The sequence below is a fragment of the Streptopelia decaocto genome (genome assembly GCF_964273445.1).
Source record: "Streptopelia decaocto genome assembly, chromosome: 1".
In the NCBI taxonomy this organism is placed as follows: Eukaryota; Metazoa; Chordata; class Aves; order Columbiformes; family Columbidae; genus Streptopelia; species Streptopelia decaocto.
The window spans coordinates 127,451,403-127,595,581 of NC_138663.1; positions in this window are offsets into that span (position 1 = coordinate 127,451,403).

Here is a 144,179-nt window from a genome sequence, read left to right on the forward strand (position 1 = left end):
AGTATGTAAGAAAGAGAGAAAATAGATTAAGTGATACTTTTGAATGATACTTCCCCCTGCAAGATCTGCCTGCCTCCAACTGTGTTCAGCTTTGGAGGTTTCCTGAGCCTGCGGTGCTTTTTGTACTTAAAAACTCTCGATGACTTGTATTTGAATGCTTGTCCAGTTCTCTATCAAATCCATGTGAACTGTCGACATATACATTACCCTCAGCAGTGATTTTACACAGGTCTCTTGCTGTGTGAAAAGCTGTCTTATCTTACTGTGTATTTTCAGCCTTTTTTCTTCTACTTTCGTCCTTTCACTAGTAGGCTCCTAGTGCTTGCACTGGAAGATGTGACAAAAGATCAGGAGTTCTCTGTGCTCCTGAATTTTGTAGATTTCTCATATACCACACCAAACCATCTGTTTTGTTATTAGTTATTCTTAAACAGTTAGTCCTTCTTTTTTTCAAAGTTTTTAATCTGTTACAAGACAGGGCAGTCAGTGCTTCAAAGAAAAGTGAACCCTGGACTTATGTGGTGGTGTAATGTTTTCAGGAGTATTCTTCTTGTTTCTTAGTAGCTTCTAACACTAGATTTGTTTTTGTCAGCTAAAGAGTATTTGAGATCATGTTTTCATGAAACTATCAGAGCCTCTAGATGTCACTCATGTTTGGTAATGGTCCACAAAGAGCATGATATTCCATATGGAAATTTAGGTTTCATCCTTTATAAATTACATAGATGAATAAGTATTACATATCCACCTTTCACTTACGTGTCTGTCTATAATAAAATTTGTTAGTGTTTTTGCTGTCACTTAAGATCAAAACTTCCTTTTGGAGTTGATTAGTTTCTGTTGTTTTCATTGCTGTCAATAACCTGATATGGTTAGAAAACTTTCCATCTTACTAACTCTTCTACATTTTTTTTCTATTCTCATTTGGTACCTGAGTATATACTTCTGTCACCTTTGTGAATCTCTTTTTTTTTAACAATAATTTATCCTTTTTCTCTTCCCACGATCACTTGTTTTCTTTAAAGCTTTTAATAAAACCTTCTGATGAAAGCCTTCTTGAAATGCAAGAATACTAGGGGGGTTTTAAACTTGCAAAGAACTTCAAGAAGTTTGCAAGCAGGGATTTTTCAACAACCCAACATCTATTGACTTTTTTTCACATTGTCAGGCATTGGGGTCCATTATTTTGTAAGTTTTTCTTTTTTTGTAGATGCTTGGTTTACAGGCCTTCAGTTACCTGGATAATATCTGGAGCCTTCCTTCTTATTTCCTTTTTTGTTTTGTGCAACTTTTGCCATTAACACAAAAGCAGTGTTAAATAAGACATTAAAGACCACAATTGAAAATTCTGTGTAAGTATCCTCTTGCTCTAGAAGATCTTGTTAGTAGTTTTTCTTAACTTATTTCTCTAACCTAACATACAGCCACTTCAACATCAGGCAAACATGCTGACCCTCTCACAAGGAGTTCCAGTATAAACCTCTGATTGGATCTCGCTCTATAGTAAACACTAAATTAAAGAAACAAAACAAAACAAAGCCCCTACCATTATTCAATAATCTTGCTTCTTCGAAGGCTCGCTTCATACACCTGGCTGGCTATGCTGCTGGCTATGCGTGCAGTTTTCTCCAAGTAGATTTGAAGACAGTGTTAATCCAGAACTTTTTTCTTTTAACCTCCCAGAGTGTTATTCTATTTTCTTCATCTGGATGCAACTTTCTCTTTCTGGAATACGCTGCTGCATTCTAACACATTCCCTTGCTATTCTGCTTAATCATACCAACAACTTCTTGTTCTGTCTTATTAAGTAATGTGCACTGATACTTTGCTAACAGTGTGCTGCTCTTCAATGCTCTCCTCACTGCTGAAAAGGACTAAATTTTAGTTATTCCCCTTATCTTCTTTTTAACAAGCTTCCAAACTTTTTTCATAATTCCATCTTTCAGGTTAAGTGCAGTCACGTGGGGTTTATATTGATTCTATAGGGATAACAAATTTTACTACATCATATTTTTTTTTACAGCATAACTTGCCAAGTGGTTTACACTGGACATTAGGAAGCATTTCTTTACTGAGAGGGTGGTGTGGTGGATGCACTCAACCCCCCTCAGCCAAACCAGCAGCAGTTTGGTACAGGCTCCACAGGAGGTAAAGGCCTGAGCTGCAACCAGGCCAAGAACTCCTTTTAGGAAACCTACAAGAAAGAGGAACAGCACACTGAACACCAATATGTTGTGGGTGCAAGGAGTCTCATGCATACCTTTCCCACTGTACACAATTTCACGAGTCAGCCACTTTATTCTATAAATATGACAGCCTGGGTTCTAGAGAGGTGCTCAATGGCCCAAATGTGTCTCAGAGACATTTGGGCAATGCCCTTTAATAATATGCTTAAAATTTCATGCAGCCCTGCAGTGGTCAGGCAGTTGGACTAGGTGATCATTTTAAGTTCATTCCAGCTGAACTATTCTATTCCTATTCTACTATGCATCAGCTTTGCTAGCCTTTTTTAAATTTTTGTTGTTCTTTTGAAAAAAACAAGAAACAAACAAAAAAACCACAAACTAATCATGAAGAGGGTACTGAAGTTCAAATTAACCTCTATATCTTAACAGAAAAATAAAATATCTACTAAATAAAAATATCTTTTTACTGTCTTATTGTGCATTTTTTTTCATGTCTACTGATGCTGTTAGTGATTCCAGACTGTATGATTTGTCATTGTAAATCAACATGGTTCAACACTTTTTATGTATTAATATGAAACTTGATTTATGTTGGTGGTGGTGAGACATGACTTTCACCAACCAAAGAGCTTTCCAGGAATTACAATGCTCAAAATGTTCCATACCTATTAAACAACTACTTCTAGTGTAAAATTTAAGAAGGGTTCTCTCTCTTAAGAAAAGGAAAAGGCAATCAGTTATTAAAAACGTGGAGAAAGTCAAAGGTTCAGAAATCTATAACAGGTCTGCTATTTTAGAACCGTAGGAAAGCAAAAGGCAAAGAAAAAACTCTGATTCAGCAATGCCTGATATCATTGGTTATATAAACGAAATAGAGACACGAAATTATACGGAGAGTGTATGGGGGGGGGTGTTCTCAGTTCAGACATTAGCTTGTTTGGAAGTCAAGTTGCCTTCTTCAGAAGTGGTAGGGGTGAATTTCTGTATGTTATTTTGGTCTCAATAATAAACTCAAACAAATTCAATTAAATCTAATTTGGAGATGAGTAACTTTAATATCTAATATTTCTCTAAAAAAACGCAAATGCATCAAACATCATTCTATGAGACGTGTATTTGAGATATATAATCTGTATATTAAATCACCAAAGACATGTACTTGATTCACAGAGGAAACCGTGGAAACTTTTACAAGTAATCTTCCTGGAAATGTAGGACCATAAGCATTTTAAAACAAAATATAATAACAAAGATTTCTCTATATTGTTTGTCTGGATATTTCATCGTATTTATTATTCAGCAGTTCTTTTATCTGTTCATTTTTAACATCATTTCCCTGTTATAGACTATGTGAGCTAAGAGATGACTGATACTATTCCTAAAGACTGTTTAAAAATACTTTCATATCAGTGGATCAATATTCCCATTTGTGTCTGATTGTAAAGGGTGGAAGATAACTCATAAATACATTGAGAGTAAAAACATGTTTGAAAGGGGATCAGAGTATTAAAACTCTAATGAAGAGAAACAGATTTCCATGCAACTTTTTCCATTACCTGCAGGAAATTCTGTCTCTCTTAATAAAGATGACTGCCTGAATTAATGAAATGTCATTCAGTTTTCACATCTCCTTGTATACCTTTAAAATCTAAAAGACTATTAAATAAAAAAAAAAAAATTGGTAGCAAATTTGTAGGGATTTGTAGTCTTATTAACAAATTAGTACTCGATCCTGAGTATACTCAAGGAACATAGTGAATTTTTCTCTTATGGAGAACTTATCCTTTTGTTTTCTTTTACTATAACACCACAAAGAATGTAAAGTAAGAGGAAACTTCATTTGATGGAACAAATTGCTTGGTTCTTTGCGAGGGCGAAAAATCATGGACTCCACACAATCCAATATGAATTCCAGGGAAGCCATTTATTACAGAAACAAGCCTCCATATATATGCAGTTATTTCCTTGATCACGCGTCCACGCTCCAAGCATGCATTAGCTGATTGGATATTGTCCATGTTCACGAGCTGTCCACATGCCCGAGTCTCGCTGCTAATAGGTCTGTTGATTTACATCTTGTTGAGGCCCTGAGGCCTCACTCCCACCGCAGGTAATGTTTTCAGCTTTCGAGCTGGCCTTTAAATTCCTTTGGCTTGTTCAGAAATAAATCTCCATCTATAAGAAACCCATCCACACAACAACCTCAAGAAAATCCCTCAAATCTCCCACAGTTTTTGGCAGGTAATAAATGTTTGTACAAATACTGATACATATGGATTCAATTTGCTGCATGGTGACCTTGGTTTCATGCATTTCAAGATCTGGAAGTATGCTAACCCTCCAAATGTTGTTTGAAAGTATACTTATGTATTAGGTGTGGCCAGGATGGAGTTAACTTTCCCCACAGCAGCCTTCATAGTGCTGTGGTTTGTATTTGTAGCTAGAACAGCGTTGATAGCGCAGCAATAATTTGGCTACTGCTGAGCAGTGCTCACACAACGTCTCCCTCCAACCAGCCACCTGCCTCCTTCCTCCCTCACAGGCCAGGGAGGGACACAGACAGGACAGATGACCCCAGCTGACCAAAGGGCTATCTCATTATGATATTCCATACCATATGACTTGTCCTGTAATAAAAGCTAATAGAAGGGGGCATTCTTTAATAATGCAGTTGTGTCCTGAAGCAATCGCTGTGTGTATTGAGGCCCTACTTCCCAGGCAGTGGGCAGTGGCTGGACATCACCTGCTGATGGGACACAGAGAATAGAATCATAGAATAATTTTGGTTGGAAGAGACCCCCAACAAACCTTCTTTGTTTTCCTTTGTTCCTGTAGACAACCCCTTTTTTTTTTTTCTTTATTTTTTCTTTTTTTTTCTTTTTTTTACTAACTTTATCTAGACCCATGAGGTTTTTGTGTTATTTTCTCCCCCATCCTGCTGAGTAGGGCAAATGAGAGCAGCTGGGTGGGCACCAGGCAGACAGCCAAGGTAAACAAGCTAAAAGAAGTCTGAAACTATTGTCTTGGAAAAAAAGAGCATAGTTCTTCTTGTTTGTGTGAAAGTGATATTACTTTCAGTTTTTACAGATGATAGCACTAAGTTTAACTGACATTTAGCTTTTTCTTTAAAAAAAAATGTTTATTCAGACTACAAATAATGTTAACATTGTATGGAAGTGCATAAAAGATCATAATAGTACTTCTCGGTTGAAAGTGAAAACACTCTAGCTGTTTTCTTTTAGTACAGAGTAGCTTAAAAAATCTGTACACATATATTATTCCTAAATCTACTTAATTCTTTTATTATTAAATAAGACTATTACTAGACAAATTAAGACGATTTGAAATAGTGTATTTTTACATACTATGAATACATTAGCAATAAAAAGAATCTCTGCTCTGCATAATTTATCAAGTGATATCATACAAAGTTTAACTTTTATGACTTGAAAACAACTAAGCACCTACCCTGTCTTGCAGAAGATGCTAATGCTTGTTGATTGTCAATGAAAAGTAAAACCTGGTGTGTCTCTTGAGACACCTGAAATATACATTACAGAATATAAAGAGCTGTTTTTCATCAACTGAGGAACACTTCTGACAAAGAAAAGGGAATTTTTTGTATTTAAGGATTTTTAAAAGTAAAATCTAAATTCAAAACTTTGCAAGAAGTCTTGTATTGGGTCTGCTGAGAAGGTCCATAGCAACTGATGACAGTAAAGAGTTCCTCAAGCCTCTTCTGCTGTTTTGCTCTATGGATTTTGATGTGGTGAGTAAGGAAAAAAGCAAGTTTGGTTCTGTTCTCCAGCCTGCTCTTGTTGCACCAAATGAACTACACTACATTGCCTCAGGAGAGTCAAATAGGTGAAATAATTTATAAGATGGCTGCTCTACTTAGAACTGTGTTCAGCTTACCAACATAGTTATCATGTCTTTGAACTGCCATTAGCCAGTGATTACTTTTCACCCACACCTATGTGAGCTTGACAGAAGCTAGTGACCTAGGCTTGTAAAGCTTAATCTCTCATTATTGTTGTCTCTTGACACTTTTAGTCTCTCTGATCAGATGCAAGTGTGTATACATTATATTTGTCACCTGTTTGAAATCCTCATAAGTTTCTTGGAGGTGTTATTAAGAGATAGGGAAAGAAAGGTATTTTAAACTGCTTTCCATTAGTTCTGTTTTGAATAAAAACTGATTAAACGTCCGTTACACAACTCTGTCAATGTAGTTTATGCCAGCTTTGTATAGCGAATAAAACTTTATTTGTGATTTTCTTTTCAATGGACCAGGATTTATGAGATCACATGCAACTGTTTTGCCTTTTGGTCCTGAGTTATGTAAAGACTTACATGAAAAATAAAGGTGATCGGTAAAAAGAACCACAGATCTAGCATAGAGACACAACTAAGCAAGCTCATGATAATGTATGGCTGTGGTTTGAGCCAGTTAGATATCATGGTGGGTTGATGGCTGACTCTTAGATGACTGCCCAGCAGCCCTCACTCCTGCATCTCAAAAACATGGGGAGAATAAAACAGATGAGGCAGCTTATCAGTTGAGATAAAGATAAGGAGATCACTTACCAATTACCATCACTGGCAAAAACAACTCAACTTTGGGAAAACTAATTTAATTAAAAATATGTTTGGCTAGTGAGAGACAAAGAAAAATCAAAACAATTACTTCCCCCAATGCATCTTTCTCAGGATCAACTTCACTCCTCTACCTATCCCTCCCACCTCTAGCCATGCCCCCACACACTCTTTTCCCCACATCGCATAGGTGGGGATGGAGAACGGAGTGTTACGTTCAGTCCATAACAGTTGGTTCCTGACCGTTCTTCTGGATGGAGGCCACTCTGCAGCCCCCACTGACAACACTTTGATACCTGCACTGGTAGATATACCCATCCAAAACTTGAGGGTATCTTGGCAGTCAGTGCACTGCCCAGTTTCCCACACTCTGTGAGCCATCACTGTTGATTTTCTGACCTCACAGTCCCATGTCTGAGATAAGACAACTATGGATTTGAGGTTTCTCTGATGGGATTTCTTGTCAAATTACTTCTTGTAAGATCATTGTTGAATAGATTCCCCCACAAAGTTGTCTACATGCAATCAACTTAAGTGAAATATATATTTGACTAGTTACAGGTGAGTAGCAGCTAAACCGATACGAGCTCAATTTGGAAGTGGTAATCAATTTGTAGATTCATAGACTAACCAATATTTTTATATTGGTGTATCTATTTGGATATAGCAATGACATTTGAAAAAGAGATAGATTTTTCAGAAAACTTGAAAGACTCAAATCATGCATTTTTAGCTGTAACAATCAAACTGGTCACTCAGCCCTCTGGAGATGGGTGTATAAACAGAGCTGGACCATCAGCCTCAAAAAACCTCTCTCGTGGATGACTTTATTCTAGCAACTTGAAAGTATTCTACCTATTGTATGTATTAAAATGGTATTACCTAAACAGGCAATCAGTGGAAAATTGTGACTGACATTTTCTCTGATAAATTGCTTACACAGACAGATACTCATTTGCTGTTTTCATTTACAAATATTACTTTCCTGTTGTTCCCCGTAAGTTTTTGCCCAGCTCAAAACAAATAATATATAAAACACTGTATAAATAGGGGCTTTTATTCCACTTCCGCTTTCATGGCAGCTTTTTTTTTACCTCTGAAGGCATTAATACTTTTTTCATTAAATTTTTGTTAGACTATTTTGAAACATAGTCATTAACTTGTTATATTTATGACTGGTTGTTCTAGGTCACACATAGCTTGAAGCAGACCTCAATTAACATGTAAATTGCAGTTTAACACTGTTGGCCTCTTTAAAGTCAGAGGGGAAATAAAGTTTTTAGATTACAGTTAGACAGTTAGCATACCAAGAGGTCGTGTGTTCAGATCACTATATGTTTGCATGAAAATTCTAAGTGGTTTTCTTTCTTTAATCCCCAATAAGATACTATATTAGTTAAAGATTTGTTCTTCCAGGTGGTAATGCTTTCTGTAATACTTGTTTTTTATTTTTCCTTGCTATTGTTTTTCTTTTTCCATAAAATATATAGATTTTGAAGGAATGAACCACCAGTTTGAAGTCTTTGCTGTTAAAGCAGCTGTGTCATGTATCAATGATTAACGTTAAAACATATCTTGGCTGTATGGGGATATAGTGGAAGATTTGGTGAGGAGATTAGTTAAATGTAAATACGCTCAAGTGACTTGCAGCTGTCTGTAGAAAAAGCGCATACATCACACTAATTGTTTTACTGACCTTGTGTGCTTGATGAGTAGAACCTCTGTGTTAGATAACATGGGCCTGTGAGAAACTCCAGGCACCTTATCACTGTGTCTGAGATTCCTGCTTTGTTGTGAGAAAGAGCAAGAGGCTGCGCCTGCCTGAAGCCTTGAAATGCAGGCGAGCTCAGCAGGCCCGGCGATCTTCCAGCAGGGCTGAACTTACGAGCGCCTGCGTCCCCGCTGGTGTCACCTCTGCCTGGGAGCTCAGATGTGGCTTCGGAGATCCCCCAGTAGAGGGGTAACTAAAATAAAGCTTGCTCTTTGCAATGCATTCGTGGCCTCTGGCTCTTCTTGCGACATGCCTGCATATGTGTACACATTGGCAAATTTGAGTTTGAGTCTTGTTCACACAGTGGACATTTTCAATCTAATTCTGGTCTATTCTACTAAGAGCAGTCTTGCTGCCATTTGTCCTTATGCCAACAATCCCTTAATCTTACCTGTTTCTTTCTTTTCACCTGTGTCTTTGTGTTTTTGTTTTGTATTTAACGAATGTAATCACCTGCTCCTTCAACCTTTGCTTTATTAGCTGAAACATGCAAGATTTGCTAATAACATCATGTATGATAGGATGATCACCATCTTGATTTTCCTGAGAGGGCTTTTTTGAACTCCGCAAAGAGTTGGACCTGTTGTAGTTTAAATATCTAGCTGCATATAACATTCTTGATGATCTTACAGATGATTTGTTTTGCGGCATTTACTGTTCTCATGGTGTTAATCGATATTCAACATGGTTTATTTGATCAAGGAAAAAATCCACGGAGGGAACAAACCCTGGGGGCTAACTACATTAGTTGCCGGACACTATGGATGGGCAATTTCAGCTGAGGAAAATTGTGTAGCTACTTCAGAGAAAAGCCCTTTTGATGCACAGCAGCTGAGCATCTCACCATCTGCCTCAGAATGTGCTTAAAGGGTACTAGACCATCCCAGGATTGACATCTCTCTGGGGACAGATATATCATGACTGTCTCAGTTTTCAAATGGCTTTGTCTATACTTATGCTGTTATAATGCTTTCCAGAGTTTGTATTTTGTCTTTTTATTTTTTTCCTTCCCAGAACACACAGAATTTTGTGGGTTTTATGTATGTAATTTTCTTTAAACCAAGAAGAAGAGCAAACCAAGCTGAAAGAAAACTAGACTCAGTTTTGTGGTCTTGCTATAAAAGGCCTGCTGTGTCAGAGCTCTACAAACCCTGAGGGAGGGTGATAAAGAACTTTAAAAAAAAAAAAAATCAACCCCCCCAAAACAAACCAAAGGAAAGAAAAAATAACCAATATTATAGTAAGACTCTCTCAAAATTTAAATGGGAGTAGGGGAGTGTTAGGGCAAGGAAAAAACTAAAAAAAAAATTTAAAAAACCACAACCAAACAAAACCCAAAACCCTCCACCCCACAGAAATTCAATTTCCTTACTGCACTTTCAGTAATGAGTCTGTGACTTTTGCTATTCCTGACAATAGCAACCTCTACGCTGATGAAACTTTGCAAGCAGGATCTTTTTTTAAAAAACATCCCTGTTCACCATAAGACTATCAATGAAAGCAGTTTCTTTAAGTTTTCATAATGAGAGAAAACATTTTTTTTTTTAAAGAAGATAAAAAGCTTAGAACTTGTATCTTTTTATGGGACTATTACAAATTATGTTTTCTATATCCATAACACAGGAGAAGAAAAGTCTTAGTTTTAAGGTATCTATCCACTAAATCATCATATGCTACTTTCATTAACTGTACATTTCATAGGAAAATATCCATTCAACATGATGTTTTAGACTGTACTAAACTGCATCAGAAGGGATGCTATGTGTTGGAAATTATTTTATCAGCTAATGAAGTTACATAAAGATGTAAAACAGATCAAAATATCTTTTATTTTAAGTTTGTACTTGCCAGATTATTTCCAGTTGCATCTGTGGATTTTTGGGTTTAGGTTGTTGGTTTGTTTCAGGGTTTTTTGTCTGCTCACAGTTCCAGAAACCTGTGAAGCAATTAAATGTAGGCACAATCTGTGTTACACTTCCCTGATCAAGAGCTTGTATACACACATGGAGCCTCCAGCCTCCTGGATTTAATGTACAGGTCATCTTGTAACTGTGTCAGTGGATTTTATGTACAAACCCTCTGCAAACACTTTATAGATAAAAACAAAACTATAAAAAAACCCCAGGCATGCAGCTGTCATGAATGAAACTATGTATTGAACCTTTTCTGGCTCTAAGGTAGCTCAGCACTTGAGAACCTTTTAAAAGCAATGAAAATCTCAGATGGGAGGAATTGGGCACTTATAATGTGACCACAGAAGCTGGCCTTGAGAGCTCGCCTTGAGCTATGTAGAATATAAACGGGTGTAGTTGCAAAGCATTAATTGGAAGAGCAAGAGGTTTTACAATAGAATATGGATATGTGAGGAGATATAAAACTGTAATTAAAAAACTGAAAACAAAGAATTGTGTTTGTAATAAGTACAGGGTCCATTCAGGCAGGCCTGAAGAACCTGCCAGGACTGTGGATGGGGGTGAAAGTAATGTCCCAAGGCCAACCTGTCATGCTGATGCAATGAAGTATCATGCATCTGGCAGGATCACTTTCCCTTTTGTATCCTAGGACTATATATAGAGCAGTTCCCAAAATGCTTTCTATGCGTATTAGACACACTACAGTCACTGAGATAACATAAGAATGTGACAGAAATTTAATTGTAACGTAGCTTCATTTTCTAATGAAGAAGCAAAAGATCTTAGGAAACTCATTTAGCTGCTGAATGAATTTCATAGCTGGCCTCAAAGATAGTCCAGTTTGAGTTTCTTTGCTTAACAGCAAAATATAAACTCAAAAAGGAAAACTGCAATAAGGACTTAAGAAAAAGGAAATAATGATAATAATGATAATGATAATGATAATGATGATGATAATAATAATAATAATAATAATAATAATAACAACATCAACATCAACAACAACATCTGTTCCATATCAAAATAATCTCAGTAGAAACTCCAGTTGCATAATTCTGCAGAAAACCTGGGTCAAATTTTATGGTATTCTCCAATTATCTTAACATACAAGGTTTTTATTACTTTCTTTGTGTCCACAGGAAAAAAAAATTTAAAAGTTAGGCAAAAGACAGACAGTTCAGCCATTCCAAATTTACTAGGTAATGTTTTGATTAAATGTGCCTGGTTCTGTAGAAATTGGCTTTTGAGATAAACAAATAACAGGTGGTTTAATTAACCTTTCCTACATTGTCTGTTAAGGATACCTTAATGAGTCTATAGTTACAATAGATTTGTGTTCATAAATAATTTCACTATTTGTTGTTTGTGAATTCAGTTCTCTAAAATAAAGATAGAGAATAAAATTATTAATTTTCTTGGTTTAAGTGCCAGTTGCATCCAAATGAAGCACTATTTCTTCTGGAAAAAAATGACTGAACTAGCAATGCTTCTGATGCAAATGAATTTTTTCAAAGCCAAGCTAACTGGTTAATGAATGTGTCTTCTATTTTTTTTCAGTCAGTCGCTGCATAGCGAATATACTATTAACTTTGTTAATTTATAGTCATGCTCCGAACAAGCTTATGTCTGGATTCTCAAACTGTTACTGTAATCCTAATGACTAACTTTCTGAAACACAAAGGTTAGGAAGATATAAATAACCAGTATAACTAAAGAAGTCACTCTGATCACAGGTATTATGTTACCTGTAAAAATGATTTAGAAGAAGTTTTATTTTTAAAAATATTTATTTTGTAAACTAATACTAATGACATTTCAATTTAAATGTTTAAAATATATGATAAGATTATTATTTCTGAGTGTGTCAACAGTAACTCTTACTCTCCCCTGAAACAATGTGGAGAGAAGTTATTTTGGAGTAAGCTCTTACAATAATTCTTAAATTTATATTTATAATGGCTTGGCAATGAGATATGTAGCAGTACTACTGGACCTCATTAAAAACCATCATTTATTTTATTTTATTTCAATTTCCATTGCATAACAATAGATCATAGGGTTTGAACATTACTAGAAGAAGTGGAAATTACAAAACTGCAAATATGCAATTGGACTTGCCAAATACAAGCATATACTTACTTAGCGGAACACATTATGTCCATTTTAATATTAGTTGGTTTTAGTATGAAGTGAAAAGCCAGAATTCATTAAGACCACTACTCTTTCTCCAGATGTAACAAGCAGATTCAGTCAAATTCACTGAGAGAATATTTTTGTGCCTGTGTATTTTTGCCAATAAATGAATTCCACAAGTTCTTGGATAGTGTCCATGGCTGTGTCTAGCTGAGATCTTCTCAGAGGCAACAGTGCATCTCTGGTTCAGAAGGTAAAGCCTACAAATGCAAGAGAACTCTCATGAGCCCCCATCAGATGCATGGAGCAGACTGGTTTGGGCAACTTTAATTTTCTGTTTTACAGTCTTTGGTATGGTAGTGAAGCAGGATACACTTTTTTAAAAGAAATCACTTTGCTATAAATGCTTGCTGATGGTGGTTTTAAAATATATTTACAGCTTGAATCTACAGTTTTAAAGGAGGTAGATAAATTTCCATATTTAAAGACCAGTACAGAAGCAGCTGTCCTCTGTTGTTGTTGTTGTTTTGGGGGGCATGTTTGTGTGTTTGTTGTGGGCTTCTTTGGTCATTTTGTTTGTTTGTTTGTTTTCTTTTCTTGCAAATAATGCAGAATTACAGGCTGAGAGAGCTGGGGTTCTTCTGCCTAGAAAAGAGAAGGCTCCAGGGAGACTTTATTTCAGCCTTAGAGTACTTAAAAGGGACCTATAAGGAAGGTGGCACAGACTTTTTAGCAGAGCCTGTTGTGATAGGACAAGGGGTAACATTTTGAAACTAATAGAGGGGACACTCAGGATATACATGAACCAGAGGTTTTTTTACAATGAGGGTGGTAAAACACTGGCACAGTTTACCCAGAGAAGTGGTAGATGCCCCACCCCTGGAGACATTCCAGGCCAGGCTGGACGGGGCTCTGAGCAACCTGATCTAGTTGTAGATGTCCCATCTCATTGCAGGGAGTGGGATTCGATGACCTTTGAAGGTCTCTTCCAACCCAAACTATTCTATGTTCACTACAAACAATATTACTGAGCCATTGGCTAAAAGTGAATTATTTCTATGTGTAAAAAAAATCAGCTCATTCTTGGGTATGCTGCATTGAACTCCAGAGAGGATCATCACAAGGATCAATACTGAACTTCTATTAAGAAAATATTGTCTTACCTCAAATTACTTATTTCCAAAATAAACTCACCCCTATGAATAAAGAGCTCAGCTCTAACAACAAGATGGATTGTTTGAAAAAGCAAATAGAAGTTTTCATTTCATGTATGGATTTTTTCATCTCTCAGAAGAAAAGAATTTGTTTTATAAACACTAGTAAAAACTGCAGAGTACAACTACATTAATTTCACTTTCTTCTTTCAATATCTAAAAGCAGCAGTTGTGTCAGAATCAGAAGATTCCCAGCTGTACATATAAATTAAATCTATTTGCCTGTTAAACCACTTTAAATAACAAGGGCTATAAAGATACGACTATGCATTTTCAACTGTAGCTAATAAAATACTCTTAAAGCCTTTAAAGTTTTTCAGCAATTGAAGTAGGAAAAATGTTTATTATTTTGATGGCAGCAAATGTAGTTAAAAGTAATAATGTTCTTGCTCTTTTTTTTCACCCTGAGTAAATCTGCTGTCTTTGGATTTTAGATCCATAAAAATAGATATTGGGTTTATTTTTTGTTCTCTCAAGCATTAATTTAAAATGCCTTTTTAATAGAGGTTAGCTGTTCTTCCTTAGTGAAATGTAAATTCTTTTGATAGCTCAATCTGAGCAAATTGGACCTATAGCAATTTAATTATTTGATATTAATTTTTTTTACAGTTTTTATCCCCTAAGAAATGTGTGGTATTCAGAAAACAGTGGAATTGTTGCTATCAGAAAAACTGACACTTTTTCATGAAATAACACTCAAGACTTTGGTGCCTACACAGGAATATGTGTGGCCCTATTCTGAATCTGAAACATGCCATAAATTCAGTTCAGATCCAAATCTAAACACTATTTCCTTGGTTACATTTTTCATTATGTTGTCTTAAGACTCTCTTTAATATATGTAATTGAGATGCCATCTCTGATTTTCTTATGACCTGAAAGGAAATCTAAATTGAAGTCAGTGAATGGAAACCAGAAGTATATGTGCTTGCCCTGTCTGAAGCTAGATGTATTCACTCAGCCTTTTTCCTAATGCAGAAAACTCTCAAGCATCTTGGTCAAGCAGAAATCCCTTGCATCAGCTATTGTGAGGAGTTATCTTCCTTAGCCAGACTGTCTGCTCATCCAGACTGCACTGACAGCATTTTTTACTCTTGATATAGTACAATGTACGACGATGTTTTTCTAACTTTAACGTCACTTCTACAACTTTAAGTACTATGTTATCATGTAGACAGATTATAATGAGTCCTTCATGGAAATTTGACTCCTTTTAAATGTATGCCATGTTGTCATATTTTGAGGGTAATTATAAAGCCTGGGAGTTAATCTTAGAACTGACAAGATTTAAACCTTCTTCTTTCTGAAGTTTTAGAAGAGTTTTGCTGGTAGTTCTGCAGAAATGAAGATAGTGCCAAATAGATAATTTGTCTCAGTACTTAAGTATCTGGCAAAATGTCAAAATGAAATCCTAGTTCTAGAGTTGCAGATTAAGTTTTTAAGTGAGTATGTGGAAGGCAAATATTAATATTGGCACACTTATCTGTATAAAATTCAAAAATTTGCTAATGAGTGCTACAACTTCAGGTTGCCTAATATTACTTTTTCTGTTGGTTTGAATTAGAGATGAAACTGGAGCTTGACTTAGAGTTGTTTCTGAATGTATACAGTTGGAAAATGCAACTGCTTTATAAGCTGGTTGCAAATTCATATCTGAAGGAAATATATGCCAGTTCTACTGCAAACAAATATCATAGTGTCAGACCTTTTGGTAAATATAAAAATATATTTTTAATATTAGGCTCCTATTTTTCTCTTCTCTTCTCTTCTCTTCTCTTCTCTTCTCTTCTCTTCTCTTCTCTTCTCTTCTCTTCTCTTCTCTTCTCTTCTTCTCTTCTCTTCTCTTCTCTTCTCTTCTTTCTCTTCTCTCTCTTCTCTTCTCTTCTCTTCTCTTCTCTTCTCTTCTCTTCTCTTCTCTTCTCTTCTCTTCTCTTCTCTTCTCTTCTCTTCTCTTCTCTTCTCTTCTCTTCTCTTCTCTTCTCTTCTCTTCTCTTCTCTTCTCTTCTCTTTCTCTTCTCTCTTCTCTCTCTTCTCTTCTTTTCTCTCTTTTCCCTTTCCTTTCCTTTCCTTTCCTTTCCTTTCCTTTCCTTTCCTTTCCTTTCCTTTCCTTTCCTTTCCTTTCCTTTCCTTTCCTTTCCTTTCCTTTCCTTTCCTTTCCTTTCCTTTCCTTTCCTTTCCTTTCCTTTCCTTTCCTTTCCTTTCCTTTCCCCTGTCCCTCTCTTACCCCCTGTTCTTTCCAAAGCCTTTGTCTGGAAAGTTATGTTTGAATATTTTCTAGAAATGGAAGACTATTTTATTTTAAACTGATACTTTTCTGTTAGATGCTTTAGCTAATCAGTACCACCCATTACTGCTCTTGTCTTACTACTCAAGAGCTCAGATATCACAGTTTGACAGCTCAGGTGTGTAATGATTAGACTATATGATCCATTTCTAAAAATGACTGTGAATCTTCAGTCTATGGAATGAATCAGCCTCAGTAATTTAAGACATACTTGCATTTTTTTCCCCTCACTGACATGATATATCTAGACTTATAAGTATTCACTTCCCTTTTATGGGGCCAAACTCTTGTTAGCCCAAGCAAGACTAGCTGATATGTTGGTATTACAAATTACAGATAAATGAAATTTCAGTAGAGTTTTTTTTTTTTTGTAAGAATTCAGTGTTTATTTAATAATTCAAGCTGCAACTGCCTTTCTTTAAGATATTAAGAGAGTTATGAAGAGTACTAGCATTTGGTGGAAAAAAACAAAGAATGTATTAGAAAAATCACCTTTCTTTGGAATGATTAATCTTTCCAAAGCTGCAAATTCTGGACAACATACAATGCTATCGCCAGTAGTACTGGAGTTCCACAAAGAGTACTATGTAAAAGAAAAAACTTTCCATAGAAATTTTATATAGGTAGATTTCTGTTTGTTCTGTGTAAAAAATGAAATATTATTTCACTTTTATGAAGAAAGATCAGCTGTTTCTTTCTGTTTGCTAAACATCCTTCCCTCCATGTTCATTCAAATTCTTATTAAATTGTACCACAGAATCACTTTCTTACACAAATAGAAATATATAGCTTTGTCCTAAATCTTGTTGGATGAAAATATCAAAATTGTAATTAACCAGTATATTTTATTTAATATAGTTGATACCATATCCTGCTGCTTAAAATTTGGTAGATTTACTGTAAAGATTATCCTCATATGAAGGCAGTGAAGTTGTCTCAGCTGATTTAATGATGGATGACTGTGGCTTAAACTCAAGAAGACATATTTCTTGTCTTTACTCCCTCTTTCATTATAAATCAATATATACGGGCCTTTTAGAAAATCACTCTTTTTCTTCAGAGGTAGCATATCAAATTCAGCACATCTTAAGAAGTTATAATGATTCACATCTACAACTCTATTCCAGGTGGTCTTCTCTATTCAACATAGTGTTTGGAAACTGAATACAATAAAATATATGTTCTAAAGTGTAGATAAGGTCAACTAACCAAGTGTATTTGCAGTGATATATCTCATTCTTTCAAAGTATGGAAAGACTAATATTGGATATTTTATCATTCTACAAATTCATGAGAAATCAGATCTATTCTGAAGCAGCTTGTTCCAGTCATTCTTCACTGTATGATTTATGTTTTTTGGTTGTTAAGATATCTGTATTAAATTTTTTTCTATGTAGGCTACATCTTGTCCTTGAGACACTGTGATCATACAGGATGACATTTACTGTACATTCAGTATTGGTTTTCTGTGACGATAATGTAAATTATGTTTGAAATTTACCTCAACATTTAATTTTCACATTACGAAGAACAGATGCTTTTATATATAATTTATAGTATAATTTTTATATTATTAAATTAAAAATACCTTTTGTAGTTTGCACTTTTACTTGATATTTTTGCATGAACTCGGGATTGATCTTTAATTCAGAAAGTAACAGTTAAACTTGAGTTCAGGATGCATTTAATATCTCTACATTTAAAAAAATCTTACATAATAAAACTAAAGTTAGGTTTAGTGCCAATATGTATTGGTTTTCAGCCAAGACAGATAGTACTTTTTTGGAAGTGAAAACTTCTTACTGAAATTAGATATAAAAGATTGGTTTTAGAAAAATATCTAGTCATGTGACAAAATAAAAGGAAAAAGTCTTAATGCAGAATTTGCAAAAGCATTCCATGACAATTGTGGATTAAGTATCTGATATACCTGTTCTCATTCATGGAAGAAGCTCTGTGCATGAACTCTTTCTTATCAGGATTCACTTTCTCTTCTATTAGAAAACAAACAAACAAACAAAAATACTAAGAGATACCTTTAATTTACTGGCATAATCCAGAGATTTGACATTTTCCCATAAGGCACTACTACAGATACACAACAATGTTCTTCTAATTTATTGCATCTTTACTTTCAGGAGAAACTTCTTATTCTTAATACATTTATTGGTGCGTAAACAATTTCTTGTAGAAAACAATTTTTTTTTCATACAGAAAATCTTTTAATTGAACATGTATTTTCTCCCCCTGCAAGCAAGAATTTCAAACACTACTTTTGTATTGTAGTGGGGTTTATGTGTGGTCTTTATAGAATATTTCATGACACTTCAAATTTTTGCTAGCATTGAATTTATGATCTTGTAAACAAGAAACACAATGATCTCTACTTCATTTCTTCTAGTAGTAGGAGTGGAACTTGTAAGAGCTCTTTGTTTTGTAGACCTCTGTCAAGAATTATATTTTTAAGAGCGCAAAACTACTGTGACTCGAATGGATGACTTCTGAAGGTAAAAGGACAAATGTGACTCTATATAGTTTTTAACACTTTTTAAACATTTTTTAAGACATATAGCAAGATCATTATAGTTTAGTGTCATCTGACACTACAAAGACTAATGCATCCTTATCACCAGTCACTTAGCCTACACATGTCCTTCACAGCTCTAAAATATTTTCCTTATTTTTATAAATATCTTGATATTGTACATAATTTGTCTTTGATTACAAATTCCTGGTATTTCTTCAAGCAATATTTTTGTTTCAAAGCTGCCTTCTCTTTAGTTGTTAGCAAGTAAATTCTAGGCTACGGTTTCATGACTCCTTATAATTCTCTGCATGGCTTGCATTTTTTGATAGTTTTCTGATTTTTTTTTTTTTTAACCATGTTATTGTTTAGACTTTGTCTAACTTCTGGCAAATCTGTCAAATGTTGGTTCCATGTCATTCATGTGTTATGAAGTTACGACTATTGGTAGGGAAAAATGGCAGAAACAAAATGGTAGGGAAAAATCTGTAAAGCTTCTAACTATGAGATAGAAAGTGTGACCGGTCCTGCCATGACCTCAGCAGATCATTATTCATCAGAAAATCTAGTATGCAGAGAGCCAATATTTAATCTTCTCATTATCATATAATACAATATATACCATATTCAACTTAATTACACTAGTTGTTTTATTGGGTTGTCTCCTAGGGATATCTGCTTAGTCCAGTAAGTGCTAGAGAACAGCAGTAGCCAAGGCTTAATTGGAACACTATTATCATAAATCTCTCACTCCCTTTTTATTTTTAGCAAGGACCACTGTGACTAATACCACCTGATTAAACAGTGTTTAATTAGGTGTTAAAAATTATGATGATTTTATATCCGATGCAGTAGGTGCCAAGTAGAAATGATAAGAAGAACCCTTATCAAGCAAAGATCTTGCAACTGGTAAGAACAACCTGTGTTCACAATATTTTAATTACAGCAATCTTCTCTTTGAAATTAAAAGTTCTGGGTAGGTGTCGGGTGTGACAGTATTAAAGATTAGTAAGCGAGTCTTCAGGTTCATGTTTTGAGCCAACAGAATCAGTGTACAGAATGTAACAGTTATTTTTTCTTCCTCTGTGTGTGGTACAGAAGGCAAGATAACTAAGAAGTTTCAGTGTATTTCAGAGCGACCAGAATATTTTGATTAGGTACAATGTTGTAAACTCATTTTTGTGACAACTGAAGGTTGTGTACCAGAGCTGAGAGTAATGTTTACTATCGATTATTGTTATGAAAATTAAGAATGGTGAAAAATTTTGCTATTTAAAAAAAAAAAAAATCTTCATATGTCCTCTGAAGTATCTGTATGAAAGGCTGGCTGTATTTTTAAAAAACAGTTTTGTATTGAGAATGTGGGAACAAGAACAAGTGGCTGGAAAGATGACAACGTGTCAGAAGTCCTGGCTGCCAACATGGCAGCCACCCCTCAGCTGTGAAAATCAGCCCTTAGGATTCGTGGTCATAGCTGTTACACTGAATTAATGGTTTTGTTAGAAGTGTAGGGTTCGTGATGTTTCCAGGTTTGGAAAAAGGGCTTAAAAGAAGGCTCCAGTTGCTTTTAATGTTGCTGTTTTTTTTCAGAGAATGAAGGAAGAAAGCAAATTTTTAAAAGAAGTAGAACAGCTCTCCCATACATTTCCATGAGAACTCTAATGAAGAGTATAATGTATTTTTGCTAACTATTATTACATGGCTTTACATTTTTTTTATTGTTAAATTAATGGTATTTCAATTAAAATTGAGTAATTCCTGTGACTTCTTTTAAGGCTGAAAAACTGTTATGTTTGACTTCCTACAGTTGCCTCACTAAAAAAGCAATTGGCCAGATACACAGAGGGGAAGTTAACAGTAACATTCTGCTCATGAGGCTCTGTTTCAATGACTTTAATCTATTAAGAGATAGTATTAACTTTAACAGTCACTGATGTGCAAATATAGCAACCTGGTGAGCCACCTAACTTCTAGTTTGTCTTGGGCTTTTTATCTTGCATTTACAGGTACAGACATTCCTAAACACTTCAGTTAAGCCTGAAGATTGTTATTTCTTATTTAATAGGTAGAGGGTCTTATTGCATGAGATGAAACTGAGCTCACACTGTGTCTAGGGTGACATTTTGAATACCATGCAGTGATGACTAATTTCCATGACTGGGGACGTTCAGGTATTTGGCTGCTGCCCCAGCACAATGAGCTCTCTGTTATTTCTGCCAACATGGGGAGCAGCATATGCCAGGTAATGGGAAAACTGGTGAGAGGTAGTGTGGGATGTACTGAGAAATGCAGTACATCTATTATAGCTGCACTGAGTTTTGTTCCATGGAGACTTTTAGCTTTGTCTCTGTGGTAGTCATCTGTATGCTAGAATGCCAACTTGATACCTTTTCAGGAGAACTTACTACTTCAGGCAGGTGGGAAGGTAAATCACAACTCATGTGTTTCTCAGTAAAAGTGGGTCTTGTAATAGGCCATTGGAGATGCAGAAAAATATGGAGGGATGCCAGATACTGTTCTAGGAATGTTGTGGTGAAGTTCAAGACAGAACTTTGCATAATTTATTGGATCGTTTGAAGCACAGCAAGAACTCAAATTTAGGATTTCAAGAGTAACCCAGGTTCAGAAGTTGTTTATCTCTTTAGACATTGTGCAGAGCTTCTGCATTTATCCAAGAACCAAGAAGTATGGGAATCGTAGTTTCAGACATTTGAAACTAACATGGCTTCCTGGGTTGAACATAGTTGCAACCACATCAGACTCAGGCTAACTGCTGTAAATAACTGAGTGGACCTGCATCACACATTTCCATCCTTGAGTTCCTGAAATGGTTTTTAGTGTAAGCTATACTGCTGGGCTATAGCTGTGTCTACACATAGAGACCTAAAGGTAATGTCTTTTCTCATGAAGAAACAACCTTCATGGCAATTTAAATTTGATTCTATACTGGTCATGTATCCCCATTTGGTTTGATAAATGTTCAGTCTCAATTTGTAGCTGTTTGATGAATAGACATTTCAGTAGAAATCATGAAATATAGCACCATGTCAAGGTTCTAAGAAGCTGCAGGGACATCTCATTTCCAGTACTGGAAATCAGCCACCCTAATTCATGAGCAATCCACTCTGCACTTCGTACAAAAATGGTGAACAGGTGATAACCAAAACTCAAAATTTTGGTCTCTGACCTGGATTTTTTTACTTTAAAACTGTTTTACTGAAAAAATCCTTACCATATCTGCTTGAAGCTAGTTCAACAACATCTTTAGTATGCCTGGTAGCTAAACTTCTGCATGCTCATCCAAATACTCCTAAAATACCTCTGCATCAAGAATAGAGACGCAAATAATGATAAATCTCACCCTCACAGTTATTACTTTATCAATATGATTTCTTTCTCTGATATGATCTTAATATAATTGCTGAGTACACAAGAACTTGAAAACTACTTCAAAATATGCTAACATAAAACTAATAGATTGTACTGTGCAAAAGTGTTTGCACTTATTTAAATGTACACTTTTTCATAAGCATTATTTCCTTTTCTACTAAGCTTACAGCCTTTTTTTTAAGATTAAAAAAATAGACAAATATGAGACCAAATTTAATCACAGAAAGAAATAATGCAAATTTCAAAAAGTGTGTTTCAGTTTAGTGCATAATGGAAAATTAAACCTTATATCATTGTAATGCATAGCAAATGCTGTAACAAATGTGGGGTTTGAAAAATAATATTGTATTATTTATGCAACCTTTGTTGTTCATTGCCTATTGTTTTGATTCTTCTAGCTTCTCTAGTTGTTGTTGTCACAAAAATTCTCCCTGCCAACAAAGAACAAATCTTTTTTTTCTTTTTCTGTTTTAATATTAGTGTTTCTGAACTAATGGATTATTTTGGAAAGAAAGTTATTTTACCAAGAGATTTGAATTAAAATGAGGAAAAAATATTTTGGACAGGAAAAAATACACAATGTTGAGCTTCAGAAAAGGTTCCAAAACTAACAGTTGGTGAACTAAGGAAAAGAAGAAAGAGAAAGAAAAAGAGAGAAAGCATGCACCTGGAAAATTACCATACATCTCAGCATCAAGCTGAGTGATACAGTTGATATGCTAGAGGGAAGACATCCCATCCAGAGCAACCGTGACAGGCTTGAGGAGTGGGCCTGTGCAAACCTCATGAAGTTCAAGAAGACCAAGTGCAAGGTCCTGCATACAGTACACATTGGGGATGAATGGAATGAGAACAGTCCCGAAGAGAAGCACTCGGTGGACAAAAACTGGACATGAGCCAGCAACATGCTCTTGCAACCCAGAAGGCCAATTGTATCCTGCGCTGCATAAGAAGAAGTTGCCAGCAGGTCAAGGGAGAGGTGGTTCTGCCCCTCTGCTCTGGTGAGACCATACATGGGTACTGCTTCCAGCTCTGGAATCATCAGCACAGGAAAGACATAGACCTGTTGGAGTGGATCCAGATGAGACCACAAAAATGATCAGAATGATAGAACACCTATGAGGGCACCTATGGGATTGTTCAACCTGGAGAAAAGGCTCTGGGGAGACGTTACTCTGGCCTTTCAGCACTTAAAAGGGGCCTATAGGAAAGATGGTGACAGGACAAGGGGTAATGGTTTTAAATTATAGGAGGGGAGATTCAGGCTAGACAGGGGGAAGAAATCAGGTCCCCAGGAACCAAACTGTGTAATCATGCTTGTCTATTCAGGAGTTTCTATTTTCACCCATAAATGGTTTTCTCAACTCACTATACTGATGTTTGGGAACCTGATTTTGCAGCATTAAATTGCATCTACATAGTGTGCCACAAGTTACTAGTAGGGATTTTGCTCAAGGACCAATGTGTTTACAAGTTTTGACATACTCAAATACTCTTCTGGATCCTGCCTTCAATCCCTTTTTTAAAATAGGGCTTTTAGCTCCAGGAGTGTAAACATTTTTGTGTTGCGAGTGTTCCAGAAAAGCCCAATGTTGCAAAAGTTGTGTATTCAGTGAAGATGAACAGTATCATGGAAGGTCAAATATAGTAGGATGGGATGTTTTCCAGATTGAAGTAGGATCTTTAATTTTCCACTACTTACTGAACTGTTAAACTTCAAGACTGAATATGGGTGTAGACCAGAATATTTACTGAAGAAACCTTTTAATTTTCAGTGCCTTTCTGTCTTCTCTTTCACTTCTGGGAGATTCATTATTCCAAATTTCTTATGCAGATGCTTGGCAAAATTGATCCTTCAGTCAAAAACAGTGTGAGCTTCTTTTGTCTGAAATTAATTCAAATTATATCTATGTAACTGTAATAAAAATAATTGAAAACTTAATGGCCAATAAAAAAGACATGTTAAAAGTTAAAAACTAGTTTTGATGTAATGTGAAGATTTACAGTATAGGAATATGTACTATTGCAATATGAATTTCTAAAATATATATTTGAAATAATTGTATTTTGCATTTGGCAGGATCTAATGAATACATACAGTTGAATAAATAGCATTTTATAGAACTATTCTGCTTCTTAATTTCATGAAAATTCCATTTTAAAGTGCAATAATCCAAAGGTCAGCCACAGAGAAATAACTATGCTAGTAGCAATTGTACCAAATTATTAACTCAAATTTGCTGTGGCTTTTAAAGCTTGTCTTAATGTCAAGTGTAGTGCTGGAGAACTAATAATACTAATTGAATTATGGTTCTAAGGTAATTAGAATTTCAGGATAAACAACATTATTTTGTATATATATGACTGTGTTGCTGAAGATGGTAAGCTCTACTTCATTAATTAATAAAGAACCCATATGTTTTGGTTTTAGTGGTGCTGAAGGCTGAAGTATTTTGTTTATCAAGGGATAAATCTTTTATAATGGTTTACCTCTGAAAGCAAATGAAGGATATGCATCACTTTTGTGACTTCCTTCAGCCACAAGACATTTTTTAATTATAATTTCGTATCAGCATTTGTATATAATGTCTAATACAAAACGTGAATGGAAAGTAGATTAAACTCTTCTAGCAAACTGTGTTGTGCAATAATATTTGGTGCTCTTCTTGAGTTAAATTAAAATGTTGAAGTCAAATCATCAGTCAAGAATTTAAATTTAAATTAATTTTCATCACTATACAATTCTATGCTGTGTGATTCAGATAAACTGTACTTAGATAGGAACTAGACAAAACTAATGACTAACAAACACACCCTCTTATAGTTTTTGCCACTTAAATCTGTATGTGTCTGAATTTGGCTGAAAGGTTTGATGAAGATCATTTCAGATACCTATCAGCTCCTGATAAATAACATCATAAGCATGTATTATCTCCTGATTAGTTTTCCTTACACACTAATACCCACACACAGAGGTCTGCTTGTCCTTACTACTACAGAGGTCGAGAATGGTAATAAACAGGTTTCCTAACCCTGACAGTACACTGCTGTGATTTTCTTTCCTAGGTGTGTCAGAACATGCAATTCTAACCCTCACAGTGCAGTTAAGAGTTGTAAAAAGAAGTATCAATGATTTAGAAAAAGATAACTTCAAAACAAAAACCACAATTGTGCAGCTACCCTCAGTTTACAGACAGATGACATCATCCTTCTGATTGTTCCTTCCTTTGGTTGAGCGTCTCTGTACATCTCCTCAGACATCATTCTTACCAGCTCTCCTTGGGAAGCTATTAGCAACTCACCTTCTCAGTACCGTCTTTTTTTTACCTTGTACTGTAGTCCCAGGTAATTTGTAAACACCCGATGCTAGCTAAAGATTTGAAGCATGGTGAATCCATGTAGGTGTCTGTACCTAACAACTTGAGCTGTTGACTTTTATATAGGAACACGCAGTCTTTATTTAGAAAGTGATTGTGGAATTTTCATGTTCTACTTTTTATCTGCTATCAAATTAATTAATAATATTATATATTATGGGATACGTCAAAACTCTCTGATCTTCTTATTATTTGTATCGTCTAAATACACAGAGAAAAAGATTGTATATCTCTAAATTGTCATGCTTACCTAATCACTTCTGATCTAATTCTAATCTAATAACAGTTATTAATGTATATCACCTTAACTTCTGTCATACTCTTGTTTCCTGAAATCACATCATTTTTGTTAGTGGATGGATTGTCCAGTAATAAAAGTGCTTTAAATCACAATGGTATAAAAACTTTCATATGTTTTCAGGGTATTGTTTGGGGTTTTTTTTCCTGGATTTACCAAACGTTAGAAGCCCTGGGCCTAAACAGTGGGCTTTCTTTGCAATGACAATCAAACTTGTATCTCTTGACACTAAACTGACTAGGATACGTTAAAAATACTATGAATGTGCCTTTCCTTTGTATGTGGAAACTCTCAGCCATACACATCACTAACCTGTTATTGTAATTTTTGGAAAAATGTTATGTGTAAATCATTGATCACAGATTACCATAAAATATTCTGAGATCTTTGCCTGCTTCAATTAAAATTCTGGTCTGGTATCATCAGAGTCTTGTGTACAAGTTCCCAAATATTACACTCATTCCATTGATGAAGAACTGTGCACTAATATATGTGGTTTGGTTTCATCAATTACACTTTAAAATGGAGGCCCCAAGAACGGTCTTTGACACAGATTTCAATATACTTGCACAGGATGAACACGACTATAAATATTAGTGTGCACTGAGAGTTCTTTAGTAAAAAGTATAACAGCAAAGCACTTGGAAAACTACTTCAATAACCCATATTAAAATTTAGAATTTAAGTAGACTCTCAGTAATAAGATAATTATTCCAGCTGCAATGTGCTTATAGACTTTAACCATAGCAAAATTAAATAAACAGAAGGTGGGTATTGCCATTTTGGTAATTGTTAGATTATTTTTACACAATGTGCAGTTCACTGAATGTGAAAATTATGTTGAATACTAAGATAACTCTCAGCTGAATCATTGCAAGCTCCAGCTATACTAAAAATTGCTTTGATCTGTCTATAATTACATTGTATGTTTGGGCAGATTATGTTGCTCATATTCTATTATCTGTACACTCTTTGTTCATATGGAATGATTATATTGGTAACAGTGACAGTTATGCATTATTGGTTTCTTCACATGAAGAAAAATTCATAAAATGTTTCACCTGTACTTTTTCATCTGGAATTAATGAATACCCAACCTGCAAAGTAGGTGACACTCACTTTTAAACCCAGTTCAGTCTTAACATGGTTTGACAGCCTTAAGAAACATCTTTATACAGCTGTGTTTCTAAATTTAGATAATAGGTTACCCTTCAGAAATGCTGTTTGTTGTAGGACATATGCAGGAGGCTATTGCCACAACAGTTCAAACACTCGGAGTCTTGATAAATCAGATGTTATCAGTTTTTCCTTCTTTTCTGTTTAGTTCCGAAGTTTGTCTTTTCCTGCTAATATAGCAAAATATCTTTTGTGCATTTGTTTGGTTTTGCACTTAATTCCTCAAGTCTTCCTAGGAAAAAAAGAAAAAAGTCATACAACTTTAAATCTCTGTGGTGTTTTCTTCCTAATGTTATAATTTTCTTTTTGGTTTTGATCCTATTTAAGATCGTATTATTCAAGGTGATTGCATGCCAGCTATTTCCTGTAACACCTGGTCAATTTTTTTATTGCCAGATGGTTGTGATGATGCAGAACAGAACACTGGAATGTTACAGTAAAGATATTTGGAGGATATTATTAGTGAAGCATTTTGTTCACTTTTTCTTGACTTGAAGCTACAAAGAGACACCTCTGAGACACATTGGCCAGTTGTGGTCACACTACATCTTCCTGAAAGATTATAATCTTGGTTTATCATTAATACTTTGTCACCTTTTTTTTAAGGTCTTTATAGCAGTCACTGGACATCTCAAATTTCTCTGAAGTCAAATTTCACAGTTTATGCATTAAAAAATAATAACAATCAAAGTCTCTCCCTCTACCCTTTGCCCATTGCTGCATGCAGACTATTAAGGTAGAAGAAACTTATCTCATTCTAAGAGACTTTGGTGAGTAATTACCTTTCAGACCAAGCTTGCCCTTTATAATCTTGTTTATTTTACTGTGTTTAGGAAATTATTCTGAAATTACTTTTGAAGCTGATCTTGTTACTTCTGGGCACTTCTGTAAATAGAAGTTGCATGGATCAAAGAGGCTTGACATCAAACTAGTTGAGCTCAGTACCAAATAACTAATCTTGATGTGGCAAATAACATATTCCCTGATGTGATAGAAAAGGATTGTGCACACTGCTGTGGTAAAGTATATTTTTATTGCAAGTAGATATTTAAAGTATAGCAATCTGCTGCATTTTATAGTTTTAAAATTGTCATAATAATGCAAGGCATCAGGGATTCTCTGTCATTTATGTTCTGCTCTTTGAGTATTTTTTTAAATATAAACATGACATGGGAACCTCAGAGTGAGCTAGTCACAAGAACAGGGTTGTACCACTCAGATACAATGATTTTAATGTAGTTATGAAGACAGATGGGTACACCAGGTGGACAGCAATTTCTATTTTGCATCATGCTTGTTTGTCTCCTATTGAGTATATACTCACTAGTGTGGTCCACTGTGATCCAGCTGTGACTTATGCCATGGACCCAAGGAAAGGGGAAACTCACTGCTGCTTCTTAGAGTACCAGGCCCTGCCTGGTGACCCAGCCCTTAAGTATTGACAACCCTCCAAAAGCTCAGATTCCTGTACTATGTGAGGCCCCTGGGTGTAGATGTTTCACCCACGGTGCTACTATCTTCACTATTATTTTCTAACTTAGATGGTTGATGTCACTGGACACATTACCCTAGAACTTGCTTCATATCTGGATCCAAGTAGCAGTTATTACCTGGGGTGCTATTATCTCCTGGCCCCCCTTTATCCTCCAAATGTGTCACAAGGATGAGAGCTGTGCTTCTCTGTTTCTTTCCTGTGTGAACCTAACTTCTTAGAGAGGAGCAGATGTAGGCCAGAGCTTTTGTGTAAACTACCCCCAGTACAATCATCCGTGCTTGCTCTGTTTTCTCAGTGCATACCAGCATTCTCTAGCAGATCAGAGCTGAGCAGACATAGTCAAAGCCTTCCCATGGGCAGGCAGGTGTTCAGCTATCTCCAGGAAAGCAGGGCTCCATCACTTTTAACAGTTACTTGTCAAGACAAAATGTCAAAACTCCAAATGTCCCCCCTTTCCTTCTTCTTCTTCTTCCAGATTCATATACTGAGCATGACATCATATGGTGTGGAATATTCCCTTGGTCAGTTGGGGTCAGCTGTCCCAGCTGTGTCTCCTCCCAACCTTTTCTGCACTCACCGCCTTCTCATATGCAGGCCAGTATGAGAAGCTGAAAAGTCCTTGACTGCTCAGCAACAACTAAAACATCAGTGTGTTATTCATATTATTCTCATGCTAAATCAAAACCACAGAACTATACCAGCCACTAGGAAGAAAATGAACTCTATGCATGCCAAAACCAGGAGAATATCTTGTCTGACAGTCATTTGATAAGGTGTTGGGGTAGAGAAGTACATACAAAAGAAAAAATTTGCCATTATACACCATCTGTTCTGAGCTACCTGTCTGCTAGAGAAGTTGTAAACCTGACTGCTTAACACAGGTTTACAGCTTTATATTCCTGCATGATTTGTAAAGTGGCTGGGACAGTGTGGTCGATAAAGTCCATGTATTTGTTTTATAGAAATAAGCCTCTTAGAATTGACCTATGTAGAAGGCTATTATTTTCTGGAAAAGACATGTCAAAGGGAATACAAATAATCCATAAACTTTGCATCAAGGCCCCTTCTACTTTCTTTCATTGTAGCTTTCAAGGCTGCTGGTAGGCTGCGTGCCTCCATTCAGGCAGCAAGGGCTGCTGTCTAAATCTGGAAGACAGACCTTTCTCTCATCCTTTTTTATCACCAATAATCTCTGAAATAATGCTAGTCAGTTCTATTCATATTAGCATACATTCTGTTCAGCAGGTTTGGGCATAAAAATGAATACATGTAGTCTCTATCTTGCCCATTTTTCACTTGTCTTTCTTAGAATATTCTTCTGCCTTTGCAAATCTGTGATCCCCTCTTCATTTTTTGGTTCCTCCATCTCCTTACAGCACTCATTCTCTCTTTCTTGATAGTTTTGATTCTACATAGTTCTCTCTGCTTCATGTCTGCTGTTTAAACAAAATACCTCTTTCTTCTCATTCAAAGAGATTCTACCTACTGCCCACCTTGTTAATTCTCACTTCAGTTATGGCTCCCTTCTCCTTCCCACTTTCTTCTCTTTCATATATAGTGTTTTGTTGTTCCACTCACATCATGACTCTGTCTCCATAGTCAACTTCTCCCCTGCTTCATCCCTCTCCCCTGAATCTCTGTTTCCCCCATTCTTTCAGAATGCTCAATGTCATCTTTTAAAAGATCACTAAATCTTAATTGCATCCTTTTCCTTTCAGTCCCTGTCTTTTAAAGTACAGGGAAAAAAAAAAAAAAAAGCAGAAGCAGAAGGTGAAGTTTAAATCTGGAGAACAGAAACATTTGCAAGAGAGGAGGTTTCCAATGATGTAAACTGAAATGTCACACACACTGAAAATGTCACTTAGATGTCCTTATTTCAGAAGGTGTTCTAACATGTATTTTCTACTCTGTTGCTTATCTGGATTCATGAATCATTTCATAACTGGAATTAACCCATAGTATACCTCTTCCCTTAGTCTTCAGTGCAAGTTTTCTACCACATCTCTATACAAATATAATCTTTGTTGCATGTCCTGTGCTTTGTGCTGCAACAAAACAACAAAAACAAAACAAAACAAAAAGAAGGAAAATTGTGCTCTTTCCTGAGTATAGTATTCTTGAGAGGGTATAAGTTGACTCCTGTGTTTTTGCTCATTTTGACTCAGAAATACGGTTTTATTTTTACCATTTAAACAGTAAGAGACAAAGATATGCAGTAAGTTTGGGTTTTCAATGTCTTCTTGAAATTGTCCATTTCAAAAATCTGAGAGAGAATGTACTTATCCACTTTAATGGATACTTTGCTGGTCATAATGTCCGTATATTGAGATCAAAGAGCAAAGTTTATTCTGACCTGAGGATGTCTTACTAAAAGTTACCAATATTCTTCCAGTTTCTTTCTGTTGAAATAAAGTGCATCTTGGATTATATATTCCAGTAGATCTTTGCAACTACAGAAGAGACGAACTATTTGACTAAGCAATAGTGCGCAGAAAAGGAGGTATTTGGACTACAAAATTAGTATCTTGAACTGTACCTAGAAAGATGGTAGAAACTAGTGAAGACCCTGGAGACCAGGGATGATACAGTCACTGTGAAAGGATGGGTGAAAACAGGGCAGAGGTTGCTGAAGTTCTTAAGCAGCAGATATTATACAACTCCTTAATGGCAGGTTCTTTATAATAAAAGGCCTTTTAAAACATAGGTGGTAAGCTGAAGCCTGTTTTATAGCTTTTATTCACTGTGCACTGTCAAAATTTTGAAAGATAGACGTTGTCACTGGGGCAGTCAAAGGAGATGAAACCATTGTAAGAACTTTTTTTTTTCAATGAAACCTTGAAAAGCTTTGAAGCCTTCATTTTCCTTTTTAGTTATATCAGATAATGAAGATAGAAAGGGCAGGCTTGATTTTTGAGTTTGAAGTAAGCTAGAGTCTCCTTTTGAAAGCAAATTATAAGCTAAAGCTTAACAACTAAGTGATGTTTCCTATGAATTTAAAGACAATGTGCACAACGTTTCAAACTACTTAAAAACACTGACAATGTTTTGTTATCGTGATCTCAAATAACATTTTTCTCACTCTGATTGTGAAATGTAATACATTCAAAATGGGCATTAAGATTACATTTCTTGTAACTATGCATGGAAAACTCCAACAGGAAAAGAAAGCACTACTGAAATGCAAGTTGTACTTTTGCGCTGATGGGTGGAGTTCATTAGTGTCAGTACTTGAGAGCAATAAACATGCCCTCTGCACCCACTATCCCTCCTGTCTTTTCTGGCTATTTTCAGCAATGCTTTGCTGGTAAATGATTGAGCTGGCATCAAAAGTTTGCAATACTATTTTCCTTCTGTAGTGGCAAGTCTAGGAGTCTTTTTGTGTACTTGTGGCAGTCGTCACTATCTTTCTGTGATCCTAAGCCATCCCTTTCAGAACCCAGATGAAGGTGTTTCAGTTGCCACCTACCTCCCATCTTCCTGACAGTTTGTTCTCTGCATCAGACAAAACAAAATCTGCTATAAGACATTTTAAATACTTCAGAACTCAAAATCACCCAAAATTTCTCACCAAAATGCTTCAATATTTTTTGCCTCATTGGAAGAAGGTGGGATGGTGGCAGAGGTAACATATCTATATAAATTTCAGTGTAATGTTCTATTATATCTTTATTACACTTTTGTCTTCTGCATGGACGTTGTAATTAGTTCATTGGAAAGTTGTTTATCTGATATTTTCTTCCTACACAATGATTACCAATGCTTCTACACTATTAGTAATGGTTTGGGCTTAATATTCTGGTAGGAGTTTATTGAGAATAATGGCTTTTTTTATAAAATGAGACTTAAGATTATTTACCCCAGTTAAAACAAACACAATTTCCTGTGAAAACTCTCATGCTTTTGCAATGCAAACTCTTTTCATATTTATGGGTTGTTTTGGTTTTTTTTTTCTCCTGCAAAATACTTTTTAGCTATTTAAGAAAAAATATCAGAACAATTCACTTTTAAAATGCCAAAGTTAAGTCTTTCATCTTTCATTTCCCTTTCCGAAATCCTTTTTTTGACATGTTTTCCCAAATTTTTCAACAATGAAGTTTGTATTTTTCTGAAAATAAATTACTATTTAAAAATATCCCACAGTTATTTCAATATATACACAGGTTTGGGGCAGGTTTTAGAAAGCTGAGGTGGGGTGCAGATTGAGCATGGAAAACAGCTATTTACAGGTTTGTGGTAGTCTGCTTTTTTGTTTGAAGATTTTTTAAACTTTTTGTTTGTATGTGAAATGTACAACTTCTTGTAATGAATGCATCCTTTGCTTGCTCTGTCAGTTGCATGCAACCTCTTTCGATCTTAGCTGTTTGTTTACCAGAAATTTTAGAAAATTTTAGATTTTTTTTCTTTATATAGGCTTTCTTGGGAAAAGCAGTCTGCTCTGGCAGACTTCCAAAGAAAAATATCTTCCCTATTCCCATCCTATTTAACCCCTGCAATGCCATTTCCCCTCCACACATTTCACACTGTGCAAACTTCACGCTTTGTAGAGAGCATATAAAATGGAAGATTAGTTATTGTAAGAAACAGATAAATGGTATTGATGACTGGTTCAAGTACAGTAAACCAACTTACGTTCTTTATAATACCTGTAAGAACTGACTATTCTTTCTCAGGTCACAAAATTATAATTTGTTGCTGTCTTCAAAATTTATTAACATAGCATTATTATTTACACAGTAAGTATTAAAAATTAATTTATACATAATTTAAGAATTAAAAAACAGAATAAAATCTCAAATGTCAGTGACACAATATATTTGAGTTAAATTCCCTCCGTGTTTTCTTATTGAATTCCAATGAAGGGCTCACTGTTTTTTCTTGCTACCAGTTTAACAAACTTCCTACTTAATAAAATATGACTAGAGATAGCAGCTTGCCATATAAGTGTGCTAATGTTCTGAGAGTATCTGAAATGTTTCAGTGAGGGTACAACATTCTTACAAACCATGGTTATGAAACAACAAGGTCACAGTAAAAAAAAAAAAATTTCAGAATCCAAGGTTTCCCAACTGGTTTCTAACCAAACAATACGAGTTAATGCATCAAGTATTTTTTCTTTGTTGTAACCTTGAACATTTCTACAATCCTTTTATTAGTTAGTTATACATTTTTAACTTCTCTGTTTAATGTGCCATTTTGGCTTTTAAAATTTTATTGATATCAATTTCTAATATATTTCTGTTAAATGCTGGTTTTAGCATATTCTGCTCACAAGTATGGACAATTTTTAATAAAAGCACTTATAGCCCATTTATTCAAAAGAAATGTAGCCCACACTTAAATAACTTGGAAGCCTTAGTATTTTGTAACCTCTGCACCTGCTTAATTCAGAAAATAGACTTCATTTCTGGACTAATTTAATAATTATTATTACCAAAATTACCCAGAAGAAATGCTTCTGTTCAGATAGTGAAGTGAGGTGACAGTCTGCTTTGGTTGTAGTGTTTGAACATTCACTTCTGTTTGAAAAGACAACAGAGCAAAGCTAAGTAAGAAAATGGAACAAACTGATGATGTAGCTTCCCAAAGTGAAGGTCACAAAAAGTTTTAACACATTTCATAGTCCATGCATAATTTATTTAATTATTTTTAGTTGTAGGAACGCAGTTGTTTAGTACTTTTAGCAGTAAGGAATTCCTGCTACTTTCAAAATTTGGTTTTCCCTGTTGTGGGGACTTCTGTATCTTCATGTCTGACTAGATGAGATTGTGACTTGAAAACATGTTACTAGTGATGGCCTGAGAGACAGGAGGTAAGCTGAGGCTGACTGAGGCAAAAGGGAATTTTTAAGTGAAGCAAATAAAGACATTTTGTACTGTTATGTATTTACTAGAAACATTAAAAAGATTACTTGTGATAACGGATAACTATCATTTTATTTAATGCATTCAATAGTTTGCCAGTAAATTAGGAAAATAATCACACCTTTCTATTCTATTTGTCAGCCATCAGAAGATTTGATCATTCTGTTTCAGACATCCTATAACCTGCTGTAATACACAGACAACCACTGTTGGAAGGATCTAAAGGTTTCTCTGTCTACCTACAAACAGGGTCCTCTCCTTATGAGTTAACAGCTATTTCAGGATTTTCATTATTAGACTTTCATTATCCTTAGACTACCTTTTGCCAATCTCATTTTATATCCATTTAACTATACAGTGGAACATAGGCAAAAACCCTTCAGATAGCTTGATAGCTTGCTGTCAATGTAATCTTAGACTTGGGAGTGGTTACGTGAAGTCAAGAACTGGAAAGTGAGCAGCTACATAGGATGTAAGAGACACTAGTTAAGGGTGGGTGTATGGGTGCATACCTCTGTATGTCTCTGTATGTATAATATCTATAAATCACAAAAAGTTTCCATTCTCCATACTCTCTCTTTTGACACTAATTTGTGGCATGTGGTGAGTTTAGGTGTGACAGAGATCTTCCTTGAAAATGCCTACTACCTGTCTGTGAAGTGCTTCCCTTCACAATTTACTTTCAGGATAGAATGAGCCACATGTTTGTCATATCAAAGCTTTCATTGTTTCAATTCATATTATTTCAGAGTGAATTTCCTGGAAAAGGTCTAGATAGTAAAGGATATCTCTTCTGTTGTAGAGTAAAATGTTGAGTGCTCAAGATCAGTTCCTCTATACAGAAACCTCTAGAACACCTCATTAATTGACCAAAAGAAGGAGCAGTTCACCGGGCATGTGACTTGAATAAATATTCCCTACGTAACAGGAGATCTTTTGTATTCCAAGTATTTAGTATTTATCAGCTCCCTTTCTAAATTTTTTTGCTGTGCTGCTCAGGAAAAGAAAAATGAGGTGTTTAAGAGATAATTCATATAAACTACATCTGTATTAATGTATCTCGAAGATTTATTCAGCAAGAAATCAAGCATTGCAGACTGTCATGCCTCTTTTATCACTTCCACTTGTTTGAAGGTTGCCATTAAATTTTCCTTTTCAAGCTGTGTATTTGTAGGCCAATGGTCCTCTGTGTGTTATGCTGGTTGCATACACCTCTAACTTATCTCTGTATTTGAAATTCACCCAGCAAGAATGCTTTCCAGTGCTTTCTATTTTTAGCCCAATTTTCCATCTGCCCTGTCAAGCTGAGTGGTTGTATAAACAATGATATGTTTTCCCAGCTTGGCTTTGATTCTCAATTAAAACACAAATACAAGGCAAAAAGCATACTTACTCATTTTTATGTATCCTGAATGTTCATGCACTCAAAGTATAAATTTTCTATACAGTTTTCTACAAGTAGGCAAATATAAAATATCAGTTCCTGTAGTTTATGAAGCAGCATAACTTCATAAATCTGAAATTTGTTTGTAGAGTGAAGATGTTGATAAAGGTTGGCAGGGCTAGCCAACCAATATATGCTGCTTTCACCCCCACTCCATACCAAATCTTTCTACAGGAAGGAAGAACCAGGGGAGTGGTAGATTTGCTAAAACCTGCAATGCATTAACTTGATTTTCCATTTTAACTTTTGGGTTTACCCCATGTGTTCTATTTAAAGGGAGAGATTTTTAAGATAAATACAAATACAAATACAAATACAAATACAAATACAAATACAAATACAAATAGAATGTAAATATAAATTATCTTTTTGCCACTTTTCCTACTGTCCTGGGCTGTCTGAAGTTAAGTATGAAGTTAAGGCCAAACATCATGATCTCTTTGGTTGCTTTTGAATATTGCACTTTTTCCTGATAGCTAATGAGTTATAAACTTTCCAGCTTTTGATCTGTTATTCACATCAGGAGTCTTAGCTAGAGACCACTTGAGAACATGCAAGTTCAAAGTCAGTCAGTAGGAAATGTGGTGCTGTCAGGACCATGCAAAGCAATTGAATGGGCTGGTTGAGAGAGGTGCTCTTTGGGCAACAAGCAGTCTACGTGTTGCTCTGCATGTCCAGGACTTCCAGGAGAACTCATTACAAATGAACTTGGTGGCAATCAGAGGTGTATCAGAGCTCTTCAAAGCAGGCCAGTTTCATGCAGAGCCTGTTACAGGTAGCGTAACAGCCAGGTGGGGGCAGATGGTAAATATAATTGCCGAAAAAATGTCAGGGTACTGAGGCCAGTACGGAGATCAGTGGTGATTAGATACTGCTGGATTCCACAACAGAATAGGAGGTCAATACTTCAAACCTCTGTGACTGTATTAGCCCATGCTGGTTGGAGTCAAACAGTAATATATTTGGTCTTGACATTGTCACTTTAACAGAGATATCCCATTTTCCTGAAAATAGAGGAAGAAAAAAAAAGCTCTTGCCTACCATGTGTTGATTTCAATAAGTCATTCCCCTATGAAGAAATGCAACAGCAGTTTTCATGTGAAGAAAATATTGAAAAAATACATCTCTCAACTAATTCAGTGCAGAAGGAGAATTAGAGTTGTTTGTTTTCTACCGATTTTTGTCTGTAGTTCAATCTCACAAGGAGATTACACCACATTATTTAGAAAGAACTGAGATCAAACTGTCTGCAACAGAGACATTAGTAACAATCTTTTCTTGTTCACACAAAGCTACTAGAATTCATTTGATTTGTTATGGATGAGGCTTGCACTACGAGCATGGCACAAACAGCTAGTTGCTAAGTGAGCAATTTGTGCTGTAAGTAGCCAAAGAAGCTTCTTGTAAAAATCAGTTGAGTGAATAACCATTGTTTCTGTTAAATAAAGCACTGAATGATATTTGAGTTTCAGTCATTACAAATTTAGATTTTTTTGCATTTTACAGGATCAGCCTTTTTTATACATTTGGTAGCTTTTGTGTTGCAATGGTAGAAAGCTGTTCTTCAGAATTTATTTGGCTCAAATTTCCTGCAAGGTCTTTGTGGCAACATCAGAAAGAGAGGCAATACAGACACTTTAGAGGTGCCAAAATTCTCTCAAAGGATAAAGTTATTGGGGTTTTTGTTGAAATTAGAAAACAATTCTTTACCTGTCAAAACTGCTATTATACAGTACCATGTCTGTAACTTCTTACATGGTTTTCAGATACTGACTTCTAATTTTCTTCACATTTTCTATCACTGGTATAGCATCAATAATAAGTACAGTGGTGAGAACATGTAGAGGTGAGGAATCAACTTCAGACAGAAGCAAATTACCAAGAAGGAAGACCTTTTGTTTTGTTTAGTTTAAGATCTTTTGAGGAGGGGGGTTATGTCATTGTCATTGTCTTTTCCATGTATTTTGCCAGTAAGTTAAGCAACATCAGGGTTTATTTTATTATGTTTTAAACACCATTATTCTTAAGAGATTTGTAAACATTCTGATGAATATTTAGACATATTGAGGGAAGCAAATATTTTATGGAGAAGTCCAGCAAAAAGCACAAGTTCTAAATAGGAACTCATTTGCTTTTAGGAAAAAATACTGCTGATTTTACATCTAAGTAAGAATTCTAAGAAACAATTCTTCTAAGAAATAACAAGTTTTTTCATTTTATCTGTTTTCTTTTCTCTACATCTTTTTTTTTAATTAAAATTTTCCTTTCGAACTCCATCAAATCTACTATCATACATGCGTGTTCACAGATGATGTAATGTTTTGCATCTGTCAATACTATTTGCATCTGAAGTCACTAGAATGCCATCTGTCTAATCCTTCATAATTTTATTGTTTTAAAAAACCCAAAATTTCAAAATACAAAATTCCCACACAAAACAGAATTTTCCTTTTTCACTCCAGCTTCAGGCATTATTCCAGACTGCTACTACTGCTAGGAGTGGTAGCCGCACTAAAAAAATCAGATAAAATGAAACCTGGTAAATATTTCTTGCATAACGACTTAGATGCTGGAGGGAAGAAGGGGCAGGTGGCATCAGCTGAACAGATGAATGTTCATTCTGTAAAGATCAGTTTTGCCCATGAGAAAAAAAAAAAACGTTAGTTGAAGGTGAAAAGTTAGCACCTCTCCTTCCACTTCCTCACTGCCAGCCTTGGATCTTGGAGGAAAACAGGGAATCTGGTCAGGAGCACATAGAAGTCCAAAGTAATTTGGTGAAAATTGTACATATATTATAGTCAGATTTCAGTTCCTTTGGGAGATGTAAAAAGAGAGTTAATTTATTGTTTTCCTATATTTTAATTATGATTATTAACTGAAATATTATACTATTCTTAATCAATTTATAATCTCTGAAGATCTGAAAGTTCAAATATAACCAAGTATTAAAAAGCTGTACCTAATATTTGAATGCTGAAAACAGAAAAATAAACGTAGATAACTCTTTTGAGTACGTATCTGTAGTAGTAAGGGTAGCTGGATTTGGCACATGTCGGATATATTTATTCCCTGTTGCAAAATCCAGGTGGCCCAACTGCTTTTCATAGAGCTGAAGGTACACGAGCATTCCCTAACTAACTCATTAGACAAGAGCTACCTACAGATAACTACACAACTGAGGTCACACCTTTGACTGTCTTGCAGTGACACTTTGATTTTCAGATTACTAGAAATATTATTTTGAGCAAATTATGAATAGTTTTATTCAGATCACCTTTACAAAGATCCTTTTGGTAAACTGAAGAAATCACTAGAACCTGCTCAGGCTAGCTTTTCTTCTCTCTGAGAATTTGTATTACTAATTTTATAGGAGCAGAGAAAGAGACAAAATAAAAATGTTTGAATGAGACAGAAATAATAAGCATTTTAATTTGATCTGTTTTTATTTATTGTATTTTTTCTTTCATTATATTTCTAATGTAAACTCCATCCAATCTACTATTATACATATCTGTTCAGAGGGAATGTAACATGCATGTAAATGTTATTTGAATCTGCATACATTTGAATGGCATCTGAGAAATTAATAATATTTTTATTGTTTAAAAAAAAGTGTCTTAGAAACATAATATGCACCACATCAGAATCAGTAGATATGGAGGATTTAAAAGATAGCATATTTATTAAAAAGAAAAAGTAAAATATAATAGAAAATGAAAGTAATCATTATTTAGGTTACAGATATGAATGAGAACAAAACCAATAACAATTAACAACTCTACAACCTTGAAAGTGAAAAGGAAGTCTCTTCTATCATTTTTGTTTGGTGTAGGTAAATAGTACATCACAAATAATTGAATATATGTAGGATTCACTATAATGGGCTAAAAAGCAGTGTTTGAAATCAATTTAAAATTTTGTTAATGAAACTTTGCTTGAGAATTAGTTAAAAAAGATATACAGAACTCAAAAGCTTAATTTCAAACAAACCTGGTCAGCTCAACCTTCATTTTAGGTTTCAGAGGTCCTGTCTTGTCTTGTGTAGGAAAAAAGAAAAAAAAAAGGTATTAAGGAAACTATAAACATAACACAGAATTGTTTAATTTATCTAAACTTCAGCATGTTGTTGACTGAAAGAAAAAGGTACACTGCAAGGCAGGATTGTCATTAAAACATAATAACTATTGGTGAAAATATGTGTAAGTAGTAGTAGCCACCTGAATACTGTTCTCCTTAACCATGTAGAAGAGGCAAAACCCATTAATTTTTTACTGTTTTTATTGTTCTGCTATGAAAACTCACTATTTATGAATATAGTTTTGATTTTTAGACTTTAAAGATGAAGCTTCATGAAGTTTATAGGCTCAATGTTTAAGTAAATAAAGGGGGAAAAGCACTTTGTGTAGTGCTAGCAAACTGGAGGAATAGAATATAACGTAAAATTATACAAAAAAATCCATTCATGGTATTACCATAAGATTTTACAAATCTCTTAGAATAGGCACTTAAAATAATAATTGTTTTACATTACACAGAGGTACTTAGTTCACCTTGGTATTTCATCTTCTTGTGTGGAAGTCACATAAGTGACTTATATTTTATTAAAAAATATTAAAATAACATTCAGTGGAAGCCTCTCTTCTACCAACTCCTACACTTGATGGACATTATAGGAGCTTGCTCCTGATCACCTTTCTGGTTTCAAGCTCTAATAGTTGAGCATGATTAGACTATGAACCTTCGCTTTCTTTGAAACAGATCTTTTAGATTTGATAAAATAGATCAATAAATCAGTTGAAACTTTATTGGGTTGTTGTCTTTACATGTTTGTTTCTTTTGCTTTATTAGGAGGTAGTATGGTATTTCTGTGTTAGTAGGTTTGGTAACAATTCTACTATCCTACTATAGGATGTTACCATAGTCAGACTATCCAGAGCTTAAATACATTAGTCTCTTAATTATTGAAAAATCGTCATAAAAGGAACAAGCAGATCTGTAGTGGTGAACATATGGCAGGCGGGTTTAATTTGATCTTATGATTCTGGTCAATTTTGGAAATGAAAGAATAGGTTATTTATATTAAAATATATCAGGACTGGTAGTTAGGCCTTCTTATGGACTTGGGTTTACATTCCTAAAACAGGCATGGTAATTTGAGACACTCTGTATTTTGTTTTTTAATAGCCTGTAACAAAGCATAAGACAAGATTTTGTGTAGGATAAAAAGAATACAGAACGGTTTATGGAAGTCTGTGTGTGTGTCCCATTGTTAGAATCTTTCATGCGGAACTTCAGTAACAATGAGATTTATTTTCTTAATGACATGAGGTAAATAGTGGGAGATAAACAGAAAGGATAGCTTTGACATTTCTCTTTTCTGATTCTTTCTTCTTACCTTCTCTGTGATGTAGGAAATATACAATTTGCTTCATTTTTACTAAATTTCAGTATTTATGATACTACTCATATTTTAGTAATTCTTTATCCATCAAAATATTTAAACTTAAAGCTCTCCTGAACACAATGGGACTAGTAAATGTTCTTATTTTCTTTACAATGGCCAAATTAATAAAAAACAATTTTGTGTCAAGAAATCATTGCTCTAGATTACATTGTTTGTACATAAAATATTTTATAATTCATAATAATTTTATTATATTACTTCAATAATATGATCGTTTCAATACTTATAATCAAAGTATTAAAAATTCTGATTTTTCAAAACTGTTTATTTTGCTTTTATTAAGCCAAACTTAAAAAAAAAAATAAAAAGATTAATGCAAGATAAATTGCTCTAGAAGCTGATTTAGTTACAAATTCTGAAGTAAAACAATGAAGTTTATCTAATTTCTTCATCTGAATTAGCCTTACAGGAATGGTATGTTATTAAATGATTCCTAGCATGTTAAATGTAGAAGAAATTTGTGGTTTTCCCAAACCATGTAATGTAAAACAATGGCCTTAAAAATGAAGGAAATAAACCTTACAGGTTCATATGTATACAACACTAGTTGATTTATGCTGTAGGGAAAGAGATTAGAAGACAATAATGTAAATATATGCACATTTACTTATTTGCTTATTATACTACCACCAGAAATATCTCTGTATTTCTTTAATTTCCTTTTTTAAAAGCAGCTTTTGAAGTACTGTGTGTACACCCCGTGTTGTAATTCACCATTTCTTCGTCTCCACTTGTAGGTGAAGAACTCTGCTAGAGCATTGTATTATACCATTTGTGAAAATTTTTCAGCTTATTCTGAAAGAATGTAACTTTAACAGTGTACTTGCTCATCACTTCACTGAAGATATTTTTGGTAGTGAGAAAATAACAAAGCAACAATTTTTTAAGAGTTGTGGAATAGAAATAGACATAGTTCTTGGCCACGTGACTTCCTCTTTGATCTTCGTGATCTCTGTCACAAGAAAGTGTAGTTTTTTTCTTTGATTTCAATATTTTACTTCATTTTTTTTAGAAATCTATATGGTGTCCAAGAATGCTAAGGTGGAACGGAGTGAGTTTTTAAAGACAAAGTAGGTAGGTATCATTCTGCTGTTGAAAGGCCAGATTGTCTTTCATGTAGGCCTGACAAATCTTGAATATTTACCAACATTATTAGTAATGTCGTAGTTCTAATCATTATTAACCTACTTGCTCTGTTGAGGACCCCATTTTATTGAGTTCTAGTCTGACTTCTGTTCTATTAAACTTAAATACATGCAGTAATTCTTGAAATAAATTAAAATATACAGGAATTTTTTAATATGAGTTATATTTTTTGAAAGTTGATCATTCAGTCAAGTTTCACATTTAAATCTGAACTAAATCAGGTAAACTACTCTCCAGTTTCTTGTAACTGCTGAAAATATTTCTGTGTTGGTAAAATGCAGACTAAAATTGTTGTATAATTAATACGTGAATTTTTTTAATGGAGAAGATCTAATTGTTAACGCATCGGAAAACAATTTTTTATATGTTCCCTTCCTTGAGTGCATCAGCTTTGTTCTATTACAACAATAAATGAATTTTACTTTGTAGAATAACCATGATCTAGCAGACAAATAGGTGTATCCAGACTGATTAGATGTGCAGAATGAAAATTAATCCATCTGAGGCATTTGAATAAATTATTTTAGGCTCTGCATAGGCTGGTGTTATTGTAGTGTTTCTCAGACTGTTCAGGCAAAGCTTTCCACAGTGAACTCTGTCACACTGGAAGAAATCTGGGAAGCAAGTGAACACAAACAATAAAAAGACAGTTCTGATTGTCAGTAGCTGGGGTCCTCCTGTGTTCTTTCAGAAAGGAATGTTACCTAGGTAGAGGGGGAAAGGGGAAGTTTCAATGGCAAAAAAATGGAGTTTTCAGATAATTCTGGAGTTTAATACTGCTCAGGTTTTCTGTTTCCTCACATGCTATCTTCCTCACAGCTGCATTTTACTTCTCATATGTAGATAATGATATACTGAAAAAAACATTTAGACTTGCAACTGCACTACATGTCTTTGTGCCTTGCTATTCATTTCATATTCTTGTTTCGTTATTATAAAAGTCCATTGCATAATAGATTTAAGTAAATGAGTGCAATTTTCCTGTGCCAAAATTTGAAGAAAAGAAAATGGTATCATAAGTTACAACTGTAATGGAAATTCTCTCTCACCTGCAAATACGGGCAGAAGAGTAATGTCACAAGTAATTAAACTATCCTTGAAATAATAAGATAAAAAGAAAAAAACTGGATGATAAAACTGACTTAATATCAGATCACCTGGTATTTGGATGAACATCAGATCACCACCAGAGGAGGTTTAAACTGGCTTTTAGGAACAATTTCTTCACTGAAATGGTTGTAAAGCATTGGAACAGGCTGCCCAGGGAATTGATTGAGTCACTGTCCCTGGAGGCATTTAAGAGATGTGCAGATGTGGTACTTAGGGACATGGTTTAGTGGTGGACTTGGCAGTACCAGGTTAACAGTTGGACTTGATGATATTAAAGGTCTTTTCCAACCTAAATTATTCCATGATTCTTCTGTCATTGCTGTACCTATAGAAAGGAGGATTTATTGATTATGTATACACAGGCACAATGATCTTGATTTTGGATAAGATATATTTGATGAAAAAGCTAACGAAATTCTCTCCTAGAAAGTGACATTACTTTGAAAGTACCTTTTTCTCTCATTTAGTAGAGATTATTTTTTTAATTTATAAAATTGGTGGTCCATAACAAATAACACAAGAAAGAAATATTCTCATCCTGACTGATAGAACCAACCATGCACTGAAAACTATTTCAAGGCTCTGAGGATTGCTGTAACTACTAACTGAGATTTATCACCTTGCTAAAATGAAACAGCAGAATAGGATCAACAGGTACAATCAATAGTATGGCTGTTATTCGGAAGACACTATAATAATATTTTTAATGTGCTCTACAACTTCAGTATTACACCTTCCAGTAGAGCCCATAGACCTGTCAACTTGTGGGCCATCAGCAGAGTTTTTAACATCTCCAGTAGCCTGGGATCCAAACCAGGACAGTTCTGTGGGCTGGGAAATTCACCACTGAAGAACATTATTGGTAACAGGAGAATTACTTGCTATGATTTGTTTACTATATAGGCAGTTCTTAAATTCTTGCAGAAGTGAAAGACAGGTAACAGTGAGCACATATGCAAACAAGTTGCAGCGTCCAATGTAAAATGCAAGCCTCAATAAGACTTTTTGAACACAAAAATGTCACTTTTAATGAAATAGTTTATAATTCTGTTGTGGAACAGAACTGAATAAATATTTTCAAATTTAAATTTTATGTTACTCTGTCATAGTCCGTAAAGATGACTCTTTGAAGTCTACTGTGGTTACAGTATTAGCCATTTGGTGGAAAATTCCACTGGCAGGATATAGTTCTTCAGGGGCACAGAAGTAAAGAAATAAAAAGCATCTATGCTTCCTCTCTGCTTTCAGTATGAAGAGTATACTGATAGTTGCAAAATGGAAAAATAATAAAATGAATCCTTCAGTGGTGGCTGTGAGGCTTTTGTGGCACCAACATGATGCAGAGAATCTGTGAGAGTGGGGCTGGTGCAGGCTAACTCACAAAAAGTCTGTCACTTGCAGCTTAACAACAGTTGGATGACATATTTTGTTTATCTGATTTTAATCAAAAATGTATTTTTACAGCAACAAGAAAGAAGCTATACACCATGCACTCTACCATAGAACATTTATTTTAGATAAGTGTTTGTTGTGGGAGTCGTGTTTCATGCTGCTGTAGTTTTTTATTATGTTGGTCTAAAATAGCCCTTGCTTTATCAGACAAATTAATCAGATAATGAGTTACGGAGCTTTTCTAGTACTTTTGAGAATGTGTACGAAAAAAGTAGACTGATAAATGTATGTTTCTAACTTTCTATTGTGTAGTTATACTATCAATAAAATATGTATTCCAAGATCTAACACAGGTTTGAAGAATCTGTGCTAACATAAAGTAGCTAAGGACCTGAAGGCTTTTGGGGCCAGGTATATGCACATAATCATCAGTAAGTACTTGTAGATTCAGTTTTTAAATAGATTCAGTTTATTTTTTAAGATTACTTTATTTGCTAAGAAATTTTTCCCTGCTGAGTCATCTGACTTTGGAGAAAAACAGCTGTTGATTTTCCCAAACAAAAATTCTTTTACTCCAACAGCTAATTGCTGAACCAGTTTGGAGAGTGGACAATTCTAAATAAGAGCATGTCTGTAAATGGAATATCAAATAAGGTATCTTCTTGTTTTTCTCTTAGGAATTTATTTCTTAAAGCTAAATAACCTTTCTCCCACAACTATACACAGAAATATGCATCTGATTTATCTCAGTATCTAATCGTAAGTAAAAGAGATTACAGGTTCCCATGGCAACTGAAGTTCAGTATATTCATTGACCTTCTTCTTGCCAGTATTTGCCTTATTATTCAGCACAACAAACTTCCTGTCATATCAATAAGAATTCTAAGATTTATAGATCTTAATGCTTTTTCTCTGTCCAATCTGCAACATACTACTTTTCAGAAGTCCAGTGTATCACTAGAAAACTTAATTTAAATGTAAGAAGTATTGGGGCTGTTCTTCAGTGTTATTTGCATTTGCTGCATCTATTATTTGAACACATAGCAAGTTGGGTTTTTTTCCATCTATTTTGACAGGCTCAGCTCTCCAGAGAATTTATTTTATCTCTAATGTGAGGAGCTGATTCCACTGGCACTTCAGGCACAAACTTAAAAACTGAAAACACAAAAGAGCCAGTGTGTCTGTTCTTGTCTCAGAGAGATAAAATATATTGTAAAGAGAGGAAAGAGCTACAACTATTCTGCTTGATTTTTTTATAACTTTTCTACTGGAAAAGGAACCAATAATGCAAGCTAAAATCTTCCCCTGTATCACTGTGCAGGATCTGAGCTTGAACTTCAAAAGATATTTGTCTTTCATGTGTCTTTATTCTGCTATTTGTAGAGCAAAGGTGGGTCTTTTTGTTTTCCTGGTTTAATCCAGTTCAAGTTTTAAAGCCTTAGGTGTCTATGATTTCATTACCATAGCATGACACTATTAAATGCTTCGAATGTCATTTCTTTTTGTTTGTTTGCTTGTTTTCTTAATATTTTATATGTATGCATATATTCTGTGTGTATATATCAAAAGGCAGCAATTTTATATAGCTTTTCTGTGCCTATCCATAAACTACTCATAACTTAAGCAAATTAATTCAAAGGCGATCAGGAGTAAAACAACAAAATACATCTGCATTTGTATTTTAAGAAAGTCGTAAATGGAAGAACATGTTTTATGAAACAATTCTAGCATTCTAGACAAGTAGTTCTGTTTAAAATGCAGTCCAGACATAGGAAACCAGCAGGAATACACAATACAAAGTGACATTATTGTTTGAAATACAGGCAATGAAGGATTTTTCTGGCTTTTCCTGTAACTTTGCACTCTTAGTCCTCACTTTCATAATTCTCACAGACAATCGATCCAAGTTGTGTGTCTCTGTCTACACTATTTACACAAATTATGAATTTAGTGAAGAAATTCACTAAATCAAGCTCTTAAAAAAAGTAAGGTTAACTCAGAAGCTTATAGATTTTTACTTTTTATTTTCTTTTTTTTGGGGGGGGATTAAAATAATATTAAACTTTCATCCTGTAGGAGAATAGTGAAAATCTTCCTGTTTGCAATTTTAATTACTGTAATTATAATTTTAAAAGAACTCATATTCACTTCATTCAGAAATTTCATGGATATGAATCATACAATGGGCATGCAGACAGCCATAAACACATTGTAAATGAAAATGATTGTGTTTTCTGTTTGTTGAAGTTTGAAGATTCCTAAGAAAACAGGTATCTAACTGCTTCATGCAATCTTCTCAAAAGGCCTTCCAACTGCTCTATGGAATCACTACTACAGGGCTGGAAATGTCTATTCTACAGCTCCTTATAAAAGGAATATATTTATTGTGACAATTAATACATTTTCTTCTCAAACTTTTCCCTTTCTTAGTACACAGTATTCTGCTACTGAATGATTTAACCTAACTTCTTTATGTATACATGGTAATCTGTGCTATCTTTATATATAAAGCTAAGTGTCTTCATAAATATGTATTTATTGTTATCCTAGTTGAAAATGCATCTTATACTTGGTAAATTCCTGGGCAACATTCCAGTCTTTCATAACTTCTGGTAGTTTCTATTGTCTTATATTTTTCTCCCCTGTTATGATAAGGGAATTATTAATAGCTTACTGAGGAAACCTTTCTTTCCAAATATTACTGAAGTTTCATAAAATTAAATCCAATGCTGCCTCAGGTACCCTCAGGTCTAAAAAGTTAAAATCATAATAAACCTGAACACTTTTATGAGTTTATGTAATCAACAGCCTCACAGGAGGAGGAGAAGGAAAATGAATAAGAGCCTAACTTTTACATTCAGAAAATGCAATATATATTTACAAAACACATCGTTTAGTGATCATGCACTAGAGAAAACAGTAATCACCTGGTAAAGTTACTTGCACTGTTTGAATAGTTCAGAGATTTACTGGTATTCCAGGGAGGATGAGATATCTTTTACTCTGATCGTATCCTGAGCATGATAACCTTTCAGGTTCTCTGACCCAATAAATCTATTCTCCTCTCTACTCAGTAGCTGCCTGCCTTCAGTTGTCAGACCTGTCTCCTCCATCTTGCACCACATTACTGACTGCAGTCTTATCAGTTTAAACCTCCACATCTGCTGTTCTGATAGGTTTGATTACCAACTATCTTCTATCCCAGCCTGCCTGGTAGAAGTTATTATGTGAGTGCGTGCCTGCTACATTTCCAGATTTTTATCTAATATTGTATGTGCATCAGTTGTCAGGAGAGCAGAAGGTATGTTAAGTGAATTTTAAATCAGATTAGTCACTCTTTTGCAGACTAGTAGATTTTTATATATGTATATATATAAATATATATATACACAGTTGCTATGAGAAGGTAAGGTGTGTAAAAATTTCTATTTATATGAAAAGCATTCTTCATCCTAAGCCCCCTCCCCTCGATAATTTTTCTTGAAGGAAACACTTTTCAACTAACGTTTTTACCTTGTGGCAGAAAATTGTAGAATCATAGAATAGTTTGAGTTGGAAAGGACTTCCAAAGGCCACCTAGTCCAGCCCCCCTGCAATGAGCAGGGACGTCTTCAACTAGATCAGGTTGCTCAGAGCCCCGTCCAGCCTGGCCTGGAATGTCTCCAGGGATGGGGCATCTACCACCTCTTTGGGCAACCAGTGTCAGTGTTTCACCACCCTCATTGTAAAAAGTTTCTTCTTCATGTCTAGCCTGAATCTCCCCTCTCTTAGTTTAAAGCCACTACCCTTTGTCCCATCACAAAATGTTTATTCCCTATATCTAATAATAATTTCCCATATTCCAGCTCATGTTTGTTGCCTCTGATTGTATTACTGTGCACCTCTAAAGAGGATCTGGCTCCATCTTCTCTGTATCCTTTGGTTAGGCAGCTGTAGACAGTGATAAGGTTTCCCCGAGATGTCTTCTCTCAAGGCTGAAGAGGCCCAGCTCCCTCATCCTAGGATGATCCAGGTCAAATGAATTACCAAAAAATGCTGTAGACTTGGACGTTTTCAGCTTGGAGATCCTTCATCTATACACTGTTGTATCACATACCTGTTAGATCATATCATTTATGTTATTCTAAATAATTTAATGGAGAAAAAATGAACATGATGTAAAAGAGGGCCAAATGAGAAACAAAACACTGACAATTCTTCATTTTAGTTTATTGAATACTAGGGATCCCAGAGAAAGCACTAAGGAAAGAATATACTTCATCTATCTCTAGCTTAGCAAAGTTTTATTCTTCTAGATGTCAGTAAAGGATCAATACTTGTTACTAAAAATTTACAGCTCTGGACCTATTTCAAGTAAGCTTGAAATTGTTTATTCAGTTTATAAATGTAGATTGCCATTCAAAAATACAGTCAAATAACCGTCGATCTCCAGATGTCTGCATCTTGAAATACATTCCAGAAAACAAGCTTGTCACGTGAATAGTTATGCATTAAGAAGGGAAAGAAATTGTTAAATTGCAGCTTTGGATCATTTTACCTTTTTTGTTCAATAACTACTTCTTCATGATATTTTAAAATTTCCTTTTAAACAGTTCAAAATCTTTGGCATCAGCCTTACTCCCAGAGGTACATTAAAATAAGGACAACTGTTTGTCTTCTAGGAGGAGCAGAAAGCATGACAGGCAAAGATCATTTCAGATCAACAGAAATAGCTTAAAATACATGTTCACAGAGAGTTGCTGAAGATTATATACTCTGTATCACAAATGGAACACACAGAAAGAAAACTCCTTTCTTTCTCTCTTTCTTCCTTCTTTATTCCTCTCCTCTCCTCTCCTCTCCTCTCCTCTCCTCTCCTCTCCTCTCCTCTCCTCTCCTCTCCTCTCCTCTCCTCTCCTCTCCTCTCCTCCCTTTTCTTCTTACATATGTCATAATTCAGTAATTGGTGTAGCTTTTCATTTGCCCTTGCCTTAAAGATTTGTATATTCAGGAAGAGAAGTGTTACGGAAACAAACTCCTATCTCTAGTCAGTAAGAATTTTGCTGTTCAATGCCTTATATTTTGTGACTGTATTTCCTTAGATTACTTTGTGACATTTTTTTTACAAAGTTTAAAGTCATATGTTCAACTACATCAATGTTTGTTTCATGTGGGAAGTTTGCTTTATAGGTTTTTTTCACTTTTTTCACACTTCTAGTTTTTCTTTATATATGTTCATTGTTGTATGTAAGATATATGATGAAAGAAGTTTTTTTCTTATGATTTCAAATTAAAATATAATTTAAAAAAAAAAGAAAAAATAAGATGACTTATGAGAGTTTTAGTTATTTTCTTCAACCCTTCTACATAGTTTATGACATAAAGTCATTATACTTTGACCAAACTCCTGATGAAATCATTGGAAAGTTCACTGTTGATGTCTGAATCTTGAAAGGGATATGAAAGGCAAGGGGAAAGGATTCTTCAATTACTTAGACAGCAGAAGATGATCAGGGAAAATGTAAGCCTGCTTCTGAATGGGGCAGGGCACAGCTGACAAATTAGAGGCCAATGTACTCATTGCCTACTTTGCCTCAATGTTTACTAGAAAGACCAATCTGCAGGAATGTTGGGTGTCTGAGACCAAAGGGCAAGTCTGAAGAAAGGAAGAGTTACTCTTGATGGAAAAGAATAAGGTCAGGGAGCATTTAAACAAGCTGGATGTGTTACTACATAAGTCCATGGACACTGACAGGGTGCCCCCACAAGTGCTAAGGGAGCTGGTTAATGACACTGCAAGGCCATTCTCCATTATCTTCAGAAGACCATGGTACCTGGGAGAGGTTCCTGAAGTCTGGAAGAGCAAAAATGTCACTCCTAACTTCAAGATGGGCAAGAAGGAAGATTCAGGGAACTGCAGGTTGGTCAGCCTCACCTCAATCCCTAGGAATGTGATGGAGAAAATCCTCTAGAAAAGCATTATCAAACATATGAAAGAGAAGAATGGGATTGGGAGTAGTCAGCAGGGTTCTATAAAAGGGAAATCATGCCTGACCAATATGATAGCCTACAATGAAATCGCTGGCTTGATGGATAAGAGGTGAGCAGTAGATGTTGTTCACTTTAGTAATACTTTTGCCACCTTTTCCCATAACAACCTCATGGACAAACTATGGGTTAGATAAGTGGATAATAACATAGACTGAAAACTGGCTGAGTGGTCAGGTCCAAACAGCTGTGATCAGTTGCACAAAGTCCAATCAGAGGGAAGTCCCTAGTGGTGTACCCTGGGGTCAATACTACGACCAATACTATCCAAGGTCGTCACTAATGACCTGGATGCTGAGACAGAGTGAAGATTGCAAATGGTACAAAACTAGTAGGTGTGGCTGATATGCCAGAGAGTTGTGATGTCTTTCAGAGGGATCTGGACAAACTAGGGAATTGAGCAGAGAAGAATCTTATTAAGTTCACCCAGGGGAAATGCCATGTCCCGCACTGGTGGCAAAATAACCTCAGACCCTAATGCACTCTGGGGGCTGATTGACAGGAAAACAGCTCTGCAGAGGACCTTGGGGTCCAAGGTGACCAAAGCCAGCAATGTGCCCTTGCAGCAAAGAATGCCAGCAGCCTCCTGGACTGAATTAGGCAGTGTTAACAGCAGGTAGAAGGAGGTAATCCCTCCCCTCTGCTCAGCACTTGTAAAGCTACATCTGAAGTATTGCATCCAGTTTTGGGCTCCCCCAGTACAAGAGAGACATGGACTTAGTAGGATCACAGAACCATAGAATCATAGCATTTTCAGGGTTGGAAGGGATCTTCAAGATGATCTAGTTCCAGCCCCCCCAGGCAAAGATATCTTCCACTAGATCAGGTTGCTCAAAGCCTCATCCAACCTGGCCTTGAATACTTCCAGGGAAGGGGCATCCAAAACTTCTCTGGGCAACTAGAATGAGTCCAGCACAGGGTGACTAGGGTTATTAAGGGGTTGCAACAGCTTTCATATGAAGAGAGATTGAGAGAGGTGGGATTCCAGCCTGAAACATTGAAGGCTTAGGGTGATCTTGCCCTTATAGATATATATATACATGATAGGAAAGAATGAAGGAGCCATGCTATTATCAGGAATATCCAATGACAGGAAAAAAAAGGTAATGGCAACAGATTGAAGTTCCATGTGAATGCAAGCAAACATTTTTTTCTTTGCAAACACTTGAACAGATTGATCACAGAGGCTGTGGAGTCTCTGTTCATGGAGATATTCAAAATCTGACTGGACATAGTCTTGGGTCACATGCTTTGGTTAACCTTGCTTGAGCAGGAGGTTGGACTAGGTGATCTCAAGAGATCTCTTCCAGCCTCAATGATTCTGTGATTGTTTCCCCCTTCTAGCTCATCGGCTCATGCTTTGGTAGTAACCTTATATATTCCTTCAGGTAAAAGTCACAGTATCATTAAAAAAAAACTACATCGGTTATCTTCAAATATTTTTATTTTAGCCTAGCATGTGACCTGGATGTATTGTATTGAATTTGTTAACATTATATCACATGAGGGATACTGTACTGCTTCCCCAGATAAGATTCTTGTTGGTCATGGGGGTAGCAGAGGAACTCTGACAACATTTTTTTCCTTGGCTAAACACATACACACCAGTTATACAGAATAGTAGTATTTTTGAAATACCTCTTTACATGCCCACTGTCCTAACTTCAACTCTTACCTATAGCTGTAACCAGAGGGTAGGAGCATGAGATTCTGGTATTTTTAAAGTAATGGATTCAGACATACTGAAATTTTTCAAATGTTCAAGATCACCTTAAATATTGCATGACAAATAACTTGTGAGAAAAGCTAGACTCTCATATTTAAGACATTATGTGTTGTACATGCAATATTGCAGAACAAATTACAATGTTTTTTCATAAATGAAATTTATTTTCCTTTTGAGGTTAGACCACCATTTACTTTATTCAATTTAATTAAATGGAAATAGTGACATAGTCCCTCAGGGAGCTAATGCTTCACTTATGAAATATTCCATCAAACATATTTGAAATCGGAGCTTTTTTCCCTCAGTAGATATGAAGAGCTTATTTAAATATTAACTCCCAAAGCTAATGCGATTTCCTGGCTGTGTCAAAAATGGGAGCTTTTGTTGTGTGGAGACAGGATAAAAAAGTGAGCACACTAAATTTATTTGCATATGAAGTTCTCTTATAATTGTATGTCATAACTTCACACTGACTTATAAGTTCATGAAAGCTATATGATATTGGATAATCACTTCCCTAAATGATGCACTAAGCATTACCTTAGGAAATGGTTTTCCATTTTCTTGACTTCAATTTATTATGGAAGAGCAGATAAAGTTCTCAGAGTAACGTTTGTTCATAATTCAGCAATTTATTATATAATGTAGGTGTTATTTTCTGTAATGATACAAAAGTCTAAAAATAACATTTCATAGTTAAAACATTGGTAAGGCTGTCAAAATTGTAAATTATGATACTTACTGTCTGTTAGTAAACTGTATCCTGAAGTTTTTCATGGAAACTGCTTTTTTGTTTTAATTTCTATATTAAAAAATAAATTAAAAATGAAATAAATCAATTATACACAAATTATTTGGAAGAACAAATTTTCAAATTATTTACATTAAACATGAATTTAGAAAAACTTTTGCTTCTGCTCAGTTATGCTTTGTAGCACAAGTGAGACAAACCTTGATGTAGAGAATAGAATGAACAAGGATTTCCAAAGTGAGTTTACAGCAATTGTGATGACTTTCTAGTTCAGTCTGATTAATCCATATCAATCCACAAAGAGATAGGAGGAGGAAGAAGATGGAGGACTACAAGGCCCCATGGGTGAAATCCAAGGAGATGGAATGAAGCATCCTTACCATGTGGTCCTGTCCTTTAACCAGATCTGGTCTCTTGAACTACCTAATTTTCTTTGCAAAACTCCGAAATTTTGTGCACAGGAAGGTGACAGGGCTAATAGGTGTGGTGGAAATATTTTAGAATCACAGAGACTTTTGGATTGGAAAGAACCTTGGGAGGCTGTCACATTCAACTTGCCTCTCAGAGCAAAGTCAGCTTTAACATTAGTGCAGGTTTCTTGGGGACATGCCCAGTCAAGTTCTGTGTATCTCCAAGGATGGGAAACCTATTCCTGGTTTATAACATTCACATGGTGATATTTTTCTTGTTTACATCTAATTAGAATTTCCCTTGCTGATATCAGCCACCTCCTTTTGCAACCTTGGATATGGCTGAGCTAGTCCCAGTTATCAGGACATTCAATCAACTTTAACACGTCATTTTTAGTGAAGCAGAAGACAATATGCTGAATATATGGGAACTTAATATTTTAGTAGTACTTTATAGAAAACATGTATGTTAATACAAGTGCACCTCAGCACCTTGAAATCCTGGAGGTGATTACAGCTCTGGTTTATATTTGTCAACTTCATCCGCTGTGGGAAGTATCTGGTGTGCCATTTATAGGGTCTGATAAAGAAAATAAGAATTAGTATAACTGATAAGAGAGAGCCTTTTTGGTATCCCTCCTGCAGTCTTAATCAGTAATACACACACGGCTTTGTCAAACTGCTTGAGGTTTATCTTGCCTATTGTTTGTCTTGTTTCTGGAAGGTTTCATGCTCTGTCCTAAATGTAAAACTTTGAAGAAGAAAAATACCCAACACCCCAAAACCCCAAAGCTTTGTTCCTAATAGATTAAATCAATGACAACACTGTCAATGTCAGTGTAGAGGTAATCCAAGAAAAAAGAAGTGCAGCTAAAGAGATTATCACCAAAGATTAGGAGGAGTAAAATTAATAATATACACAAAATTAACTGCATTATCACTACATGGATCTCAAATAGGGAAATAGTCTCTGAACAAAGCCTGATGATGGTATGATGATATTTACCTGATGGATAATGCCTTCTGATTGGAAATGTTATTTACTGTGTATTGATTTCAGTCTGTATTTAATCAATGCTGTGGAAGAAAGAAAGATGTTCCTTAAGGATACCAATTTCATATGGGGCTTAAGACTAAGGTAAAGAGAAATGGCACAATGAATTACATGGATCGTAGTAATTCCTTTTCCTTCATGACTACCTAGGTGCTTCTTTTGCTCCTTAGCATACTGAACTTCAAACCCTTTAAGCTGTGCCATTCAACTGGCAGTTTGGCTTTAGGAGAAGAAGACCCCTGGTGATCCAAGTCTTTGTGTATTAGTGTAACCTCTGCAGTGAGATTCTAGTGAAGTGTATTAAGACATCTGTCTATATTATGAAGGGTGAGGTTATGAATTTGCTGTTTGGTTTAAGAGGAATTCTAGGTTAATCCTCTCTCTACTGTTCATTTTGTGGTCCTGTATTCAGATTCTTTAAGAGACAGCATTCTTCATATTGATGGGTAGTGTTTCTGGAAGACGGGAATATATCAGTGATTGTTTCTCTTCACTTCTTGTTAACTCAGTGTAAGTTTGCTTTTTCAGTACTCCTTTAGACTGTGCTTTTTGTCTACACTGTTAAGTTGTTTGAAATATTTTGTGATTACACCTTTCAAATTTTTCCCATCTAGGTATCATTACTAATTTCAGCAGTGAATTTCTAGATTTGCCTACTTAAAACTTGTATCTCTGGGAGGTGCAGAGGGATGGGGCCACACTTTTATCTGGAAGCTCTTGCACCACTTATTAGTGCTAAATCTACAGGTGATCATCTCTATGCACACTTGGAATTAATAGATATTCAACTGAATTTTTATTTAAGAGCTGTACAGGTTATTGAATTGCATGCACGTATTCAGAGGTTTTAGATAGTATTTCATTTTCTGCTTTCATCAACATAGCCAAAAACATTTAATTTCTTTTCTTCAAGTGATGCAGTTGGAAAAAATACTTTTTTAATTTTTAGAAAAAAGGATGAAAAGTGAGAGAGGTACATCGTATTAAATGACTCCTGCTTCAAGCATATTTCACTACATTTTGACTTTTTAATATTGATTATTTTTTATATTAACTGAAGATTTTGTTACCCTATCAGCTTATTTACCTAATGTAATATATTTAGAACAGCTTCTGAATGCTGTCATCTCTAAATATATAAAATTAATTCTTCTTCCAATAACCCTAATTAAGGATAATCTTGATTATTAGAGTGGAAAACAAAACAAAACAAAACAAAACAAACCCTTACTAAGTATACCCTCACATCTTTGAATTAATTACATGCTCTGTGTGTTCTTAGGCTGTCCAATCTGTAGAAAGTAATTTTTTCCTTTATTTAGGCTTTCTGAGTGATGCACATATTAGTATAATGGGCATCATACTGAGATGCTAATAACATTCCTGCAGGTTTTCTCTTTGTAGATAAAATATTTTTACAAATTTTGCAGATTATGCCACTTTCTTGCTTTGAAAGGGGATTTTTCTCACTAGGGAAGACTTTACAACATACTGTAATTAAATATAAATGCATTTAATTGTTATTCACGGTTCATAATTACCAAATTATAATTGTAAAAGGTATATCTGATAAACAAAGTATCCTCCCATACCATTTTTCTTGTCTTTAACCTGTGAAAAATATTGTCAATATTTATAAGAATAGTTCCATGAAGTGTTAGAAGACAAACCTGTTAATACCTCAAAGACTGTTAAATTGCATTACAAGGTCAAGAAACATAAGTTGATCATTTTTTGTGGAGAAAATTCGTTATCAAGAGACATCACCAGCTTCTGCTCTTTCCATCTACTCATCCTTGCACAGCTTGGCCCTTTAATGTGATTTTTGAAATCACGGGTTTGTTCAGTGATATCTCTTTTCCTCTGGTATGTAACCAGCTAAAGAGACTTTGGAAATACTTACAGTGCTTTGCAGTGATATTTGAGCTGGCTCTGAATGGATTAGCTGTAGGTTTGGAAACAAAATACCTATACAGATAGGTATAGGTATAGGTATAGGTATAGGTATAGGTATAGGTATAGGTATAGGTATAGGTATAGGTATAGGTATAGGTATAGGTATAGGTATAGGTATAGGTATAGGTATAGGTATAGGTGCTGAGGTTCCCCAGCAACACATGAACTCCTGAGTTCATGTATGATAATTAGCCTTGTAGGGAAGCAGTGCTAATTATTTTCATACTTCTCTATAGAGTGGCATGCATTACACAGCAGAGACAAGCTTACAGATTTATCACCTCACCAAACATAGTTCTTCCCTTCTTTTTTACAGCTTAATTCTTACTTTTTGTTTCATGTGGCTGCATGCCCTTTTTGTTTGGGTCTGTTATTTAACTCTTCTTACTGCAAAAACTTAATGGGACTATGGCCCTAGTTGGTTTCTCTTTGTTTCTTTATAAGGTGGACACCGTCTGAAGCTCTGAACACCACTGCACATTTTTTTCAGCAATGAAAGCAGTAAATTATTAGAAAACTAATGGTCAAAAACATTACTTTGCAGGGTTCTGAGAAGGATAATGCTCTAGGGACTGCCTGCAGTCTTAAAAGGCTAAGTAATCTAAGTTTAGATTAGGAAAAATACTTTCTCTGAAAGTTGAGCTTTGATAGATGTTAGCATGTTCATCATTCATAATGTGTGTGGAATCATTTCTTTTAAACAAACTGTTTCTGTATTTCACCTGAACAAATACTGTATGAAGAAAGACTTGGAAGTTATCTTTTCATCTAAGTCAGTAAAATTGAATTCTCTAAACATCTGGAAATGTTTCTGAAATATAGAACTAAATCTAATGAAGGCTATTCCTTAACGATAATAGAGGTTTTTATAGTTTTGCTAAAAGCAGTAAAATAAAAAAGCAAGCTAGAACCAAAGGATAAGGTCAAACAGTTTATGGGAAGTCTTTTCTCTCTTCTCAGTTTTTTACTACCCCTATATGTAGCTCAATATGGCCAAGAACACATGAGGAATATACTGAGTTACAATTGAATTCGTCTCTAAAACAAGACCCGTACCTTCTCACCAAAATCTGTGTAGAAGGAAAATATCCTTCATGGTGTGAGTCACAGTAGCACCCCTCATTTACACACATGAATGCATTCTGGATGAGGCCCACCAAGAGAAAGAATCACAAAATGGTTTGGGTTGGAAGGGACTTCTGGAGATCATCTAGTGCAACCCACTTGCTAAAGCAGGTTCACCCAGAGCAGATCACACAGGAATGTGTCCAGGTTGGTTTTGAATGTCTCCAGAGGATACTCCACAACCTCTCTGGGCAGCTTGTTCCAGTGCTCTGTCACCCTCAAAGTAGAGTAGTTTCTCCTCATCTTCAGATGTAACCTCCTGTTTCAGTTTATGCCTGTTGCCCATCATCCTATCGTTGGGCACCACTGAAAAGAATCTGATCACATCCTCTTGACACACACTCTTGAGGCATTTATAAATAAGAATAAATAAGAATATCTCTCAGCTTTCTGTTCTCCAGGCTGAATAGACCCAGCTGTCTCAGTCTCTCCTCATAAGAAAGATACTCCAGACCCCTAATCATCTTTGCAGATGTCCACTGGATATAATCAATTTCCAAAGCATATTGTCATTATTTAATAATACTTCCCCATCATACATGATAATTTATTGAAAATCTAATTTATCATATTATCAGCTTTGTTGAAAAAGTCTTGGTGGTCCTGTTGGGCATGAGCTAGCAACATGTCCTTGTGACAAAAAAAGGATAACAGTGTCCTTCCTGGGCTGCTTAAGGAGAAGCTTTGCCATCAGGTCAAGGGAGGTGATCCTTGCCCTCTATTCAGCACTGGTGAGGTCACACTTGAGGTACTGTGTCCAGATCTGGGTTTGTCAGTGCAAGAGAGACATGGGTATGCTGGAGACAGTCCAGTGAAGGGCCACTAAGACGGCTGAAGGACTGGAGCATCCCACATATGAGGAATGGCTAATAGAGCTGGGACTGTTTAGCCTAACGATAAGGCTCAGAGTGGATCTTGTAAGTGTACATAAATACCTGAAGGGAGATTGTAAAAAGGACTCAGCCAGGATCTTTTCAGCAGTGCCCAGTAACAGAACAAGAGGAAATATGCACAAACTGAAACATGGGAAGCTCAGTCTAAACATGAGGGGAAATTTTCTAACTGTGAGGGTGACTGACCATCAACATAGGCTGCCCAGAGAGTCTGTGGAGTCTCCCTCCTTGGAGATATTCAAAAGCTGTCTGGACATTGTTCTGGTCAGCTGGCTGTAGGTGGCTCTGCTTGATCAGATGGCATGAACCAGGTGACTCTCTAGAGCTCACTTCCCACCTCAACAACTCTCCAATACTGTAAGACCTTACTATAATATACTCACAGTTCATATCTAAGGAGAAAATAGAAATGAAATCTAAGTGTTATTCTGTTGTACATTAATCTTTCTGGCTGACAAAAGCTCTTAAAAACTCATCACTGCAACCGGAAGTTCCATTGGCTAAGGAAGAAAAAAACACGTAATGGGGAGGGGGGAAAGGAGTACCTGAACACAAGTTTAATATCTCAGTTGTCTTGTTGCTTCATCATACAGGAGATATGGATTAACACAAACATTATGAAAAGCCTCCTAGTGGCAGCAGTTTTCTATTTCAGAAACAGTTATGAATGACAGTCTGTGTAGATGTCACTATATAGAGTGCCTCAAGCCCTGTTATGAGACATCTCATAAAGTTTTCCCTTCCAGGGTGTTTCTCTGGAAAAAACAACATCTATTCATATTATGTTAACGGAAATCAAACTGTGTGGATGACAAACCAGGATGTTGACATGCCACATTGCTTTGAATCTCACATATAAGAGAAATCTTTCACCTCAGTTTGTCATACTTATTCTGGGTTAAATCAGTATCTGTTTTGTTGACTTGTCAAAATTCAGTGATTTAATGTTTTAACACTACTTCTACCTTAAATATCAACTAACTCCTAATTTTCTTTGCAATTAGTGTCTAAATTCTTAAGCTAAGAAGTTCTATACAGAGTAGTTTTTACCCACATGGTACCTATGCCATCTGTCTGTCAATGTTGCCTCTTGGTTTTCTCAGCGAGATTTTTCTCTCAAGGGAAATACTGAAGATGTTTTCACTGTGTGAACACTGAAAGGATGATGAATCAGAAGATGTAACTTCCAAGACAGTTTTACACTGGTCTGGAAGTGGATCTCATGTCAGAGTTATTCTTTTCCACTTGTCTTTTCTGTCATACGTTAAACAGCTATAATATCAATACTGCCCTTAAAGTAGTATCTGTATGTATTACAAAATTGACTGCAAATACTATTCCCTTTTTACTGGATGACAGAGAATTTAGGCCGCTTTTTAAAGTGAACACGGTGGTATATCAGGTCTTACTGCTCAGAACCTCTTGAAATTAATTAATTTTCAGGTACAGCCATCCAGAGTACAATTCACATACACCCTTTATTTCATTGGAGGAAACTAAACAAGTTTAGAGCATAACTCATTATATCCCAGATTTCCTCCAGATGAAAAGGTCTGAAGGCTCATGCCTTTAAGTATCCACTTCTTCTCACTAAAAATAAAAGAGCGACCAGCTTAGACCATGGCGGGTACAACTCAAGGACAGCTTAAATAAATCCTGCCATAAGTTATCAAAACAGATTCAGTTACCAAACGGATTAAGTTTGAAACTTCACACTGAAGAACTATGTGAAACTGAGTGCGCAGGCATGCTTTGGGATATACGAAAATAGGATGCAACCCTGACATGACTGAGATGGCTTTGGAGAGTGAAGACATAATGAGAATATTGGAATGTTTTTAAAGTGCCAATTACACGTGCAAGCTGATAAAAAAAAAAATTACAATTTTTGAGATGTAAGCTTGGGATGCGGGTCAAACAGCTCAGGATGACATTTTCTACAGCTTCAATGTGTTTTCCTAGACATTTTTGGTGTTGAATACACCAAATCTAAATTGATATGCCGAACAGACTGAGGTATCAGACAAGCAATATCACAAGTATCTATTCCCTGTTGACAGTGAACATACATCTGTACTTAGCACTGATTTTTGCTGATGTCCTTTACTAAGAGATTGCTGAATAACATTTTGCCACAAATTAAGATGTTTAAGCTAATGCTTCAAGCCCATCCTGAAAAGTATGAGTGAGAAAAAACAAATGAGCAGGGTGGCAAGATGTGTGACCTGTAATTTTTAAAGGATCTAGGCAGCAAAGCATAAACCACAGATCTTTTTCTACTTAATATATTATATTGGTTTCCTAAAATATGTTATGTCAACAAAATTCTGCTGCTGCTGTTCTTTCCCCCACCTGCATTATAGAGATATATTTAATAAACTGGAAATAAAACATTAAAACTGCTACTAAAGCAACAGTGCCAGGAAGAAGAGCTAGCAGAGACATGTGCCAGAGGAAAACTGGGAACTGGTTTTTATTAACAGCCTTGTTTGGCAGATTTAAGGTAAAAAAAAAAAAAAAAATCTGGACATTTTTGCCAGTTTTCTTTGAATACAACATCTGGAAACTTCCATCTTAATAGTCAATCTATTAACTAAGAATAAATTATGCAAGACTTGTTCTTTCTTCTGGTTTTAATTTGTTTACAAGGTGATCATTAAATTGGAAGAAATGGAGGTGTTTTTTCAGTTTCATAAGATTTTAAGGAAAACTCTATTAATTTTACCTTTTTTTTTTTTTTTTTAATTTCCAGAGATTTTCTGTTTAAACAGTGCTATGGCTCCTCTGAAGATATTTTATTGCTTTTGCTACCTACTGGTTATATCTATAAACAGATTACTCTGAGGAAATGATTGGAAAAGCTTGAGAACAATGTGAAAAATGGGCTAGGAGCTCTTCAGGAGGTAACCAGAGAATTAAATATTACCAAGGAATAAAAAGACTAATCAGAATATTTCCTTATCCTGTCATGTAAAATCTTGGTCTTATAAAATCTAATGGCCTTTTAAATTCATTTCAAGCATGATTGTACAATTCGTAGTGGTAGAATGTTTCCTTTTTGGTATCTATGTGGGATGCTATGAACTCCGTATATGCACTCCTTATGATTTCCTATAATATTTTTCCTTTTTAAAAACCTAGCTTGTACTCATATTTCTAAATTTTAGGTGTACAAGGCAGCTGAACACGAAAAATTATTGAATTAAGCTGAATAATTATTCAGTTTAGAAAAAGACTAAGTATCTATCTTTCTCTCTGAAGTCTGTAAAAACCTGTCAGCTCACACTGTCTTATGCATCTCAGGAACTTCAGACCTTCTTCACTAATAAAAATGTAATATGGAAGGTCATCCACTTGGGGCAACTATTGATAGTCCCCATCAAATTCTTAAATACAAGTTGAATAGTAAAGTCAACCAGATTATCAATTTGAAAGTTGTGTTTCTATTTTTTATTCTCTAATATACCCAAGGGGTACATTTGGGTATAGGGACAGTGATACTCAAGGAAGTGAATTATGAGGACATTGACACTAAAAAAATATATGGTTCATCATCATACAGTTGTTAACTGACACAAAGATATGCCCTGCAGATCCAATGTAGACATATACAAGCATTATATTTTTAGGAATCTCTGTGACTGATGGATTAATTGAGGTTTTCTTAGCTGACAAGATGCCTGTATTTGAACTTTCATTGTGTTGGTATCCTAATGTACATAAGGGATGATAAAAGTTGATCTATACAATATTGACTGAAAATCAGGCTTTAGTAAAAAGTTGTTGTGACTCCTAAAAACATAGTCTATAACAACATCAACGTTTATCTGATAAGATTTAGGAACATGAAGAACAGGAAAACATCACATTTTTTATTTTTAAATCATTTTACATTACATTTCTACTTAGGAGATCATCTTTGGTTTCTTTTTTTTTTTTTTTCAGTCTAGTATTACTTAGCTTAATAACTGCTTTACTTCAACATTCCTTCATCTTCTTTTCGCTTTTCTTAATTAACAATGCACACTTCAAAATCCTGCTTATTTGCAGAGATTACAATTCTACAAAAGCATATCTTAAAAAAATAATTCTTTATCATTCCTGGTATTCTTTATTCTTCTGAGGAACTTTTAAGACAGTTATTCTTTTTCTTGTTACTGAGATGATAGTCAACTAAGATGTCTTGTGACTGAACAAAATCTATGAGGTGAATCAATGCCAGAGTTTTGAAAATAGGACTGATATTGCTTTTAGTGAATGAATCAAACATGTAGGGCTGATAATTTATTCCAGAATTTTCTTTGTCTTCCCAAGTTGTACTTTCCTCTTAATTATATCACTTACTCTAGTGGTCAGTTCTAATTAAAGCTGTTTTGTCTTGATTTATAACATATAAATATCCTCATCTGGAATCTGCTGAAAAACAAAAGCAGTAAAACATGAATCATTATCAATTAACTGTGTATGTTACAGTATTCAATGAGAAAAAAATTGATTTCTTACTCGTAACTACTAAACAATACAATGACTGTGTTATATTAAAAAAGTCTTCCTAGCAGTATAATATTGATGTAGCAAATTGAAGCAATATCATGATTTCTCTAAAATCCTCAGAATCCATTTATGGATCTTCTGCAGATATATAAACTGGGTTAAAGAAAATGTGTTCTCTTTATTGTTAGGCATATGCAGCAAAGAGAGACTCTTAATCTCTCTCCTTAGCTTCCATGGACTCTTTTAATACAGCAAGGCATTTAAGAGTGATCTTAAATCATTTAGCTAAAACACTTGAACATACACTTAAAGTAAATCTTTTGACACTTGATGAATATTTTTCCTTTATAAAATTCTACATAGCATGTATATTTTCTCATATATGTTCATAAATTTTCTTAACTTCACTAAACTGAAAAATAGTTGCTTATTTTAAGAAGAATATGATCTTTGTATATAAAAGTCTTGATCTTCTATTAACAGATTTTGAATCAGAAGTGGCAAACAAATTTACTCCAAATCCTGATCAAAATCATGGAAAAATAATCAGTTCAAAATCATATAACAGTAGGAGGTGTGTGTGTTCTCTCAGAATCATTCTTTCAGTTACAGTTCTGATGATGATTTTATTAGCTTTCAGGTTAAGAGAGCTGTCCTGTTAATTCTTTCCTTCTGTTCTACATTTGGTATAACAGCCTTGACATATATTAAGCAGTAAGTACTTTTTATGGAATTTACATGAGTATGTGATCATCACTTTATATTTAGCACTTATTCTCATTTTTTAAACTAAGGCATTAAGAGACAAATGTCTGTGTACTCCTTCTGCCAAAATGTATAGAGACAGCAAAGAACTGGAAAGTAGTGCAGATTTCTTATAATCTACATTGTACAGTGTTGACAGAAGAACATTCCGCCCGAAAGAGCTCTGAGAGGGTCTGAGTTACAGACATTATTCGTCCTTTCCTTCCACCTCCACAGGTCCCATTCACAACAGGAACAAAAAACGTGATTAACGTACCAGGAAAGAGCTACTGAAGCCACTTTGATGGACAAATCCTGCTGGCATCATTTTCCCTCAAAAAGCCTCTGAAGTCTCCATAAGGGACATTGAACGTGGTTTTGAAAAGTCATCTACCAGGAAGTATTGAAGTGACAAGACATTTGGCATCTTAATTTAAAGAATGGGTGAAAGACAAGTAGTTGCAATTCAGACATTCGCAAAGCAATTTCCTGCAGTTTTATAAGAAAATTATTTAAATATCTATTTTTCTGTTATCACAACCTACCATGTAGGTTTCAAGCATGCAAGATCGTCCAGAACTATTCTGTCCTGAATCTGCTTGTAGAATCATAAGAAAAAATAAAAATAAAATTAAAACCCACATCATCTGCACCCTGCTTTTCTCTCTATACATCAGGCTAAAATTGTTAGTTTAAAGCTAATGTGCTTGGACCACTAGTAACCACTGTTAAATGAATGTAAGTCTAATAGTTTAGTGGTTGCAATTTTTGGATAGAGTTTTCTGAAGTTTTGATTTTGTGTGTACGTGTTCTCTTAGTTTTTTATTTTAATACCTCCTTGCAAGAATTGAACACCAGCAAACTCCCAGTGAAAAAGGAAGATGTTACGAGATATACATATACTCAAATGTATTTGCAATAACTTAAAGATTATATCTGAGCCATGGAATTTCACGTCTTTAAAATGATGGAAGAATAATCTGTTGTGAAGGATTTCATTAAAGATAATCTTTTAGTACAGACAGAAAAACTGAGTAAAAGCAAATTGATAATGAAGAATTAGATGTTGTTTTCATATTCGAACAGAATGTAAAAACACTGATACACATCTGTCTTTTCTCATCTTTCTTCTCTTTGTATTTGTTCTGATGGGCTATTTATTTCTTATGTTTTACACTTTTAACTTTCTCTTCAGTATATGTGTCTTGCTGGTAGATTCTTATCCACCTACATTTCTAAATAGTTAAATTGATAAATCCTGAAAAAATAAAAAATACAAGACTGATGTTTTAACTTCTAAGTACAGTGCAGTGTAATTTAGCCTCAGAAATCAGAAATTGGATATATGCAAATCAAAGCATATGACTTTCAAGACATACTGGAAAGTTCTTTATATTTTATAGGCCACCTGGAATATTTTCAGGCATTTCAGCATTTTTCCTGCCATCCTGCTCTATCAGATTGCTGTACATACAGTGCTACATCTCCACTCTATACAGCTGTGTTTATGTTGGTTCCTCATAATGGCAGTGAATGGGACCCTAGAGAAATGCCAATTGCTTTACTAGCAATTGGGATTTCTTGGGTTGGCATCCATGACATCATGTCTAAGAATTTCCTGATGAAATCAATACAATTGTGGTACAAGTTCTGTCACATGTAGCTATGTGATATTGTATCCTTTAAGCAATCTCATTGAAATTTAAAAGACAATGTTATTACTATTTCATTATTTTTTGGAGGTGAAAGGTGACAAAAAGCTTAACAAGCTAGAAGTCCTTGAGTTTATTTATATCCCAAATGTTTTGTCCTAAAAGATGTTAAAAGAAAAAAGAAAAAAAAAAAAAAAAAAAAAGGCATACCTAGTTTTAGCATAAAAAGGGATATTTCTTGAATCTTAGGTTTTTTTAAAGTGTTTTGTAATAAGAGCCTTTTCAAGTAAGTGTCCTAAATAATAGACATTCTACTGTTACAGATATTTAATTTTTGTTTATATTTGACTGTTCAGGGAGGTACCTAGAAGAGACAAGGTGAGTGCACATTGCCTAAAATTGGGAATAGAAATTCTCTAGACATACTCCAGCCATTCTTTGATGTGTTTGGGGGGTTTGAGTTGGTTTTTTTGTTGGTTTTGGTTTTGGTCTGGTTGGGTTCTGTTGTTTGCTGTTGTTTTCTGGTTTTGTTTGGGGGTTTTTGTTGTTTTGTTTTTGGTTTTGTTTGTTGTTTTGTTTTGTGTTTTTTTTTTTCCAAATGCATACTGTTCTAAAGAAGAAATGAAGAAAATAACTGGATTTTTTTTGTTTTGTTTTTAAATAAAGAGTTTATGGAAGACATCACTCTAAGCTGCAAATTTAAATTGTGCTTTTTTAATAAAAATATGCCAGTTTTATGCTGCACAAGATAAAATGATTTTCATTTCTACAATCATGGTCCTATACAGTTTCTAGAGACACCACAACAAATTGCACATACAGAGCCCCCTAAAGCTTGTTTTACCCCTACACTGCAGCACAGTGTGTTCTTATTTTGAAGTATTTTTCATTTCAACACAAATGACTAGAGGCAAAGTAGGCATGAACTGGTCTTGCAAGTTTTTCTAGTGCCCTCTTTACTCCAGTAACACAATAAAGTTCCAGTGATGGGAATGGTCCATGTAAGTCAAGGTGATCTGTGCAGTGAGGTGTGTGAGGGTCTCGGAAGAATAGAGAGAGTTAGAATCCCACCTGCAACCTGTAGAAAAGTGTGGAGGGAAGCAATTGTTGAACAGGAACTTAGTAGGAGACTAAATGGGATGCAATAATTCACTATGAAATTAATTGGGGTATAACACTGATTTTTATTGTATTTTAAATGGTAGTTTGAGAGAGTGTTCTCAAATAACAGTGCAACATAATGGTTCCAATTAAGTGTGGGCTATTACCTCAGATATTGTTAGGAAAGCACACTGATTATAGCAGAGTGGTTTTGCTATGTCAGTCAGAAAAGCAGAAGCTGTCAAGCTTTGCAACATAAAACATTCAACCTCATATAATTAACAGAGTTCTCTTAAGTTATGCCAAATTATGACCCAACGTTTGCCAAATTAGAGAAGTATAGATGTCTAGTGAAAACATACACAATAGCACACAACAGAGACGTGTTTGGTTGCATATATATCTATATATATATATGCAAAATATGTATCACTGCACATTCAGACCTGTTTGCCCCATGCCCATCTCTGCAAGCTTGGGAATAAAATGTATAAAATGTAATTGTATTCCCACGTACTTCTTGTGTACTGCTGTACTGCCGTGCCACTATCATATACCAATTGTTCCCTTATGATGTGGTGCTGGGCCTGTGCACTGCACATGTTTAGCACAAGATTAATATAACACTCAGAGAAAAGTATGTTAGAAAAAATATAATATTTTATTCCCCTTTTGTGCTTATGTACACCTGTTGTCACTAGAGATCGAATAAGTGCCCAACTGGCCTTTTTAATATGCAGAGCATATGAAGAAGGCTCATTGACTGCGCAGCAGATAGGCAAATTGGTATATAATATGCAATTCCCCGATCAACAATGTTTTATTTATAAAAAAACATTACAAAGAACATGAAAAATATTCATGTTGGTTCTGTTAAACCATCCTACTTTGTAAGCGGATATAGTAAGATTTAGATATTAATTGTGTGTTGTCATGCAGCCTGAGTTCTACTGACCTACTAAGACCATTTTTTCAAAGGTCCCAGTAGTTTCAGATTAGTACAATTGTGAAAGAGTAAAGGCAGTTCTATTGAACAGAATTGCTTAATATTATCTTGTGCAAAGCACTGTAATAAAATAACAAATAATAATAAAATTGAAAGCAGCTTTTTAAATTGTATAGCTTAGACTTGTTCCCAGTGGTGACTCAGATTAGCTATTTTTTGGGTGAGATAATGAAGAAAGTCACTCAATATTTCCCCATGGAACAAATGACCTTAATTAATTTTCATTGAGAACCACTTTCTTTCCCCACTCAGGTTTCTTTCTTCTGTTCTTGGATTCAAAAAATTTCACAGGCTTTCAAAGTCAATTCATATTAAATAAGCCATGAAGAAACACCTTTATAAAGTTGTTATGAAGAGAAGAACCTTGATTTCAGCAGGTAAGTGTTACCATTTGCCAAACTGTAGAAATGATCACAACCAAAAAGGATTAAGACATTTCCTGTTTACTAAACTTAAGACCCAAAAAATACCTTTATTTGGGATATACTATTTCAAGTAATATAGACAGGTATATTATCTCTGCCCCAAAATACAGTTAAGTATTTGCCTTTAGCTTTTATGTTATTTCTTTAATTTTTACCTTTGGAAAAAAAACAGCATGTATTGTCAGCCAGGAAAATAATATGGCTGAGTTCATAAATTTGTTTGAGGTGTATTTTGTAGCATAGTATTAAGTGTAACTTGTTCTGTGGACTGATTCAAACAGTGCATACTTAATGTAAATAGAAGAAAAAAAAAAAGATGAAAGACAAATCATATGTGCTACAGCTACAAAAAGCAGTGTAGGGAATTGTTATGGTTTCATGTAAGATAAAAACATACAGATAGATAGTATCACTTGACATTGATGAATGCTTAATGGGAGAACAAATGCTGAAAAGTCTTGCACTTTTTGTTCTCTAATCAAAATTCTGTTCCTGCAGTGGGCTCCAAGTGATAGTATGATTTCATGGTTTTGTTTTTGTTTTGTTTTTTGGGGTTTTGTTTCTTGTTTCTTGTTTTAATTCTTCCACCCAGATAAGATAATAAGGAATTGAATATAAAGACTATGTCAAATTGACATGTTGTGCAGTAAAAGTTAATGGTAATTGGAGAGTTTAAGAGGTTTTTGCAATGTGAAGAATTAAAATCTTGTTAAAATTTGCATTCAAGCATGAGACTTAAAACAGAGTCTGGACCCACTGGGATTGTAGATTTGCTATGCAAATAAATAATAACAGTTGTAACTTATCAGAGTAGTTATGATTAATTTAATTCATTGATATACTAGGTCTTTTTTGAGCTCTTTCAGCAGTGTAAACCAACATAGTCTACACTGTGAACTACCAAATTGGTGTGAATATCAGAGCATAATTCTGACTTTGAGTGATTCCAAAGACATTTTGTTATTATTGTCTGCTTACTGGCTAACAAGTGATAAAACACATCTTAAGTTTTAAACAATTAGTTAATTTCCATTTACACATCTGTTCTACCATCACCGGTTCTGTTGAATAAATAACATTATGTCTGATACTTATTTTCTATATAAACGGAATTAGGCTTACTGTTTTCCTGTAAGCCTATTTATCCACTTGTAGCACATGTAGATGTAATGTTTTTCCTGCTGAAACTTGTCTGTGATATTCAGAGGGCATTTTGTATTAAAATTTTGTCATCTGTATGTACTAAATTGTCTGTGTTGAATAAAGCAAATGGTTAAATAATGTAATGCAAAAAAAAAACCAAAACAAAACAATAAATAGTGGATTTTTATTGCTTAACCCTTCAATGTTAAAATAAACACTGAAAAATGTACAATAGTGTCTAGGTTACTCTCTGTTTAATATGGTTCCAATATTCAATGGGGGGGAGCTTAAACTCTCTTCCTACTCAATCCAAAACAACTAGAGGTTATTCTGCTGAAGTAGGTGAAAAGAGACAGTGATCTATTCTAATCATCTGTATGTCACAGACAATATAATATCTTTAATTAATTGTTTTATCGTGCCGTATATCTTGTGATTAAATAGGGAGAAATTATTTAGAAAGATAGGTCTTGATTTGAAGGTCTGTGGAATATTGAGCTTATTCTTGGCTACTGTCTAGATGGTATGATATTTTTTTCTCTCCTTGATTACCTAGAATGCACTTTGTACATGATGAGAGTTGCTGTTGTCTCGTGGTTATTTAAATCTTAATGACAGATTAAATATTCAAATTGTGCAAATATTTTCACAGCAAACTCATTTCTTCATGCATGTATGTAGTTTGGAGAAGCAAACTAGAACAAAACATGTGATGTGAGATTCTACTACAACATGGCTATTACTCTAAGAATATTTGCTCAGTCTTTACTCATTTTTAACAACCGAGCTTAGCTAAATTCCTCACCATTGTCCTACTGCTCAGAGGCTGAAAGGAGAGAAGGTAAAAGTTTGCTTCAGGAAGAAACTTGCTCCTTTTCTCCACCTCTGTCTGCCTTTTCAGACGAGTGGAACAGACTGGTTGATGCTTTGGGCTCCACAAGTATGATAGACTCAGATCCATATGTTTTCTCACTGCCCTCACCTACTGGCCACTCTGAGGTAAGCTCCTTCCTCTCCTGGAAAGCTATGCTAGCTTTGAATTTTTTTTTTTTTTTACAACCTTACAATTTTTTACAAATCAGTTCTTTCCACTAAAAAACTCCCAAACACAACCACAAAATGAGAAAAAAAAGTTCTCTGTATTGCCCTGCTGCAGCCCCAGTGCTATCTATCCTACAGATTTTGTTCCCACTCAGCAGGCAGTTCTCTGCTTTGTACACCTTCTTGGCTTATTCTCTTGCCACTTTAGCCAATGTTGAAGTTGCTGTTTAACTCATTGACTCATTTCATTTATTGAGTATTTTTCAGTTAATTTCACTGTCAACACTCCGTGCAGCTGGCATTAGCTGTCCTCATGGTCCCTTCTCATTCATAGAATCATAAAATCATAGAACCATAGAATCATTTCAATTGGAAGAGAGACTCAAGATCATCGAGTCCAACCATTACCTAACTCTAGCACTAAAATTCAGACCCATACCTTCTTTTGGACACTTACTCAGTGCCTTCACTGGTTACCTGCTCCATATCCTCTACTCTCCTTCCTTCTTGTGTGCTAAGAAAGTTGGATCTCATTCCTGTCATTAACTATTTTTGTCTCTCAATACATTATCAGGTGTGTATCACTTTTTTAACCATGAAGATATTTTGCCTATAGCCATGTTGCCCATTATGTCAGACCAACTTATATCGAAGTACTCTTCTTCACTTACTGCTTTCACAACCAACTCAGTCATACCTCATACTAACTTCAAAGTTGCCTCTCTTGGCCTCAATGCTATCGTTTCCAGAAATATGGAATACCTCATTCTATTTTCTCAAGCTGTGCACCAGTGCTTCCTGCAAACTTGTAGCTTTTAACATTTCACCTGTAAATTCTCCCTTCTCTAGCAGTCTCTTCTCATCTGCTGTTCTATATCTCTCCTGCATTTTCTGTTGCACTACTGTTCTGCTTTCATCTTGCTCTACAGGAAATGTCCTTCTCTTATTCTGCATAAAGAATCATTCACAATAACTTACTTTAATATATGTTTAATTTCTGTGCATTAAATAAACATGTATAGGTGTATGTTAGTTATTTTGGACTAGTAAGTCTAAAGAAGGTGCATATGCTACAGATATTAGATCAACTTTATAGATCCAGGATGTAATAAACACATTTTTTTGTTCCATCTAACAAGATGAACACCTTGTAAGCAGACACATAGAAATATGATTAATTAATACAAAATATTTTGCTGCTCTCTAAACTAACTAACCTTCCTCCTTTCTCTAAATGAAATGGCAATCATTAGTGTACTATGTTACATTAAATAACATGTTAATTTTGTTTAATCTCATTTTAATTGAAATATCTTTAAAGTGAATATTTAGGGTGATTTTTTAATTGTTTTTTTTTTGCACTGATCCAGTACAGCATGACTGACTCATGTAAATATTTAGTGCATTTAAATATGATAGACAGCTACACTAAAAATAGGCTCATAGTTCATGGAATAGGAAATGAATCATCCGTCTCTGTAAAAATATATATTTTGATATTGTTCTGGGTAAGTCCTGGATGGAATTCCTTTTTGTGATTTGAAAGTTCTTTAGCACTATTTTTAGGTTATTCATTTATTGTGTTTGTGTTTGCATTATAATGCACTGTTCTTACATGGAATAAGCCTTCTCTGCCCTGGTGCTGGTACATCAATGAAATTATTTTAAACCAGAAATATCTAGTCTGAAAAGTTGGCACCTTGTTGAATGCAGCTGATGTCTTTGTAAAATGGGACAGCAATATAAGATGTATTATTTTCAGCTACTGTTTCCCACTATCTATTCTAGTTCATTCTAGTGTAAAAGACAATGTCTCAGCTCTTGCTACATGTAATTTAAACTTATCTGTTGGGCTTTCAACCACTTGAACAGAGGAGCACTTTCTCGAAGGCTCTCATGCCAATATCTAGCATAATTGACTCTCACCTGTGCAAACATTTCTTGCTTTCTTCCAACCACAGTGTAAAGCAACTTGTTTAACCCTCTTTTTCCTCCCTGATCACACTGAAGAGAGGAATAGAGCAGAAACCATTTCTCGTGGGGACAGTACTATTAGAGATGGGCAGATGCATGGCAGTGATAGCACTAAAAGGGATTCGGATGTGAAGACAAGAATCAAGAAAGGTGCAACTAAAAAAGAAACCTAATAAAATGGAATGGATTTATAGTTATATGGATGGAAAGTTAACTGAGAAGCTCCAATGTGAACCAGCAGAAGGAGGAAGGGGTTTCATGGATGAAACAAAAATAGAATGTGAAGCTAAAATACATTGTTCTTTGAAAGGAACTAGTCTTTCTTCTTTGTTTTTGTTCTTTTTTTCCTTCTTTCTTCCCCCCACTCCAGGCAACATAATTTTGTATATCTACAAATTTAGTATTAGAAAATCTAAATGAAACACTATAGTTTTCATAATACTTAAAACAAAAATAGAATAAGCATATCCAAGACCTGAGTTGTCTGTACTAAATTCTACAGCTGTCAAGCCTACAATGAAGCAAGCAAGAACAAACAAAAATAGCTACAGATTACTTGCTTAGGGACCACTGTGGGTTACAACAGGTAGTATTTCTGCTGCAGTATTGAACATTTTCATATCACTAGGGCTCTGAGTAACTTCTCATCATCTTTTAGAACAGAATTTGAAGTATAATTCTCCCATCTTCAAATACAAATTTTTGGAAAGTTAGTTGGAATTTCTGTTTTTCTAAATTCATTATGTTTATCTTCTTGTGCTACTGATAAATTCCATTTTGCCATGTTTTCATCTGCTGCTGACATAAAACCTACCGCCTTTCTTGACCCAGAGTTACACGAAGCCATCAAGTTTCTGTTCAGAGCTATATGACTTCAATGGCAATTATTTTAAAGCATATACTTAAAATAAAGAATGCACTTAAGCCATGTTCTGATTGCGGATAAATTCAGCTTTGGGGTAGCTATGTTCTGCCAGAACTGTGACACTGCCATTCCCTCTAAGATTGTTGTCTCTTTCTTTTAATTTTTCAGGCACTAAATCTTCATTCTTCCAGATTTTGGCTTGTGACTGAGTTAATGAAATTGAAATTTTCAGTACTTTTTTTCTTTTTTTTTTTTTTTTTTTTTTTATTTTATTGCATTTCACTTCACAGACCACCCAGAGAGAAACAGGCATAGGAATAATATACTGCAGCAAAATGCTGTGGCCTGCTCTGAAGCGAACACAGTTGAGTTTTAGATTTAATTCTTTATTGGTATTTTCAGACATATGTATAAGGTTAACATGTATCTTTCATACTTTATGAATGCTGCACATATTGTAAACTTTACAGTGTGAACAATGTTAAAAACATACAAGTTCTTATAGAAAGGTGCATAATATGCACTCATCTGACAAAATATCTGTGTGTTCATATATGACCTGTGAGCTTTAAAAGAATTATTTCCTGTTAGGACAATGTTGAGCAAATATGTACTGTTCTGCAAAACATCTGAAACAGACAATTTTAAATATTCAAAATTAGCTGTGAATTTAAATTCACTGCAGTTATGATGCTGTTTCACCTCTTTCTGGCTATTAAATTAGTTTTTAGGTATTGTTAAAAAAAAAAAAAAGAGAAATTAATAGTTTTGAAAGTTTAGACTGAAATCAGATCAATGATGTGAGAAGGGATCTTTCAGGCATAGTATTGCCATTGAACCTAAAATCAATCAGCTCAGAGTTAGTCATGCAATTCACCTTAAAATATCGTACCAACATTCATCTTGAGGAAGAAGATACCAAATCCATGTAAGACAAATGAGTTTTGTGATACTTTCACTGTGTTCTAAATAAAAGAGTCTTGAAAGTTAAATCATAGTTGAATAGGCACATATTTGCCTGAATCGACCCATCATTGTTCCAATTATTCAATCATTAATTTAATACCAATTGAAAGATTTGCAGAGTCAATAAAGAAATTAAAAGTAGTTGCTTAGTAAGTTGGACCTGCAACTTGTAGAATAACACAAGTCATCAAACTGACTGTTACCTGACCAACTTAACTGTTTTGAAAAAATGTTCTTCATAATTTTCTCAGAGTGGTTTGAAAGCTTAAATTCATCGAATATCATAAAGTGAGCTAAAATATCTGAACCAAAACCAGGATTTATTTTCCAAATTAGATAAAGAGAGTTATTGAAATAGTTGGTCATCAAAGCTTTTAATTTACTCTTGGTACCATTTCAAGTTCAATTTTTTTGGTTTAAATTACGACCGTCTTACTGCTGGACAACCTTATAGCATCTTTTTCCTCTAATATCCGTACACTTGCTTTCCATAGAGATAATCTAAATAATGTACAAGTGCTTTACTTCCTAATGCCTAGGAGCTCAACACATAAATTATTACCGTGCAGCTTTTAACCAGATATTTTACAAATTTGTGTAACCAAAGAATTATTCTCTGTTGATATCTGACTTCTAAACAAATTAGTTAAATTATCCATGGTCTTAAAAATACATTGGGGATATCTGCAGACGAGAGATACTAAAAGGTCAGCATAGCATTCTTCAGTTAGTGTTGAACTGCAAGCTTCAGTACCATGGCTCCATATGTTAGGAATCATAGGAACTTTTTCTAAATAAATATGTGCAATAAGTGTGTTAAAGAATTTGACAAAGCATTCTGTGATTTATAATGTTATGTTGCTAAGAGTGATGAGCCAATTTTCAGATTAATTTTTCTCAGGTTATTTCAAAACCCTGCAGCAATGCAAATCTGTTCAATGCTTCATAATATATTAAGAATATGACATTTTTAATCTTCACTTCAGGGAGTCATCAAAATTTAGGACTTAGCTAATCTGACAGGATTTGTATTGCCATTATGAAAGTATTCAAGACCAAATGTAATTATGCCTCTTCATGATATTTACCAAAGCACAGACAGACGCACAAATTACTCGGAGTTCCTTTAGCAAAACAAATGGTGTTTTTCTACCAGTTGGTACTGTTTTCCACCAGAAGCTGTTGTTCATCTAAGAAAGTATAAGTAAAATGAATTCCAAATTAATATTTTAATTTTGTAAAAGTATTCACCAGTAAGAGGGTTATAATAATATTAAACAAAGAAATATACGATAACATAGTAGAGATGGTTCAAAGTAAACTGAAGTTCAATTAGTATAGGAAATTACTATTCTTCCAATCTACTCTCTGAAATGGGGTAAAACAATAAAACAGTACAATAATGAAAAAGGTACATTAAGTGTAAGGTACTTTCTTTCCCCAAAACTAGACCCATCATTATAAAACAAACAAAAGAACTAATAAATGAAAAAACAACAACTGAAGAAAAATGTATTTCTAGTGCACAATGCAAATTTTGTTTCAATGTCACAAAAATAATTTAAACCACATTTATTTCCTGCACCTTGTTCTGCTTGAGCAAAGTCTTGATTTCATATACAGCCAGGTGTGGTTCCTGCACCTAGAGCCTTCTCTCACAGCCTGCTCTGAAGGATCAGAGCCCTCACCAACATCTACCAAAGCTTTACAAGTTACAGGGCCTGGTGCCTTCCACCCATGTTTTCGCAATGCAATTTGCAGCTCTGATAGAATATGAGCAGGAGGCAATGTAGGCCCACTGATGAACAAGGTGGGTGCCCTGGTGACAGAAGATACAGAGAAGGCAGAATTACTGAATGCCTCCTTTGTCCCTGTCTACTCTGCCGGAAGCTGTCCTGAGAAACCTCGTACCGCTGAGACCCCAGAGGAAGTCAGGAAAATGGAGGAGTTTGCCTCAGTTAATGAAGACTGGGTTAGGGAGCAATTAGGAAATCTGGACATCCATAAGTCCATGGGTCCGGATGGGATGCACCCACAGGTGCTGAGGGAGCTGGCTGATGTCATTGCTGGACCACTCTCCATCATCTTTGCCAAGTCTTGAGAAATGGGAGAGGTGCCTGAGGACTGGAGGAAAGCAAATGTCACTCCAGTCTTCAAAAAGGGCAAGGAGGATATGGGTAACTATAGACCAGTCAGCCTCACCTCCATCCCTGGGAAAGTGATGGAATGACTTATCCAAAACATATCATCTCAAAACATATCAAGGATAAGAGGGTCATTAGGGGCAGTCAACATGGCTTCACCAAAGGGAAGTCGTGCTTGACCAACGTCATTGACTTTTATGAGGACATAACGAGGTGGATAGATGATGGCAGAGTGGTGGATGTGGTCTACGTTGACTTCAGTAAAGCATTTGACACAGTCTCCCACAGCATCCTTACAGATGTGCTGCCATCCAGCAAGACCTGGACAGGCTGGAGAATTGGGCAGGGAAAAATTTAATGAAATATAACAAGGACAAGTGTAGAGTATTGCATCTGGTCAGGAACAACCCCAGGTTCCAATATAAGTTGGGGAATGACCTATTACAGAGCAGTGTAGGGGAAAGGGACCCGGGGGTCCTGGTGGACAGCAGGATGACCATGAGCCAGCACTGTGCCCTTGTGGCCAGGAAGGCCAATGACATCCTGGGGTGTATTAGAAGTGGGGTGGTTAGTAGGTCGAGAGAGGTTCTCCTTCCCCTCTACTCTGCCCTGGTGAGACCACTCCTGGAATATTGTGTCCAGTTCTGGGCCCCTCAGTTCAAGAAGGACAGGGAACTGCTGGAGAGAGTCCAGCGTAGGGCAACAAAGATGATTAAGGGAGTGGAGCACCCCCCTCATGAGGAAAGGCTGAGGGAGCTGTGGGTCTTCAGCTTGGAGAAGAGGAGACTGAGGCGTGACCTCATTAATGTTTACAAATATATAAAGGATGACTGTCACAAGGATGGAGCCAGTCTCTTTTCGGTGACAACTAATGGTAGGACAAGGGGTAATGGGTTCAAATTGGAACACAAGAGGTTCCACTTACATTTTAGAAGAAACTTCTTCTCAGTGAGGGTGACAGAACACTGGAACAGGCTGCCCAGGGGGGTTGTGGAGTTTCCTTCTCTGGAGACGTTCAAGACCCACCTGGACACTGTCCTGTGTAGCTTCATCTAGGTGTTCCTGCTCCAGCGGAGCGATTGGACTAGATGATCTTTTGAGGTCCCTTCCAATCCCTAACATTCTGTGATTCTGTGAATAGAATAGGACCAGATAAGAGTATTTGCTCCATGCTAAATCAGTGTGAAATCTAGTGTCCAAATCATTAATTAGTCCAGGAGGCAATAATACATAAGGGCTCCTAATTGCTTTCAGCTATTGTATCTAGGAAGCAAAATTAACTAACAGCTACAGCGGTAGCAGCTTCTTAGTCAAAAGATGGAATTTAAGCCCTTCTCATTTGTTCCTAAAAAAGAGTGAAATGGAAGAGGAGTTTGAAAGTTTTTTCTTGGATTCTTAACTCAGATACAAATATTACAGTTCATTTCAAAAGTTTAACCAAAAGTCTCAGACAAAGTTCATCAGCATCTTCTCTAATGAACATCACAAAAACTGAGGAAGAAGAAATGTATCAAGAGTTAGCTAGCACTGGGATAGATTACCTTTTAACAGCATATTTTGATCTCCCTTCCCATATAATTAAATGTTGACTGAGTTTATCAGGTCATAGAAAGTAAGAGCCAATGAGGTGGCTACCTCATATTTTTACAACCATACTTTGTTTAGTGTCATGTAAAGATTTTTGAACTCTTTTATTGGGACACTGAATTCTATTCACTGTTACAACATGATTTCTTAGTAAAACAACTTAGTCACTGAAGAGAAAAAATAATCATAACCAACAGATTTTAGAAATATCCGCCAAATAAAGGTACCTCAAATTGAAATAGTACATTATGCTGGAGCTAAGATAGAAGCAGTTTTGCCCAACTTTCTTAAGAAATTGAATCTGTTATCCTAAGAAAATAAACTCTGAAGAGCAAAATATTTAGAACACGTAAATCATTTGGAAGCCTCTACTTGTGGATTAAATAACAAAAATAAATGAAATCCTAGGGAAGATTTTATTTTCCAAGAAATATTGTCTAGTTAAGAGCTCAGAAAATGTGTGTATCCTTCTTGGCTCAAATTATGTTTGAAATATTTTTAGCATTTCTGTCACCACAACAAACTCAGTAAATTACTTCATCTTCCAAGAACACTAAATTTGTTGTTGCCTTCTACTAAAGCTATATTTCATCTCATTATGAGTTTTTGTCTGGTTGTAGCATGGAGGTTGTTGGTCTCTTCTCCCAAGTAGCAAGTGATAGGACAAGAGGAAATGGCCTCAAGTTGCACCAGGGGAGGTTCAGATTGGATGTTAGGAAACATTTCTTCACAGAAAGGGTTGTAAAGCACTGGAAGAGGCTGCCTGGGGATGGTGGAGTCACCATCCTTGTTGGTGTCTAAAAGACATATAGATGAGGTTCTTAGGGACATGGTTTAGTGCTAGAGTTGGGTTATAGAGGGACTTGATGATCTATGGGACTTTTCCAACCAAAACAATTCTATGATTCTATGATTAGGAAAGCAACTTTCACAGTACTGACACCTAAGCTGATCTATTTTCACCCTAGAACTTCTCTAGATCTAGAGTTCTGTAATCTTGGTTGCTCTGTAATCTGAGTTGTTACTGGGTTACTCACTGTTATTGAAAAGCTAACTTACCTCAAAAGATAGTTTAATCACTTAATGCTTCAGTCTTTGTTATTCATATATCTACAATGCTTTGTCCTTATAATTCTATTTACATATTATTATTTACACAACAGTTTTAATATATTTGTTACAGAATGTTTATCCTTGTGAAAAAAAATAGATCTATGTTTATTTCCAAATGTGTAGTAATAATGGTTCACTGAAATCTATTTTGACATGATGAAATATTTATTTAGTATCAGATCTGAAGTAATATTTTTGGAGAAAGGAGGTAAAAGGTTAATTTGGTCATTTTAAAAATTTGTACTTATTTTGCTGTAAGAGTAAAGCTTGAGGTATACTTTTAGTCTCTATTATGATAACATGGAACTCTATAAAATTCCATATTTTAATAGCTAATATGTTATGCATAAATGAAACACGTTTGTTTATAAAAGGCAGTTTTCATAGGTGTTTTGTATTAAAGCAGTCAGAAGATTAAAATAATTTTTTACATTAGCAAAAGAGTCAAGGAAGAAATATTGCATTTTGATGTTGATGACGGATGAATAAGTGACAACTAATGTTTCATTAAGTAGACTGAATTGCCATTGTAAACATAGTTATTTATCTTTGAAATATTTTTTTATTCATTAGAGATCCATTATTAAAACGGTAACTATTTATGACTTTGGACGGATTTTAGAAAACAATTTCAAATGAAATAAAATTAAAATAAGGAAACGGGATTTTTGGTTTTCTATGGACTAGTAAATGGTTGTTCAAGTGATAGCAGTGTGGTTTTGGAGTGTAGTTTATTCTCCATTGTTTTCAGTGGAACTGGAAGAACTATTGCTTGATTTTATTCTGTATTCTAGCCTGGCTATGATTACAATTTAATGTATCCATTTTCAATCTGATTATTTATATTTTCAGATAATGGAAAGACATGGCAAGGTGTAAACCCATTGGAGGACAGAATTCAAACTGAAAACTATTACGACAAATGGAAAGTAATTCTGGGGAAAAATGGGATGTAAAGTATATTTATATTTCCTCATTTTGGTAGAAATAATAAAGGACAGGAATGACAGACTAATAACTAATAAATATAGGACATTACAGTGGACACACATCAGTTATTCCATGCTCTCCCCAAAGAGACAGATTCCTTCTGGGACATGTAAATAAGTTTGTCATACAAGAAACAAACAAACAAACAAACACAAACTCACAAAACACTCCGTTAGCAGTCTTAGTTCCCTGTATGAGTAGACTTAGGGTTCATCAATAACAGTATAATATTTGTATGAGGTAATATATATATAAATATCTAAAGTAAAAATAAAAGTATTTTAGGTCCAGAAAAAAAAAAAAAATGAAACCATCTTTTACATTATGAAGAAGTGCAGCATTTTCTTTATTAAGCCAGAAGCAATTTACATAAAGAACTAGCTAAAATATATGTTTCCACTGACCTAAGATTAGGTTAGAAAATGCTAAATTAACTACTGGAACTTCTATTGGTATTTGAGCAACTGTTATGACTGTGAACTTTTTGTTTTTTTATTTGCAAGCAAACAAAAATAAATGCTTGAATACTTCTACTTGCCTTTGAATAGTCATCTTTCTCTAGTAAGACAAAATTTAGAGAAATTGCTTTATACTGTGTACACATTCCTACTATTCATATAATATTTCATATTAGTGACAGTTGTCTCAAATGAATTTAACATTGAATTATTTAATGACATTTTCTGTCATGCATCCCTATCTGTTGCTCTTCCAGAAGACCTATTATTTTATTGATTTAGTCTTTAATCATTAACTTTTGTATTAAGTGTACCATATACCTAGAACAAAAATATCTCCTGTCCCAAGGACTCACAGTCTGTATATAATTTTAAGACTTTCATACATTATCCACTCCTCTTTTTCATGTTTTTTTTTCTTCTGTCTTTCCTTCTTTGCTTATGTTTCCCAAATACTAAACGTATTCTTGGGGAGCAGAGTGCGAGATTATTACAGGAGAGGTTTTTATCCACTTTGCACATGAAGATTTTCTCTTGTCTGATTTATAGAAAGGGAATAAACCAGTCATGAATACTATGACAACAGACCTTTACAGTGTTTGAAGACTTGCAGTAGGAGTCAAATATTAGGTTGGTGCAAAAGGAATTGTGGCTTTTGTATTGTTAAAATTTTCTGTTTGATACTGGAATACGTTCCGAAATAAATGTGGTTATCTTATACATCATTTGAATGCACTTTTCTTGCCTGATTTTTTTTGCTACTGACTTCTTACTTCTTGTGTATCTTATATTTATTTTAGGCTATAGAAACGATGTTAGACAAAAAGCAAATTTGAGCTATTTTCTTATTTGAGTTCAAAATGGGGTGTAAATCAGTGGAGACAACTCACCACATCAACAATGAGTTTGGCCCAGGAACTGCTAACGAATGTATAGTGCAGTGGTGGTTCAAGAAGTTTTGCAAAGGAGATGAGGACCTTGAAGATGAGAAGCATAGTGGTTGGCCATCAGAAGTTGACAACCATTGAGAGCAATCATGGAAGCTGATCCTCTTACAACTACATGAGAAGCTGCCAAAAAACTTGATGACAACCATTCTACAATCTTTCTGCATTTGAAGCAAATCGGAAAGGTGAAAAAACTTGATAAATGGGTGCCTCATGATCTGACAAAAAATCAAAAACCTCGTCATTTTAAAGTGTCATCTCCTCTTATTCTAAGCCACAGCAATGAACCATTTCTCGATTGGATTGTGACGTGCAACGAAAAGTGGATGATATACAACAACAAGCAATGACCAGCTCAGTGGCTGGACAGAGAAGAACTTCCAAAGCACTTCCCAAATGAAAACTTGCACCAAAAAATGGTCATGGTCACTGGTGGTCTGCTGCTGGTTTGATCCACTACAGCTTTCTGAATCCTGGCAAAACCATTACATCTGAGAAGTATGTTCCACAAGAGATGCACCAAAAACTGCAATGCCTGCAGTTCACATTGGTCAACAGAAAGGGCCCAATTCTTCTCCACAACAACGTCCGACCGCACATCACACAACTGATGCTTCCAAAGTTGAACGCATTGGGCTACAAAGCATTGCCTCATCCACCATGTTCACCTGACCTCTTGCTAACTGACTACTCCTTCTTCAAGCATCTTGGCAACTTTTGCTGGGAAAATGCTTTCACAACCAGTAGGATGCAGAAAATACTTTCCAAGAGTTTGCCAAATCCTGAAGCATGGATTTTTATGCGAAAGGAATAAACAAACTTATTCCTCATTGGCAAAAATTTGTCCACTGTAACAGTTCCTATTTTGATTAATAAAAATTTGTTTGAGCTTAGTTATGATGCTTCAAAATTCATAGTCCAAAACCACAATAACTTTTGTACCAACCTTTATTATTTCAGTAACTAAATTAATGGGGAAACTAAGGTAACCCTCAGTACACCAGCTAAGCAGTTTCACCTTTTAGTACAGTAAAGGTTTAGGGTTTAATCCTGACTTATGCAATATGTGTTTTTTATAATCTAATAGCTCTATTGCTACCCCTTGGGACTACTAGAATAAGATCACATGCAATGTGGTAAACTCCTCAAATGTGAGGGAACTCATTACAGTTTGACAAAACACAATTTCTTGTGAAACATTTTCATTTTGGATTTTTGTTTGGAAGAAACAGAAGCTGGTTGTCATCAGGCATCTAATTGCTCTAGTATCTGCACAAGTGGTTTCATCAGGCAGGGTATGTGTTTCCAAGGCATCTAATTGCTCAAGTATCTGCACAAGTGGTTTCATCAAGCAGGGTATGTGTTTCCAAGATCTGTAGCTGTCAGAGCAAAAACTACTAAGATGCTCTGAAAAGAAGTGTTTTGTCTTTTTTTCTTCATCATGTCTCATAAGATTTCCTACATTTATTATGGTAAGTTAGCAAAAGATGATTCAGTTAATTTTGCTAAAGTGTAACATTTGAAGTCAGGAGAAATAGGATTTAGTTCCACCATCTATTTAAGCAATGGCTGTGTATGATGACAAATATACAAGTAGATAAACAAACCATTTATCAAGATACAAGCTTTCTAGCACAAAATCTACGGCAGCCTCAAAGAATACATCTAAGCTGTTCCAACTGATTTGAAAAAAAAGCATACCTCACTATTTTAGCAGAAAGTAAATAATATACTCCCCTAAAATAGTTGTAATTTTATCTCAGTGCAATAATTAATTATTATTTATTTATATGTATTTTTCCTGAGTCATGGGAATTAACCTAAGTTTTTAAAAATTCACTGGAGTATAATAAATATCTAAAATTTATTCATATTAGATGCTAGTATTTTGAACTTCTTCTACAGTGATTTTAAAAGTAATGGTGTGGTCATCATTTGTAAGTAATAGATTTTCAGTTTCTTAATGGTGCATTATACTTCCAGTTATTTGTACCAAAGTGAGATGTAATCTAAAAAATAACATAGAACATAGAAAATATCATTACATGATTTAATGTTCATTTGTCCTAGACTTCAGAAAGATTTTTTAATCTGTTAGCTGTGAAAAAGTGTTTTGCAAGTCTGTAGGTGATATTGAAGTACATGACATAAGCAACAGGAAATGTTTTATTGTATCATGTACTAGCTTTCAAAGAAACAAACAAACAAAAAAAAAAGTATATTTCTATAAAATAAACTTTGGTAAAAACAGCAGATTGGTCTGAATTCACTTTGTATAAGACGCTTACACAAGAGCACAGGAAGTTTTTAAATTTAAATGCAATGAAAAAAAAAATGGGAGGATTAAATTCCCCATGCTTTCCAATTTGTAATCATAGAACCACAGACTGTTCTGCGTTGGAAGGGACCCACAAGATTCATCAAGTCCAACTCTTGTTCCTACATATGACAACCCCACAGTTCACATTGTGTATCTGAGGGTGTTGTCCAGTCTCTTCTTGAACACTGTCAGGCTTGGGGCCATGACACCTCCCTGGGGAGCCTGTTTCAGTGCTCTAACACGTCCTGGGTGAAGAACCTTTTCCTAATGTTCAACCTAAACCTCCCCTGGCACATCTTCCTGCCATTCCCTTGGGTTCTGTCATTAGTCACCAGAGAGAAGAGATCGGTGCCTACCCTTCCTTCTCCCCTTGTGAGGAAACTGTAGCTTCTATTGAGGTGTCCCCTCAGTGTCCTCCATGCTGAACAAACCCAGGGACTTTAGCTGCTCTTCACACAGCCTCCCCTCTATATCCTTCACCAACTTTGCAGCCCTCTTCTGGACACTCTCCAGTAGCTTAATATTCTTTTTATCCTATGGCTCCCAGAACTGCACACAGTGCTCCAGGTGAGGCCGCACCAGTGCAGAGCGGGATAACTGCCTCCCTCGCCCGGCTGGCAATGCTGTGCTTGATGCACCCAGGACACGGTTGGCCCTTCTGGCTACCAAGGCACACTATTGACTCATATTCAACTTGCTATCAATCAGAACACCCAAATCCCACTCCGCAGGGCTGCCCTCCAGCCTCTCATTCCCCAATCTGTTTGTACCTCCAGGGTAAGTCTAGAAGTAGAAGAAAGACAAAGTTAATTCACAGTAATTAAAAAGTCAAATTTTTAAATGTCTTCCTGCAAAATTATCACTCTCTGGATGAATCTCAGTAATTAGTATTTGTATACTTATTTAGTCCCAGCTCTTTGAAACAAACTCTTTCATATCTTTTAAAGTCATTTTCTGCTGAGAATTTTTAGGGAGATTAAAATATCATTCCAGACTAAACCATGACACACTTCACAAAATCCTCCCCAGGTATGCTGATTAATGAGTTTTTAACACTACATTTCTTAATAAGACCTTATTTGATAATGCTGGTGACTGCGAAGAACATGGGACCCATTTTGATTGTAAAGACTTTCCTGAGGAGAGCTTTAAAGGGATGAAATGAGACTTTGAAAAGTGAGTATGGATGTATCTTTGATGCTTGCCTACAGGACTCTGGTTAATTTCTGAGACAAATGACTATCCATTTCTGAAGTCATCCCTGACTGAACAGGATGGGCTAGAAAGAACAGGTGGATCTTAGAAAAACATTCAGTACTACTGGGGGGTGCTTGAAGAAGCTGGGGCAAGAGGAAAAATAACTAAGATGATCTTCAGAAAGAGAGCACAGAGATTTGACATAGATACTGGTTGAATTGCCAATTCTGTGGCAATTTATTTCAATACTTGATAGAACCACCTTCCTAGGCTCACCATCTCATTTTTCAATTTCAGAACAAGAGCACTTTTGTTTCTTTCTCACTGCCCTCATCTTCTGACCTGTAGGCATGACCCAGCATGTGGAGAAGGTCTGCAGGAAAGAAACCATTATAGTTTGCAGTTTCTCTTTCATCTGTTATTAGCTTTCCACATTCATTTAGCTCAGTCCCTAGAGCTCACCCTGTCACCATTTCCTTTCACTTTACACACACGCTCACCTTCACTACAAAAGCTGAAGGCAATGAGAAACTTGAGTACAAAAATTAAATAATTGTAATAATGCTTACCTGATCTTGAATATTCTAGTATTCAACTAATATTTTTTGTCTTTTTTTTCCTTATAAAACGTATCTCTTTCTTACTTCTTACAGCCTAACATTAGCCACTAGCGATAATGTGAAAATCTTTTTTCTTCTTCCTCTTCTTGAGTTTTTTCCTGTTCTTCACACCTCAACTGTAACATCATGGTGTTGTATTACTATATAGCATATATAATCTAAATTTTATAGTCTAGCTCATTGACAACAACAATTGGCCTTCTTTGAAGTATACCTATATTCCCTTTGGGGTGAAGTCACCTTTTAAATTAAAAGCTTTCAGTATTCTTTTTCTAAGAATAAATCTCACACCAGCTGTTGAATATTTGTTTAAAGATGATAGCTCAGATTATTTAGAATATCAGCATCTACTGGTTCCTTCCAAAATTAGTCTATTTTTGCACAAAATGTAACAGATGCCAAATAAAACCTTTAGTTCACCTGGCAATAATATATATCAGTATAATATGCAGAGTTCTAGGTAGAAAGTATTGTTTTCTTTAGCAATAGATCGACTGTAAATGGATGTTTACAAATATGTCAGCAATTTCATCAATCATGTCTTCACTTTTAGCCTGTCAGGTACTTTCTCTTCTCTCACTCTACTTTCTATGTTCCTGTCGTGGTTTAACCCAAGCTAGCAATACAACCACAATAGCCACTCACTCACCCCACTTCCCAACCCTTTCAAATAGGTGAGAGAATCAAAAAGGAAGGGAGAAACTTGGATTGAGATAAACACAGTTTAATAAAATAACAAAATAGTAATACACTTTTAGTAAATATATATATATGTATATATATGTATATATATATATGTATATAAAAATAGAAATAGAATGTAAAATAAAAGATACTCAATGCAATTCCTCACAAACTCCGTCCACACCAAGCAGTTAGTAGCAGGAAGCAGCACCTGATCCTGAACAGCTGATCCTGAAGAGAGAAAAAAGGAAAAAAGGCAGAAAGGCCCAGAGGCCTATACAAAACAGCAAAAGGCCTAATTAAATATCCTGAACAGAATTGCCCCAGCTCCAACAAAAACAGTGAAGAAGGCAAAGAAGCGAGAGAGTGACTGACTCTCCTTAAATATGAAGCATGACACTAATGGGATAGAATACTCTTATTGATCAGTCTGGATGTCAGTCAAGGTCTACCCCATCTATGCCCCCCTTCCTCAATGCCTCACACCTGTGGGCAGAGCGCTCAGTACATCCTTGGCTCCCAGACTAGAGCAATTAAAAACATTAACTCTGTTCTGGACTGTTATCTCTTGTTCTCAAACTAAGTCCAAATAATGACTGTGCTACTTATGAAAAAGAGAGGTGTCTAACTGCATGAAGAAAATTAGCTCACTTTCAGTCAAACCAGTACAGTTCCTCATTATCTTATTGGATTAACTTGCTTAGATACATCATAAGATATGTCTACGTTAAAGAATTACGTTGAAGCAGCCTTCCGGTACCTAAAGGCGGCCTACAAGAAAGTTGGACAGGGACATTTTACAAGAGCATGTAGTGATACGAAAAGGAATGGTGGCTTAAAACTGAAACAGATCCAATATAATGTATGAAGGTAATGAGGCTCCGGAACAGGTTGCCCAGGGAAGTTGTGGATGCCCCATCCCTGGAAGTGATCAAGACCGTGTTGGATGGGCCTTTGACCAGCCTTGTCTAGTGGAAGGTGTCCCTGCCCATGGCAAGAGGGGTCGGAGCTAGGCCCTCAGAGAATAGGTTCTGGGGAAAGAATGCTCCAGAATGGTCTCTTGCAAGTTTCTCCCTAACCTCCTGGTGGAAACGACATGTGGTCAAAGGAAGGGCAACTCTGAACATAGTAACTAGATTGGTGTGTATTTTATTTTGAAATAGGTCTTATAAAACATTATTGGTGTATTTTCTGGTTCTTTGGGGAGAAGCCACATCACTTGTGACCAACTTGAGTATCAGAGAAGCTTTGACCTGTGACATCTGTTGTTGACTCCAGTATAGTTTATATAGGATATTAAAAATCTCAATAATATAGTATTTCTTTAGAGGGCCATATTTACGTATTTTTAATATCTTTAATAGTGAAATTAAATTCAGTCACAGATTTGAAGCTTAAAATTCTTATCCAAGAAGCTGGTGATCTGATATCTCGTTATTTCATTTTCCATTTTCCCTCTTATCAGTTTCAGCTGGTTTTCCTTTATGTTATCCTTTTGTCTCATGAGCTGGGATCTGCTCTTCCTCATTCCCAATGGCCTTCTCTCACCAATAATACGTTAGCAGTGTCTCTTGCAAGTTGTTCTATTAACTTCTTCCTTACTCTGGCACTGCCCTCAAGACATTTTAAAATATGGGATTAGAAAAAAAAGCAAGTAAGTTCTCTCTTCTCACTTGTTTTCTTTATTTTAATATGGCAGACATACTATAAAGTAGCAGAGTTTTGCTTCTTATCGTATACTAAAATAACTTAGAGATAGTTCAACTAAGAATCCATTAAATATAGATTAAAAAAAAAACACAAACAAACAAAAAACAAAACAAAACAAAACAAAACCAGCTGTCACATAGTGTTTCTGTTTATAAGCTCTTTGAGCATTCTTTGAATAAATCGAGATTCAAAACTAGGCAGTAAGCATCAAAAATAGTAATTGAACTGGAACAGGCTCAAATAAAGAGAATTCATTTAAATTCCACTCAGTACCACACTGCATGATCAAAAATATAAATCAAAATACAAGTTAAACTATTACATGCCATGGAATAGGAATATGTTGTGAAAATATGTAAGCTTGAAAATCTTTAGTGTCATGTAATAAAGAAATAAATAAGTAGACTTTGCAGATAAAATAACCTTGTCTGCCATCAAATAAATAGGAAAAAGTTTATCTTAGAGTGCTTTCTTATATGCTGATGAATGTCTAGTTGCAAGACAATAATCTGAAGAATCTTTGCAATTGTTATCCAAATCTTATCTTCTGGTTTTCAAGACCACTGAGTAAGGAATCATCTTCCTTACTTTTATCTAATTTCATAATCTCTTTTCATACTTTTTCAAGAGGGGAGTCCACAGGCTTTAACAGAGACCTAATAGAAAATAAAATAATATATGTTAGTCTGTGGAATAAACCTGGGTTACACATAAGAAGATGCAGGTATGCTGATTTATTTAATCTGCCAGTTCTGTAAAGAAATTGAGTGATGATAGTTTGTTGATTTAGTTTAATCCTCCCTTTGATTTCTAGGTAGGTAAATTTCCAATGAAATACTCCTTCCTGTTCTACTTTAATTGTACACAATTTTAGATTTCAGATACCTCATGCCTTAGCATTTATATATTCAGATCAATTAATCTATTGCTGATCTTTTAATTTTTGGCTCTCATCAGAAAAATTATTTTTAAGGAAAACATCCTGAAATTGTTTTTCAATACGTTATAGAGCCTTTTTTTTTAATAAAAGCTCAGAAATATCTTGGAGATGGTGATACTCCATCAAATTTGGAAAAATAGGTGAAAACAAAACAAACTAAAACAAATCTAGTAAAGTTATTTCTTTATAAGGTGTGTGATCTTCTCTAAATTAGAACTGCAATATAGCAAGGCCTTGTTAGTACAAGTATATCAGGATAATAATTGTGCTATATCGATGTTATATCACATTCCTTATGGTCCTATCCACAAATAAATGCAGCTATGTCTTTTCTCCTTACAGCACTATGTATGTTACAGTAACACCAAAAAAACAGCTACAGAAGAACATTATCTTTCTGTCATGGAGCTGTCTGTGAAACAAAGCTGGGAGCCAAATTTTGCCTCAATAATTCTGTGGATAGAGTATAGATTGTTATATCCAAAATAGTCCTATCAGACAAAGACAAAATCTAGCTTGTTGTACCCTGCCTGTGAAATACTTGACAGGAACATGTAATGTTCCAAATTTGATAGTTTCTAAATTAAGACAAAGAAGAAATAATTAATATATTCTCTATCAGTGGATTCCTGGGAGATCGATTATGTGATTGTATCAAGCACTCTAAATGCATGTTTTAGTCTTATGTTTTTGTATGGATTTGGGTATATATAAATATTGTGCACTCTTTGCTGTGTGTGTATGTGTGTACACATATACACATACATACATACACATATATATATTTGCATGCATATATACATCTTAGCAATACCTTTAGCAATATTTGCATTATTTCATGTTCATGTCTATGAGGAAATTGAAAAGAATTCTTTATTCCTTGGTACCACATCCAGAAGTGCAAGGGTCTTCTAGGCCACAGGCAAAAATTAATCTAGGCAAGCCATGATAAAAATGCTATTCAAATTTTATTTTTCTGTTTTATCTTCTGTCTCAAAGAATACCTGATGATCTGAATATAACCCAAGAACTGGTTTTATATTTACGGAAGCATTCCCTAGCTTCTTCCAAAACATTGTCTTTAAAACAATCTTTGTGTTTGTTTTTGTAAAGTGCTTAGTGACAAATAGCATACAAAAGAAAATGTGATCTTGTCATAAGCAGTCAAAATAAATGGCACATATCAGATCCAAGCTACAACAGATGACCTGTAGACCTCTATAAAGAGCTGTATCCTTTTATTCTTTCTCATTTTAATTTGATGGATGGGTGACTTTATTTTTTATGAGTTTTCTAGGAGATTTTTTTGTAGAGTGCAGTTGAGAAGATCAATTTATTTTGCATAGGACATCAAATACAATTGGGATTTCACAGTGCAAAGTAAGTCAGTATGACAGAAGTAGTCAGGTTCATTAAGGGAAGTAAAAACCCTATGTAGTAGACTTTCTCATTGGACTTTGAGCAAAATTATCAAAACCAGACAATCCAGTGAGGATTTTTAAAAACAACATTGAGAAATGGGTGGTTTTATGTGATTTGTACATATGAATGTTTCTAAAGCTAATAAATATCCCTTTTAAAGTTGAGGCTATCTCTGTTACTGTAGATAAAATGTCCTAAAACTCTGAGACTATATCATGCATAATACCCAAAACTAAATAAAGTGGTTCAGGACTCCCTAGATAAGAGGGGCTTGTCTGTTTTATGATAGGTGGTCCTTGACCAAAGTACTCAGCTTTGATTTTTTTTTAATTATTATTGTTTACAGTTGTTTTTAATGAAAATACTGTGATTTTGATTTATTAGGTAGGAGAAACATCCCATGTTTTCAATAGCATATGGTTTCCATAAAACATCAGTCTGGAATGCATTGATCAGCTTACAAGAGTGCCAAATACAGGTAGTTTTTCATGGTGAGTTTACACCAGAACAGAACCTATACCCATCCTATCCTTTTTTTCATTACAACTACAGTAATAATCTGACTGTTTGAGTATTCTGTTTTCTTCAGAAGTCTTCTTACTGTTATTTATGTACTATGTCATATGAAACCTTAAACTGATATGCATACTATTTCAGTTTAGCCTATCCAGCTCCTTCTAGGTTATGGCAATGCTGCCCAGCAAATGAACCCCAGTGCTCACAGTACATGTAGTCCCTAGATGTTCCAGAGCAGAGGATATGTTTTTTAGTACAGAACACTTTTCAGCCTACCTATACAGATGAAAATCACATAACAAGGGTGGGGACATGTGACAGAGAACTACATAGCAGACCACAGAGGATACCTGTTTTACAGTTTAAACAGTATAAATATCTCATCACTTCCTTTCTCAGTGCTCTTCACTAGTTACACATACAATAGAATAAAAATCTGTTTCTTATTCCAGAAGTTCAAACTCAATCAAAACTAATTTTTTTCAACAAGTTGTTTGAATGTTTCTTTGCTATTACCTTATTTTTATTCAAGTCTGTATTTTCTCATTTCCAGCAGTATCCCAAACCAGAACTGACAAGCAAAAATAGGAAAAGTTTTATATTGTCACATCATATTGGATCAGAAGGAAGATATGACACAGATAGTATGTTCTCATTCTATAAGATCTTGGGACAGAGAAATAGTTGCTGACTCTGTATGTGGCAGAGTCAGCTTTTGCAAAACCTGCAGAAACAGACAGAAACAGGCCTGAAAATTTCACCTAATTATAAAGATCAGTTCTTCTGTGAAGAGGTTACTTATGGATGAACAGGTAGATAAATGGCTTATGAAAGTGGAGAAAATCTGCTAAGAGTTCTTAACAATTGGACTGTGCTCTTTGTCACTTAAGGGTACATTAACTTTCTCTATAAGCAGAACTTTTCCCTTTGGATACCTCCCCTTCCACAAAATAAGTGCAATCATATTTTTATGTACCTGGGCAGGTATACTATAAATATTGACCATTTAAGGAAGCCAGTGTCCTTTCAACTAACAAAGTCCAAATAGGGGTTGAAATAGACCTTTTGCAAAATATTTGCTTGTTTGTCCCTATAATCTATTTCTTTCCTTTCTGCTCTTACCCATCTTACTAAACCCAGCCTTACTCTTCTTTAGCAGTTTTATTCTATTACCTTCAATACTATACAATGACTTGGAATATAATCTCCATACTCACATGACATTTTAACTAATAAATTTCTTTCTCAGAGTCTTCTTCAAGTTTCAAACTTGTGCTAACACTGATAGGTCTATATCTTAAATGTTTTCTATAATGAGTGTTTAGAAGTGTAATTGAATAGCCTGTTGTCCTCATCAGAAAAAAATAAGCCAGAATTTTAGATGCAATAAATAAGTGTAGTTCTACCCAAGTCAGTTAAAGTACATGACTTTATAGTAGTTGTGACCAAGAGTAAGATTCAAGCATCAGAGTATTAAACAAAGCACCAGAGTCAACCAAGAGGGTGGTTGAAATGTAAGTCTGCTTTGAAGTACAAACAATCTTTAATGGTATCAGACCTCACTTCCCTTTCTTATTGTTATCCTTCACCTGAAAAGAGAAACAGACATTTTATTCCTATAGCCTTTAACAAAGAGTGGGATTTCATGGATTTAATCTCCTAGCAGGGAGATACATTCATTTGCATATGTTGCAGCTGAATGTATACATACATATGTACCATGGAATTTGAAATTGCTGTGATGAGAATGTTTCAAAGACTGCTGAAACTGAAAAAATTTAAACTGTAAAAGTTTATTAAATTCATTTTTAACAGCACTTTTCTAGCTAATTGTCAATTCTACGCATTATTAGTCATCACCACTACCTATGCAAAATTGTTTGCCTTTAACATTTACATCTTAAGTTAGTCATGAGGACACATCACCATAGTTAGCACTGATGGCTGGGGTCCTTGATGGTTCTTAGTTGTCAAGGATGAGTTTTTTAGACTTGAGAGCTCCTCAAGGCAAGAAGCCAAAAACTAGGTGAGCTTGTCTTCTCTGATTTTCCTTCCTGTTATCTCATTACTCTACAGTGTCAAAAGAGGGGATGTCATCTACTCCCCACATGCTTTGTCTTCTTTTGTGTTGCATGTCATCCTTCATTTATCTTCTTATCTGTGTTTATCTTCTGCTTTATCTTGCAACTTCCAGTTACTTGGATGCCTCACATGAGCCACTGCACCCATCTTTCTTTGTCTATTTAATGGTCATTTTGCTCACATGCTTACATAAAATATTTATTCGTAAGCATTGCCACACTATATCTGGTTATGCCATCACAGTAGTATAAAATACTTACAGACTGTTATATTTCCTCATTACACTTCTAATTGTGTTCAAAACAAGCTGTCCTGATGAGCATATTTATAATTTATAGGTGTCATAGGCCTCTGTTTTGAACACGTATATGCTGTAGAAAGGTACACTACGTTCAAACAGCATGTTGAAGAATACGTTTTGATGCTTTTAGACTTAATTGAAATTACTTTCTTTAACTTTGTCCAATGATTACAGTAATATGAAAGAGGTAAATATTCTAGAATTGTGCTCCACTCGTTCTCCCTCTTGCCCTCATCAATGAAAAGTCTCCAAATGGTGGTGCATGCTGATGAACCCCCAGTTTCAGAATTCAGACCACATCCAGTTATAAGGCACTTTATATTCAGCCAGTGCTGTTAAAGTATATTTTAAACCAGTCATATCTTATCAAGGCAATTTATATTGCCCTCCTACAAGTGTAGAAATGATTTACAGTAAGTGTCTTTAGCTCCTAAAATAGCTAAATGAGTTTTCTGCTTCAAAAGTGTTTAAATTGTGCTATTGTCTCCATTTATGAAACAATTTATGTTTTCAGACACACAAGCATAGTGGCATCAAAGTCTGTTAATTGTGGTATCACTTTTTACATGCTCTTTATTTATATCCCTGTTTGGTTTAATCTTTTTTTATTGTCTTTCAATACTCATTTTCACATTGTGGTTGTATCTATTGTAGGGAGTCTTATCTACATCACCATTATAGTTAATTACTTATGAATTGCATAGTTTTCTAGGCCTTTTAAGAGTTTTATTTCTAACGACTGACCTTTCAGTCAGAAACATTAGTCCAAATTGCAGCATATTTTTAACTAGTGTTTGTAGCAGCAGCTTTAACTTGTTACTTTAAAAATGGGTGGCTTAATACTTCTTTTCTTGAGTGGTAATTAAACTTTGTAGCATTGGTGGGATACAGCCAAGGACACAATCTTCTTGTGTTTGTTCTTTTGCACATATTAATTAGATACAGTCTCTAACTCAGAATGCAGACAAGGATGGAAGAAATGAAGTTAATTTCTTTTATTCTTTCATTCTGAAGATGAAAAACTAGAGCAGAAACCTACTAAGAAACTTCCACAAGCTCAAGTATTAAAGCTATGACAGTATTGGCTCTCCTGTGTCATACTTTACTGATTTTTTTTTAATGTTCTACCTGTAATATCACAGAATCACAGAATGTTAGGGATTGGAAGCTTTATCATGGAAAAACTTCTGACTTCATCAAGCACATGAAATGGGTGGCTCTAGAATATGTCTCTCAAGCACAGTGATGTCTAACTCTCTTCCCATTTTTCTTTATGTTGGTGTTCAGCACGCCTATGTAGAGGCAAGCAGTCTTGTCAAATCAGATGTTTTAAGCCATATGGGTTCATCTACATCACATATTGAACAATGTTTAGAAACACATTAAGATTTTGCATGCTTTTATATACATATGTACTATATATATGAAGGTAGCACAACCAACAGCATGAGTTCCATTATCTCAGTGGAAAAAGTAACTATGCTTTCCGCGTGACACCTATATCAAAAGATCCTGGTGCTTATAAAATATGACTTGATAATGTTTATATACTTTAATCATAATTCAGTTAAGGATGTTTGTAAATTTTGTCATAGTTTATAGAGTATTAGGCAATTTTTTCTACTTCTGAATAAAGTCATACTTGTCGGTACTCTTTCATTATTTGTAAATATATAATAAACATCACTACAACAATTTCAGTTACTCTTGGTGTTATTTTAGAACATTTTATACCTTCCTTCTCAGGGGAAAGGTTTCTATATTTATTTAAAAACACCAAGATGACTAAGAACATATGTGTTTTGTGTGGATTTAAAATAATTTCTCCAGTTGGTGGTGTTGGGGCAGAGTTTGTCATTTGTGAATTTCCATACTGGTTTGGGGCATACATTAAGGTAAGGGAGAAAAGGAGAAGGTAGCTATTACTAACTCATAATGTATGATACTGCATTTTAAGCAGGTGAAATTACATCCGTACCTTTATGTTAAACTCAGTGAGTATAATTGTCATAACAACCAGCAGAGAAAATTGACCAGCAGTGGATGAAATCACCTCAACCAAGAACAAATATGCTACATACCAGTCAATACTACCTGAGAGAGCAATTTAAATAATGTGCTGCTCAGTCTAAGAAAATAAACATTATTCACAGCTTACTAATCTGCCTTTCTACCATTCACTTTGATAAGTGAATTCTGGACTTACAGAAACTGCTTTATTTGCCCTTTGAGACTGAAACAGAATGGACTCAGAACATCTTTGCCAGAAGTGCAGGGATTTGACAGGTTCAGGACACAGCCTTTCGCAACACTTGGGAGTTATTCTAAAGAACTGGATACTAGCTGAAACTTCATTGACATCAGTGATGTAAAGCCGGGTTTTGGTCCATATTGCAAGTAAAAGAAGGAACTGCTGGCACACTGTGCCTAGTAGAAGGAGAGAGACCGTTTTTCCATGGAATATATTAATGTTTTCCATTGAATGTTAATTTATAATACATATATTTACACATACTTGAAACAGCAGGCCACTCTGTTTGGAGGACATCTGTTGCTTAGACAGTCTTAATCTAAGGACAGTTCCTTTTTACTGATGTTATCAACTTTGAGAGGCTATGGAAAAACTTTAAGGCCACAGTAGTAGATGTCCAAAAGTTATAGATCTGCAAAAATATGTACACTAAAAAAAAAAAAAAAAGTCATTAACTATATATGCTATTTGACAAAAATTTGACCAAATGTGCATGCACTGCTACCACAAGACAAATCAACTCCTTGTTATACAGTTGGAATATGCTTCCACTATACCTGGTGGTCACATGCACACATTTTAATATAATGCCTGCATCTGCATCTACCACATGCCCACACATATTCTACTTTCATTCTGTGATGAATGCACCACCAATTAAATATTTGGATGTACATGTTTGTGCACATGTGTATGAGTGTACCTGTCCCTGATCAAATGTGCTCTTCCCATATCATGAGAGAATGCACTTGCCTGTCTATTTTAGACCTTATCAAGTTAAACAGGAGGTGCTTGTGTGGGACTTTTCAGGTCGACATTGGCTATGTCAACGACCAGAAAAAAATTACTTACTACTACTTCCCTAAAGGTAAAGATGTCTTTTATGAGCAGCACCAGGTAATAACAGCACAGACAGGATGGGTTATACTGATGGTCATCTACGGCCCACAGGGCAGAGGTTTAGCATAGTTGCCTTGTTGTTACAAAGAGATAATGTTTCAGGAGCTCAGGTGTAGCGGGTCTCTCTTGTCATTACTCCTGACCTATAGAACAAGCTTCAGAGAGTTTGTAAGAGTTCTGGAGAGGGATAACACCTCTTTAAAAGAGGGCTATTCACATCTGATATATTGTTAGACTTGTGTTTGGTTATTTTAGTCACTGCCTTTTCCTCCTAGAGAATATGAAATATACTGGTGAAAGCAACTTCACAGTAGATAGATACTCAAGGAATTCGACAGGAAGAGATTAAAAAAAAAATATCATCTTGGAATTTCTGAATGTAAACATGCATTCCTTCTTTCAGTGCCCTCAGTATGATACGTGTAAGTATGGACATTGTTATAGAAGTGGCACAACTGGAGGCAGGAATGCGGGGTGAGAGAGACACCTTAAGCACAGTTAATAAATCAGTTATTAATGAATGCAATACACTGAAATCTTGGTATTTCCTCATTACCACATAGTCACTGTAGAACCCTTTCCCAGTTGTGAACTATATTGAGGACTCATAGTCCTGAAAGCAAGATTGGTACCTTGTCCTTTGTATTTTTGACAGATGTGGAATGGTTAAGTTCTGAGAAACATTATAGCCAAATGTTTCAAAAAGATCTGATGTTTTGTCAATATTGATTCAGACTTCTCAGTATCAGTGGAATAAAAAATAATAAAGTTCTGTTGCTGCAGGGACAGGAAGATGTTTGATTGATTCTTCCATTATCCAATGACAGCTATTATGGAGCAGGGAATAAAAATGGCAATTAGATTCTTGCTTTATAGAGGAAAAAGAAGGAAAAAGAAACTGTTCTAAGATTTACAGAGTTGACATATTAGAGCTGAAATATGCCAGACACAGGAACTGCAAGAGCTGGTCTCACAGCCCTGTTTCCAGAAGCACAGATTTTTAGCCATAACATTTGTATTCGGCAATTAAAAGTAATATGAAGTGGTGTTTATCTATATTGAACAAATAAGTCCATCCAAAACCAGTATGCACATTAGGAAATTGGATAGTTGGGTTTGGTTTTGTTTCTCCCCGCCCCCCTTTTTTTTTTTTATACTTTCTCTTATTTTCACATGCATGTACTTCGAAGACAGAAAGCACATTTGTGAAAAAACTTATTTTCAGTCTGGGGGAAAAAAAAAATGTTCTGGATTTTTTGAAGTCTGATATTCATTCTAACAAACATAACTTTCATTGCATCAGATTGCATTTTATTTTGAGGGGGAAAAAAGAAATTATTTATGATATTTGTGACTTTAGACATTAAAAAAATAGATACATCTTTAACTTGGAGCAACCCTCTCTTGCCAACTAAATACATATGAAATAATGTGCTTTTTATTTTCTTTTCTTCCTTTTCCAAGACAGCCTCTAGATATGCAGTGGAAAACTGAAGTAAGAATATATAAGATGTTCTTGTTTCTTGAGACAAAGGTAAATTATTTTCTCAAATTGTTTTCTTAATTCTGTTAAAACACCACCTACGGTTGCAGTTTTACAAAGAATAATTAGGTTTTTGTTTGCTTGTATTTGTTTTAGTTGGTCTAATTTTAATTGTATATAAATGCAATGTTGAAAACAATTCCTTGGTATAGGTCTGATGATTACACAATTTATGTCAATAAAAGATAAATTACATAAATTACTCTCTATTTCTCAAGTGATCTAGCTGAAGAAATAGTAATGTTAGGTATTGTTCAAGCTGAAGGACAAGTTAGAGAAAAAAACCTTCTCATTAATGACCATTCAGTTGGCATATGTCTTCAGAAAGCATATCTGTCTTTGTGCAACAGTGTGATTTCTACTCTTTTGGGTATCTCTTTGCTACTTTGGGTAATGTCTGCTGTTATAATTTGCATTAAATGCTTCCCCAGACAGATAACAGAAACTCTCTCATGGTAAAACGTCTCCCTTCTACCATGCTAAAAAACCTCTCAAACCTCAGAATTTTTCAGCCACTGGGTCTTAGAATGTCTGCCTCTGCTTTATTGTCAGTAAATGTTCCCCTTTGAGCTTCTCACCAGGCTCACCATTCCCCACTCTCTTTGGCTCCACTTCCCGCTGTGTGCTGTTTGAGTCACAGGTGTTTGGTCCACGTCAACTGAACCTCAGCCATTCAGTGAGCACATGCTCTTGGGCTGGAAATGCACAGTCAAATGTTCCCCCACAGCGTCTCTTGTCAGTCTTGCACATAGCGCTTCCAAAAGACAAATTAACATCATTGCAATATCTGAGCCTTTACACTAACTGCAGAAACAAAATTCCTCTTTAAATTGTAGTTGTCTTTGTTACTTCTCAGGGAAATATACTTCCCTGAAGAGGCCTAAACTTCTTTTTGGTGTTTGAATTGTTTGTTGATCTTCCTCAGACAAGGCTGCAACCAAGCCTTAATGATTGGTGAGGCTGTGGTGGCAGAGAGACACTTAACTTTGTTTTGTGGTGAAACACCTGAACGATGTTTAACTGGAATATTGTAACTAGAATAGGAAAATTGAGGAAAAACAAGAAACACACTTCTTTTTTCTAGAATAAGCAGTCAAAAGCTTTTTATTTCAGACAGCAATTGATAGCAGCTGACATGTGTGCTATACCTTTCCCTAGGACATTATCAACAATCTAACACTATAAATAATTCTGCACTGTGAACAGTAATTCATTACATTTTATCAAGTTGAATGTGTCATGTCCTATATCTTCAGAAAAAGAAAATAAAAGTGAAGATAGGCATCAGTCAATAACATAACAACAGAAAAGAGTAAACAACTGGTTCTACAAAATGTTCTGTCAAGGAAATGAATAGTAATTGTAATTTTGCAGTAGACAACATAGTATAATATCCGATCTGCAGCAGTAAACAACACTAAATAGCATAAGAAAATGAAATGTGTCTGGATGACACAATTTTTGAAATAGACATTTTTCCCTAAATTTTCCAAGTGATATCCCCTTGCATAGCTCCTTATTTTATCAAAATGAGAAAAATATTTATTTTATGTCAATTTTTTTCATTATAATTAGAAGCTCCCAACCACCTATTAAAAAAAAAAAAAAAAAAAAAAAAAACCTGAAGAAAACTATTTTTTTGAATTTATATTAAATAACAGCTGACCAATTCTCCCTCAAAAGTTTAATAATATTTTCTTTATGGCATGGGAGAAATCTAGTTATCTTTTGAAATTTTTTTTGCCTGGATCTTGTAGTGCCTTTCACTATATAAACAATTCTTTTCAGTGTATGTTAGAACTACTAAAAAACCCTTCACTTTTACTTTTTCTCCTATTCCCTTCTTTTGACCCCACATTTGAAACCTATAAAACTACCTGATTATTGCTTTTTATTTAAGAGTACACCCCACTTTTCAGGAATGTGAACCTGTAGACTTTTGGGGTTTGTGCTGGTGGGGTTTTTGGAGTTCTTTTGGTGAGGTTTGTTTTTGTTGTGTTTTGTGTGTGTGCTTGGTTTGGTTTCATTTGGTTTTGTTGGTCATGTTTGGTTGGTTGGTTTTGGGTTTTTTTATAAAGTGTCTGGGATGGAATATACTACAAAGATGTGAAATATTTTGAAGTTGCATAAACTCTAAGGTGCTAGCAAAGAAAGAATCATAATCAGTCTCTTTTGAGAGCGGAAAATCACTTTTGTTCCTTGTTAACATTAAATGGATATCTAGTTTGCTTTAATCTATTAATGAGTTATAACTATATGCTTACCTTCAATAAATCAGCTGAGTAACTAATTATTTCATCTGTTTGTAAATACCATACTACAGTATAACAAAATAATTACTCTATCTTCAAAACCAGGGGTTGTCTTGGAGAAGGATTTTTAAAATAAAATACCTAAAGCCCAGAATGATGGATCATAACCTCAAAAACCTGGAGCATGGTGTTCCTTTTCTTATGCCTGGAATATTATCTAAAGTGGTCGTATTCCTTAACGTTGTCGCGCTTTTTCTGCATATTAATGTACTCAGTCCTCATGGTCTGAGCATACCTCTCAGTGTTTTCACCTGCCAGAATGTGACTGAAGGAATCAGGATGAGTGACAGATGACCAAAATGTGGAACAGCTGCTCTTGATGTCAGTTTCTGCTATAGCTGATGGGTTTTAATGCTGTATAACTGTATAACTACAGTATCACTTTCTCACTACATATGTTCAATGAAATCTAAAAATAAAAAAAAAAAAACACAAAAACAAAAAAAAAAAAAAAAAAAAAAAAACACCTAATAAAATCACGATTAGAAAATACTTTTTCAATACTTATCATCAGGGTCTGATCCTGGATCTATGGCATGAAAGTACAGATTTTTGCCATTAGAACTACAGTAGACTTTATTAATTTCTGTTTGACTGTTATTAGATGAGGATGGTATGGGGAGAAGGGGCCAATCTACTTGATAGAGAGCAATAGCAGATTTCAAATAAGAAACCATCAGCTCTATCACAAGACATCACAAAGATGTATGTCCTGCAGTTACAAGACAAGCAAACCCACAATCTTCAATGGCCTTTGTGAAATGGAGAGCAACCACAGGGGGAAGAGTTCGGACCACAGAAGATGAAGCAGACCAAGAAGATGATTAACCTTTTGTGGTTTATGATTGCCACCCTCATTGACCACCTATTTAATTTTATGCATTTTTGTGAAATAAAACTAGTAAAAAATAGTCATCATGTTACTGTTATTAGTGAGTGAAAAAAAATGAGCCTTGGTATGGTGTTTTTACCTGAAAGTACTTGTCACTATGCAAAAGACATATTTTGATATGTAGTGGGAAAAGCAGCAAGATACATTTTATTTTTTTCTTTTCAGTAAGCAATTTTTAAACAGTATGCTGAAGTAAGATGCCATGGCAGCTCACCTTCAATACAAATAGAAACTTCTGCACTGCAGGTACCAAACTAGCAATGACCATACTGAACAAAACTCAGATCAGAAATTGTAATTATTTAATACAACTATATTTTTATGGAAAATATTAGATTACAAAACCAGTACGATGATTGCTATTCCTTTCTTCTGACACTTTATAAGAAAATAATTATTATATTCTATGCACTGTTACCTTACTAGTTTTATAGCAAAGTTTAGAGTTTCACATTTTAGTGTTGTTAACAAAACTATTCAAGGAGAGAAAAATTATATTAAACATTAAACATACAAAAACATTAAACACAGGACATGACATAAAACAACAAAAGCAGCAGTCTTTCTCTAGTTACCTTTTTCCAAAAGTTGTCTGTTGCACATGACTGAAGATAAATACAGAGATAAAAATATTGAGAAAGGAAACAAACGTGCAATTAGCAAGAAAAGTTGCCTGATAGACGAATACATTCTTCTGTTATGAATTATGCCTGTTTTCCACAACTGAGGCCCTGACCTCCAAATCTTTATACTGTTGGGTTATTCATCATAGGGATATCTGTAGCAGTATATGTCATCACACTTCCCTTATTTTCCACTTACATCTTCCTAAACACAGTCATTAAGGATAATAAACAACCGTTTCATATATTCGAGAAAGATATTTTCATTACAATATATGATTTAATTTCCATCTCTCTTGCAGATCGGTGACAGCATGTTTCCCATCAACCTAATTGATTAGTTAGTGTGGATTGCTATAACTTTAAAAAAAGAAAAAAAACCTGGTTGTTTTTTTTTTTTTTCCTAAGCAGAGCCCTTTATGAAGTTTAGCATTTTTATTGTGTGTGAAGAAAGAAACCTAGGAAATTTCTGTTTTAATACCTTCAGCACTACATACAAGGGCTTATCAAATATAGAAATGCAAGCAAGTTCATGGCTTTGTGATTATCCTTTTCTGTGTGAAAGTTTCAAAAGGAGAAAAATGTCTGGGCATGAGAAAAAATGTGAGGCCACTGTAGGCCTGTTTTGGTATTTTTGTGGGTTGCCTTGTGAGGCAGATGGAACTGGTCCAGTGAATTAATGGAGTCAACAGGACATTCACAGCACATAAAGGATGCTCACGCTGTTGGAGCAGCAGAGGGTCATGGAACTGATTGAATGCCACGTTGTCATGAGGAGATAGTTGTAAGAAGTGCTGAGAGCTGCAGCAAAGAATCCAACAGAAGCACTCATTTCAAGAACACAGCTGTAGGTCGCGTGAGAAAATAAAGGTGAGCAATTTGCATAGCCTTGTATATAACTAAAGCTTCACTGAGCTATTAAAGAATAAGAAAACACAGATTTAAGAGACATACTACCTTGCAAAATTTGTCCTTTTTGTTTCAAGTTAGCTAATGACCACTGAGAAAAAACTGACCTTTGCAAGTCATCTAATGTAGAGGCAGACACGGGTGTTATTTTTCATTATTTCTGTGCCTTAAATGACAGATACAAATCAGCTATAATCATTGTTGAAGGCACAGGTGTCCTTAAGTATAGCCTTGGATTAAGCAATATTCTACCTTGCCCACAGTGAGCTGGAACAGACTCAAGAAAGGTTCATTGACATTAATCAAGCCCTCTTTGGGCTAATGCATGCAGAGTACTGTTCTGCTTGCATCTTTCTCAAGTCAATTGTTCTTACTGATTCTGCTGCCCCAGGAAACTGAGAGTCATAAAGCTTATGTAAGGGAAGCACAATGTTCAACAGAGCTTTTATTGAGCTTGGAGTTTTCATCAGATCCATTTGTGAAGTTAAGGGATTGACATGCCATCTGCCTGGCCCTGAGAGGGCAGCAGCTGATATCAGTGAGTGATGCTGCCAGATCTCCTGTGCCAAAAGGGAAGAAACTGCTTCCAAAAGACCACTTCTATGGGAAGACTGCTCATGCCAGAGCCAGCAGGGTGCAGATAGCTAAGCAGGAACTTGGAAGGAATCCTGCAGTGCCACTCCTCCATCCTGGTTCAAAAAAAAACTATGGTGGGACAACTGGTTTTGAAGAGAATTTGGAACTTCAGTGACTAATGCAACTAGCTGGGTACCTAGACCATTAATTTCAAAGCTCTGCCCTGAGATTTCTTAAGCATTCCTGTGTCCATTTCTTGCCAAGTTTATGAAGGACTCAAATACTTTCATACTCACACTGAGTTGACACATATCCACATTCCAGCCAGAAAAAAGCTCAGGACTGGTAATAAAAATGAGGACAGGATGCAAGATAGAAGGTAAATAAAGAATTATGTATGATGTTGTTTCACATGTACAGCCTATCTCTTCTCATGAATATAGCTTACTCGGTAAAGGACACTTGTACACTTTATTCAATGCAAGTCTGCACAGAGAATACATTTTTTTTTATCTAGAGTTTTGCTTTAAAAAGAAAAGAAGTGTCCTGAATTGGCAAATATGAAGAGTATTTAAACATTTTTGTTGCATAAATACACCTTCCAGGTGGGAAAGATAAAACTTTGGGAAGTTATAAGTGGTAGCTGCAACCTAAGGAGAATAGCCTCCCTGGCTTTCTTTTATCATTTACAGAAAGAGATGGAGCCTCTAGGGAGAATGTAAAATCATGTTCCTACATTGAAATGTTGCTTGAGGTGTCTGTCTTCCCTCAGGGACCTAGGGAGGTTATCTATGTGGGCTGGTTTCTTCAAGTCATATCTTTTTCCCTCCTGGCCCCTCAAACAGAAAGCATTCATTACAGGTGAAATTTAGTTATGCATGAAAGCCCTACTGGCAAATACCCCCACACCATTAAATTTCACAGCTGTATTGAGGAAGGTGTAGCAGACAGGAAAACTGAAGTACCTATACATCTCACTCTGTGAGCTGGGAGTTGGCTGGGATGAGGGCTATGTGAATGACTTGCGCTGGTCTGTCTCTCTGCTGTTTCTTCTCCTTTTAAAGCTGAAACAGAATATTTTGGAAGGGTTGGAGGGACAAAGCTTGGTATTAATATTGAGTGATTTCTTCATATTATCAAAATGATTATTTAAGAGCTTACATAAAAATATTTCATGCTGAAGAAATTGATCTGTTTCATTATCTCTGTGACATTTTATTTTTTAATATTATTCATTTTATTTCAAATGTCAGTAAAATCTGAAGTAGAATATTTCAATATGAAAGATCAAATGTTTTATTTCAATATTCTCCTCACCCTTCAATGAAATTAGTCAGTGAATTTGGCAAAACTTTAGAAGTTGCTTGGGCCTGTCTGAAGTTGCCCCAATGGTGAGGAAAAAAAATAAAGAAGAATTCCATGTCTATGTAGCATTTTTCAGTCCTTATTTAGAGACATTTGTCATACCATTATTGTTTGTAAAACAGCACATCCCCTCTTGCCAGAAGAATCCAATATTGCTGCATTTACTTGTCTAATACACAGATAAACAAGAAGTGTCACTTTGTTTTTGGAAGATACTACCAAAAGCAATGAAAAATGACAACTTATAAATTGCCTTATTTGCCTTTTGTACTGAGCCAGGATGGGATCTCACTGCTTGCCAGCAAATAAACCATTGTGCCCACCTAGTTCCTAATGTCCCCAGCTGCCCTTGCAAGAGGTGTGCTGGGGAGGTGCTTGTGTTCCTCATGGGCTCGCTGAGGGGTATGGACCTGCACGCCTGCCCCAGCCACTGCCAGCCAGCCCACAGGAGATATAACATTTCAGACAGAAGCTGAGAGACTGTTTACAATAGAAAGGGCTTTCATTTCTATTTTATTTCATTGTTGCTGGAATGAGAAAAATATATGGGTCTCAAAGACCAGTTCATGCTGTATTTACTTCTGTTACAAGGGCAAAAAGTACTGACAAACCACAAAGCTATTACTTGCTCTGATCTAATATCCTGCAAACAACAAGATTTTTTTTTCTGCCCTATAAGGATGAAATTTTAAGCTTTAAACCTTTTTCTTTTTTTTTTTTTTATGTCAGAAGGGCTTGAGATTAGACCTTAGAATAATTGTATTATGATTGCTATCTGGTTTATTACCCTTCCTCTTCTTTCTCAGACATGATTTGGGAATAAGCTTGTTCAAAAACCAGCAGTAGAAACCAGGTAGACTTATAAAACCAGTACAGGCTGAAGGTGCATTACTTTGTGAAGTGCTAGATGTATAAAAGCCCGTTTTAATGCCACAAGTAAGCTTGGAATTTCAGATTTCAGGTAACATAAAATATTAACCTTTCACTCCAGTGTTCATGAGATATTGACTGTTAAAATGCATGTGGGAAAAGCTTGCAAAGCAGTTTTATTTGTAGGCCAGTACAAATGCTTCAAGGATCAATATGCTTTTCCCAACATTTCTGCCAGACTACTGATTGGGCAGGGGAAATCCTTCTCCCTGTATAATCTACCACATAGCCACAGAAAATCTGTGGGGCTGATTCTTCTTGAGGATCATGCCTTCTCAGCTTACTTTCTCCAAAACCACACAAAAATGTGTGCACAGACAGACATATTCACTCTCCTCTGGGATGGAAACTGTCTGCTCCCACCCTTCTTTAGTTGACTGAAAAGACCAGCCAAAATGTCCATTGACCATCTATACAATTCAACTACACATTGTGTTTTCCTGATTCCAACACTTAAATTACTTTTCAAATAAGGTAACTACATTAATTATGCACACACTTTTTCCCAAGACTTACTGGAGCTCAGTTATCTCATGATCCTTTTCTCTATGTCTATAAAAAACTAGGGTAGCAGAGGAGAGTCAAGCAGATGCTTTCTCAGTCCCTGAAAATATCTATGCCATGTAAGGATGATTTTTCAGCTAGCATTCATTGGGGTCCATAATATCCATTTGTCTTTAGAATGAGTGAATTTTTTTTTTTAAACATATTGATTTTAAAATTTTTTTCAATTAAGGAAAGTTTGTGTATTTCTGACAATAAAATATTTTTTAATCTACAGATTAAAATCTACATATTCCTTTATTTTGAACTAAACATTTCCTACATATTCATCATCCATAATGAATTTGTATAGATACGTGATTATGTTTTTTTCAGGTCTATACAGTAAAGAAGATTTCCTGTGATGTCGCTCTGTAAAAAATGGTTTAAGATGTGCAAGCTGCTTCATACTTGTTCTCCAAGTTATAGCTATGGTACTAACTGAGGAGGTAGACAACTTCATAACCTAATATACTTGTCTCCATGTTCACTGACAAATTGGTATGAAAAACAACAGATTAGAAAACAACATAGTGTAGACATTTCTGAGACCATTTACCTTTTCCATAAAATTGATTCATAAAACACAATAGAATAAATTAACCAGAAATTCAAAATATATTACCTATCAGCATTGTTTATGATTTCATCTATGGTTGATTTACCTGGGTGTTGACAATGATATAAGTAAAACAAAAAACAGTTTTTATCTCCTTTGCAAAGAGTGAAGAATGAAATTCTTTTATTACTCTGCTCCTGTAGGTCTTAAGTGATGGTATTTGATTACACTTGTGGATAGTACAGCAAATGTAGTCTCTGATTTTGAAGTAGCCATGCACTTTTTTTTTTTGACCTTTCCTGAAATATAATATTTTTTCTTTTTTTCCCCAAGATATCTTGTTCTGAAGTAACAGCAAGGCAGACCTTAGAAAGTTTCAGAGGCAAAAGAAAAGAGAATTAAATGAAAAAAAAAAAAATTTAGATATAAAACTACCAGAAATAAACTGTTGGGTTAGCTTGTGTTAAAGACTGTTAATTTTGGACACTATTGACTACCTGATGCAGCGTTTGGTCAAAAATGTATTTAAAATCTCTTTAAATATCAAGCAGTTCACTGTAGCATGCAGCCTTTTGTCTGGAACTTTAGGTTCTTTAATAGGTTTGTAAAAAATCTCTGCAAAAAGAATCTATGGTGGATCAGTCTTTGCCTAAAATGCAAGTGAATAGTGGAAGCTTGGGTCTTTCTAAACTTATTTTGTGAAGAGTAGGTTAATTATGCTAGGGAAAGAAAAAGTGAACTGCGCTCTTTCTTGTTATGGTTGAAGCAAACTAAAACTCGAAGATAACTAATAACCTACAACTGAGGAAAAAAAAAAAGGCTTCTCCTCTTCTCTTCTCTTCTCTTCTCTTCTCTTCTCTTCTCTTCTCTTCTCTTCTCTTCTCTTCTCTTCTCTTCTCTTCTCTTCTCTTCTCTTCTCTTCTCTTCTCTTCTCTTCTCTTCTCTTCTCTTCTCTTCTCTTCTCTTCTCTTCTCCTCTCCTCTCCTCTCCTCTCCTCTCCTCTCCTCTCCTCTCCTCTCCTCTTCTCCTCTCCTCTCCTCTCCTCTCCTCTCCTCTCCTCTCCTCTCCTCTCCTCTCCTCTCCTCTCCTCTCCTCTCCTCTCCTCTCCTCTCCTTTTTCTCAGTTTTCTTGCCATTTAGTAACTGAAAGGGATTTGCCATCTGGTAGTTTCAGTGCTAGAATCAGCACAATAGAAATGACAGAAAACACAGAGAGAGGTAAAGGGGAGAAATATCCCTTTTGATGGCAGCAAGCCGCTGTACCAGCTGAGTCTAGCTGTACCAGCACAAGGGCAGAGGTGGTGAGGCAGCAACCTGAGACTGAACTCACAGCTGGAGAACATCACTATGGGGCAGTACCAGAAGGAGGACCCTGAGCCATCTCTCACCATGCAAATGGAAACATGTTATCATAGAATCATAGAATCATTTTGGTTGGGAAAAGATCTTTAAGATCATTGAGCCCAACTGTTAAACTAATACTGCCAAGTCCACCTCTGAACCATGTCCCTAAGAACCTCATCTGAATATCTTTTAAACACCTCCAGGTTCAGTTATAGATTATTTTTGGCACAGAACATGAGTCCTGGAGCACAGTCACAGGAACACAGACTAGCTCTGTGGAGGTCTGCAGCTTCTAAGAGACCAAGTACAGTGCTCCATTCCAGGTGCTCATTTAGCTATGGCATAAGCACTTTTCTTTCTGTATCATCTTTAAAACTGTTCCCTTCTGAGCAGCTAGGTAAGGACAAAAGGATAGACAGTTTCTTTGCCCTTAAGCTCAATATTTCAGGCATTCTCCTGAGCAATGGAAGACTGGAGTACAAGTCTTTATGTAGGTAAATACGAGCAAATAATTTCAATATGAGAGCGGAAGGGACCCTTCTCAGAAGAACTACAGGCTGGGCAGTCACCTGACATGAGCACTAGTGAGGGTTCAATTGCTGAGATGAAACATGAAGAGAAATGGGATTTCACACACAGGTGTTCTGCTTTTGAAGTGACTCTCCCAACCACAGTTTTGGAAGTGTCCATCTTTCTTGTCCATCTTGTCCATCTTCATCTTTCAACACCTAGAGGGTACAAATGGAATTTCCAGCTCAGTTGTAGTCAAGATCTCCAAGATCTTATGTTTTTGCTGAGATTCTGCAGTGCCTCATCCACCGTTGTTTAAATATATACAGAAATCGGTTTCTTGGTACCTTTCTAAACAGATAAAAATTGCATTGTCTTCACGTTAGAAACAAAATCAGTAAGATTTATGTAAAAAGATAATAAAACATAACAAAGGACCTGAAGCTATCTGGCTGAGGGGTAATTTAAACTCTGCTTAGTCTTCAATAAAAACAAAATAGCACACCATAACCATTTACTGCATGTACTTTAACACAATTAGCAGTCTGAGTGCTCTGAAGCGCTTCTGGAATGTGTTAACATGGAAGGTGAATTTCATTTTACAGAAGAACAGTGATCTTTCTAATATTTTTTGGGCGACTGTAAGAAATTTAATGTTACTTTTATGTGCATCTATAAAACTATCATTTCAGTGATTAATAAGAGCTAAAATTCTACACCTAGCTTTTACTTCTTTATTAAGTTAAATATGTTGAACTAAATACAGCAACCTTTTAGCTGAGGTATGTATATATTTAAGTATATAAAAATAAATTTATTCAACTGAAATGTGTTTCTGTCAGTTATGGAGGACAAATATGCACTATGTAAAAAATCAATTCATGACATTGGGTTTACAGTAAAGTAGAAGATATTGAGAATTTATAAACTTACTTATACTTTCGGGTGTTCAGTCTAGACGTTTTTAATACCTTTTCATTTAACAGAAACTATTAAATGGTTCGGCTTCATAGCCCTAGAACAGGTTAGAAAACTGTAAGAGATTCATTCCTTCTTTCTGAGATTAGGTTGTAAACCCTTTGTCCAAGCACATATGAGTAATATCAGAGAAAAAGATAAATATGAATCTACAATGACTAGGAAGGAAAACAGAAGCTAAATACCTTCTTATGTCTCACCTCAGTTCTTTGTAGCCAAACCCTACTTGACAAATGGTCTTGAATCACTATTTATAAAAAATACTCCATTTTAAAGAAAAAAAATTCTTAAGCATCTCCAGTAACATCGGCAATAAGACAGTTTATGTTGCTGTTACTTTCAAAGATGAAAGCTAGCTGTTTCTACCCAAGGACAGAAAATGCTTTAATGAGGTATAAACGTGTGTGCATGAAATTTGATGGACTAATTGCAATAGCTATTTATGTGCTTATATTGGGCCAGACTCTTTGCTTGAGGCACTAGGTACAGCCCTGTCATCTTCAATGGAATTGTGAACGCTCTCTCCACGGACCCGGGCACATATTTTTTTTCAGGTACAGGAATAATCTTCAAAGGCATAATCAGATCAAGAGTAGGTGATGGAGAATGCAAACATACCTGTCAGTTGCATTCTTTTTCTAGGTAGTTCCAGAACTGGGGTTCTTTTGGGGTGGGGTTCTTTTCACCTTTACAGAGATAAAGATATGTAGTAATCAGTATATGTTGGCTTAGATTTTCTTATTAGCAGCTCTTTTGCAAACACAAAGAATAAAGACACAGTAACATCATGTATAAGAAAGTTAAAAGCAGTTAACAGCTGTCCTGGTTTCTTTTTAATTTTAACCTTCTGGAATTTTGTGTAAAAAAAAAAAAAGGTATTATTCCAAGAAACAATAATGTAACTATGTATGGATCCAATTTTTTTTTCAAAAAAAAAAACGAATCAATTTATTTTCTGTATCAAGTAGTACTACAACCAGCTTTATTGTGTAAGAAGAACTAAAACTGCGATGGCCAAAAAGCAGATGCTGTACCAACATAGGAAGAGGAGGAAGAGAAAGAGGAGAACTGCTTTCTGCATGAGGTTGAGAGAGGTCACCTGCTGGCTTCCAGGAGTCACAGAAAAGTCTCATGGGGTTGGGGAAATGCTGTGTGGTTGAGTGGAAAGAGGGAATATGATTCTTTGGGCACTCTGCCTGGGTGAAATAAGTAGCAGTGAAGCTTGGCCTCTTGCTCTCCCTTCTCCATCTCCAGAGGCCCAGGAGCTGAACAACCTCCATTTTCTCTCATGTAGCTTTGTCATAGAGTCATAGAATCATTTCAGTTGGAAAAGACCCTCAGGATCATCAACTCCAACCTAATTCTAGCACTAAACCATGTCCCTAAGAAACTTGTCTAAATGCCTTTTAAATGCTTCCAGGGATGGTGATTCCATCACTTCCCTGGGCAGCCTGTTTTAATGCCTGACAACCCTTTTTGTGAATAATTTTCTCCTAATATCCAATCTAAACCTCTCCTGGCACAACTTGAGGCCATTTCCTCTTGTCCTATCACTTGGTACTGGGGAGAAGAGACCAATGCCCTCCATGCTACAACCTCCCTTCAGATAGTTGTAGACAGTAATAAGGTCTCCCCTCAGCCTCCTTTTCTCCAGGCTAAACTGCCCCAGTTCCCTCAACCGTTCCTCATCAGACTTGGGCTCCAGGCCCCTCACCAGCTTCATTGCCCTCCTCTGCACTCTCTCTAATACCTCAGTGTCCTTCTTGTAGTGAGGGGCCCAAAACTGAACACAGGATTCAAGGTGGGGCCTCATCAGTACTGAGTACAGTGGAATGATCACTTCTCTAGTCCTGCTGGCCACCCTATTCCTGATACAAGCCAGGATGCTGTTGGCCTTTTTGGCCACCTGGGCACACTGCTGGATCATGTTCAGCTGGCTGTCAGTCAACACCCCCAGATCCCTTTCTGCCAGGCAGTTTTCCAGCCACTCTTCCTGAGCCTGTAGCACTCCATGAGGTCATTATGACCTAAGTGCAGGACCTGGCTCTTGGCCTTGTTAAACTTCCTACAACTGGCCTCAGCCCAACAATCCAGCCAGTCCAGATCCCCCTGTATGGCCTTCCTGCCCTCCAGCACCCAATTTGGTTTCATCTGCAAACTTACTGAGGGTGCACTCAATCCCTTCATCCACATCACTGATAAAGAGATTAAACAGAACTGACCTCAATACTGAGCCATGTGGAACAACACTCATGACCGGCCGCCAAATGGATTTGGCTCCATTCACCACAACTATTTGGGCCTGGCCCCCCAGCCAGTTCTATATCTATCACAGAGTACACCCATCCAGGCCATGAGCTGCCAGCTTCTCCAGGAGAATGCCATGGGAAACAGTGTCAAAGATTTTACTGAAGCCTAAGTAGATAACATCCACAGCTTTTCCCTCATCTACTAGGTGGGTCAACTTGTCCTATTCATACTGGAGTAAACAGACCTCCCTATTCTCACTACTCACATAATACTTATTCATCCTGCTTTATCTTTATTTCTGGCTACAGGGAAAGAGAAGCACAATATGGAAGAAGCCAGGTCCTTAAGCAGCAAGAAGAGGACTCGGGCAAAGAGAGACCTTTACTGTTGGGAAGGAGCAACTGCTGAAGAGATACTCCAGCAGCCTCTTTAGCAGGAGCAAAGGGATGTGTAGGAAAACAATAGAAGTTGGATCAGTTCATTCCCGCCTCCCCTGGCACAGGCAAAATTTTTTCTCTCCCATGCTTTGACCAAACCACCAGATATCTGTTATTAGCAATGACAAAAAACTAAGGAGCATAAGTTGTATTTTTGTCATTTCTTTGGGAGAAAGTGGGTGGTTCAAATTTTTAATGAGTTTAGGCTTCTACATCTGAAAAACTGAATTATTATGGTTGCTTATCTAATGTTTTCATTGATTGAAATTTGAAGAAACAAAAGATAACTACATCTACAAAACAGAAGATAACCATTATTCACTTTCTGTTTATAACTTCTTTGCCCTTACAAATTATTCTAGTAGATTTAATTAATAGGGAAAAAAAGTTATTAACCACTCCCAAAATGGAAAAATTACATTAAAATCTACCATGATTTTCTCAAGGCCACAAAAAGGCTTCTGTTAAATTCATGATTCACTGTGGATAGTCTTGAATGTTATTCATACAAGCGAAGTGTTCTACACTTAAGAATATCTGTGGTCTCAATGTGAAAAATAAAACCCTTCCCAACATGGCCATAAAATTTGTCACAATTAGAGAACCATTACAGTAAAACAATATTAATGGGTTTCGAACAATCACAAAATATATTAAAAAAAAAAAGAAAAAAAAAAGAAAAAAAAAGAAAAAAAAAAAGAGATAATTCAGATTTCTATATATTTGTAAGAGTAGACCTCTAACAGATATACAATCACAAGCTACTCCAGGTAAATTAGAGAAGAAGCTACTGGGGATGGGGCGGGGGGGAGCGGAGAGAGGAAGGGGAAAGGTACAATTCATAGGTAATTTTTAAAAATTTTTATAAGTTGCAAACATGGTTACATGGTTAATAATGAGTTTTCTACTACACAGCAGATACTTGCGTAAACAGCATTATTTTGTAATAAATTCCAGATTTTATAAAGCTCAGTTTTCTGTGATCTCTGTGAGATGATATATCAGGTTCAGACACATCAATAAAACTTACTAGTATCCAAGAAAAAAGAATGAAACAGCTGTTCGTTTTCAGCTCTTGCCAGTGACTCATAAATAACAACACAGTCACAGATCTGCTATCAGTAAAATTACTGTATTATCTTCTGAATAGTCTTCATGTCAGTGAATCGATTACTAGTGTAAATTCTCCTTATTTCATAATTTTTGGAAACTATGGAGGTAAAAAAAAATAATGTGATACAATTGAAATGTTTGTATTTCTAATGCCATGTAGATTGTGCCTTTCCAAATATTTTGTTTAATATTACTATCATAGGAATGTGTCAACAGTCTTTTAATGGGGAGGTATTTGCTACAACTCTGTGACAGAGTAGATGCTCGTTTTCTCTCGATGGTCTCTGTCAGTAAAGGTAGTGATCAACCCATGAGCATGATGTCCTTCATCCCTTGGGTTCTCACCCAGCACCATTTCCTCTTCACTTACTAGAGCTGTCAGGACACCAACTTCCAGAAGAAAAACTAAAAGGCCATCAGAAACAGCAAAGCAGTCCCATCACATTAGTATTTCTTAGACAGCACTGCCTCCTGAGGAACTTTGAAAGAAGTCTTCATTCATTTAATGAAGAGAGGTAATGAATTTTAATAACTTTGAAGTAATGGCAGACAAATGCACTCCCCTAGATACTCTAAGATAAAGTGAAAGTTTCTTTAAGACAAGAGGATCTCTACAGGCCATAATCAAGGAATTGCTTTGTACTGTGAGAAACAAAACCAGATTTATATCAAGCTGTCACATCCCACCCAGATGTATGGACTGAGTCAGATTTGTCAGTCCCCTTGGTTGGAAAAGAGTGTACACAACACTTAAGGTCTGTAAACAAAAGACTTTTTTTTGCACCTTGACCCAATTGACAAATTAATTGGTGACAGAAAGATTTACATCATTTAGGTTTAATTGGCAAACATAAAAAGTTTGCAAGACATGTGGGGCTGTAAACCTTAAATTACTATATTGCTTATAAAAAGGAAAGCAAAAGAATTCAAATATAGAGAAGAAAGAAAGGAAAACAGAGAGATTTCACCACCCTTATGGCTCCACAATGTGTGTGATGGGGTTTGTAGTCTTGGATCCAGTGATGTGCAGCATGCTGTGGTGTGTGGTTTGAGTCACATGAGGACACTGGTGAGCGGAGTGGTCCTCAGGATGGTAGGTGCACTGCCAGTGATTGTACAGGTGGGCTTCTTATAGTCTTCTGGATTGCCTGCTTCCAGTCTTTTGTGCAGATGTCACTGGGGGGCAACTGCAAAAGATGGAGGAATGCCAAAAGGTCTCGAGTGACCTTGAAGAATCTCGAGCAGTCTCAGGTCCTCTCCCTTAGTGCTGTGCTGGGTCTATCAAAACAAAGAGCTGCATGTCCTTCCACATCCCCCCCAACTCCTGCCTCAGCCAGCCAACCTTTGTGGCTTGTTAGCTTGTCGTTGACATGTAAATAGGAATTCACCTTATCATGATGCTCACCATCTCCTGCTCCTAGTGATATCCCATTTCCTGTGGCTGGATGAGGCAGAACTGGTTTTGCCACCATGTTTGAGACAACACCCTTTCAGCCTCTCACACAAGGTCAGACCATGTGAAAAAGTGTTTTGAAAAAAAAACTGGGCCCTGAGAAGGTAAGGCAACTAAGTAATCGTTAGTGAAGACATTGTCAGAAGTGCTTTCCACTGCCACATTTTCCTGCTTCTCATGGCTCACCAGCTTTTCGCACATGCTTTGCAGAAAGACAAGAACAAATACTACTCTTGGGAGATGTAGTGTTGCATAAAGTTTGAGAACTACACCAATTTTAGTATTGACACAGTATGTATTTGAGGACCTAGTTCCTCTTGCAGATAAGCTGAGCCATGGTCTACGACCATAATTAGGTTTCTTAGACTTTTTTGTTGTTGTTGTTGTAAAAGAAAAGCAGGGAATCAAGGAAAATCTGCTTTTCTTGAAAAGACATCGAAGAAGAAGTTTCAGCATAGGAAAATAAGAAAAGAAAACAAGAAGAAGCAGCTGAGATAGACTTTAAACTAGGAAGTGGCAGGTAATGGTGAATAGGCAAGGAGTCATTCGAATACATAAATCATTTAATTCAAATACACAAATCATTTAATCTTATGAGTAGTGGTTGGAAACTAATGCAGATAGGAAAAACTAGTGCCAGGCTTGCTGGGGTGGTGATGAGAGTGATGGCAAAGCACACAGGGAAGGAGCTATGATAACTGTAGCAAGATAATGATTTTGATTCCTTAATAAAAAATAATGCTTCCCATTGCCCTCATCTCATTTCTTACAAAGTATGGAGCAGGAGTAACTGTCATTCTTGTAATAAAAAATGAAGTTTGCCTGTGAAGGTGAGGAAATACATGAGGGAAATGTGATGAAACACAAGATCAGATAATCATATGCCATTTCTTGTCTCAAAAGGCAAATTGATACACAGTTGACTTATACCTACCACAGTCCAGTCAGACAGATCTATCAGGAGACTGGGTCATTCATGTATTTACTTTGTTGTTATTGAAGCATATACTCATATATAAACACAATTATTATAATGGTTATTGCAATAACTCTCAATGGCATATGAGAAAAGCCAACTGAAGGTAGTTCTGATTACTTTTCTATCTAAGAGTTGCACTTGAGGAGGAGGAAAGTGGGAGTTTCTGTTGTTATTATTGTCACAAATAGTAGATAGTGACAAAACATAGCTCTAATATCTAAGTGACTGTGGTCTTGAATTAAATAAGAGATTTGACTCCAGTCTTGTAAGGTGTATGCCTCCTATACCTGTCTTGGAAAAATGAATGTTAGATGCAGTATAGAAGTCTTCTTTTACAAACTCCTGTAATAACAGTCACATTGGACATCTTCTCACACTTTGTAGAACAATCATCATCTGAAAGCAGAGTCAGTTTATTCTGTTTGGCTTTTACAACTCTGTTGTCTCCCAAATAGCCTCTGCTTGATAAATTACATCCTTGACCTTTCCACGGCAAAGCATCCTCTTGTGTCATAGGAACATTAAAAGAAAGCAAATTGTACAATTGATACCAAGGGAATACATAACTGGGTATTTACTCTGAGTTCTGTGGAAGTATTTCACGTGTACTTTCAAAGCTATTCCTCCTTCTTCGCTACCTGTGTAGATTTAGAGAGTGGCATGAACATCTATATATGTAAAACTTTTAGAAGTGCATGTCTTTTTGTATAAGTTATTGTGTAAATAACTGATCTTTTAAATTATAAATATTTCATGTCTAGTTTTAAATTTAATGGATTGCATTTTTTACTGGTTGTGTTCTGTGGCTGTTAGCATTACTACACAACATTACTGACTTAGCAGGATTTTTTTCAAAGTATTTGACACTGTTCAGTATTGAGAATCCTGTCACCTTTAAGTTATGGTAGCTGTCTGAAGGAAAAGAAGAAACTGCTTTCAAATAGGTATTCTAAAGGCCGTGGGGTTTACTTTTTTTTTTTGCTTCTTATGTGAGGTCCGAAGAAACATGATGCAAGAGTATTCAAAGAACAGTTTTAGCTCTCAAAAGCAATCATTCTGTTTCTGTCAGTTAGCAACTTTGAAATTCCTAGATGTTTAAGCTTAGTATATTTGTGTCTTCTTATGGGATTTTTTTTTGTATTTTGGGAGGAGGTCTCAACTTTTGTGCTGGTTTGGGTTTGCGTAGTGTTGTGGTATTGTGGGAGAGAGGCATCTACACAATCTGAATACAAAACCCAGATGTTTAAAATGCAGTATTTCCCCACTTAAGTATGAGTAATTTTAGGGGAAAATATTATTTTTTTTTTTCTTATGGGTCAAGTAAACTCTTGAGAACAGAAACAAAACAAACCGATGAACAATATATGATTATTTAGACTGACAATTTTTACCTTCACTTGTCAGCAAATAAATTGACAGTCATGTACAGATGACTTACCACTAAGTTTACAGTCAACCTCTCACATTTCTCTCAGAAGGAAAATCAAGACTTGACATTATTCTTTCACTGAATGACATACTTCAGCAGGATATCTTTTTCAATATTGCATCTGAGAACAAATAAAAATTAAAGATTTCTTGTATGTAAAAATCTGCAGGAACTTTCCACGTAAATACCAAATTCTAAGCAGAAAAAATGAGTAATAACTTTTCCTGTATAATGTAGAGTTTGTTTTTATATATATTTAAACTCCTTTTTCCTCATTTTGTACTATTAAGCAAAAGCTATTCTTTCATATGAAATATCTACCTCTCTTAAAAGTTTCATTACCCTGGATAGTATTCATAACTATTTTATATCTGAAATGTATAAAGTTAATCTGTGATGGAAATGTAAGAACTCATAAGTATTCATGCAATAAGTATTTTAGAATATTTACAGGCACTTTGAAATACCTACATAAATGCATATATAACAACACATCTGAGTGCAGAAAAGAATGAGAAAAAAAGTGTTAAAACTAGAGATAGAGAATATAGGTCTAGAAATCTCTTACACAACAGTAAAATGCAAAGCAAATCAACTACTGTCTCAGCCAGTGGATTGTATGTGAGCATGAAACCCCATCAGAATTCAAATATGTTCATCTCTATCCTCAGACTACTTATTTCTATTATCCTTCCTTTCATTTGCTTTCCTTTAGGACTCTTATCTTTCAGTTTCAAGTGTTCTTCATTCATCTCTCACAACATTACTTTTCTCTCTTCATATATGAATGTTATCAATACGAATGTTATCAAGAATATATTGTATAGCTTATTCTACTATGGAAAATTTAACAAGACTAACTCATTATTTCACAAATAAAGGCTTGCCCAACTGAAAAGATACACATCAGTAGAACAGAAGATCAAAACATATGGTCAGAAGTTCCTTTGAGAAAGGAAGTGTTACAAAATATATATGCAGAAAATATAAAGGTCATGATAACCAGCAGAATCATAAGATGGTGGTAATTCAACAAAGACACAAATACAAAGCCCAACTGAAATATAAAGCCATAACTGTAAAACACAGGGGAAAAAAATCAACAAGCAAGACGAATTAATGTAATAATCCTCTTGTTTCTGACTAATATAACCTAAAGTTTAATCTAATGAAATAACAGAAAGACAATTCTTTTTCTCTTTTCCAGTTCTCTAAAAATAAGACAAAAATAAAGTTGGTTGTTTGTTATGAAACTACAGATTCAAGAAGGAAAAAAAAAACATACTGTATTATGATGTACTGACAGAGCTCAGATACATGTCAGTTAGGCAACCACTAAAGCAAACTGACCAGCACTTCAGCTCTAGCAGTTAATACAACAATATTTCTGAACAACTTCAGTTACTTATGAAAATGTATTTGAATAGAGATTGAAAATATATTTAAGTGGGATTCTTATGCGGTATTGTAAATTTCTGAGATTATTTTAAGTAACCCGTATTTGCATTTTCAGTTTATTTTATGATGTTATCTGACCTCATCTGGGCTTAACATGGATAACAGCTATATACAATTTCTTTTCACTTACAGATTTTTTTAAAGCTCTATTTTATACATGTGTGTTTCATTACAAGGTAATAGGTAATAAAGGACCTCAGTATCTCTTAAGGCTAAAAAAAGTTACTGACCCATGAGAGACCATGGAAGTGATAAAGTTCTATTTTCCTGTAAAACTTCAATTACGTATATTTCCTCGGGGTGGGGGGGGGGGAGCGGAAAGAGGGAGAGAATCTATCACGCTCTTTTTGATAACAAGCAAAAGGGCTATTTCTGTGTGGTTTACATTATGCATCATTGTTATGGAATTGCTGTACTCTCCACCGGTGTCAAAAAAATAGTCAGGTCACTCCTTGTTTAATGTGCTTGTAATATTGTTAGTATTAAGCATTATAACATTTATTTTGGATGTTTTGAAATAAAAGGTTCAAATAATTACATCAGATCCTGTGATTACTGATCTTTGAGATAATATTGACCAACATACTAAAGCTGCTTATATGTTCCAGTGAAAAATGAGAAAATACATTTTTTCTGGGAGAACACTTTAAGTGACACAATAATTTAAAAAAAAAAAATCAAAACACCTTAAGAATAAAGTTTACCATTAAGCTTTAAATGTGATTTAATCTTTGGAAAACATTTCTAAAATGCACTCTGACCAGTGATGCATAGAGTATATAGGTGTAGTTATTGCTAGGTAGGAAATGGAGGCCAGGTAGGCCATGTGGACACTGAGTGAGCTGCTAATTAACTGCCAAGGAAGACCCATCCTACAAAAACACCATGCCTGTTATGTATCATAAATGGTTTTGCCCTTTTTTTTCTTTAGACAATACCTTTCTCTTCCTTTATTTGTGCTGTTAGGCTTTCCTAGATCATTAGAAGTCTTAGACAGAAGGTTAACAGTCCTGGAAGAAGCAGAGCCAAATACTAACTTTTAGAAGTAATTGGCTGCAGCTGCAACACACTGAGGTTTCACAAGACAAAAAGTTGTGGTCAGCAGGTGGATATGAATGCTCTGAAGAAAAGCTGGTTTAAGGACCTTTGACTGGAAGACTAGCTTCCAGAACTTGTTTTCCACTTTTTTTTTGTAAGTTACAAAATTTCTTTTAGAACTCTAAACTGTGAATGTGGAAGTGGTGGGTGTTTCTCTAGCATGGGTCAAATGAATAAGGTTGCTGAAAAGCAAATAAATATTCAGTCTTTTTCTGACTTAGTTTCAGCATAATTGAGAAAAATTGTATTACATGTGAATGATAGTCATATAATTAGTAGTGCTAGGTGCTCAGAACCTAGGTGAAGGAGGGGATGCAAGAATTTTATAAAACAGAACAAAAAGCTGACTAACAGCAACAACAGGTGATTGAGAATGATAAAGATTATGAACAGAAGATCATTAGATAAGAATGGTTACCTCTTTCAAAATTTATTTTCAAAATAATTATGTTAATAATTATATATTTAGCATTGCTTGTAGGTAGAGATTATGTTAATTGCTGAAAGAATATAAGAGACCAATATGGATTTTTTCTGTATTCCACAAAAGGTTGAGACCATATATTTTTAATGGATAGAGTCTGCTTATTATCACACAACTTCACGTCACATATTATTGTCTCTTGATATTTGTTTCTGTATCTTGTGTGTAACTACCTTTTTGATAGAATTATACCAAGCCTTCTGCAAAATTATGTAGAAAGAAAATGTTATGACTGGTCTCAGTAAATTTCTATCCAGTTAAGAAATTCATGTCTTGCAGAAAGTTCTGTGATGTTAAAAAAGTAACAAGTCTCATAGTGCTGTCTTTTGTTCAGTCACAAAATAAATAAAGGTTTGTCTACTCTCTTCAGTAACCTGTTTCCACTGAATTTGTAGAAACAGTATTCTCTGCCAGATCTGTGTGACACAGATTAGTGGTAACTTCAGAATTTTAAAAGGAATGAAAGACAAAGGCATGTGTATATACCTAAAATTTATGACAGGCACCACATCTCCTCAGAGAAATAATCTGTTTTTCAACTAAAAAATGATATATCTTTTTTTTCTGTGCAGAAGTTAGGTTGTACTTACACTAAATTGAAATCTGAAATTCTTGCTCTTCCTATATTTGGGATTTTTTTTTGCTTGTTTAAACTGTGAAGGAAAATTGAAGTATCAAGTACTTTACATTGAGAGATCCATAATATTTTGTTTCAGAAATGGTTAAATGATTTGCTTCAGAAATTTAAACTCAAATAACATGAGTGTGAAATTGTAAACACAGGCATTTCACTACAGTTTGTGTGATCTTCCATGGTGCAAATCACCCATAAATGTCATTTCCCGTTGGTGGCATATTGGTCCTTACTGTACTTTAATCAGCTGATGACCCTTGTTTTTGTTTTACAATTATGTTTTCCTGCTGGACTACTGCATCTGTAATTCACTACATGGTTAGATAGGAAAAGAGATTATATGATGTATTTTGGTGTCACTCAGTGGGTTTATGATATATGCCATTGTAACTGCTGTAAAAACAACCTGATTCTTCATTTACATGAGAAAAAAATAATGTTAGACATTACAGTTTTCTCAACTGAAGTTATTATGTGTGGTTGCTTTGTGTATTTTTGTTGCTTTTTATTGACCAGGGAACAATAGCAAACAATATAGCCAGTGTAATTTTCTCAAGGAAGAAAAAAAAGCAGATTTCATTTAAGGAACAGCGCTACTACTGGCAAGCAAAAAAAAAAACAAAAAACAAAAAACAAACACCATAAAGTGTATATCCACATTCAATTATTTCTCTAAGTATGCATTGTAGTATGTTGAAGCAGAAAGTCCCTTTAATTTTATTTTAGTGAACAGAAAAATCTTCTAATTTATCACACTATTCTGATATCTTCCTGCAATATGTGGGCAAAACCATGTTTGAGATGACTATTGAAAAGGTTTACAGGACAATTTAGAAGAACTGATCCCATAATTCCTGTCCGTTGATGACTGACATCAATATATGATGCAATCTCTTGATTGCAGGAATCTTGCTACAAGACATCATGTACACTGAATTCCACAGCCTGATATCCACATCGATGTATTTTCCGATATCAGATTTAAAACTGTTGATTTTCTTTTCTATTATCATGCATTAAAAATATATATATACATATATATATATATAGAAGTACAGAGAGATTTTATAAAACCTATATTTTTATTTATTTATTAATATGTATGAATGTATTTTGTCTCTCAGTATGGAAATCAGCATGTATTTTTTAATGTGGCATTTGACAAATAACTAGAATATGTATTTAAATGCATTAAAAGCAGAATGTAGTTGAGAAAAGTGAGATAAAAGTTATTTTTCAATAACATAAAGAACGTTTAGTTACTGGCTATGTATAATCTTACTTGGTAATTCAAAACAATATTGTTTACGTTGTCTTTCAGGTTTTTTTTTCACCTAAATTGACATATCAGAAATTTTCTTTTCCTAATTAAAGCATATTTAAAAAAAAAAAATAAAACACATCAAATTATTCTGCTTTCTGCAAGAGAATTTGGTCAAGAAAAACATTTTTGTGAGGTTAGAATGTCTTTCTATTTTTTTTTTTTTTCTGAAGTTCCTATCACAACATGAAGTGTTCTTGATTTTCTGTTAAATCATTGGTCTAGTCTGCTACCAACTGGAAAAGTATTGAGCATTTTCCAGATCTAGATAACTTCTGCCTGAGAACTGTGGGTATTTAATAATGAGTAGGTCAGAAGGCAATCTGCCTTGGATTCAGATCTCTGTTCACTTATCTTAAAATCTTGTCAGGATTGGTTTTCTTAATGAACTAAATAAAATAAAGTTTTGTACTATTGCAGTCCTGCATGAAACCATTTTTTTTTTAATAACATAGTATGATGCATACAATTTTAGACCTGTTTACTCATGCAAAATCTTGAGAAAATGAGCTCTGTTCTGTTTCAAAAAGCACGTATGAAAAAGGGTTTAGCTAGTTTCTCAAAACAAAGGATTAAAAATTTAGGTTTTCGTAGCATATTTTGATGTCACTCCATGATTCACATCCCACTAGGGCCAGATTGTGAGTGGATTTTCTTGGGTATGATGAGTTGAAAGACACTATTAAGCAGGTGTTATTAAGCTCCTTATTATCTTATATGGGTCTGTTTTTTCTATGGATGCTATCCCCTTGCTCAATTGGTTTGTAATCTTTGTAATAGCTTGTTATGACTTCAATAATAGTTTAATGTTCTTTCTTATTGTTGTGAATTAACAAGGATTAATTCCTGTTATAATTTAAACCAGACAGGTCTGTGCCTAGTAGTTTTCCTGCAGGGTCCCTAATGGTGTGTTTTGTTGTATTTTTCACATTTTTGTGAGTCGGTTCAATTGAAACGAAGATTATTGCCACTAATGAAGATGTACCTGAATTTGCAATCTGATTGGATGATGTGTCATGCTCTTAATGACACCAGAATGTAACCAGTGTAACAGTAAGTGGATTTATCAGGCAAAAGGATGTGATAAACTGCAGTTACTGTTCCATAATCATTTTGAGTGGCAGGTGCTGTCTTTGGCAAAGCCAAAGGGCTGAGATATGCTTCATAGGATCTCTCCTAGTCCAAGGCTGAAGTTCATCTGCAAGTAGTTCCCACTGTTTTCACTTGTTCTTGTCGGACCAACTTAATTCCTGACTGCACAGGTGAAGCAATTCAACCACGTGCGTCCCCTCCCCGTGCAAGGGAGGGAAGGGCTGTGGAGCAGGAAGGAAGGAAGAAGAGAGGAGGATCCCTCTGGTGAACAAGTACAGGTTAGTTTTTGTGTGTTGACTTTGCTAGTTAATTTAGAAAATTGTCTTCTGTCTCAGTGCTTTGCTGTCCCTTGATCACTCGTCACTGTTTTCTCCCCCAACAGGGAGAGATCACATGCACTGAGCCTGCATTTGAGGCCAGACCTTCTTTTCCTTCACTGGAGTATGTTACCTTTCATAGACAGTTCTCTTTTCAAGACTTGCGAGCAATACAGACAGGTCTAATATTTCCCCTGAAAGTTTACTGTATTATATCCTCATCCAGAAGACAATGTGTGGATACTTTCCTTAATTAAGACAACCTTTCCATTTTTCACTTCCTGCATATGCAAACATTTCTTTACAAGATAAGATATCATCACTTGTATTTGCCTGTTTAACTCACAATTCATTGTCCCAAAACTCTGGTTTCCCCTTTGGACTGTATATTTTCTTCTAATCTGCAAGTTAACAAATGCACATGACAAATCGAGAAGGAATATATGGATGTAAATTATCATTGGTCTAGATTTTTAACAGATATGTAAATGTTCATCATTTGTGCTGACTGATTACAACCTTGATCTAGTCTAGATACAATGTGAAACGTAGTTCAATAACACATTGAAAATGATTCTGTGTTCTAGTGTTAGCATAACGTGGAGTTTCTCTGTCCCCTGAAGGCTATATAAAGAATCGGTTTTTGAAAAAGATATATTCATTTTGGCTTGTTCTTTTTTAATTGTAAGGTTTTGAGTTTTCATCTCTTTCACTTTCTGTCACTTGAGTAAGAATGTGCTTGATTTAGCTTCTTCAGTTTGCTAAATATTTTAAATTGGGATTGTTTTCTTTTTAATGTTTCCTGCTCTACCATTTCAAAACTTGCTCAGAGCACAGTAAGGGACAGCTAGACAAACTTGAAGGAAAAAATAAATATATATATATATATATATATATAAATTTTTTTTTTTAATATTTGAAATAAATGTAAAGAAGGAAATATTATTGTTGCAAAAAATGTATTTTTGCAGTTGCAGAGCCGAAAAAAGTATGCAAGTTGTGCTTTTAAGTATTTCATTGCTTTTGTTAATGGATTTTCCTCTGTAGACATCCAATTCTAAACTTTGGCACAGATTTGCCAAAAATTTGAACTCATTATAATGGCTTTCTATTAAAAGATTAGACTTTTCTGTTAAGATGGTTGCATCATTACTTGATAATAATTTTAATGTATGTATTACCAGCATTATTCAGTACTTCTGTCTGGAAAATTGTCTTTTTGACTCATATTTGTTAATTTTACTGAAGAGAAACAAGATAAACTGATTTAAAAATATTTCATAGCAATGAGTGTATCTACGTTCATTTGTTACATACACTGCTCAAATTCATTGGGGGGATTTTGGCATGTTTTTAATGTGTTTTTACTGTAAAGTCTCTTTTCACCTAATGATATATAATGTACTTAATATGATAGTTGTATGGTAATTTTCCATAGGCCAGTTGTGCAATGAGTAACTCCTGTGTAATATTTACAGATAAAGTATTTTAGAATTTTTTTAATATATGACTTCATCTGCAGATTATTTTTTTTTCTCCTCTTCTTGAACCACAGTGATCATTGCAGGTTGTTGATCACCTTTGCTTGCACATCTATCCATTCTTGTTTACTTATTATAGTTTCTTCCCTTCTCATTTAGTTCCTTAGAAATTGGTCTTAAAATTGAATGCCACTTTTCAACAGCAGCACTGGAATCCATCACAGCTGGGTTCACTCATAATAAATGTAAGGATTTTTAGTGTGGATTCCTACAAATCCTTTGAAATTCTACTTTATTTATCATGCCACAACTCTAATTTTCCTGATTGTGCTAATTTATACATTTGTTTTTCACCCTCAGTTATTATTGCTGAGCTTTAACTCACCAAGTTTATGAGCTAGTGAGGTTGTACTTCCACCATGTTTCTGTCAACTCTCCTATATCACCTTTTTGTGTTAGTCACAGCTTCCAATTTATCCTTGTTTGTCCTTCATGCTTCTTGTGTTAGCATGCAGGTATTTTATGATATTTGATCTATGCTTGAAAGCTCTCTGGGATTGATATACTGGCATCCTTGTGAACTATTTGAAGGTTCTTCTTACTTGTCTACTCTTATAAAATCTTTCTCCTTTCTCTTCTTCCTCATACTGAAGAATAATATTTACTTAATAAGTGTAACTGAACTAGCCAATAAATTAAAGGCCTAAAACAACACATTGATCCGAACTTATTCAGATCATTTGTCAGAACTTGTCGCTGCTTAGAGACAGCAAAACACAAATGTATACCACACTTCAATTAAAAAAAAAAAAAAGGGGGGGGTGGGAAGAGTAAGACAGATTAAGAGGAATTTAGGAAGCAGGCTGCTGCCCTAGCATTGTACAAGATGGACCTGCGTTACTCCCCCAAGAGTTGTAACTTGTATACTGCTCAAATCCAGCCTGGAATTGCGTGAAAGTAATTAGAGGAACCTTAAGTTACCTCAGTTATCTTTATATCAAGAAAACCCTCCCAAAATAATGACAGAGAGAGTCAGAATGCTGGTGTCTTAGGATACGTGATGGTACAAATACCACTTACTGAAGAGACCAGCTGGCAGGACCAGGCTTCTCATAGCCCTTTTCCAGCCAGGCTGGAGCTGTAGGTGCTGGCCCCTGAGATGCTGGGAGGGGGTCGGCTCCTGCCTTCCTCATGCCCCACTCACAGGGCCTCACACCTTACATGAGCAAAATTGACATTCGACAGCAGCAGTAAAAATTTTGAAAAGCGTGAAAATAAATATTCTATTATCAAGTGCCTTCAAAAAGCAGAAGTTTCGATCAGTTTGGATTGCAATATAAAGGGGGGAAGCTGGGTTGTGACCTAATTAGTTTTCCAATAAAAATTACTTGTTAATGAAATAAGCAAAAATCATTGATGGACCATGTGAAAATTAATAATATATAGCAACATGAACAAAATATTGGTGACTTTTATCACCTGAAACCTGTGGGCAGAACTTTCAAATGTAAAAGCCTCCTTCTATCAGCTAATTGTGCACATGCTTTGCAGTTACATGTACAGAACCTTCATTGTAGAAATGACAGCTATCATTCACCAAGACCGTAATCTTCCAAATGCAGCCATGTGGCTAGTCCCCATTGAAGTCAGGCATCTGCATATCCCAAGTTAGTAGGAGACTATATCAGGCACTTCAGATTGTTCTGTTTTGTCTTAGGGGAAAAAGGGAAAATAATTAAAATTATTGTTCTAGAGAATGAGTCTTGGGCTGGCTCATAAAATGAGCACAAGGGCATTTGTAAAAATCTTCAGGCAAGCAGTTTAAAATTAATAAAAGGAAATGTTTTTTAATGTAATGAATAATTAGACTGTGAAATTTACTGTTAAATGATATTATTGCCGCAAATAGCAAAGCAAGAATATGAAAAGTTTTATAAACTGCATATAAATGAGAACTGCATAAGCAATACAAAAAGAATATGCAGAAAAACACTGGGTGTTATTTGCAGCCATAATGCATATGAGAATGCAACGATCAGCTGTGGTCAGGAAGAAAGGAAAATGAACTTGCCTGTATCTCTCTATTTTCCTTTGTCAGTGAACATCAGGTAGGATTTATGTGCCATTGAGCATCTATTTTCTCTGCCTTGGTGGATACTTTAAGCTAATAAGTTCTGATTTATAATACCCTTGAAATTCTCATGTTGTAAATCAGTAAAATTTAAAACACTTATTTGAAAATTTGAAATGCTAAAATGCTACTCTGAAAACTCTAAACATTCATATATTAAAATTTTTCCCTATACAGTACATCGTGATCAGTTGGACAGGAATAGTCCAGAAACCATGGAAGAGTAGGGATATGCAAGTACTGTAATGTTCATATCAGATTGCCAGAGGCTTAAAAAAAATGGAAAGAAGAAAAGCCATCAAGCCATATGATCCATAGAAACCTTCCAAAACAATTTTACTGAGGTTCAAGAACAGAGGTTTGTGGTCCAGTCTATAAATCATTTTGATGTAATCTAAAAGACCAACAAAGTGATAAAGTTAAAATGAAGTCTTTTTATTTTTCAAAGCAAACTTTATCAGAGTGAAACATTACATTGCATTTAGTTTGTCAACAAAATTCTTCACGATTTTCCTGCTTTTGCATACTAATTTTCCGATAAGCCCTGCCATTACCTCATGATTTTCTTCTGTCTGACTCTGTAGCACTTAAATTACCAAGGGACAGAGTCTTGCATTTTCACAGAGAAAGAACTAAAGAAAGAGGGGTTTAGTTAGTGATATTTCAGTTGAAAATATACATCTTTTTTGCTTTAAAGGATTTAGATTACTGTTTTTCATTAGGCTTGTTTAGTCTCACAGAGATTTTTATGGGGAGAAGGAGAGCTAGAAAGCATCGTGTGAGTGACTAGCTTGGGGTAAGAACTAGGAGGATGATGAAGTGACAAAACAATAAAACCAAACCTGTTTTCTAATCTGGGAGGTGGGGGGGAACACATCCTAGTGCGATGGAACATTCTAGTAAGTCCCTCATATCCATTTTTCTGTATTTGAGGATGGCTTTCCTCATTAATTCCTGTCTGGAAACTGAATGATATAGTGAAAATTAATATAAGAAACTGCAATTTATCACGCAAGCTTTACCATGAATATGTAGATGGTTCTCATCCTCAGTTAGGGTCAATTTGTGTTACTGAATATCATTGCCTCCTGCTGAGAGTCTGTTCAAAGTGGAGCATTTCACCATGTGTTAATAGTATAAAGTACACTAATAAGCAGTAAGAGTAGACTTTCTTTGGTGGCAGGGGAGTACACATTCATGAACCCCCCTCAAATAAACACTTGCAAACTCGTACCATTGCTCCAGTCTAATGTTTTTTTGCCTCCATTGATTCATGGATCTGGTTACAGATAGGAGATGGATCCAGCTGGGAGGTCTGCTGTGATTAATGCTGTCTCTGTATAAGGGGCAGATGGCACAACACTCATTGGCTTGATAGATTTATTAATTCTGCCTCTGGAAGAGGTGGCTTGCCACATTCTTTTCCCATACTTGAAGATAAAAAGAAATCTGCATGGTTGGAGGTTGAGGCACTTTGCCAACAGAATCTGAAAATTAAAGAATCAGCTATTTGTTTGGACAGAATCAAGGATTGCTGGCATGATACCACAGACCTTACTTAAAACAAAACAAACAAACAAACAAAATGATGGAAAATATTCTTCCATCTATGAGAGTAATGCATAGTCTTTTTAACAGAGAAGCGAAATATTCTGCACCCTCTTTTGGGAAGCGTTGTGATAATTAGGCCTGTGTTAATCTTCACATTTGTTTGTTTGGCTGCTGAATTCCAAAAAACTGTTTGGGATCAAACCAGTTAAAAATTGGAATGATTTCAGTAGATAAACTAAGCAATTCCCTCTTTTTCTTTATAATGATACTATGTTTTGTGTAATAAACATGCATCTGTACATCCATTGCTTAGGAAGTGGAATCAGTAGACTAATATCCTCAAGTGGGGATGTAAGGAAGGTCATATGTTATAATATTTAGCTGGTTGATAGAAGAGGTATCTCGCAACCTTTTCTCTCTACATTAGCTTCCCATTTCTTTTCTTTGTCAGCTAAACTATTTGACATTTTCTGAAATTCCTAATAGATTTGGAATTACCCAAACTTCATTTTCCATAAAATTTACTGTTTGTAACTCAATAGAATAAATGTATCTAGCTTTAGTGCCAAGAACAAAGAAAATGGCAGTGATACCAGGGCCAGCAGAAACACTGAGTGGTCAAAGCTTGTGCCATACAAATAAAAATTACTGTTCAGTTCTTTTGTTATCTGAAGCTGAACTCTTAAAGATGGCATAGCTTTTCTTCTGCCTGATGTAGTTACCAAGAGAATGTATAATAATCTCACCCATTTTAGACAGGTTTTAACTGGTAGCAGCGTGCTTGTTCTTGTTAGAGATAAATTTCATTGGGGAAAAAATCTTGCAAGGTATAAATTTTATTAACATCTCCCATTGCTTTGTGGTATTTTTTTTGTCTCTCCTTCCAGTGTTCTTGCCCTTTTTACTTAGACTCATGAGACAATAGCCCCTAGCTATCTCTGAGTAACCACCAACAAGGTTAACAGAGATTTAAGTAGTTGCAGTTTTTTGCAGCTGGTGAGATTAAGGAAAGTTCTAGATAATCAAGAAACTTCTGTGATTATTACCTCCACTGCATTGACAAGAAAGGATGAGAATTTACACCAAATTGTCTAAGCACAGATGGTCTTCATCACCAGTGATAATGTTGGAGTCTGTTCTTTCTGCTGGGGTGGAAGCAAAGGTGGGCTTCCCAAAACAGCAGGAGGTACATGTACACAACCACGCAGACCGCAGGTGTGCCACTGGGAAATCAATGAAAACTAATTAGTTGGATTTCCCTGGCTGGTGTTAGAATGGCCTTTTTTTTTTTTTTCCACTGTCAATACTGCTCTGAGAGCAGCAGAATTACCCAGCCTGTAATGAGCTGGCCTGACTCGCAAATTGTAGGACAGCAGGTCACAGGTACTACAATAGCCATACTACTTTTTTTAACAGAATATTTTGAGCCATATATACGTCTTTTAGCTGTTACATCTGTAAGGAGATGTATGCAAATGCAGAGTCCTATCTTCAAGGAACGTAAATTATTTAAAGTGGAACAGGGATACTCAGCTGAGTACCTATGCCATGTCTTTGATGAAATATCTACTGTTGAAGATTTAAGAAAATATTTATGTCACTTTATTCTTCTTTGCTTCAAATGAAGGCATTGTTGTCTCTTAAACTCTCATAGCAATAAATTTTCAAGACTATTGAGGTGGTTGTCTAGAAATAACTCCGTCTGAGGTACATTTTATTGAACATATTGCTACCATTTATCAAGTATTCTTGTCTAATAATTGCTTCATTTGTATTCTTTCTACCTCCATGCAAATAATAGATCATCTTGCAAGCCCTGCCTGGAAATACATAACATGGGAGGAAGGAAGAGATGTCATTTTCGCTCTGTCTATGCCCATATTGTGTAATTTATTCATCTCCCTCTCAGTTTGGATTATAAAGAGAGAGAAGATTATGTGTGGAAAAATCCAGGCTTCATTATTGGCATTTCCACTGGCAAAGCCACTGCAGAAGGTATCATAAGCTTATAAGAAGTATAAAGTGACAATTTAATTATTGATTTCATATTTTATTTCCTTTTCCATCCTGTAAATTATATTAGTTTATATATTAATAATTTCTAGTATGTCTTATACATATGCCTAGTTTCAGCAGGTGAAACTCCACAGATTTTAAAATGCAGTGGGTATCTTTATTTAATGTGTAACCCATCATCTGTTTCTGCCAAAGCTCTACCTGCCAGAAATCAGAAAGAGAAAAGCTACCTCACCCATTTCTTAAAGCAAAAGTCACGCATATGTGTCTCTGATATGAATGTAATGGCAACGTTCCAATAATCAGATGATACAATTAAGAAACATTTTCCCTCTTCTGCCTACACTAAAGCTTAAAATGTCACAACTTTTAGAGGCATTACTCATTTTTGAATCTTTTAATTGGGGCTGGCTTGTGGACAGCAGCAACAGAAGCTTTCTGCAGAAATACTGAAATGGTCAGCTGATAGCCTACGTTGGTGTTATTTCCCTAGGCTTTATTTTTTTCTTCAATGGCTTATTTCATTTTAAATACAGTAGAGCTTGCTTTGTTGATCAAGATGGCTGTTCAGTTCCATTACTCAAAATTCCTGCTCAGAGGAACTTTTTAGTATTAATAATGCTGTTAATTAAATATGAATGTCTTATCTCTGAAGACATGCCTGACTTGTCCAGCCTTGTTCGGAGAAGGAAATACTGTCTTCTGTTAGTCACTTGCCCAATGGCAGACGGCAGCATATCATCATAGGAGGTGATATATGAAGCTGGCCTAGAAAGCAAATCTACAGGGAATACTGAAAGCACTCTGTATGTCTTTATACTCTTAGAAGGATGTAGGGATAGTAGAAGAGTTTCTTGAAACTAAAGCTCTATGTGACCTTTGTGGTGAAGTCTTCCAATAACTGATATTTTGTTCTGGATGTATCTCTGCATCTTTAAAGATCTCTGTTTGGTCTTCTAGCAGATTTTAGTTCCACCAGCTGCCAGCTTCACTAAGTACCAGCCACTGCTCTTAAAAATTGCTGTGTGTAATCAGATCTTTAGGGAATGTTTGATCTACAAGTGGATTTCCCTCTTCAGTATATTCTAATTAACCAGCACAATCTCAGAGAACTCGACCTTGTTAAAATTAGTTCCATTTGCCAAGTTCCATTAAGTCAACCTTTTTACATTTAAAAGCACATACACAATATCTGAATTTATCATGTTTTATTTTCATTGCACAAGTGTGTTTTTCCTCTTGGGGCATTTGATCTTGAATTTGGACTCTTAAAACAAGCCCAATTGGACTGTCTGGTATGGCATTTTCCTTCTTGACATATTCTTTTAGCAATAGCATTTGTTGTAAAATGATTTGTTTGATTTTCCTTCCCTTCCATGACTCTTCTTTTAACCTTTCTGTTATTTCCCACATGCATAGCTTTAAATGCTGAACTTTCAAATATAAATGGCAGCAAAAAGACCTGTATGTGGCATATGTTCAGCTTATTTCAATAAATTCATATCATCTTGTAAATTTTAATTTTTCAAATGCTTCCTACCTAATATGTTTAACCATGATGATTTTTAGTGACTTATTTTAAGCAGACAAGTGGATCTATTTAATTTCATCTTGATTCATTTGTGTAGTGGTACATGATTGTACTAAGTAAAATATTCATCTTGATTGCCAAGATCTGTTCTGTAGCTACCATATTTATCCCTAACACTGCTAAAAGGGTCAAAGCATTTATTGGTAAGTTATGTCTTTGCACTATAATGAGAAATGTTTCTTTCTTGCAGTTCTCATTCCTTTCAGCTTTTATGAACAATAGGTTTGTCCTTCCATTTTCTAGGCCGCACAAAAATATTTATCTGCTTTCTGTAAAATAAAGATTTAACGGATAAATAAATACTTTGGAGGAAAGATGTGTTGTGTTAATCCAGAAAACTCTAATGACAGAAGATACATACCTATAGATATCTTATTCAATCAACCTTTACTAATTGGGTTGAACTCCATAATTTGTCACCTGAACATCTTTCTTTTCTGAGGAAGTCAGATAAATCTTGAATGTTGTAATCAATGGATGTTTGATCAATACATTCTCACTTTCATGTATAGAATAAGTACAGTCTGTCACCAGAAAGCTCAACTGACATTTCTAAGGAAATATTAGGTCTAGATTATATATTTTGAGAACTAGAATTTACTTCTTTGTCTGAATGAGATTTTCAAATTAAAAGGCAAACGTATTTGAAGTTTGCAACATAAGACAGATATTTCACTAAGCTCCTAGTGTACTTCAGCTGAACTGTACTCTACTAGAAATATAGCATTAAAGAGACTGGCAACTAGTACAAAACAGTTCTTAATGCTATGACAAATGTACAGGGGTTTTGGAATTGACTGCATGTGTATGTCGGAGGGGGGCAGACTGTTAGTTATGCAGTATATTAAGTAGGTAGCTTTTCAAAATTCCTCCAATTAACAAAATGTATTTTAAAATATTTTAGAAATTATGCTGCTGACCTACTATCCAACTAGAAGAAGGGAGAGGAAAAACAAACACACACACACACACACAGAAAAAAAAAAAAAAAAACCAACCACCAAACAAAAAGAAATGGGATTTTTTTCAGACAACAAACAAGCTTCCCATTAGAAATGGTGATCAATCCAATACCTGCTTCCAGTTCCTACTGTAGGGAAGTACCTGGGAGAAGTTCCATGGCAAACTTCAATAATCTGGTCTCTTTGTTCTTCATCTGCAGGTTGCAGGGAAAGTAAATATGCTGGATGTCTGAGTAATACATGAGAGTAGAATTGATACTTAAGTTATCCCAAATTTCCTAGTACAACTTATATGAAGTTTTGGTCCCAAATCAACCAGAAAATAGAATATTAATTATAGTCGGAATTATATAATAATTTAATCTGTGCTATGCAGAGCAAGCCCAATTAAAAAAAAAAAATGTACAACACAGCATGCAATTACCCAGCACACAGACCATGACCAAACACGCCTTTGAAGTGGAGCACCAGATGTATCAGCTGTAATTTGCCAAGATCAGAGCGTAACACCAGCCTTCACAACACTGTACACTTTGTTACGTTCAGATTTTGTTTGATCTGAGTTTTAATGTAGTGAAGATCTAGAAAGACTAATTGTTTTGTGAAAAGAAAAGTGTGACATTTTTCCAATGAAAATGTCTACTGACTTGAGGAACTGAGGACTCACATAGCTAAACATTTCCAAAAACAACCACCTTCATGACTCAAGAGAACTGCATGTTTCTATCATATTCTCTGCTGCCTGTTTTGTTGCAGTTATGAATCTTTTAAATATGTTTTTAATGGCTTAATTGAAGAAATATCCCTTCCATGCAACATGTAGGATGCACAATAAAACAATGGTTATTTCAGTCCAAGAAAGCAACCAGACTTTCCCGTCTGTAGGCATGGGCACTTCAATCTAACACAATGTTAAGCTGATTATGTGGTAAGATAAGCATTCTCATGGGGGGATTTGAAAATAGTGCCAAATTCTTAATGTTCAGAAAAAGTCTGAAAACTTGCATCTGCTCTCTTGGGGAGCTGCTAGAGCAGTGAATTCTATCCACAGAACATTTAACATTTTTTTATTGCTCCTGATGACATATGTTCCCTGAGGTAGCTCACATAAGGTATCATTTTTCTAACTTGAAGCCAAATTAAGATCAGACCTTGCTGATGTTTTCAGTAATTCATGGTGGATGGCATATTAACTTACTCTGCTTACATTTTTGGGCACCTAAGTGAAGAAAACTTCTTTGCTGAGATATAAAACTTCTGTCAAGCCTAAAGTTTTTTGTTCTAAACAGGTTCCTAACCTGAAAATTTTCATTTTATATAAAAAGACCAAAAATATGGGGAGAAGGATGCCACACACTGAATGAACAGATGGGTAAGAGTCAATTTTTAGATTCATCATCTGGCTTTGGAGAAAGTGGAAGGGAAAGTTTGTGATTCCTCAGAAAAAAAACACTTGACACTAGTTCCAAAGTTTCCTGGGATGAAAAGCTTCAAGCTTTGGATGGATCCTGGCTATTTTAATTCTTCATTTCTCATGTTGAATTTTGTGTAATAAAAGAAAATATTGTTACATTTTATTTATTTACATATTTGTTGTGCTCAGGAAGAGCAGTTCTTGATGTCATCAACGACTGCATCTAACCTTCTTAGGCTAGCACATGATACAAATACTTTTTTCTTCCTCCCATTATGCATTCTAGATTATGATATCTATATGAAGAAATACATGGGTTTTGTATGTGTTCAGTGCAAACGCAAGCCAAATGAAGCAACAAAATACTGACACACAGGAGTGCTCATGTGAGCCAGTGGCTTTGAAACACTTCAGTATCTTAGTAATTGGAAAATACTGGGGGAAAGGCTTTTTTTTTTTTTTTTTTCTTAACTGCTATTAACCCACAGGAACCTGCAGAGTTGTAGTTATAATCAACAAAATAATTTTGATTTAATGAATTGAGATCTTCCATCTAGCTTACACCCCCTCGATGAGTTTAGGACAAATAAAACCTTTTTCTTAATTATTACTTCAAATTTCCTTATTTGTTCAATTTGTAAATCTACGTTTTTTTTTCTGAAGAATGTTTGTGAGATACCATCAGCAGGATTGCTGGCTGTTTTTAGCCAAAGGCAAGACAGAGCACACTTTTTCTGAGTGGATATGTGTCATGTTGCACTTAGATTATTGCAATGTATCTCACAAATATCTTGACGTGTTCAGTTACTCATTTCTACTACTACATTGCAGTCCAAAGTATTCTAGCTAGTTTCCACTTAAGTACAGCAATGGTGTATAAAAACCATAAGAGTTAACGTGGTACTTTGGCAGATGCCACACTGGCTCAGCTTCACTCTTTGTTCTCTGTGTTTGTGTTTTGCTTCTACTTTCTAGGCCAACTTCAAGCCTAAACTGTATTTGCCAAATGTTAGATGATTTCATTTGTGTTGCTGTTTGTAGATTTGACTAATTCAGCTTTTGGCACATTAAAGTTTTGAAACTAGAGCTTCATCCAATGTTGAAGCCCCTTTCTGGTGACTTGGTCTATTTTCATTTTATATTTTGTTGTCTTTACTTAAATAATTCTAATATGGCTGCAGGTAGCAATTACTATACCTGTTTTGTATTTGACACCAGCCTTGTTCCTAGGATGGCTTATACAGCAATATGGTGTTCTTCATTGCAATAGATTAGGTCACCATAACATTATATACCAACCAGGTGGCATCAGCTTGCATCTCCACATCCAAGCATTGCCTAACAGGCTTTTCAGTCTTCAGGGTGGGAAAATCTGAATGCTCCTTCAGCATCTAACCTATTCAGAAATAACCTGAGCCCATTCCCTGAGGTGGCAAATCAGATCTTTTTTCATTAGGGAATGGCAAAAGCAGATCCCTTTGCTATTCTTAAGAACAGATACAAAGGAATCCTTTGTTTCTAACTTCTGAAGAGGAAGCTCTGATGAGTGTAACCTGATGTAAGCCAAGGAAAAATGAAAAAACATGGATGGAAAAAAATTCTTTTGATCCAAGTTGGAAAAAATAGGAGTTCTATTAGCAACTGTCTAATATTCTACAGAAAGAGGTTCATAACCTTGTGAAACAGAAAAAGATGGTTAAATGATCATTTAAAACCTAGGCAATAAACTTATCTTATACTGGATGAAGGAATGATGTTGATAGAGACATGGAGTTTTGTCTGGTTTTGTTTCTGATTTTTTTCCCAAAAAAAATTTATTACACGGAAAGATCAATTTTCCCTAAAAGGGAAAACTGAACAGTATTTTGGAAATGTATGAGAGGTTCCCTTGCATACCTCCTAGTAAATAAAATCCTTTGACAAAATCAAACATGCTGATATAGATCCATGACTTTACACTTTGAGAGTTTTGTCATGAAGATGTAGTCAAATGTTCATCTAATTTGGCCCTTTTCTTAGAGATAGTTCCTTGCTTCTTAGTTTGGAATATACATTAATCAGTAAAATAATATTAATGGTAATATGTGAATGAAGATATAAGTATGTATGGGACAGGCTGGTTATGCTTCTAAACTGTAACACCCTTACACGAAAGGAAGTAATTCTTACAGATATATATTTATCTTTCAATTGGTAAATTAGAAATGTAATCCCACTTGATTTTTCCTTTTCTTGCACTTTTGCTACCCATGTTACTTTTTAAGAAAATATATGCATCAATAGAGAAGAGAAGAGAGAGAAGAGAAGAGAAGAGAAGAGAAGAGAAGAGAAGAGAAGAGAAGAGAAGAGAAGAGAGAATAGTTCTAGATATTTAACTGTGCATGTGTACATTCGTATTTACACAAAATATTAGGAAACATTTTAAATAACTCTACTATGGAAGTTGATATTATTTTTCCTTTTTTTCTCCTTTTTTGTTTTTGGTTGTTGTTGGTTTTTCTTCTTTGCTAAGTGTCCCAGTCCCAGAGTTACCTCATATTACCTCATATGATACAGACGGTTTATATTTCATTGTTGCTATTTACATATAATTTGAAACAATATGCACCAGTATTTAAATTTCCTATTAAATATGGCTGTAAATGTTTTTTAAAAGGTTAAACAAGTGTTAAACTTAATATTGTGTTGTGGTTTTGTTTTTTGTTGGTTTTTGGGGTTTTTTTTAATCTACACATTGTATCTGCCTCATTGACTTCTCAGTGTGTCTGCTAATGAACTACATGGTGTTCTAGAAGACCCTGAGGCACAAGTTAGAAAGAGTAACAATCTTATGAATAAATGTCATTAAAATGCTTACATGACATGCTATCCTGCCATGATGTTAATCTGTTTGGGGATAGGATGTGGTGGCAGGGGAACAGAGTGTTTCAGCAAATGTTGTAAAAAATGAAATCTGAACTATAGAGCTGTTGTCAGAATATTTATTTATCCTAAAAATTTGTTCTGTCATTTATATTAAAAAGTTGAATGTTTTATTATATTTTTGTTTCACTGTCTCAATTATACTTGGAATATAAAACAAATTTTAAAAGACTGAAGTCTGAAAGCATTAAGATGCTAAAAAGCCATTTTCTTATTATTGCTATTATGAATGCGTGTCTGATGCCAAAAAGCTCTGTTCAGTGTATGTGGTATTAGCTGGAGTTCCTTGCGATTTCATTGCCACTTCAGCTAAATCTCATGCCTCATCTCACTCACACCTCAGGGCCCTTGGCCTGGGTACAGGCAACATGCCTCAAACCTACTGTCCCTGATGCACGGGGTCTGATGGCACTGGAGCACTGTGCAGTGGCTCTGGCACTGAACAGGACCTGGCAATGGGAACAAATGGTGACAGTCACAGATGTCACCTGTTGTGGCTTCCTCCCTGTCAGAGAGCCCACACTGGGAAAGCCTGCTCTCCTGCTATGGGACATGACTCCAAACCACAGCTCAGTCCCAACCATGAAACGCAGACAGGTCTCTCAGCACTCTGCAAAATACTCAAACTCTACCACAACCTTCAAGGGGACCTCTATTTAGGCAAGTGTTTCTGGTTTATTAAAAATGGATGGTAAAGGTGGAGGAGAGCTGGAGTGTTTGAACTTGTTTGCTCAGCTGGAAGTTTGCTGAGTGAAGGATGGGTAGACATCTTACAGTTTTTACCTGTAAAACCTCAGTCTTGGAGAAGGCCACTGTTGAATAGATGATACAGGAAATCACCATAATCGGAAAAATCTCTGGCTGTTTGGGGTTAAATTTCTATCATTACCTGAGATGAGGTTTAGCTCTTTAGCTCTGCAAGGAATTTGTTTTCATATCTTCATGAACCGTAGAGAAAAACAAACATTTATAAGGCATAAGGTTATTTTAGTATTTGCTCTTGGGTAAGATAAATCATAACATATAAATATTTATTGGATTTGATTGTTTCACTCAGGAGATGGCAACTGGGGTACCATTCAGTTATTTAAATATAAGTGCTTAGTGCACCTTGAGGTGTTATTCCTTCTGCAAGAAGCAGGAATATAGCATTGGATTTGTTTTACAAGGTACATTTCCTTATGAAAGGAAATATATTCTTATAAAACAGGATGCAGGATGAATGCCAAAGCAGATTGTCCATAGTGTCCGAGTTGTTCTTAAATACCCATAATTTAGCAACTGAAATACGTTTCCTAATTTGTTTGTAGATTACTCTGTTGTCATTGCTTACATTGGGTCAGTCCCATTTCTAACCCTAAAGTGAATAATTATGATTGGTGCATTCCTTTGTTCTTCTTTGGCCCTTTAAAATCTGGTAAGACACAACTAAGCTACACCTGGGTAGGCAGAGTGTTGCCATTATTTTCTGTGTTGAAACAGGTTATTGCTATACGTGATGAATTCCTGGGGTCTTTCACACACAAGGTTATCATCCTCTAATACACAACCCAGATCTATAGTGATGTATCCCTTTCTGCTTAGCAACCTGCTTGGAAAGCTCTAAATGACCTACATTTACTGTGTTTACAGTTCTGTTTTTAGAAGGTCTTAATTTCATTAATTTATGTTTTGACTGCAGTTCTTTGTTACTGAGAGTGGTATAAATGGTGGTAACTTTAGTAACTGTGAGTGTGCCATCAAACTCATGCATTTCTTTTAGTACATATAGAATTTGGCCACTGCATTAGGTTGTTATAACAACTTACGTCTGAATCTAGTTTTATTGCTTGTGTATTTTCCCCAAGAGGCAAATCAGAGCTTGACTCAAAACATTTATCACAGGCTCTAGGCAGGTTTTGTAGTTTTGTCGATAGATGGGTTTCTTATTTAATTCAGTTCTGTTGATTATAGTATTCTTTATGAATCATGTCAGATAATTAAGAAAGTTTTAGTCTACAAAAGAGAATAAATATCAATATACTTACACTTTTTTGGGTAGAGTCATAGTTTTATATCAACTGAATTGCATCTTAATTTACAGTGTTTAAGTATTAGGTAATGCATATGGTTCAAGATTAATGTGGCATTTAACATGTTGTAGCAGATCAGCTATGCTTCTAACATTTTAAGGAAATATCTCAGGCATGAGTTATTGAAAATTGCTTAGCAAAGCTTTGTAAAAATATTTTAAACTCATCTGTTTTACAGGGATTTTGTCAATCCAAATATATTTCCTGCTTTGATAATTTTACATGGATCCCATACTGAAAAGCTACTGTAAGAGTGGGGAAGCTCAGCTTACTAGCATTTAGGAAAATAAATTATGCAACCATAACTACAAAGTAATAATATAGATTATGGTCCTGCAGTTACCAAAGTCCTGTCACTGGCACAATTGTCAGGAAAAGAATTAAATAAAACTTGTGGCCCATCAGTGTAGTTGAAAGATATCATTAGCAAATTACCTATCAGCTTGTATTATGAAAGATTCCTGTAACCTTTTCTTGGGCAAAATCATTCTCTCGGTGACATCTTCATTATTTGCAGCCTCAGTAGACGTTAATGTGCCCCTCAGCCTTTTGCAGCAGAAATGCTGCCTTGTCGCCCTGCCCCACTGTGCACAGCTGCTGTTGACACACTCTCATCTCAATGCTCCTATTCCTTTTACACACTTCTTCTCTACAGAAACTGTGGCATCCTGCCCAAATAATAGCTAAGACATGAGGACCAGACTGCCACCACCAGGAAAGATGTGGCTCTGCTAAGCATCAGGGGAGGACAAGCAGACTTTTGCCTCTTTATAATGATGCATAACAGCATGGGACAAGAATTGGAGGGTGGAAGAGGAGGACACTTTTATTACATGACCACTTTTTACCTCCAACCACGTTTTTGGACCTTTTTGCCTCCTGTGTGGGGGCTCTGAGGTCACTGACAGCCCTGCCTGCCCCTGCCCATCCACCCCAGAACTCGCCCCACCCTGGTCATGGCCCAGGACCCCAGTCTCACTCCCTGCAGGGCCATCAGCCCCAGCCCCAGTGACACCACAGCAGTGTCAGCATCCAGACCCTCACAGCTGGGCCCTGCTTGATGATGGGCCCCAGGAAGCCATATCATGGCTTGGTTCCCAATGCTGGGGGATGGGGCTGCCCGAGTGCCCCCCAACTGCCCTGCCCCTGTCTGCAGCACTGGAACAGGCCCTGGCAGCCAGGCCCTGCCCAGACACCCCCGTGGGGAGGCCGCAGCCCACTGGGAGCTGCCAGCCTTCACAGCACAATGATGGCCTTTCACAGAACCACAGAATGCTAGGTATTGGAAGGGACCTCAAAAGATCATCTAGTCCAATCCCCCTGCTGGAGCAGGAACACCTAGATGAGGTTACACAGGAAAATGTCCAGGCGGGTTTTGAATGTCTCCAGAGAAGGAGACTTCACAACCTCCCTGGGCAGCCTGTTCCAGTGCTCTGTCACCCTCACTGAAAAGTTTCTTCTCATATTTAAGTGGAACCTCCTGTGTTTCAGTTTGTACCCATTGCCCTTTGTCCTATCATTGGTTGTCACAAAGAAGAGCCTGGCTCCATCCTCGTGACACTCTTTATATATTTATATATTTATAAATATTTAAATATTTATATATTTATAAACATTAATGAGGTCATGCCTCAGTCTCCTCCAAGCTAAAGAAACCCAGCTCCCTCAGCGTTTCCTCATAAGTGAGATGCTCCACTCTCTTAATTATGTTTGTTGCCCTGCGCTGGACTCTCTCCAGCAGTTCCCTGTCCTTCTTGAACTGGGGGGCCCAGAACTGGACACAATATTCCAGGAGTGGTCTCACCAGGGCAGAGTAGAGGGGAAGGAGAACCTCTCTCGACCTACTAACCACACCCCTTCTAATACACCCCAGGATGCCATTGGCCTTCCTGGCCACAAGGGCACGGTGCTGGCTCATGGTCATCCTGCTGTCCACCAGGACCCCCAGGTCTCTTTCCCCTACGCTGCTCTCTAATAGGTCATTCCCCAACTTATACTGGAACCTGGGGTTGTTCCTACCCAGATGCAAGACTCTACACTTGCACTTGTTCTATTTCATTAAATTTTTCCCTGCCTGACTCTCCAGCCTGTCCAGGTCTCACTGGATGGCAGCACAGCCTTCTGGCGTGTCAGCCACACCTCCCAGCTTGGTGTCATCAGCAAACTTGCTGATAGTACACTCTATTCCCTCGTCCAAATCATTGATGAATATACTGAATAGTACTGGTCCCAGAAATGACCCTTGAGGCACTCCACTAGATACAGGCCTCCAACTAGACTCTGCCCCATTGACCAAGACTCTCTGGCTTCTTTCCTTCAGCCAGTTCGCAGTCCACCTCACTACCCGATTGTTCAGACCACACTCTCTCAGTTTAGCTGTGAGGATGCTGTGGGAGACTGTCAAATGCTTTACTGAAATCAAGATAGACCACATCCACCACTCTGCCATCATCTATCCACCTTGTTATGTCCTCGTAAAAGGCTATGAGGTTGGTTAAGCATGACTTACCCTTGGTGAAGCTATGCTGACTGCCCTTAATGACCCTCTTATCCTTGGTATGCCTTGAGATGGCATCAAGGATAAGTTGTTCCACAGCCTTTCCAGAGATGGATGTGAGGCTGACTGGTCTATAGTTACTGGTCCTCCTTCCTGCCCTTTTTGAAGACTGGAGTGACATTTGCTTTCCTCCAGTCCTCAGGCACCTCTCCCGTTTCCCAAGACTTGGCAAAGATGATGGAGAGTGGTCCAGCAATTACTTCAGCCAGCTCCCTCAGCACCCACGACTGCATCCCATCTGGACCCATGGATTTATGGATGTCCAGATTGCTTAGTTGCTCCCTAACCCAGTCCTTATCAACCAAGGCAAACTCCTCCATTGTCCTGACTTCCTCTGGTGCCTCAGGGATACAGGGCTCCTCAGGACAGCATCCGGCAGAGTAGACAGAGACAAAGAAGGTGTTCAGTAACTCTGCCTTCTCTGTATATTCTGTCACCAGGGCACCCACCTCATGCATCAGTGGGCCTACATTGCCTCTAGTGTTAGTTTTATCTGCCATGTATTTGAAGAAGCTCTTTCTGTTGTCCTTGACCCCTCTTACCAGGTTTAATTCTAAGGAGGCCTTAGCTTTCCTAGTTTCCTCCCTACACCCTCTGAAAACAGCCTTATACTCTTCCCAAGTGGCCAGCCCCTCCTTCCATGATCTATAAACTCTCCTTGTCCACTTGAGTTTGCCCAGCAGTTCCCTGTTTAACCAAGCAGGTCTCCTGGCTCCCTTCCTTGACTTCCTACATGTCAGGATGCTCTGATCTTGTGCCTGGTGGAAACAGTCTCTGAACACTAACCATCTTGGGCCCCTTTACCTTCGAGCAGCCTTGCGCATGGGATTTCCCCTAGCAATTGTTTGAAAAGGCCAAAGCTTGCCCTGCTGAAGTCCAGGGTTGCAATTCTGCTTGGTATTCTGTTCCCGCCACATGAGATCCTGAACTCCACCATTTCATGGTCACTGCAACTGAGGCAACCCTCAACATTTACTGCTTCAACCAGACCCTCCTTGTTAGTGAGCTATCCCAAGGCCTTGAAATCTTTCTTCATTCCCCTCAGAGTGCGGGATGCAGATTCCTCCCCACCTGTCTGGAAGATCAGCAGTAGGTAGTAGTCCACTGAGTGCACCATATTGGGCCCTCTGTCCCTCTCAGAAGGGAATCACCTACTACATTACCCTTCTTTCTTATCGGATGCAGTCTTGAGGTGTGGAGTCAACTGCTTCTTCCTATGTGACCTCATAGACGGGCCTTGCACCACATCCTCACCTACCTGTTCTTCAAGATCCGGGGCTTCAAACTTATTACGGAGGGGCAACTGGGGAAGTAAAGCAGGTAGGGATGGGGGTTGCCCGTGATGCCGAACTGGGACTTGTTTCCAACCCTTCTCGTCTTTTTGGTCCCCTACCTCTCTCCAACAGCAACAGGGCAGGGGCTGTCCCAGGTCTCCACACTCTACCCAACAGGGCAGAGTGTCCATCGCCTTTTGGGGGGTATCTCCCTGGCACCTTTCTGACTGGCATGCCAGGGAGTTGCTCCACCAGTCAATCTCTTTCTCACATTCCCTGATGGTCCTCAGTCTCTCGACCTCCTCAAGTTTCACCACCATGCTGAGCAGATCTTCCACCTGCTCATACCTCATGCAGGTGGAAGGCCCACCTCCCTCCCCTGGTAGCAGCAGGCTCTGGCACTCCCTGCAGCCAGAGATCTGAACAGCCACAGGTTCCCTCACCCCCAAAATAAACAAACCTGATATGTTATTGCAATCAGACCCGTAAACAAAATTACAGAACTCCATGAGAAAGACCGTTATTTCATTTACAAAGCCAACTGTGCAGAATATTTAAAAAGTTGAATTTCCTGTGTAATCATTAGCACATGCACTTTAATTACTGGATCAGAGAAATATTAGTATTTCTGCCAAATTTATGTCTTACTCCGTGAACGTGTCAGCTTTGCAAAAGGCCCACCTGGACCTTGTGTAGAGGCTCAAAAGCCGCAGCTGGGAATAAGATGCCCAGCTCGTTGCACATAGGTCTC